Source organism: Trachinotus anak, unplaced genomic scaffold (assembly GCF_046630095.1).
Source record: "Trachinotus anak isolate AG129_WGS33_773 ecotype Australia unplaced genomic scaffold, CSIRO_AGI_Tana_v1 ptg000039l, whole genome shotgun sequence".
In the NCBI taxonomy this organism is placed as follows: Eukaryota; Metazoa; Chordata; class Actinopteri; order Carangiformes; family Carangidae; genus Trachinotus; species Trachinotus anak.
The window spans coordinates 972296-1112460 of NW_027273890.1; the positions used below are offsets into that span (position 1 = coordinate 972296).

General features: G+C 43.5%; 5 protein-coding genes and 3 long non-coding RNA genes across 16 annotated transcripts in view; 6 read left to right on the plus strand and 2 right to left on the minus strand.

Moving 5' to 3' along the window:
• Positions 1–9677, minus strand: part of frzb (frizzled related protein) — a 19343-nt gene extending 9666 nt beyond the window's left edge. Inside the window, exons 1-2 of the mRNA XM_071472572.1 lie at positions 9216–9677; positions 9–257 (exon numbers count right to left, since the gene is read on the minus strand). Coding sequence (XP_071328673.1) covers positions 9–257; positions 9216–9420 — 454 coding nt within the window. The 5' untranslated portion in view covers positions 9421–9677. The remainder of the gene's footprint in view (positions 1–8; positions 258–9215) is intronic.
• LOC139614901 (uncharacterized) lies at positions 971–8133 on the plus strand. The gene is made up of 3 exons (XR_011687175.1): positions 971–4568; positions 4723–5565; positions 6000–8133. It is a non-coding gene; the product is annotated as an uncharacterized lncRNA (long non-coding RNA).
• Positions 9678–14106: 4429 nt separating the features above from the next.
• dusp19a (dual specificity phosphatase 19a) lies at positions 14107–20120 on the plus strand. 2 transcript variants are annotated; one of them, XM_071472605.1, is made up of 5 exons: positions 14107–14919; positions 15338–15604; positions 16459–16505; positions 16832–16984; positions 19280–20120. In XM_071472605.1, the coding sequence occupies exons 2-5, from the start codon at positions 15382–15384 to the stop codon at positions 19484–19486; spliced, it is 630 nt and encodes a 209-aa protein (XP_071328706.1). In that variant the 5' UTR covers positions 14107–14919; positions 15338–15381; the 3' UTR covers positions 19487–20120. The 2 variants fall into 2 exon arrangements, with proteins under 2 accessions (XP_071328706.1, XP_071328708.1); XM_071472607.1 differs by lacking the exon at positions 14107–14919 and having other exon boundaries at positions 15244–15604.
• On the minus strand, positions 18591–20891 carry LOC139614921 (uncharacterized). 2 transcript variants are annotated; one of them, XR_011687178.1, is made up of 4 exons: positions 20384–20891; positions 19993–20077; positions 19346–19482; positions 18591–19226 (listed from the first exon to the last, which is right to left on the minus strand). It is a non-coding gene; the product is annotated as an uncharacterized lncRNA (long non-coding RNA). The 2 variants fall into 2 exon arrangements; XR_011687177.1 differs by having other exon boundaries at positions 19346–19489.
• A 603-nt stretch (positions 20892–21494) lies between these two features.
• Positions 21495–52811, plus strand: pde1a (phosphodiesterase 1A, calmodulin-dependent). 5 transcript variants are annotated; one of them, XM_071472603.1, is made up of 17 exons: positions 21495–21727; positions 24061–24181; positions 35539–35565; positions 42304–42432; positions 42544–42726; positions 44228–44294; positions 45064–45180; positions 46034–46174; positions 46419–46519; positions 47279–47404; positions 47522–47623; positions 48284–48404; positions 48611–48692; positions 48888–49008; positions 49275–49459; positions 49774–49977; positions 50981–52811. In XM_071472603.1, the coding sequence occupies exons 1-17, from the start codon at positions 21640–21642 to the stop codon at positions 51061–51063; spliced, it is 1998 nt and encodes a 665-aa protein (XP_071328704.1). In that variant the 5' UTR covers positions 21495–21639; the 3' UTR covers positions 51064–52811. The 5 variants fall into 5 exon arrangements, with proteins under 5 accessions (XP_071328704.1, XP_071328705.1, XP_071328702.1 ...); XM_071472601.1 differs by lacking the exons at positions 21495–21727; positions 24061–24181 and adding an exon at positions 26606–27845 and having other exon boundaries at positions 50993–52811; XM_071472600.1 differs by lacking the exons at positions 21495–21727; positions 24061–24181 and adding an exon at positions 26607–27845.
• A 4940-nt stretch (positions 52812–57751) lies between these two features.
• Positions 57752–69807, plus strand: LOC139614922 (uncharacterized). 2 transcript variants are annotated; one of them, XR_011687180.1, is made up of 4 exons: positions 57752–60140; positions 60321–60787; positions 61562–61674; positions 65217–69807. It is a non-coding gene; the product is annotated as an uncharacterized lncRNA (long non-coding RNA). The 2 variants fall into 2 exon arrangements; XR_011687179.1 differs by having other exon boundaries at positions 57752–60787.
• Positions 69808–72678: 2871 nt separating this feature from the next.
• LOC139614862 (SH3 domain-binding protein 4) lies at positions 72679–104737 on the plus strand. Of its 2 annotated transcripts, none has more exons than XM_071472502.1 (5): positions 72679–73004; positions 91059–91277; positions 91360–93722; positions 102214–102402; positions 102614–104737. In XM_071472502.1, the coding sequence occupies exons 2-5, from the start codon at positions 91154–91156 to the stop codon at positions 102836–102838; spliced, it is 2901 nt and encodes a 966-aa protein (XP_071328603.1). In that variant the 5' UTR covers positions 72679–73004; positions 91059–91153; the 3' UTR covers positions 102839–104737. The 2 variants fall into 2 exon arrangements, with proteins under 2 accessions (XP_071328603.1, XP_071328604.1); XM_071472503.1 differs by lacking the exon at positions 72679–73004 and adding an exon at positions 80602–83289.
• A 14297-nt stretch (positions 104738–119034) lies between these two features.
• Positions 119035–120692, plus strand: LOC139614924 (ADP-ribosylation factor-like protein 4C). The gene has a single exon (XM_071472610.1). The coding sequence runs from the start codon at positions 119600–119602 to the stop codon at positions 120176–120178; it is 579 nt and encodes a 192-aa protein (XP_071328711.1). The 5' UTR covers positions 119035–119599; the 3' UTR covers positions 120179–120692.
• The last annotated feature ends 19473 nt before the right edge of the window (positions 120693–140165 follow it).

A 140165-nucleotide genomic window follows, 5' to 3' on the forward strand; every position in this document is an offset into this window, starting at 1 on the left:
GCTGATACCTGGTCCCTCTGCCTTGACAATGGCCTCAGGTGAGATGCAGACTCCGCGGTCGTACAGCGGCAGCTCGCTGCAGGCCAGGCTGTCGGGCCAGCTGTGGTTGTAACGCTTCATCACCGGCTCACAGCCGGCCTTCGCCCGCTCGCACACCGCCTTGCAGGGTTTGATGGGCTCATGCTGGAAGTCGATAGTGCAGATGGGAGCATACATGGCACACAGGAAGAAGAGCAAATCCGGACTGCAGCCAGTACCTGAACACAGACAGGTGTGTAGCCAGGAGTGTTATTATCTGTGGAGCTGAGTCACTTGAAGCAGCTTTAAAATACTTTTAAAGTTGAACTGAACCTTTCGTGCAAAGAAATATAAACTATAATGATACTTCAGCTACAGTATTGTGCATGTTTTTCCCTTGAAAACCACTTTTGGACATATCTGGGGAAACAGTGTCTGTGCTTTAGACCTCTGGGCGGATGTTTCCCATGCGGCGGTTGAAAAACATTTAAGATTTGGCATTGATAGGAGACGCCCTGTCAGCTACCATGATGCACCACTAACTGGAGCATGTCATAGAGTTGTAAAAAGGGAGAAGCTATTCTGGACAGAAAAAGCCCCATTAATCTTTCTCATAGACACTGTTACATGACAGTTGGAGCTCTTCTGTGGCTTGGATGAACATAAAACTTTCCCTGTCAAATTGTTAGCACAACAGATGAACAAAAATTACAAACCTTTGAACATGAGCAACATGTAAGTCAAAAGCTTTTAAAGCAAAAATGCCAAAAGTTTATTGGTACCAGCTTCTCTAACTTAAATATGTCCTAGTTTTCCTGAGTTCTCTGTGATATTATTATTATATATATTATATATATTATTATATTCACTTCAGGGAACAGTGATGAGCAGTTGTCTCTATCTTCTGGCATTTTATACACTAAACAATCAATTGATTATTAAAGGTCCCACATTTTACTCTTCTTCTGTGTTTTATCGGAAGTGTTGACATCCATCAGAAGATATATTTGTGGTTTTAAGAACCAAAAACCATCTCAGCGTGACCATCACTGTCAGTCAGCCAATCAGAGGAGAGGATCTCAGCCTCTCTTCTGATTGGCTGACTGTTTTCTGAGAGATCCAATGAACATATAGCAGATTTCAGGTTGAGGGTGACTGCTTTGTTGTGACATCACAAAGCTCCAGAAGTCCTGACGGCTGGTTTTAAGGCTCAGTGTCTGAATACAGGCTGTGTGCATTTCTCTGTGGACTGAGGCTTTGATACTTTCACAGTATTAATATAGAACCTAGACTGTATTGATAATTAACATTATTATTAACTTCTATGATGGAATAAATCAACCTGACGTTTTTTCAATATCTTGACACACAGAAATATATACTGAAAAAATTCAGTCTTAAAACTAGACTTGAACAGAGTGTTTCTATAATGTGCTTTTATTTTACTTAAGCAAAAGGTTCCACCCACTGCTTCTCTTACATCAGTGAAGAGATGGTGCGTTCAGGGTCCTTCCTCACACAGGATGGGACCAGGAAGAGTTCAACACCGGGAAGAGGACGGATCAGCATTTTTATTGCAGGGAATGACTGAGGTTTGGCTGCACAGCTTCACAATGAAGTCACAGAAATATTATGAACCTGTGACCTGAAACTGCCTCCTGGTTTTTGGCCTGCAGATCTTTCATTAGGACATTTTTCTGGTTAAAGCTTTTTGCCTTCCCACTTTCTCCCTCCACTCCTCCAACCTCAGAGCAGCTGTAAGTGCAGCCAATGCCTAAAAGTACAGAGTACGCATCATGAAATATCATGGCAGCTAATCAGATTATCCACTTACCTTTACATTTGATCCCGCTTTACAGTTAAAGATATTTAAAAATGGGCCTTTACCATAAAACTCAGCACAAAACACTGAAGACTAACATCCAGAAAGAAGTCAGCTAGCTAAGACGCTAACTCCAAGGTGAATATTGTAGCTGTAATTTAAATATAACCTCATGAAATGCTCAGTTTTATTTGTAGGTTATTCACAAGAACAACATCAAACAACAAAATCCAGGTGGAGACCAGGTGTTCAACAGCTCCACCTGGATGAGCTTTGTTAAAACCAGTATACTGTGAGTGAACAAGACTCAGCAGGTGTATGCAGTCACCTTGTGCCTGTAATGAGAAGCTACAGGCATTAAAATAAAACCACTACTGAAACTACGATCGTGGAGTCTGAACCCGCCGGCAGGTTGTGAAATAAGGACTTAAGAATCTACAGCCTTGCTACTGAGCTAATTGCTAACGTCATCATGTTAGCATGTTCACACTGACCATGCTAACATGCTAATGTTCAGCAGGTAAAACCTTTACTATGATCACCAACTGAGTTTATTGTTTGATTAGCTGTTACAATAAAGCAGAGCTTCTGGGGTCCGTGTGTTAGCATGCTAACATCTGCTAATTAGCACTGAGCACAAAGTCAGCAAGTCTGTAGCTATTTGGTCACATGTTAGTTAAGGTTGACCTGATGAAGGCGCTAGATGAGCAGTCAGGGGATCACCAAGGTCAGCAAGATTCATCCTCTGGGAACCATGAACGTGTGACGTGGAACAGTTGATGTTGGAGTTTGGACCAAAATGGCTCTGGAGCAACGCTGCGAGTGTAAGAAGCAGATGGTCCAAAAACAAATATAAACCCAAACAAACAAAATAATTCCTCACTTTTAAAGATGAATATGTGACAAAAATCTAACTGTTTCATTGGCTTCCATGTTTCAGGTCTCAGTATGCTTTCAACACACGACAGTAGATCGTGCACTGTGTCGTCCATCCACGTCTAAAGTCTCCTCTGAACGTCCACAATCAGATGTTAAACAGCTGCAGTGATTGTTCAACTGTCCGCTTCAGAAAGTGAAACCCACTGTGAGGGCTGAGAGATGTGGGAGAAGGGTTTTTCACACGCTGTTTGACCATCAACCAAGTACTTTGGATCCTGAGCTTCCTGTCCTGTCACATCACAAACCTAAATCTCCTCTGTCTCCTCATTGAAAAGGAGCATTAATGTGGTGAATGATGACACTGTTGGAGGCTGAAAACAGATTTACTGCTCAGACCAAAATCAGCTGACAGAACAATTCACCGTGGAATAAAAGCAATTTTGCAATATTTACTTTCTACAGAGGGAGATATCAAGATAAAGACAGTAAGACCGGAGACAGTCTGTGGGCTGTAAAACATTCCTCACATAGTCACATCCATTCAGTTTACAGGTTGAGATAATGTATGTGCAGAACGTGCAGATTTTCAGAGCAGCGTTATTAGCTCAACTTATCAAAAACACACAGAGGTTGTGATATTCGGTATCAGCAGGTATGCGGAGAAGAAACACTTCAGGCTTCGAGAGAAAACACGGAACAGAGCTGAACACCAGACAGTGACGGGGTTACCAGTCACCGTGTCAAATATAGAAACATAACTGGAACCAATTTACTTCATCTTTTGCATATGATCCACTCACTGAATTCCATTCACTGTGTTGGGTGGAGGCAGAAATCTCGGTTAAACAACTGAAACCAAAACTATCTGCATGGTCAGATTCCACCGGAGGGAGGGGAGAAAATATGCTTTTTATAATTTGGGTGAACTTTTCACATCGAGGCAGTTTGTGTTTAATGATCAGCTGCATCAATCTAAGTTTATTTTATTACCTTCTGGACTGAAGTAAGAACATAAAGTGAAGGTTTGGCTGCAGCGCAGCTGGACAGGCCGGCCGTCCGTGATAATGAACAGTCAGACAGTAAAACCACCTCAGCTCAACAGAGCAGAACAAAAAGAGCAAGAAAACACCCACAACATTAATATTAACTGAATTCACCTTAAACCTGTTAAACTGCTGGTTTCACCTCTGAGATCTGTTAGTGATGCTGGTGTCAGTCCACCACTTTGGTCCCGACTGAAATACCTCAACACCTACAGGATGGACTGATTTGATAATGTTTACAGACATTCATGGTTCCCGGAGGCTGAATCCTATTGGCTGACTTTCATCTAGTGCCACCAACAGGTCAAACTTTCCATTAGCTGAACACTTTGGTTTGAGACAATTAATGATATTCCCATCAACCTCATCTTTGGTCTTTGGTGCTAATTAGCCAGTGTTAGCATGCTAATTAGCTAAATCAAGATGGTGAATATGGTAAATATTATAGCAGCTTCATCAGCAGCATGTTTGCGCTGTTGGAGCATGCTGCTGTTGGGATTTACAGCCTCACTTAGCTGCTGGCTCCACTGTAGACTTTTCAGTCTTATAAACACACTGTAACCTCCTCAAATCCCAGAACCTTTTTTCCTGTTCCAAGTCGATGTTCTCAGTTGAGTCCTGTTCAGGATTTACAGCCAAATAAAGCAAACTGAGGAAACAGTTCAGTGTCACGGTTGATTAAAGGAAAATTCTTTTTTTTTTCCAGGCTTCGTCTTTTTTGGTGAGTTTATCCGTCCCTTCTATCAGCTCTGAGAACATCTTCCAGTCCAACAGTTGTGCTGCCAAAACAACATCAGCTGTTTCAGGTCTGAGGGGAGACTTTAAATCACTGACTTGGAGGAGAAAACCTGGGTGAACACACCCAAACCTTTAATGTTTAAAGTGTTAAATGTGATGGACTGATAATGATTCCTCTGTGAATATGAAATTCTACATAATGAATAATTTTTCATCTTTTAGTTTGAAGAACCTGACAGAGGAGGAGGAGGAGGAGGACCAGTCATGGTCAGAGATGATGAAGATATGAAGTGATAGTGCTGTTAGCTCTGCTAACATATCACTCGTTTCCCTGGACGCCTGAGATTTGTTGCCATAAATTAACCCTGATTTTAAAAATGGAAGATAATTAATTATAAATACACTGACACACATTTGAGACAACAAGCTTTCAACTGGAGCATGGACCAGGGAAGAACCTAATGAATTTTAGGTCACATCCATTTACTATGAATTTGAACATTTTCCTCTGACGTCTGGTGTACGTTGTTTGAGCACAGTTTAGTTTAAATTCAATTTCACATTAAAGAGGATTACAAAAACATCTGGAGAATGAATAAAATGATAAATATGTAGATTCTCAAACCTGTTGACTATTTTCTGTCCAAACTAATTGACTGATCAAACCATCCTTGGCAGCTCTACTTAAAACTGCTGCGAATGTATTGTCAGTTGCACAAAACAATTGACAGTCGATCAACATAATAACTGACTCTTTTCAGTTACTTTAAAGCAGAATGTGAGAATTTGTTTCTTAACATTGTAGTGATGGAATATATCAAGATAAAAACTGACTAAACAAGACGTCTGAAGAAATCACATTTGGCTCTAAGACAGTGAAGGTGCATTTTTCCCAGACTCTTTTCTGATGCTTTATACGCCTTCTTATTAATCAAGAAAATAATCATAACCATATCATATTCTAGTTTGGGCAGATGACCCAACAGTAATGTAAAAAACAACAGCATGACACTGGGCCAAAACAACCCAAATGCCAAGAGCTCAATTCCTGGTTGTCACACCGCGGTGAGGTCATGTTGGTTTTTGTCCTGTCTCCATGTCTTGTCTTGTCATTTCCTGTTTTATTTTGAAAGAGTAATCCTCCTCTCGTTTCAGGTCACTTGCCCTCCCTTGTGTGTCTTGGTTTGATTGTTTGATTGTTTCCACCTGTCCCCTATTACCATGTGTTTAAGAGTCTGCGTCTCCCCTTGTCTGGTGCCAGTGTGTCGTTTATGTCGACAATCATTCACAACGATCTAGCCTTCCACAGCGCAGAATCCAATCGCTATCTTGTTCCTTTTGGTTTTATTTCTAGTTCCTTGATTTTTTGTCCCTCCAGTTTTCAGGAGCGTTTTTTGTTTGCTGAGCCTGATTTTAAAAATAAAGACCTTTTTTTTGAAACCATCCTGCACCTGCGTCCAGAGTCCTTGCCCGGTCGTGACACTGGTATTCACAGTCAGCCGGCCGATTAATTATGTAAAAAAGGCCATTAACATTTGTGGACATAATTAGTCATCCTGGTCACAGCTGGATTTCTTGTTTTGCCTGGATAAGATTCAGTTTTCTGTTGTTCATCCAGAAACAATTTCCACCTGGAGTTTGTATTTTCAACATGTTCATTTTATAAACTCCTCAGTGACTGAAACGTTTTACTTTCTCCAGTAGCCACACAGAACGGTTTGATCCAGGGCTGCAGTCAAACTAGAAACCAGAGGGCTGTAACTCTGACCACCTCTTTAATGTACAGATCACTGATGCTATAGGAGCAATTTTTCCCTTTTCTGAATAAACTTAATCAAGATGATGTTTCCCACAGAAATGTTTCCATGATCGCTGAATGAACTGAAGGTCGCTCAGTCAGAGGGGCTCAGACCAGGTCCAGACCAGGTCCAGCTCTGCTGCAGCAGCTTGATTCAGAGCTATGAGTGTGTACGTACAGGTGAGGGGCGTGTACCTGCCTCCTGTCAGGGGGGTTTATCACATACTTATCAAAAAACAGACTACAGACATCTCTCGGTGCACATGGTACAGACTACAAGCAGCCACACAGTCATTCAGCAGCAGTGGAAGGCAAATAGTGTAATAGCCTGAGTAATTTTTGTCCAATTAAGTATTAAATAAGCTGCTGTGGCCAAAAATAAAAGGCCCATTGAAGCTGTAGTGTATCCACCCTCCAAAACACCACCACTCCGCTGGTTTGATTGCTCCTGTAGAGCCAGCTGCAGAGCTGTGTCAGGTCAAGACTCAGTTCACCCAAATCATAAAAATCAAGTTACACAGGAGGTGTCACTGGTCCAGGTGTTGACATGTCTACCTCCAGCGCACTGGGGTGAATGGAATTAAGTTTGTGGTGCTTACAACATTAAAAAGATTAGACTGGAAAATGTATTGATATGTATCATCGTCCGCTCTGGTTGAAAGCTGTCAGTACTTGCTGCACCTGTGAACACACAGTGATGTCACAGAGTGTTGGAGTTCACCTGTGCATCAGTGGAGCCAGACGACGGGTTAAAGCACTGGAGGTCAGTAAAAACAAGACTTTCAGGAGGTGTTAAGTTACTTTTTAAAGAGTAACAACTCTGGTTGCGACCACACCCAGTACAGCTGTGAGTGGTCAGTAGTTTATTTATTTATTCAAATTAAGGGTCTGTTTATTCTTGTTTTTGGTACATTATACACTACAAAATGCTAACATACATTACATTAAAGATTTCTTAAAGCTCCATCCAGTCTAAAGGCAGATGTCCATGTGTTTGTGATTATAAAGCAGGTCTAGGTTCTATATTAATACTGTGAAAGTATCAAAGCCTCAGTCCACAGAGAAATGCACACAGCCTGTATTCAGACACTGAGCCTTAAAACCAGCCGTCAGGACTTCTGGAACTTTGTGATGTCACAACAAAGCAGTCACCACCCTTTGCCATGCCCCAAGCCCCGCCCACCTGGACCCACCATCCAACCTTGCAGGATTTGGTTTCTCTGAGTGTTTACCTGAAATCTGATACATTTTTATTGGATCACTCAGAAAACAGTCAGCCAATCAGAAGAGAGGCTCAGATCCTCTCCTCTGATTGGCTGACTGACCTGTTGTTACCAGAGCTCCAGAGAGAAGCCTGAGAGAGGAGATGTAAAACTACTCTGAGATGGTTTTTGGTTCTTAAACCTCAGATTTATCTTCTGATGGAGATCAACACTTCAGCTAAAACACTGGAGAAGATAAAACATGGAGCTTTAAAATCTTGTAGCGTTCACATCCATGTTTATCAGCTGTGAGTCTCTTTCTTCCTCTCTGACTTTGTTGGTGCGTTGTTCTTTTGCATGTTAACCCTGCCAACTGTAGATCAGTGGAATGACATGAAACTGGTGGCAGTAATGTGTAGCTATTGTGTCATGAGCGAGATTAAAATAAACCAGGGCGGCACTCGTAAAAACACAGGACACCATTAAAGTGCGGCCACATTAGATTCCTGTTCAGCTAAGCTGCCCCGTACTCAGCCCCGAAAAGGATGAAGTCACAGTTCATGTGTGGGTGATGAATAAATATTGGGCAAAAGTGATGGCTCATCACTTAAATATGAACGTCTGTATTCCCAGACACAGTGCATCACTCTTTCTATTGGTCGACTGTGTCAACAGAAACACGGAGACAGAAAAGACACAGTTAAATTTGTCAGTGACACAGGTTTCAATCTGAGTGAGTGGAAGACAGAATAAATATTTGCAAGCTCAAACCCACAGAGATCATTTGTTTTAGTGGAGTTAGTCTTTAGAAATATTCAGAAACTGCACCTTGTTCTGAAACTCTGGATAATCCACAGAGGATCACTGGAATCATCACCTTCCTCTTTCCATCTCCCTTCCCATTTATTTCCTCCACTCTTTGTTTCTTTTATTCTAAAACAACAGTAATTAAAGCTAAAGCTGCAATCAGTTACTACTTTCATCGTAGATTTATTCGCTGATTATTTTGCTGATTCATTATTTGGTCTATAAAATGTTAGAAAAGTCAAAGAGTAAATCTTATAATTGCTTGATATTCAGTTTACAATTATCTGAAACAGTGAAAGCAGCTGAGCCTCAAATCTGAGAAGTTTATGAAATGTCTGGTGTTTCTGCAGGAAAAAAATACTTAAACAATTAATGGATAATTCAAATTGCTTCTGATAGATTTTCTGCTCATCAGTGAATTGCTTCAGCTCCAAATGAACTAATTTTTTTCTCTTGCACTGCCCACTGCTGCTGTGATACTGCAAATTCCCTCACTGTGGGACTAATAAAGGCTGTCTCAACTTTAATCTTAATTTTAATCTTAATATTAATTTATGATGTTTAGGATGATGAAGGTGTTTCTGAATCTTAAGTCATGAAGTGGTTAATTAGTAACTTTTACTTTGGAGTATAAATATCATTAACAGGTGCCATTAACAGTCAGTAGCTGAGGCTATTTAATTAGATAAATAATCTAGGATTGCAACTAATGATTAGTTTTTATTATTGAATATTAATTGAATCATCATTTGCTGTATTTCATGTCCAAATATAGTTTTAGTTCATATTAGCTGAGATAAAATTATAAAAGAACATCAAGAATAAACCAGAGAAAAGAAAATGTAAATGAAACACAAACAGCAAACTTGAGTCTGCAGCATGGAGCAGAGCAGAGCGGACTCACTCACCCAGCAGCCCCTCAAACTGCTCGATGGCCAGCACCGCGTTGTCCTGCGTGCTGTGGTGGAGGTGGTTCGGCATCTTGGTCATGTTCCACGGCATGGACCGGCACAGCGGGATCCGGACCGGTTCGCAGGACGCCGCCCGGACCGTGGCCGGCCACAGCGCGCAGGACACGGCCAGCAGAGACACGGAGAGTCCCGGGGAGAGCATGTCGGGGGATCTCTGGTGAAGTCTCGGTCGCTCACTCACTTAGATCCACGGCACGGACGTGATTTTCCTGCTGATTGGTGCGTTTGTGCCGCCGCGGTCCGGTCTGCGGGCAGCTAGAGGAAGCGGGAGGAGCCGCTTTCTTATTCCGACTTTCACCTCCTCCTCTACCTCTATCCCTCCTTCTTCACAACTCCCCTCCTCTCCTCCCCTCACCTCTCCTCTTTGTTCCTCCCTCCTCTGCTCTCCTCTTATCCTCCGCACTGAAACACAGATTCCTGTTAGATGAAAAGTCAACAGCAGTAAAGCTCTGCAGGCTCAGATGTGTGAGTCTCAGGCTGCCTGGTGCAGACCAGCCCAACTTTTCCATAATGAGCTGACATCTGTCTGCTCTTCATACACTGTGACACATCATTCACAATATTGATTTAAATGGAAGAATTCAGATGTAGCAACCAAACACAATGGGGACAGTTGCATCATAGATCAAGGCGGTTGCAACATATTAAAAATACATTACATTTCTCCAATAGACTTTTTTTTCCCAAAAAGAAAATCCAGAAAATGTGCATTGTTTACAATAATAATGGCAGCCCACTATATATTTGTTTAGTCATATTCGTCAAAGAACAATTATTGAGTTTTGTTTTGTGTAGAACATAGATCTACTTTATTATCAAGCACAGCAGGCTAATGCACTGTAAGACCATAGCATTCACAAAATGACTTGTTTGTCTTTTCTTATACATTAAAATGACCAATTACTGCTGCATCTGTTGAGCTACAGAAAAACGTTTGTGTGGTCTGTTGTGATTTGGCTGCTACATTGTGCGTTTGTAACTCAGCAGTGTGTTGAACCACCACAGTGTTTCACAATTCAAACTCAGACTGAGACTGTAATAAAAACGCCTGTTTTTTCAGACCTACACTGAATTCCACTGAATCCCTTTTTATACCATTAGACTGTGCAAAATACCCCAGGATCTGGAGGTGTAGTTGCCCAGATATTTCACACTATTCATGATGAAATCTGGACTGGACACGCTCCAATCACGGCATTATAAGATGTCATATCAAAAAATCTCCAGATATGATCCAGATTCTTGTAAGAACCTGAAAAGGATATTTCCAGATTCTTGGGGTTTTGGAGCAGTGACTGGTGCACGGTGTCCCTGACAGATAACTTCTATCAAACATATAAAGTCTGGGGCAGTTTGAGCTGTAACAGCTTCCTTTTTCATGACCATGGGAAGAACATGTTTAGATTAGACGGACCAAACATGATGTCGGTCTGCTGACACCTCGAAGTAAATTCAAAATGGCCGACTTCCTGTTGGGTTTAGGGTATGGTTGCAAGAGGCTTATTTGTAGGTTGCACTGGTTGGTTCTCAGGCCTTAAAATATTACTTTATAATATAATAATGATAATGATAATAATAATTCATGCATGACACAACAGTACTCAGCACACTGGAAAATTAAACCAGTGATTCCCAAACTTCACAATGAACCAGTGTAGAGTTGTGTCACCTTGTCATGTTTCACATTGTTTCTATGAGTTGTTGAACATTTCCATCAAAGAGACAGGACAACTCTAAACTTCTCACACAGTTTCATTTAAAGCTCCATGTTTTATCTCCTCCAGTGTTTATCTGAAGTGTTGATCTCCATCAGAAGATATATCTGTGGTTTTAAGAACCAAAAACCATCTCAGTGTAGTTTTACATCTCCTCTCTCAGGCTTCTCTCTGGAGCTCTGGTAACAACAGGTCAGTTATTATGCTGTTATGTTGTTGTTATGAAGAAGACTACATCTCCCAGCATGCCCCAAAAGGAACCCCGCTGTCCAGTTGGGATGACAAACTCTGTTCTTTACAAAACAGCTCAAATAAAATCATCACAGCATCAAGTGTTACAGTTTAACCAGTGAATCAGCTACTTCAACAGGTGTTAACCAATCAGTGAGCTGACGGATAGTGATGTAACTGTTTCACCGGTTCACTGGCAGATGTTGACCTTTGACCCCCAGTAGGCTTGTTGCATTAACAGCTCCGTTATTGGGCCATTAAAACTGAATATGACGCTGCAAACTGCAACTGTGTGTGTGTGTGTGTGTGTGTGTGTGTGTGTGATAGCAGTAATGGTTGTCAGATGTTGGAGGAGCTTCCCATGTTAGGGTTGAGTTACAGCCAACACACACACACACACACACGCACACACACGCACAGAGGGTCTCTCTGGGTTTTCTGACTCATGGCTCAACATGCAGAAAACTGAGTCAGCACTTTCTCTTCCATCCTTCCTTCACTCCTTCTCTTCTTCTCTTCTTCCCTCCTCTCCCTCTGTCTTTCTTTGTTCTCATGAGTTCATCTCTGAAGTGTGTTTGTGTTTCTGACGTAAAAGCCTCTCACATTTGGCAGGAAAATCTTAACACACACACTGGGTGTGCAGCTGAACACCCTATCCTCTCCTTGTTTCCTTTCCTTTCCCATTTCTTCCTTGTCTCCTCCTCTCTCCTTGTTCCCTCTCCTCTCTTCTCCTCCTTCCTCCTTGTCTCCTCTCCTCTTCATTTTACATATGAAGGGAGACTGTACATTTTCTGTCTTTGCCCTTTAACTTTCTCTTTCACTATAAAGTCACTTTTCTTTTCTGATGTTTTCTCATTTTGTTTAGTTTAATTCTGTTTTTGTGTGTTTGTGTCTGTTTCATAGTTTGTGAATCACTTTGAAACATTTATTGTGAAAAGAAAGAAAATATTTACTTACTTACTTTTTACTCTTTTCTTCTTTTCCCATCTTCTCTCATTGTTTTGTTTCCTCTCCTCTTTTTCCTTCTTTCCTCTCCTTCCATCTCCTCTTATATCCTTGTTTCCTTTCTTCTCCTCTTTCTGAGAGACAAAGCAAATTTTTGTTGAAACCTGACCTCTCTCTCTCTCTCTCTCTTTGTGTGTGTGTGTGTGTGTATGTATGTGTGTGTGTACGTGTGTGTGTGTGTATGTATGTGTGTGTATGTGTGTGTGTGTGTGTATGTATGTGTGTGTGTATGTGTGTGTGTGTGTGTATGTATGTGTGTGTGTGTGTGTGTGTGTATGTATGTGTGTGTGTGTGTGTGTGTGTGTGTGTGTGTGTGTGTGTGTGTGTGTGTGTGTTGAATGTGGGGAATGAAAAGGTCCAATTTCAGCCAGAAAGAAAACGGCTTCTCTCTCTGTGGAAATATTCTTGGAAACTGCCAGAATCTTTTCCAACATAAATAAGACTGCAGCTGTCCACACACACACACACACACACACACACACACACACAGAGTTATTGCAAAGGACTGAAGGTAATCTCCAACAATTACTGATTTTGCCGCAGAGCCTGGTGGTGGAGTTTGTGCTGCTCGAGGTCACAGCTGTGCTGTTACACTGTATATGAGCAGTTTCTAAAACAGGATCAGAACTGATGCAGATCATCTTATTCACCTGTTATTCACAAGTTTGTTGTCTCTGAACATTTTACAGACGTGTTCCAGATTACCAACACGTCCTAGTTACACTTGTAGAAATAATGTGTTTTATACAAAGGTATTTTCTGTGACAGTAGTTGTACAGAAACTTCATCTCGAGGAGGCGGAGTTGTCCCAACACCTGTTTGATGTGTAAAACTGAGGTTCTGGGATCTGCCTGAGACAAACGAGGTTTTAATGGCACTGTCCACAGAGGGGTGTGTATCCGTTCACAACCAGTGAGAGGTGGTCGTCACAGAGAAGGGCTACACACCGTAGTTTAGGTGGTTTCAGACAGCATTTGACCATCTGATGAACTAAAGCCTTTAAATCCAAAGGGTTCATCCTCTGTGGAGCAGGAATATAAAAACTATGAACTATACATATATTGTATGAAAAACTCCAGTTCTCCTTCTGTATCTTTCAGTGAGGTCACTCAGTTTTAGTTCAGGTCCTCTGGTCCTCAGGGAAAACATGATGTGTTTCTTCTGTAACATTTGGCAGCTGGAGGAGTCACTGTGGTCTCACCTGTTCACTCACCTGTTCACTCACCTGTTCACTCACCTGTTCACTCCCCTGTGAAAACACAGAGTGGGACACAAGCTCAACACACAGCAGGTTCAACTTGTTTTTACATGGTGATGTGTAGGTACCATGTTAATAAATTCATGCTAAATTCATTTCTGCTGTTATAAAATCCATTGGTCCGTTTTATTTTAACACCACAAACAGAACCAGAGTGTGTTTGGAAGTGAACTCAGACCCACCTTTCCAGGTGGTCTTGGACTGATTGTGATCTACACCAGCGCTTTCACACCAGCCACAGTAACACAAAAATACTCACTCTGGGAGGTGGGTATTATAAACGATTATATTTAATTATAAATGTTTTCAAAAGAACCACACAAATAAATTGTATTATTTTTATTATTATGGAAATGAGAGTGAGGTTTCTCAGTGAGTGTATTACTTTTACCAGGTTTATCAGAGTCTACTGAAGCAGAGAATTTCTCTCAGGCTTTAACAGCTGATAAAAGCAGGGACATGGCTCCATCTAGTGGACGTCACAGGAAACAACACCCACCACCAATGGGCCAACTGATACTGAAGTTTGTAAAATAAGGTGCCAACAGCCCTGTGCACACTATTTCACTCATGAACAAATGTTTCTGCAGCGTGTGGGAGAAAATATGTTTTCTGTTGCTTCATATGATTTAGAATCAGGACAAGTTGAGAAATGTCTCATAAAACAAACGTGCCTTTGTACATAATGTTTGTAATAATATAACATGTGGACTAATCAAACATAGCTAATATTTAATGAGGAGCCTTGTAAATAATTTTTATTTATTTTGATCACATGGGAAAAAGATATTTGTGGTTTTAAGAACCAGAAACCATCTCAGTGTAGTTTTACATCTCCTCTCTCAGGCTTCTCTCTGGAGCTCTAGGAACAACAGGTCAGTCAGCCAATCAGAAGAGAGGCTGTGAGCCAATCAGAAGAGAGGATCTGAGTCTTGAAAATATGTTTATGTGCATACAATTTATTTCTTTTTGCAAATTAAATCAAAGAAAGCAACAAAGATGCCAGAGAATAATTAGTCATATATGTGAGCGACTGTGTTATGAGTGATGGTGGATGTGTCAGTGCTGCAGAGCAGCAGTGAACAACAGGCGGCAGGTCTCATGTTACACAGTCTCACCTCCAGCAGAGATGGTCCACTTCACACTTCACCCTCTCAGTTCAGCTAAAGACGGCTACAGGACCTCAGCTTGTGACGCTGGATTTATTCTGGACCTGGTTTGTTCAGGAGCTGGAGCTGACCTTCAGCCTTTGACCTGGACCGCTCTGGACTGTACCAGAGTGTCTCTCTCTGGAGCAGAGGATGGTGATGATGGAAAGAGTGTATTTCTGTTCTGGAAACTGAACTGGATCTCCACCCTGATCTGGTTTCTGGTCTTGAAACCGGACTTTCTGCCATCAGCTGAACCAGAGCCAGAACATCTGAAGAAACAGGTTCTGATGACACATTCATAAACTTACTTCTGTGCTTATTCTATTGTTCTATCTGAGTGAAATGAACTGTGAATTTACCCATTTGACAGGTCATCTCTTCCACATTAATGATGATCACAACTACCATACTTCAACCTGTATGTTGTTTCCTATCTTTGTTTTAACATGTATTAATATAAAAGCACTGAGAGACACTGAGAGCTGCAGAAATTAGAGTCAAATTCCTTGTATATGTAAAAACACTCGGCGAACACGAACCTCTGTTCAGTTTAATGTCATCACTTGTTCCTGCTGTGTCTCCTCCGTCAAGTGGAAAATGTTCAGATTGGTTTCAGTTTGCTTGTTTCTTGAGTTGTAGTTTGTTGCTTGCACATCTGATATAAATCTGTTGTCTAATTGCCTTTTATTACACTTTCAGGTTCACTCCCGGTCCAGTCTAGTCTGGTCTAGTCCAGTCTGGTCATGCAGTCCCTGACGGAGGAGATCCAGAGTTTCTCTCGGACGCGGCTGAGGAAGCAGTGCACCCGTGTGACGTCACTGAGCGGCCGTCGCATCATTGAGACGTGGAAGGGTTCAACGATCACCGTGGTTGAAGACCCCGCCCCCCCAGAGAAGATGCTGGGGTATGTCCCCGACACTTCCTGGGACTTGCAAGTCGGCCTCGTTAAGCCCTACCTGCTGCTAGGTGAGTCACCGTGACACGGAATGACAGCTGGAAGAATAGAAAACACAGCAAGACAATATTAAAGGGGCTAGTTGAAGGTGTTGCTATTGCTACATAGCTAATGTTTGCATCAACAGCTGTTTACGTAAACTTCCTCAAACTTCATCCTTTACTCACCAACATTTGTCACCAGAGGTGGAGACAAACACCAGTGTTGACTCTTGTCTCTGTCACATCTTTCCTTCAACTGAGTTAGCACACTAACACCTAGCCCCGCCCCGACTCGTCACTTTCCGATAGCGAGTCACTGCAGCCTCCAGTCTGTCCTGAAGACGGAGCCGCTCAGAGGAAGTGTTATGACCTCTGGTCTTTAAACGCAACGATGGCTGCAGCTGTTGTCAAGAAACAATCACCACCACCTGCTCCCGGCAGGAAACCGCGTTTTCCTAAACCTAACCAAGCCATCAGCATTATTTAGTAGTAGTTTACATAGTTCATGGCTTTTGATTGGACAGTGATATACTGTAGATGTATAGTAACCCGACCCCCCCCCTGCCACCCCCCCCCCCCCCCACCCCCCACCCCCACCCCCACCCCCACCCTGGAACTCACCTTCAGTCCACCAGACGACGACTCAGCTCAGTGTGGAGAGTAACATGAAACATTAAGTGCCAGACGTGGGGGAGGACAGGGGAGGATAGGGGAGGACAGGGGGGAGTCGTGACCCATCAGGGCTCACTGGTTCACAGGTGGAGCGTGAATGACCCTTGACCTGCAGTAGATGAGCACAGTGGGGTCATCAGCTTTTTGGTTCTACCCCCTGGACAATGTTTTTTACTCACTAACTCTGTGTGTGTGTGTGTGTGTGTGTGTAGGTTCTCAAGATGCTGCACATGACTTTGGTACTCTGAGAAAACACAAGGTGAGTTTTGTTAGACTCGCCCTCTACACACTGATCAGCCACTGCTCTGGTTTCTACAGAGCAGGGTTCTCAGACACGAGAGCTGCTCTTATCCATGTATTTGTCAGAATTTGCAGCCTCTGACCTGGTCAGGTTTTTCATTTCAGGTGAATGATTGAGTGGCTCAAACTGAAACATGATACGAACAACAGGACAGTTGAAACCGACTGTGTGCGTGTTTATATGTACACGTCTTTCTATTGTTGTGAGGACCAGTTTTGTATTGGACCAATCTGAGATTATCAAGATATCAAGAGTCTGTTCCTCCTCTTCGTCTTCATCCTCAGGTGTCTCACATCTTGAACGTGGCCTTCGGTGTGGAGAACGTGTTTCCTGACCTGTTCATCTATAAGACTGTCAGTATTCTGGATCACCCTGACGCTGATCTGCTGCTTCACATCCAGGACTGCTGCGACTTCATCCAGCAGGCTCGCAGTGAGGTAACACATCGCTGGCATTACCATCAGTTTATTCTTTATTTATCAATGAAGCAATTCATCATTTACTCTATAAAAACTCTCAAAATAAAGCCACTTGATTTAAAACTGGTCATTCAGCCTGACTGACTGTCCAGATACTTACAGACTGACATAAAACAATGATATGAAACAGAGAAAATCAACAAATCCTCACATTTCAGAAGCAGGAGCCAGAGAGAGACTGGAGTTTATCCTGGAAGAGAGACCCTCCTGTGGGTCGGATCAGAGGTTTATAAAAAATGACCTGTATGGTTGTTCAGGTTGGAGGACTGGTTGGCTTGTTGGTCGCCATCATGATCAACAGTGACATCTTAAAACTTCAAAACTAGTAACATAAAATCTAAAAACAAAAAGCGCTGACATTATTTTTGACGCATGAGGACAGGTAAATATGATCTCAGATGACAAACAGGAACTGCAGCAATAAAACCACTGGAAACTAAACAGAGCTGCTGTAGCTCAGGTGAAACCACATGACTGGATCAAGTCAAACAACCAGCAACGATCCCATAATGCCGAGGGATTATGGGCGGAGGCAGACAGATGTAAGGGTCTTAAAATGAGGGAAGAGTTGACATGTTACATGTGTTTCAAGATCTCCTCTTCCTCTTCCTCCCCTCTTCCTCTTCCTCTGTTTTCAATAATAGATGTGTAGTTTGTTCATGTTTTATTAAACTGCACACAGATCAGATCTCAGTGTCATACAAGCTTTTAGCAGCGAAGCCTGCGGCTCACCCTAACATGACACCACACACACAGACACACACACAGACACACACACAGCGATTAGGCAGTCATTAGGGGTGTATGATTACAGGAAGTGTGTTCATTATGATATGGTTCTATGTGTGGATGTGGAAATTCCAGCCCTGATAATCAAACTGATGCTTTTACTTTGAAATGCAGGGTCAGATTACCCAGCAGGCCATCTGGCTGGTAATGACTATCAGTTATTGATGCTGTCATGACAACAAGAGAAACAACCACAACAGCATATACAGCAAGCACAGACATATAATCTGGTGTAGATGTGTTTTCAGGTTTAAATCATAATTTTCAACATATTGACACCTCAGAAATAAATTCTGGGGTTTTTACCCAGAGTTTTATTTTTGTGTCTCACATTTTCAGGTATTTTTCTGAATTTTCAGAAAAGGTGCACCACCAACGTATTTGTTTTTTTTGGTCAAATTTTTGCTCCCGAGGACCCAGATATTCAGAAAATATACCTGAAAACATGAGCAACACATGACTTGAAACTTTGGATAAAACAGAGACGATAAAAACCTCAGATGGCACATCTGAATATTTTTGGTAAACCAGAGCTGTAAACTGTGTTAAAAATACTGCAAATTCTGATACAACCTTGAAAACACATGGACCAATTTTAAAGTTGATCATTACTTTTTTGGTTTGACTGCAAATTTAAGACAATTTTCAGGTCTGGTTTGACCTGAATATTCAGATTTGTGCAAGTATTCTCATCAAATAAAAACTTTGGCTCAGGTTCGTTGAGTTTTTGAAATGTACAAAAGAAGCCAACCCTGGATCTTTTAACAGCCTGTGATATTTTGGGAAAAGCTCTTGTTTTCTGTTCCTGCCTGGACTCAGATGAGAAGGTTGAATTGCACGCAGCCCTGCTCTGTGGTTCAGATAACTGGGACACAGCTCGTGGTGTAAACCCTCCTCGTGAAAGAAAACAGAGGCTGTAATGGAGAAGCTAATGAGAATCCAAAGACACCAACAAACAAGCCTATTAACTAAACAGCATGTCAGAGGAGTGTTGTGGTGTTGAGCTGGGCTCCACAGGCTGCAGTCATCTGTTCTGCTGGTCTGTGCATCCCTCTGGTGTTCAGCCAGCATCACTGCAATTTGTGTTTGTGTCCCAGCAGCTTCTTATCGTCCCTCACTGACTCCTGGAGGCACAGGGAGCTGATCTGTAGAAGTGTCTGTGATAATATTGCAACAGTGCTGTGGAAAACAGTGAGGATGGTTTCTGAAGTAATGCAGTGGATAGTTTTTATTTATGAATTCACTTCATACAAAGAGCAGAAAAAATCAGAAACAGATTGGTATTTGCTGTGACCCCCCTTTGTCTTAAAACCAGCACCAGTTCTCCTCAGTACACCTGCTCTCAGTTCCTCTGGTTCTCGACAGGTAGGTTGTTGCAGAACCTGACACAGTTCCTCACAGAATTCTCCTGCTGAAAAGAAAATATTCACACAGTATTAACCTTTCCATCTGTTTGTCCCTCAGAAAGGTGTAGTGTTGGTCCACTGCAACGCCGGCGTGTCCCGGGCTCCGGCTGTGGTCATTGGCTACCTGATGTCATGTGACGGCCGATCCTTCGATGACGCCCTCTCATTGGTCAAATCAGCTCGACCCGCCTCCTCACCAAACCCCGGCTTCCTGCACCAACTGAGGAGCCCCAAAACACCTGCGATGAACGGATCCAAACACTAATGGCTCAAGAGAAAATATTCATGGTGGTTAATAACAAATAATGAGTAAATCTTCCAAGAACTTAAAACAAATATTTTAGTCAACAGAGTTTGGGGTTTATGGTGTAGGATCTGTCTTGGACTGAGAAGGAAGGGTCAGCCTCTGTTTCTGATTTATCTAATGTGAGGTTGATATGAAATATTACTTTGACTTTAAAATAGCTGTGACATAAGATACCATGAGCTGGAAATGAAACAATGGATTTGTAATATCAATACTACCACTAATAATAATAATATCAATAATAATACTAATAATAATGATGATAATAATAATTAAGAAAAATGTTTCTTCCATCTAGCGGCATCTACCTGTGCAGTTAGTTTTGATTTAATGTGTCCAGGATTTTAGACAAATGACATTCTTGACTCCAAATGACTTTCTTGTTTGCGTGTTATTATTGTTGACTTCTTTGTGTTTTGGTGCTGTCGTAGTTATCTCTGTGTTTTGTTACATTAGATTAATACCTGTGGGGGAAATTTACCCTCGGCCTTTAGACCCATCCTCACTGTTTTGGAGCGGTGGGTAGCCACAAACTGCAGAATGTTATTTCTAAACACAAAAATCAATAAAAACATCAATGATAGAAGCAAAACTGTTTGCTGCAACTTTTCACTGTCATTACTTTAAGTATGAAACCATATTTAATAATAATAATTATACATATTTCTCTGTTGAAGTTAATTCTACTAACGAACACATTATTGCAGCTGTTTGCTGCCTGACCAAGATGGAAAATGTCTAAGGTACTTCTATTCGTAGTCTTATACTAATGTAATAATAATAATAATAATAATATATTCATACTAATGTATGAATGTATTACTAATATATTAAGAATGCAGATGTTTCACATACAATTTTAAATGAGCTGTTAAAAGTAATGAAGTTCCGACTTCCCGGTGTGTCGTGAACGCAGCATGAACAAGAAGTTTGCTGATCCTCCGACAGCGGCTCCGCTTCGTTAATCGTTAATCGTTAATCGTTAATCGTTAATCGTTAATAAAGGGCAGTGATTTATCTTTCTACCTGAGACATGTAGCGTTAGCCTCAGCGAGCATAATATGTTGTATGTTGTCATCGAGGTCATGTTTAAGACCTTTTACAGGGCCGTCGTTCTAATGTATGTCGGCTGAAAACATTAAAAAGCTAAGGTTAGCTTCATTAGCTAGGTAGCTACAGCTGATGGGATCAGTTTCCGTGCGCATGTGCAAAAAAGGACAGTTCGACAGGTGTAGCACCAGAAACTAAGAGGGGCGGGGCTTAGCTCATGGTCAGTTTACAGGTGAGGAGGGATTCACTGTCACAACAGGAAACAACCTGAATCCAGGTTAATACAAATGTTCAAACTGAAAAAATCTGCTCTCTCTCTCTCACACACACACTCACACACACACTCACACACACACACACACACACACACACACACTCACACACACACACACACACACACACACACACACACACACACACACACACACACACACACACACACACTCACACACACACACACACACACACACACACACACACACACACACACACTCACACACACACACACACACACACACACACACATACTTGTACTTCTATCTTTGTGAGGACTCTCATTGACATAATGCATTCCCTAGCCCCTTACCCTAACCTTAACCATCACACCTGAGAGCCTAACCCTAACCCTGACCCTAACCTTAACCTAAACCTAATTCTAACCATAACTCTGAAACCAAGTCTTAACCCTCAACATGTGATTTGAAGGTGTCTCAAAAAGTGAGGACCGGCCAAAATGTCCTCACTTTCCCAAAATGTCCTCACTCTGTTAGTAAAATACTTTTTTTGGTCCTTACTGTGTAGCAAGTACAAGTACACACACACACACACACACACACACTTCAACCTCTTGCTTAAAAGGGCAAGAGACCTCAGTACACTTCTGTCAGAGAGGGAGAGAGAGAGAACAACAACCATCAGAGAGAGCTGTGCTCAGCAGTATGTGGATGAAAGCAGGAGGAAGATGTCTCTCCAACAGGTAGAAAAACACAGAGATACAGATTCCTCCGTCTGTCTGAGTCTCCATCCTCCTCCTCCTCCTCCTCCTGTGGTTTCTGCTGACGATGGGCTCCTTCTGCTCGTCTCTGGACAGGAAGATGGCGGTGGTGATGGTGACGCCACGTGAGGAGTCTCCGGTTCAGACAGTGACAGGTCAGACTCATTTTCTGCCTCTCTACACTTGTCTTAGCTCTCTCTCATCTAAACTTTTAAACAACAAAAATGTAGTTTTGCAGCAAACACAGATTTTTAAAATGTCCTCCATGCTCACGCTCATTGTCTGGTTTGTGCAGGTAATATGCAGCCATCAGATAGTTTTTCTGTAGATGAGCAGTGTATTAGGATCAAAGTGCAGATTTAGTTGTGCTACAAAAAGATCTTTTTACATTAAAGCAATAAAAACATTCAGATGATTGAAGTCCACTCAAAATGTCTTCATCTCATTGTCACTTCACTGTAAAGAATGATTTGTCTGTTCTCACATTAATCTGCTAAAGGAGGAAAGTTTCTCTTTAACACCTGCAGGATTTATGACATCATAACCAGTTTGGAGCCAATCACAGCTCAGTTTGCAACTTAGACAAAGTGTGATGTAGAAACATTAACTTTTTAGTGAAGAAGAAGAGATCTTGTGTCCGACAGTTAAAGTTTTGAAATGAAAAAATATTTGCATATTTACTGTTTCTGGATTTTTCAATGAGGGAGAAAAATCATTATATTGAAAAATCAAATTATGACTCGGAGCTGATTCATCTTATACGTCCTCCAGTGTTTTACAGCTTCTGTCGAGAGGGATTTAAAAATAAACATCTCTCATGTTGTTCTACTTGTTGTCTCAAAAGCCTTTTGACAAACAAAGACCTGAATATATTCATGAAACACACACACACACACACACACACACACACACACACACACACACACACACACACACACACTCCTCCAGCCGCCCACACGGTCGTCTTTAATTGTCTCTTCAGCGTTTTTTGCTGATTATGAAGAACCAATTAACAGTCAATTAGCCAGCTGACCAATCAGACGACCTGTGTGTTGCCATGAGGGTTTGTTTACAACCACAAGAGCTGCTGCTTGTGGACAACGTGGAAACACATGGACTGTAACACACATGAACACACACTAACACACTCTGCTAATCCCACTGTTTGGTCTCCCTTTTTTTCTTCTGTGGTCTTTTTGGTGTCTTTTAGTCACTGTTAGACCCTGGTCTGGTCTCACATGGTTTTATCAGGTCTCAGAGCATGGTTTCAACCAGTCTGGCCTCCTGTGGCCTCCTCTAGACTCTACAGGTCTCTAAAGGTCTCTTCTGGTCTCTTCAGCTCTTTAAGATGCAGCATAAATCTCCTAAACCAGCTTCTTGAAATGAACCAGTTCAAACCATGTGAGCTCAGATTAAGATTAGATTATTAGACCCAGACATAGACCCACACGTAGACCAGGCCGGGCCATTGTGAACCCGGTCTTGGTAAACTAATCATATACTGGGTTAACACAGCTGAGCGACCAGCAGAGGGAGACACAGTCACTCTACACACACACACACACACACACACACACACACACACACACACACACACACACACACACACACACACACACACATACACATACACATATACACACACACACACACACACACACACACACTTGTTCTCTTTGTTTTCTGAACTCATTTTATAATTACTTTTATTCTTATCTGTGGTATTTACTAAGACAAAGATAATGTATAAACACTGAAATAGAATTCATCTGATCATCTTGATTGTAATTTCACTCACAGAACAACACAGAATTTTCTGCTACAGGTATAAAAAGCAGATCAAGTCAAATTTAAAAGAAAATTAATTTCATTGTCAAATCAGAGTTTCCTGTTCCTCTGGTGTTTTCAGTCTGTTCCAGTTGCTGCTGTGGAGCCTTTTAATTTCACCTCCACAGTCTTTTTAGCTTCATCTATTTTTAGGCCTGACGTCTCCTGCAGTTTTGGGGGGGTCAGCTGTGAGCAGTTTTCCATAATGAATATCAGATTTGAGAATGGACTCAAAAGCTGTGTCCCACTTCAGAGGCTGCATTTGAAGACTGATTAGACTGTCCCATTTTGAGGGCTCCTTCAGATGCGCCCTTTCCCTGGTCCATGAAGGCTCCAACAGGTGGATCCTTCATGGACCAACATATCCCAAGATTCATTGGGCGTAATGAAACTAATATGGCAGAAACAGCGCAGACAGAGAGCCTGAGGATTACGCTGTGAGATGTAAGTAGATGTAACGGTACAACTGTTCAAACCAAGGGCCTTGTGTTGTCAAGGTTGCTAGGCAACAGGAGCCATGCTTTGTGATGCAACTGTAAAGGTGATTAGTCTATGACGGCTACAAAGGGGCCACACCTTCGTAGGCCGTGTCCTCTGAAGGATGTGGCCCCTAAACTGGGACACAGCTAAAACAAACTCTTCCTTCCTCTCCCTCCATCAGGTGACTCTTTGCAGCCAATGAAAGCGAGTCGGGTGCAGTGTCCAATCAGGAGCAGGTGCAGCATCGGGAGACGTATCCGTGGACCAGCCAATCACTGCGCTGTGAAAAGCCCCAAGACCCGGTAAGAAATGAAAGATTCAAGTGGAAGTTGTGCTGCAAGATCAGACACTTCTGTGAAAAATAGATCAAAGAAACATTTAACTGATACGTTAAGGATCGACATATTAGTGACTTGACAAAAATGTTAATTCACAATGTTTCATCTTTAATGACACGGTTGGCACCGTGTTTCCTTCACAACATATTTGCTTTTGCACAGTAGTTGTATGTCAGTGTGATTTCTCTGAGACGAGGCTCTGTCTCTCCTGGAAGAGGGAATTTCTCCTCTGTTGCTCTTCTTCAGGTTTCTTCAGTTTTTTTCCCACTGTTAAAGCTGCGCTTCTCCTCAGGAGCCTTTAAAGAGGACTTGATGAAATAGCCTGTAGAACACTGTAGTGTAAAGCTTAGAAAAACCTTTGATGGTTTACACAGAGCTTCATCTCCGTCATCTCCATCATCTCTGCCTCAGCCGCTGTATTTGTGTCTCAGGACACATTTCTGTGTGTTACTCAAACAGAAGAAGAGAAGTGTGTGAAAATATCAGCTCAGTCAGATTCAGCTCAGTGGATGTGGATGAGTGTGTTTCAGCTGCAGCAGCATCTGTTCCTGCTGAAAAAAGAGACAAAGATGTCACAGAGGGGGATGAACACAGACTGGTGAAGCATCTCATTGGAAGGCTGCCTGAGCAGGAGCAAACTGGGTTGACTATTTGTATTTCTCACTGTGAAGACCCAGCCTTTAAAAGAGGGTGACACCTTGTAATAGCTTGTATGCTTAAGAGATAAATGGGAAGTGTGGTATCCAGTGTTTTGGAGCTTTACCCCCACTAGGAAATCAAGGATATATTGGCTTCTGCTGCTTGGATTTAGGCAAGTCCCTCAGCTTTGTAAAAATGAAATACAGAATCCTCTTTAATGCAGAGATATTCCTACTCCCCTCAGGACAAACCCTTTGGATTTTAAAGGGTAGTTCTGGCTCATTTCAACCGATTTCCCATAAACGTATCTGCCTGTTGTAGAGCAGCCTTTCTCAAAGGGTGGTCTCCCTGCGGTCTGTGAGTAAACATCAGGTTTAAATTGAGTGTTTCTCAAACTGTCTGAGAGTGACCACAGAGTGAGTGTTATTAAATGTACTCATGTACATTCAAACATTATTATTTGAATTATGTGTTTTACAGTGTTGTTGGACTTCACAGTAACCGGCTGTTTTGTGACTCTGTCTCCTCACGTAGCTTCACCTGTTTACAGAAATGATCAGTGTGACATTTGAATGGAAAAGAAAATCAAATGAAACCAACAGGACAGTGTTCAGTCTTACTGATACTGTGGTCATCACGACATCTAGTGTTCATCATGATGATTTTGATGCTACGTAATTAGCACCAATTGTTTCTGTGCAGTGTGTGAGGCAGAGGGTTGTCGATAATTAGAACAGCTGACATTTCTCCACACAGACTCACCACAGTAGCTCTGAAGCAGGAGGCCGCACTGGTTATGGGGATGTTTGGGGGTTAAGTGGTCCTGGTTTGAGAGACACTGATCTGGAGATTCAGGGAAAGCAGCAGTTAGATCAGGGAGAGCTGCTGGAGCCTCCTGCAGGTTTTCAAATAAACATTTTTACATGAAGCACTTCAAACTCTTGTCTCTGAGCCAAAGTAATCACAGGAAGTAGCCGCCTGGAGCAGTCGTCGAGGCTAACTGTGTGGGGGTCTAAATCTGGAACAACATACTCTCTGTTTACATGTGAGGCTGTGGAGAGCTTTTCTTCTGTTCAGGATGGAGGAGGAGTCGCTAACAAGTTATTGTTGTAGTTAAACAGCTGGAATCAGTCTCATCACTGGACACATCTGTTTCTGGACGTATGGTTCTATTGTGTTTCTGCTTCAGTGCTTCATGTTCTCAAAGTGAAATGACTTGTCCTCATATTAGTCCACAGGATAATCCACCATTGTTTTTAGCTTTTTGAGTGTCCTCAGAAGAAAGAAGAACCGCAGATGATGAGTGTGTAGGGTTATCGGATCAGTGGGCAAGTTGACCCTGATGTAGATCCCTGTGCAGTTATCTTCGACGGCTGGTCCAGGTGGAGCAGTGGGTTTGAAATTATTCATATTCATTTGGAAAGTTTAATTTTCCTTTTTTCTTTACAACAGAGGTGGCAAGTGTAACAGTAGCCACATTTATGGGACATGTGCTAGTTTGAAAATAAGTGTGGTTCAGTCCATTGTTTTCATTCTGGGGCAGTAATGACCTCTGCAGCCTGTAGGCGGCGCCAGCAGGACCTCACTGACTGTCAGGCTCTGCCACTTGACTGGAGAGGTTTTTGTGACTCTCATTTTCAGGAACATTACATCATCATTGTCTAAAACACACACACACACACACACACACACACACACACACACACACACACAGCTCAGCTCAGCTCAGCTCAGCACTCTCTCTCTCTCAGCTGCAGCAGGTGAGCGAGTGGAGAACAGACTGAGATGCCTGTTTGCTGTTTGTCTGAACAGAGCGTAAAGTTATGTGTGTTTGAATTTGGGAGGGAGGAGGAGGGGGGTCTGTCAGCTGCAGGATTCCATCACTCTTAGCAACCGTTACTGAGTTACCACGGAAACGCTGTGCGATGTTCTCTGCTTCTCCTTTGTCCTCCTCCATCGCTCTCCCCCTCTCTCTCTCTCTCCCTCTCACTCCATCCTGTCTTTATTGCTGGTCTACTTCCTCTGAGCGTTGCTACGGCGATGCTCTGGGACATTCAGCTGGATCATTTTTCCGCCGCAGTGCTGGAGTGCAGAGCTGAACTGACGGACGTCATCAGCTGATCATCGTGTTTACTTGTTGGTTGTTGGATTCTGTTGCTCTGTTCCTGCTTCTCAACTTAAAAAAAAACTACTCTTTGTTTTGTGACCTTTAACCCTTCCTCTCCCCAACGGATCTCATCGTAGCTGATTGTTTTGGATTGGCTGGGCTGACAGGTGACATCACAGGAAGTTGGATGAAGTTTTATTGAACCCAAGCGGCTGCGATCTGCGTCGATGTTTTCACGACTCCGTCAGTCTGAGAGACGTCCGGACGCTCAGAGACCAAACTCTGCTCAGTGAACACAACAACTCTACAAACACCTAAAAAAACCCGCCACCTCCTTCTCCTCCTCACCAACACTGAGATGAACGAGGAGGTGGAAGAGTTGCAGCTGTCTGAGCAGGAGCAAGAAGACAAGCTGCAGCAACAGGAGATGCAGCAGGAGGGAAAGCAAGAGGAGGAGATGCAGCAACAGGAGGACAGGCAGTCTGAGGAGGTGCAGCAGGAGGATTTGCAGCAACAGGAGAAGGAGCAAGAGGAGGAGGGGGAGGAGGAAGTGAAGATGCAACAGGAAGAGGAGGTGCAGCAGACTGAAGTGGGGCAGCAGCAGGAGCAGGTGCAGATTGAGGAGCACCAGCAGGAGGAGAAGATGCAACAAAAGCAGGATGAGGTGCAGCAGAGTGAGGTGGTAGAGCAGCAGCAGGAGGAGGAGGAGGAGCAGACCGAGGGGATGTCGTGGGCTGTGGAGCAGCAGACAGAGGCGCAGCAGCAGAGTGGACCGGAGCAGGAGTTTGAGAAGGAGCAGCAGCAGACTGAAGAGGTGCAGGACTTTGTGGATGCTCTGGAGCAGAACCAAAACAACCAGGTCCTGATTCGACTGAGAGGAATGTGAGTAAACGCAGATCAGCTGGCTGATGATGTATTGTTGATGAAGATGATGTGATAGCACTATTGATAATTGGTTATCGTGTCAGGAGAATCAAACAATCACCGTTAGGTCTGGATTCAGAATGACAGCCTCGGAAAGGCATCATTGCGGTGGCCTGGTTGCCTTGGTGATGTGTGCACGGACTGAGGATGGAGGGAAGACGAATGACAGAAAATGAGTTGAAAACAGTGGGTGTGCAGCAGCATCACTCAACATAAGACAGAGTGTGTGTGTGTGTGTGTGTGTGTGTGTGTGATGAGATGACACGTCTGTTTGTCAGATACTTTCTCGGTAGCTAACAAGTGAACGCCGCAGCAGGAACGACATCACCACATCTGTCTGAATCTGAGGCAAATGTAAAAAAAAACTGCATGCCTTTTTGTGCTCCATAGTTGCCATGGCAACGGCAGAGCGTTGCGATGCAGCAAAGATAGACGGATCAGGAGTGAGGGGGAGAGAGAGAGAGAGAGACTCATCACATGGTCACTACACACACTGAGCACAGAAACATCTTTACTGGAGTCCAATGAGCAGGAAGCAGCTCATCATGAAGTTAAAGACAGAGCTGGACATTTAAGACACTCATCACTTTACTGAGAGTGAGATGAGAAGGTTGATACTCTGTGAAGACTGGAGGCAGCCTCCAGCTCCTCACATCACTAATGGCCAGGTTATATGTAGTTGTCATGTTGAAACAGGGTGAGTGGGACCTAAGGTGCAGCATGTAATCCTCCATAAAACTGCATATTGACACTTCTGACTTTGTACAGGTCGATAAATCCATGGGTGGATTATGAGACAGTGGTCTCCTGGGGACAGACTTGTAAAAGGCTCCATAGACCTCCTACATAGGAGGAGGACACTCAAATCTCAGTTGCAGTCATGTTTTTTCTCTCAGCTGTAGTTTTGCATCTTTTTGTGCTAAAGGTGAACCTCTGTTGTCAGTTGGAGTCTCTTTGAGGTAATTTTGTGTGTCTTTGTGGTAGTTTTGTCTCTTTGTAGTCAGTTTGAATCTCTCTGATGTTGATTTTGTCTCTTTGAGGTTGTTTTGTGTCTCTTTGTAGTCAGTTTGTGTCTCTGTCATCATTTGATTGACTTTGGCCTCTTCAGTAACTCTTCATGACTATATCGTGTTAATTAGTGAACTTTGGAGGTGGTGGTAGGCGGCTTTAATAACCTCTGGACAGAGACGGGCTCTGGAAGGACAGACCACTGAAATCCTGGTGGCTCAAAGCACAAAACAGTCCAATTTGATTAGTTCCCAGGTTGACACCGCCCCCTCCTAACATGTTCAATAAAGGGTCCTCAGAAACTTGGGGTGAGCTTTGGACAGACTATACTGAATGTCTTCAAGGTATAGACAAGAAATTATGTCCTTCAGCCATTTTTAAAGCAAAGAGGGGAAGCTGATTTCCGCTCTCTCAGGATAATCTGTTTTGCTATGACCATACGAAGCCTGAGGGCTTGTTGTGATGCAGGAGAAGAGTCAAAGAGTAGTTGGAGCAACCCAATATCACAGAGAGACAGTTGGGGATTAGCTGTGTGCTGTATATGTCGCTGCACAAATGAAAATGTCATCCCAGAAACTCTTGGCTTGGGGCAAGACCAGAAAGATCACCAAGGTCCCGTCACTCAGAGAAGATTTATCACAGGTAAGAGACACAGAAGGAAGAAATCCTGCTCAGTATGGTCTTGGGAAAGTGCAGCTGGTGGATGAGTACACACTGAATAAGTTGAAGTTTAGCACTGATACAAGATGCTTTGATCCCATCTCCCATAACTTATCCAAAATCTACTCCAGAGTGTCGTTATTCCACACCTCACTCTGTGGAGAGAAGGGGCTGCCAGAGAGAGACGAGGGGAGGGATTCTAGTTATGAGGTCATGAAAGTTGAGTTTTTTGGGAATCATGTTGAAGTGAGGCCTGACAAACTGTCTAATTAGCAGCTACTGAGGAAACGTGACCACTGTTTGTTAATGTGGAGATCCTTATCTGAACAATTAAAAAACATTTAGGTACAAATATGGAAACCCAACAGACCCTTAATGTGCGTTTGAATCTTAAATGAGTTGTGTCATCCTGCGGGTGTTTGATAGGGTACATTGTGGGTAATGTAGGCGTCAGGTTTTGACAAGGATGAAGAATGTGTGGAATAAAAAAGTCGACATCTCTGTTTCTGCTGTATTTAAAAAAAAAACCTTTCCATCGTGAATCTGACAGGACTCTTAATGCTGCAACATACGCGCCTCGGTGCGAGTGAGAGGAATTGCAATGCACTTTGGGTAAAAGCTCTGTATAAATACAGCCAATTACCATTTATCAGTCAAACTCTGTGGCAACACTTTGTGTTTGCTCCTTTTCTGTTTCAACATGGCAGAGATGAAACGACTGTGCCTCTGTGCATGAAGCCAGATACATGAAGAGATGCTTCATCATTCATTGGTGATGAAGAACGTGACTGGTCTGCACAGAGCGCTGCCCCCCCACCCCCCAAGACCTGTGTAATGAACCAGAACACTGACTGAGAGCCAGACCTCATCACCAACAGCAGTCTTCCTACCAGATGTTGAACCTGCTGCAGGAATTTACTGAGACCAGAAGAGTGGGGCTGATTAATGATGTCCATGACTGAGATATTCAACAATTACATATGGCTGGAATATTTCACATCTGACGTGTAATATTTCAGATGTGAACACATGAATTTCGTATGTGCTTTGTTTGCCTGCGACCACATGAGTGAGTCCTCGTTCTCATCAGTTGAACCATGATCGGCCCAGAAATTCACCCTCCTCACACCAGGAAACCAGTCTGTAGAAAACCTGGACATTTCTGTTAAAGCTCCATGTTTTAACTTCTCTAGTGTTTTACCATCTCAGTGTAGTTTTACATCTCCTCTCTCAGGCTTCTCTCTGGAGCTCTAGGAACAACAGGTCAGTCAGCCAATCAGAAGAGAGGCTCTGAACCTTTCTTCTGATTGGCTGACTGTTTTCTGAGTGATCCAATAAAAATATTTCAGATTTCAGGTAAACACTCAGAGAAACCAAATCCTGCAAGGTTGGATGGTGGGTCCAGGTGGGCGGGGCTTGGGGCTGAGAGCTGTGACTGCTTTGTTGTGACATCACAAAGTTCCAGAAGTCCTGACGGCTGGTTTTAAGGCTCAGTGTCTGAATACAGGCTGTGTGCATTTCTCTGTGGACTGAAGCTTTGATACTTTCACAGTATTAATATAGAACCTAGACCTGCTTTATAATCACAAACACATGGACATCTACCTTTAGACTGTGTGGAGCTTTAACACACTCACATCAGATGCATGCGGGACACACAGTGCATGCTGTAACCAGTGGTGAAAAGTAACTAAGTACATTTACTCAAGTACTATATCTAACTGCAGTTTTGTATTTCCGCTGTCTGCTGCTTTGTACTTGTACTCATTACATGTATACACTAACTTTGATTGGTTGAAGTGCTTTGTACTTGGTTGAATCATAAATGAACATTTCCTGCAGCAGCAGTGAAGTGAAATGTGTGTGGTATCACTTCCATAAAACACGCACACAGATTTATGCCCCCTGGCATCTCTTGTTGTGTTTAACAGACACTACTTGCTATACAGCATCTTGTATTAGTAAGTACTTGGCGACAGAGCAGAAGATCACAGGAAAAAAACACAACAGAAATTTACCAGCAGAAGTTGGTGTGTTGGTTGAAGAAGTTGAAGCCAAGAGGAGTGTGCAACTTTTGCCAAATCCTGTAATAGACATTGGCGTGTGGATGTGTTATATGTCAGCGGTGATTCAATGAGAAAGAAACACCAAAGGTGTAAAAATAAAAATGCAAAATTTAACACAGAAGCTGATTTTATAGTCTGGAAAAACTCAAAGGGCAGGACTTTCTGCCATAAAATACAGGGGAACTCTATTTATTTAGTTTCAGAACAGCTTTCTTCTTTTTTTTACTTCACTTTTTGTCAAGTCTGAAAAAACCCCTGATGATGTAATAGTGAGATCATCATTCAAGTCATATGAGAGTTACTGTAATGAGCAGTTTCTCACTTGTAACAGATCTTGGTCATAATTATTATATATATATTTACATTTATATTTTTCTGAAAACTATGATGTGAAGGTGAGCTCTCACATGGTGGCACACACACACACACACACACACACACACACACACACACACACAGTGAGCTTGTGTTGGACACCTGGCCTGAGCAGGTGTTAGCAGACGTTACACACTGTGGCTCTAACAGCGTTGTACAGATAAGTTAGAGGCGCTTCAGCAGCGACAGGCGACAACAGTTTCTCTTTTTTTTCATACATGTGAAAAGACACAATGAAAAAATCTGATGCATTTGGTAAATCAGGTATTTATTTTTAAAGGTACATTAGATAACTGGCTTTTAACTCACATGCTGTAGACATGTTGATGTTGCCTCAGTACCGATAACAAAACAGGCTCTGAGCCTCTCTTCTGATTGGCTTACTGTTTTCTGAGTGATCCAATAAAAATACAGCTACAGATTTCAAGTACGAAATCAAACAGCTGAAAAACTTCCATTAAAATGACAAATAAGATAAAACATTATTTGTATCCTCAAGTCAAGTTCTTCATAATGTGTTATTGTGTTTGTTTGGTGATTGGTGCCAACAGCACTTGAACCACTAAGGGCCCGTTTGTGTCTTCATTTACCTCCTGAGTGATCATAATCATTCTTCCTGATTGATAGAAGCCGAATCTTCAGATCAACAAACAATAAATATCTGTGCTGTTTGGAGGGAAAACAGATAAGTGTACAGGTTTTTTTTTGTCATCCTCCCTAGTTTCCATGGTAACGGAAGAGCGTTTCGATGCAAACTCTCTGCTGAAGAAAAGGACACAGAGAACAGGATGACTATTTTATCTAATTCATTTTGTATTCATTGTATTTCTTTTAATTAACCTCACTTTTTTATTGATGAAACTATGAGAAGAGAAGAGAAGATGTGCTGTGCAGAGTTCATCAGACTGTTTTATGGAGCATGAAATAGAAACAGAATCAGCTGAAACAGTTCAGTAGTTGCAATGATAACAGATTAAACAGGTTAATTTGTTGTTTGAAGTCCAGTCACCTGAAAACACATTAAAATTAAAGTGACTGGATCACACAGAGAAACAATAACACACAAGTAGAGTGAGCCACAGTGTTTCCATTCATCACCTGGACTAAACTGGTCCAACACCGTCTCATAATGAAACAAACATTTTGTTGTTTCACTGTAGAGCTGGGATTCACCCAGCCCCTCCTTTCCCCTCAGCTGGGACTGGACTCACTGGTCAGGACTGGACTCACTGGTCAGGACTGGACTCAGAGTGGATTTATTGGAGGGATGAGCACCGTTCTTCCAAAGATATTCCCTTCTTTGGTTTCCAAACACCATTCTGTGTTGTGGTGATGGTGGTGGAGAGCGCTGTCGAACACGTTGCTCCGGAGTCACCTGTAGGTGTTCTGCTGGGTTGAGATCTGGTGGTAAATCTCAGACGGGCTTTTACTGGTGATTCACATCATTTTCATCCTCATCAAACCGTCAGTGACCCTTCGTGCCCTGTGTGGAGGCACTTGCTATGTTTCTCCACTCATTTATACAGGTTTCTCCTTTAATTTGTACCTATCTGTATATACATATATGCGTGTGTGTGAGTGTGGCAGATGGTTTATTATCAGACTGTTTCATTTTAATGGATGCACTGCTGTTCCTTCAGGCCGGGCGCTCAGTCTTGACGTAGGCGGTGTAGATGGAGTTAAGTGCTAAAAAAGCACGAAATGCACCCTGCGGTGGCGCATCGCAAACAGACTCATGCAGAGAAGAAATGCATCTAAGAATAAATTACACTTTACATGCTTACCAGTGATAATAATGCAAGAAAGAAAATGTGTGAGGCGAAAGTACAAAACCCATCAGCTCAAGGACAGAAAAGCAGAGAAAGAAAAATCACATCAGGAAGGAAAGAAATGCTAATTCTCTCTGAAGGCATCAGCTTGGAGAAATCACGACAGAGTGGTGACTCACTCTTCAGAAACTATCTCTGTCCTCACCTGTCAGCGTTGCCTCTGCAGCATGCTTTTGTTTTTTTGACTAAAAACCTGCTCTGCGCTGCTCCCTGCTCTGTACCCTGCTTTGTAATTCAGCGCTGATCCGCCCACGCAGGCCAGTGTACAATTACCAATCGACCATGAAATAACAGGTTCCTGTTGTCAGATTTCAAAGCTGAGACGTGTCACAGCTGTGATTAGCCGTCGGGGTCAGATCCCGCAGCTGTGATTGGCTAATTTCAGACCAAATGCTTGACATCAACTTGTAGAGTTTATATCTGGTGCATGTACTGAAATCCCAGAGGGGCTTCTTCAGAGGTCCACTTCATGTAGTGGATTCACCAGTGAGCCTCGACCACGGGTTTATTAACTCCTGTGTTTGTTGACATTGGCTTTATTGTCTGTTACTGTTACACAGTATGTGTTAATAATAACTGTAAAATGTATTTTTCTTTTCTTCTGACCTTATTAATTCCCAATATGGAGAAACGTAATGAAGTCGTAACCCTTCACTTTCCCACAAACTGGGTTTGCACCTTTAATGAAGATGACAAATATGTAAATGAGCATTAAGCATCATTACAACACCAAATTATTTCACATTTTTTATATTTATGTTATCCTCATGTCTATGAACTGGATTATTCAGGAGGAGCAGTGCAGCCAACAGCAATCCTGCATTAACAAATGAAAATCCAACATATTGAACCATGATTTACAGCTGGGGACTGAAAGGTTTTATATAATCCCATCAAATTAGGAAAAACCACAAAGTATCAGTCAGATGAAATTATGTTAACTTGATTTTTGAGGTCTGAGGTCTCCAGTACCCCAGTCCAAACATTAGGCTTAATGGATGTGGATACTATGCTTCAAGATGACTTAAAGGTCCCATCCAGTCTAAAGGTAGATGTCCGTGTGTTTTCATTGTAAAGCAGGTCTAGGTTCTATATTAATACCTGTGTTCTTTTAGCCAATATTTATTTAGATTTCAGCAAAATGACACCATTAAAAATATGCTGAATTATCTGTTAGAAGTTCCTGTAGATAATATACCTGTGGATGAACGGATGACTGTCACTGATTTACTCTGATACTGAAGAAAACTTAAAAACATAATGATTCTCAGGAGTGTCTCTTTTCTGTGTGGATTTATGGACATTTATTTCCAAGGGATATTGGGAATAATGATATTCACTGGAGGCGTAAGTCACATTGTCTCTAATTATGAGTCTCGCGTCTCTGTGTTCAGACCACACAGAGAAACAGTGAATTTTGATGCAAATTGCAGCAGTCGGGCGCAAATGGTCTGAAAGTACCTGAACAGCCTGGATGAGCTGAGAGTCACAGCTGCTGCAGCTGGATATGTGGATGAGAGGGGTCTGCAGGGACAGATGTGGCCACCATTCAGACATGTTCATGGGAGCTTGGCCTTGAACCCCCCCTGAACACACACACACACACACACACCTGGTGGTCAGTTTATGACTTAATAAGTTAATGATGAGGACTCTTCTGAAGGACACTATGATTCATTTCAGTGACTCTTCTATTTTTGTTTCTGTTCACAGGCAGAAATATAAAAGTACATCACAGAGGTAAGACACACACACACACATACACACACACACAGACACACACACATAGAGGAAGCTCTCAGTCTGAAGTAGAGGCCTGAAGAGGCTCTCACTCCTCCTACACACACCTGGACTGCCTGTCCGTCTCCCTACCTGTCTCTTTGTCTCTGTCTATTTTTGTACAGACACACTCTTCCACACTTTTTGTCCGACTGAATGCATGTGTGTGTTATTTGGTGTAATGCTGTGTTTGCTTGTTGCTTGGTGACAGGGATTGTGACGCTACTTCAAACATTTATTAAACAGACACTTAATCAATCTAATCCCCTGACTCCTCTTCTACAAATGAACTGAATCTTCTGTAAACCAGAGAAATGTGTGGCTGTCACAATGTCAGATCTTCATGATTGACTGCATACACCAGGTTGCTTTTTTGGGTGTGTGGTGTTCTGTCCTTGGGGTGTACTCGTCTCTGTCTGAGTGTGTTGCTGGGTTTGAAATACACAGGGACACAGTGTTTGTTGAAGATCCTCCTGAGTTTTTCTGATACCCCAGACACATATGGGATGACTATGTTGTTTCTCTTGTTTGGTTTTTCTCTCTCAACCATTTTGCTGGTTTTCTTTCTGGAAGCAGAAGCAGTTTTCACAAAGGTGCAGTTAGGGTAACCACAAGTTGTGAGGGCGCCTCTCAGGTGCTTGTGTTCTACCCTTTGGGCCTGTGAGCTGGTGGGTACGTTATCAGCTCTGTGTTGCAGGGTTCTGATAACACCAAGCTTGTGTTCCAGAGGGTGGTGTGAGTCGAAAAGTAGATATTGGTCTGTGTGTGTGGGTTTTCTGTATACCCCAGTGTGGAGGCTCCTGTCCTTTTTCATATGGACGTCACAATCTAAGAAGGGCAGACTATTGTCCTTGACATCCTCTCTGGTGAACTTGATGTTTTTGTCCACTGAGTTAATGTGTTCGGTAAAAGCTTGCACCTCTTTGGTTTTGATTTTAACCCATGTGTCGTCCACATATCTGAACCAGTGGCTCGGTGTAATTCCTTCAAAGGAGTTCAGAGCCCTGTTCTCTACCTCCTCCATGTATAGATTTGCCACAATGGGCACACAAGCACCTGAGAGGCGCCCTCACAACTTGTGGTTACCCCAGCTGGACCTTTGTGAAAACTGCTTCTGCTTCCAGAAAGAAAAGTAGCAAAATGGTTGAGAAAGAAAAACCAAACAAGAGAAACAACATAGTCATCCCATATGTGTCTGGGGTATCAGAAAAACTCAGGAGGATCTTCAACAAACACCGTATCCCTGTGTATTTCAAACCCAGCAACACACTAGAGACTGGTACACCCCAAGGACAGAACACCACACACCCGAAAAAGCAACCTGGTGTATGCAGTCCAATGCAATGAGGAATGCAAAGACCTCTACATTGGAGAAACGAAACAACCACTGCATTAACGCATGGCCCAACACAGGAGAGCTAACTCCTCGGGTTTGGACTCTGCTGTCCACTTACATCTTAAGGAGAAAGCCCACTCCTTTGAGGACAGCAAGGTTCACATCCTGGACAGGGAGGACAGGTGGTTCGAAAGAGGAGTGAAAGAAGCCATCTATGTGAAAGTAGAGAAACCATCCCTCAACAGGGGAGGAGGCCTCAGACACCACCTATCTCCAATTTACAATGCTGCCCTTTCATCCCTTCCCAGGAGATTCAACAATTTAACCTCTAAGAGAAACAACTGTTCACAAGTGGCATGTGACTCCAACGACTGTGGTTATAACACAATAGAGCTCTAACGAAGTGGAAACCAACTCTCCACCCAGACAGTCACTGTAACGACTGTCGTTGGCACATGGAGCACAAAGGGAACCAGTGACATCATCAGCCTTGTGAAAGCCCCTCCCACAGGTTAAATACCTGAGTCTCCACACCAGATAGTTGGACCAGTCCCAGCCTGGTCAGGTGCGAGAAAGAACTGATGAAGCCTCTTGGATGAGAGGTGAAACGTCTTCCTAGACAAATAACCAAGTCCAGTTGCTTTCAATTTAAAACTCCTTTGAGATATCACGGTCATTGTAGACAGTCTGATTGTCAGGCAACAAAAAACTAAAGGAGGACTGACTCCCCTGTCAACTGGTACAGACTCACTCACTGACGGACTGTCAGTCATCGTCATCTCAGCCTCTGGATCACATCCTGACGCTGCCCATCAACACTCAACACAGTCGTCAGGCAGCAGAGCCGAACATTGACTTTACTGAGGGGATGTGTTGTTCTTTTTACTTCACCACATTTATCTGACAGCTTCTGTCACTTTTCAGATAGATTCTATATGAGTGGATCTGAAGCGTTTAGTTGTTTAACAGAAAATTAATTTGCAACTGTTCTGATAAATGTTTAAAATTAAGCTTCTCCCATGTGAAGATGTTCTGCTTTTCCTTTTCATGGTTTCTATATATTTTTATCAATGTTGACAGAACAGAGCATTAAGCTGTCACCTGCAGCTCTGGGTAATTGTGACGGTGTTTCAGTCTATTTTTCAGACTTTTTACAAAACAATCAATTGATTTATTAATTATTATTATTAGTAAATGACAGGGAGATTAATCTATGAATCTGTTTATGACTATAAGCAGTAGTTGCAGCTAATTTCTAACAAAATAGTTAGAAATTAGCTGCATCTCAACCAAATACAGCAACAAAATCCTGCTTTTATATGAAGGAATCAGTTACAATAATCTGATATTATATATAATAACAGTCACAGGGACATTTTCTTGCATCCATTTTAATGTGTGAAGTACAATGGAGTATTCTTACAGTGAGGTATTAATACTTCTACTGGCTGAGAAGCCAGTAATAAAAGCTGATCACTGCAGTAAAGGGCAGTTTCCCTAGTTTCCTGTGATCTAACTTTAACAAGCCAGAGAGACTCCAGTAAGAAAAACTAAGTTTGAAAACCAGTGGGTGAAAGTTTATTTCAAACTAGTTTAATTTCAAACTAAGTACAAATACCTCGTTACTGTACTTACAAACTGTACTGCAGTAATTGTATTTAGTCACATTTGAAGCTGAAGGATTTTTTTTTTATGAAAACGAGAAGCTCGAGTCTCTGCAGTCTTGAACTTTAGTCCTCTCCGGCCCCGTCTCCTCAGTCTGACTCCAGCTGTAACCATGGCAACTAAAACAGATTTCGTCCAGTTTACGAGAAGGTGTTTGGTTACCATGACAACGGCAGGATGCCTGGCCGCAGCGGAGTCTTTATGTCTCCCTGTTGTCAGGCTCCTCTGTTGTAAACAGTCAGACCATCCCTCCATCCTGCAGCAAGATTCACCAGCAAATATCCGTCTGTTTATTCATCCCTCCATTTATTCAGTTCAATTCAGTTTTATTTGTATAGCCCCAAATCATAATATACATGATCTCAAGGCTCTTTACAGGGTCAGGTCGAGACCTGACTTTGTTATAGAGGAAAACCCAACAGTTCCCACAAAGGGCGGCACTTGGCAACAGGGGGGAGGAAAAACTATGTAGCGGGACTGTGTGGAAGCTGCAGGGTGAACACACAGTGAATCACACAACAGGATGCAGACTCATGTTCACTCAGCATCTTCTAACATTAAATGAAATATTGAGAGAAAGAAATCGATCCCCAGACCCGTTGAGAAGGGATGATCCTGGAAGTCTCTCTAACCAGTGGGAAATGACAGGATATGGTCTGTAATAGATGTGGACATTCAGCAGGAAAAAGACAAAAACCTGTGGGAGGTGTGGGAGATGATACTGCGTGAAGTGAAATAGTCAGAAATCATGAAACACAGTGGCTCACACTTCCTGAAGATATCATTACTTCAGATGTCTCTTCAGAATTGCACCAGTCACCAGCACAAATTCCTTGTATGTGGAAACATACTTGGCAATAAAACCGATTCTGATTCAGAATAAAGCTCCTTAAATTTGGTTAGAAATCATAGACAAAAAGATGCTTCAGAACTTCCCTGAGAGTCATCAGGTTTTAAAGTTGTCTCCGGTATCACAGTGATCCACTGATTGTCTGTACATGGGAGAATAATTCAGCAGAGGCAGGTATGTAGACCAGAGAGGGATCATCATATAACAGTGTACATTTCTACGGCTTTCATTTAATAAATGTAACAATGTGAACAGGCTCATCTCAACACTTTGTTGGCACGATGGTGGTGTGAACCTCAGGCTTGGGGCCACGCCTCCAGTTAGTGGGCAGTCCCCTGGCCACCCTGGCTATCCCGGCTGTTAGCAAGCCGCCAGGAGGTGGAGCCGTGCTTCCGATTCTCTGAGCCTTGACTCCATAACGGCAAAATAAACCGTTATTACTGAAGGAGGCAGAGGAATAACTAAACATACGACACAACGAGCAGAGAGCTGGAGAGAGAGGAGTCAGCACTAAATGCTAAGCTACAGAAAATGGCAGAACAGCATGTACACAACAGAAACACCAGCAACAGGAAATGAGCCTAGATGCTTCCTGTAGTACAGCAATAAAAGCCCCGTTAAGAAATCAAAGCTTTCTGTCTACTGAAACACTAAAAGGCTTTTAACTGAGACTGTCCTGTAACAAACGAGGTCAGAGGTCGTCTGTCAGCAGGTTACTATGAGCCATCGTTAGGTTTTGTTGCTAGGCGACATCTAGTGGTCGTAGTGATGATGACAGGACCAAAGGGAAAAGTGCGGTGACGTAGTTTATAGAGCGACAAAGTCCACGTCAGGAGGAGGTTGGGGTGGATGGATGAATATGACCCAGGAGAGCGGTGTTCGATTCCCATGTGACAGTAGCAGTTCATGTTGTTTCTATTATCCATGACCGTTCATTGTTATTATTGTAACCATGACAACAAAGGTCATCTCCTGTTGAGGAAGAACTTGTTTTAACCCAAATCACCATCTTTTCCTAAACCTAACCAAGACAAGACCTCTGATACGACCCACAGGAGACACTGCTACGGGTCGGATCATGTGGCTGAAAAGACAATGTTATAACAGCATATGTGACAAGCTCCTACTCCTCCGCAGTGGGTGCTCATCTAATGGTTGTCTGTTGTCCTACTGGTTCCCAGTTAGGCCTATATGATGACAATGACAAGCTCCACTGTAAAATACAGGATTTAAATTACAGGAGGAAACATCGAGTTCACAGAAAAACGGTAGGAAAGTGCAGCTGTAATTATTATAGGGGGAGAGATTACCCACCTGCATGCTTTGGACAGGATTAAAACCAACGATGGGAGCAGGTGATGTTAAAATCACCCCACCTCCCCTAGAGAAATTAATCCACTCTGAATGGGGCTTTAGATGAGAGGATTAATATCAAAGATAGCTCCATGTTTACCTGAGCTGAGGGCGTCAGGACTGAACTGCTGCTGGCTGAGCCAGCCTCACGTCTATAACACAACATGTTTATTTCCTGGAGGAGGCTCCTGTTACTAACTGTGGGTGTCAGCTGATTGACAGGAGGCAGAGTGTCATGTGTCCATCTGGAAGAAACAGATTTTCATGTTCCCGCTGTGTGGTGTGAAGAGGAGGGCAGCTGTGTGGGGGCAAAGTATGATGAGCAGTGTCTGTTAGCAGGTGTATGGAGTCTGCACAGAGGATGTCTGAGGACTAGTGTTGCTCTTGTTGGGCTGAAGTTAAGTAGAATCCTAGCAGTGCTTCAGGTTCACATTAAAGCTCCATCCAGTCTAAAGGTGGATGTCCATGTGTTTGTGATTATAAAGCAGGTCTAGGTTCTATATTAATACTGTGAAAGTATCAAAGCCTCAGTCCACAGAGAAATGCACACAGCCTGTATTCAGACACTGAGCCTTAAAACCAGCCGTCAGGACTTCTGGAACTTTGTGATGTCACAACAAAGCAGTCACCATGCCCCAAGCCCCGCCCACCTGGACCCACCATCCAACCTTGCAGGATTTGGTTTCTCTGAGTGTTTACCTGAAATCCGCTATATTTTCATTGGATCACTCAGAAAACAGTCAGCCAATCAGAAGAGAGGCTGAGATCCTGTCTTCTGATTGGCTGACTGTTTTCAAATAAAACACTGGAGAAGTTAAAACATGGAGCTTTAAAACATACAACGCAGCACAGAAAATGGTGAATATTAAGGTTTATAAGAACATGGAATAAACAAGACAACATTATGCCTCATTAGACTCCAGTTGAACGATGAAGAGTAGAATCATAGACACACATACGGAACAAAAAATTCACAAGTCACTCACAGGAAAATGTCAAGTTAAATTAAATCTTGTTGGTGCAGAGACAAAAGACTGAACAATCAAACCAGCCAACAAATGTATCTCCACCATGATCAACATAACACAAGTTAATAACTGAGTGTTTGTTGTGTTGCTGTGAGAGAAAAGTGATTTATTTTCACTTAAACAAAAACATTACATCACTGCTGAGTCCAGTGTGAGGTCAACGCCCTGTTCTACACACACATGCTTCATGCTCAGGTGAACGCTGCCCCCCTCCCTCCGTCTACCCCAGCTCATCATCATCATCATCATCATCATCATCATCATCATCATCTAATGAGCCTTAATAGATCCAAAAATAACACCTCAAAAATTAAAGCTGTTATTAATTCACGAGCCTTGAACTAATCACATTATTTCAGTAATTACACTCTAACATACAGTCCTGTGTATGTTCCAATGACTCAGCACATGAGTGTGATGTGTGTGTGTGTGTGTGTGTGTGTGTGTGTGTGTGTGTGTGTTGTCAGGCTGAAGGGGGTGCTGGAGCAGATGGACCATGGCATCGTGGACCTGCAGGAGCTCCGCAGGAACCTGGAGCTCGCTGCTGCCATGTTGGACGCTGTTTACACCGATGAGACCAGGTGGGATGGACGGAAGTAAGGAGGGAACAAGGGTGGGAGGGGGAGGGGGTGGACATGCAGAAAATAAATCTTTGTCCCTTGTGATCCAAGCTGTGTCTGAATGGTGTTTTCCTTTCTGCTCCACAGGCGTCTGCTGGACACCGAAGACGAGCTCAGCGACTTGCAGGCCGAGTCGGTGCCCAGCGAAGTGCGTGATTGGCTGGCATGCACCTTCAGCAGGAAGATGGGTGTGGCCAAGCGGCGCCCCGAGGAGAAGCCGAGATTCAGGAGCATCGTCCACGCAGTGCAAGCTGGGATTTTTGTGGAGAGGTGAACGTTAATGATGAATAATCCCACAGATCATTTCTCTGAACATCTGCAGCAGTTTGAACCAGCTTCTGATTGACCTCCACACAGTTCTGGTTAACCATAACCATAGCAACAGCACTGTTGCTTCACACTGTTGGCAGTTAAGTGACTAGTGATACTAACCTACCCCTGGGTTAAACTAACTACAAACACTTCCTGGTTCCTCATCATGCATCATCACATGTTACACATGTTCACTTTTAAAGCAACAGTACGCAATTACCATGAAGTATGAAAATAATATAAATGTAAAAATGTTTTTAACTTTACTAACAAACAAAGTGTTGCAGGATAATACACATATGTACAGTTTACTCACAGCTCTCCTACACAACAGGATTTTTCATATCCCTATAAAATAATAAGATGAAATGTTAATCACTGCCCTGTACTGTGCATAAGACAAACAAAACAAGCAACACAAAAACAATAGAAATACAGAAAAGTTGACACAAAGTAAAAAGAATCTACATAAATTCATGTTTACATGAAACATTCAGCACAGACACAACTTCAGGTTTTATAGATACACAAACTGTTGTAAATACATTTAACATTTCTAGACTGTAAAATGAGACTAATACACACTCATCTGTGAGTTAATATTCTTATTAACTTATTTTATAAACTATATAGCCAAAAATATGTGGACACTCCACATCCTTACGTGTACATTTTAGTTTTGGGTTGTTTCTCATGGTTTGGGTTTGGTTCCTTAGTTTCAGTGAAAGGAAACCTTAAAGTGATAGTTGAGGTTATTCGACATGGCGTTATGTGAGGTACTCATCTATAATCTGCAGTGTTACCTGCAGTAGATTCAGATCAGCTCTCAGTTTAGAGAAGCAGCAGAAGGTGAGTGATGAGCTGCTCTGGATGAGGCCAGGGTGTCCATACTTTTGACCATGTAATGGAGTGTAGTCAAAGTCTGTCAGATGATTGTCTCAAACTAAAGACCTTCAGTCGGTTATTTTTGTCGTCAGCGTCTGAAGAAAGAACAGAAAACAATCAATAACTTCAAAACACACACCAGAAAACATCCGGCCGACTTCACCGCAGATGTGATTACAAGGTCGAACATGAAGTGTAACGATGTTAGCGAGCGAGCGAGCTGGAGATGGAGATCATATATAGGGAAACTATCACAGGTCCAATATCATTACAGTGTAAATGAGTTGCAGTGACAGAACGGTATCAGTTCATCTGCTGCAGCTTAATGACGCATGAAATCAAAAAATATCTGCTGCACCGGGGCTGCGCTCGCTGTGTGAGTGTGTGTTTAGAAGACGTTACCATGGCGACAAACAACCCATCCTGGTCACAAACTGTGGAGGAGGGAGGCTGGAGTGGGTCCGTGTGTGAGGAGTGTTTATATGCATGCAACTGTCAGTATCTATGTGTGAGATTTGTGCAGGATCATTTAATGTGTGTGTGTGTGTGTGTGTGTGTGTGTGTGTGACATCAGGATGTACAGACGGACATCCAACATGGCAGGTCTGACCTATCCTCCCACGGCTTTGACTGCTCTGAAGGTAAAAACAGTTTTATTGCTGCAATCCCACCAACAGGAAGTGACATCATCTTATTGTGTTAACCCTGTGTTTGATTAGAAGTTGAACTGGGAGACAGTTGTTTTCTCAAACACCAGCTCACCTGGAAAAACTCATTCATTTGAAAGGAAAGGAGGAGAGGGAGGGAAGAAGTACACAAGGAAAGTAAAGAGGGAAAGGAAGGAAGGAAGGAAAGGAAGTGGTATAAATGAAAAGGAGGAAGTTGAAAAGGAAAGAAGAAGGTAAGATTTAGGTAAGGAGAAGGGAGGACAGGGAAGGAAAGAAGGAAGTTAAAAGGGAAAGGAAGTGGTGGAAACAGAAAACAAAACAGAGAAGGGAAGGAAGGGAGGAAAAGGAAATGATGCAGAGAAGGAAAAGTCAATGGCTAAAAGGAGGAGGAAGGGAAGTAGGAGGTAAAGAAGGTAAAGAGGAGACAGAGATGGATACAGGAGGTAGAAAAGGAAAGTAGGGGTGTAAAAAAGGAAAGAGTGAGGTAGAGAAGTAGTGAAGGAAAGGAGGAGGTAAAGATAAAGTAGGTACCAGAAGGAGGAGTCAGAGGAGGAGGGAGGGAGGTGGAAAACAAAACTTTAAATGTGACTGTGAACTAATGAATAATTAGACTCATTAACTGTCAGTTGTGCCTCCTCCCACTGACACTGAGGTCATGGTCACGCTGCCCCCTGCTGGAGCCAATCAGCTCGGTTCTCACTGCGCTGTCCCGTCTTACTGATCAGGTGATCATGTTTTCCAGGAAGTGGATCAGTGGTCGTTTGATGTTTTTTCTTTCCACGAGGCCACCGGAGACCACGCCCTCAAGTTCCTGGTCTACGACCTGCTGACCCGCTATGACCTCGTCAACAGGTTCAGGGTACACACAACCTCATATCGTTAACACCTGTGGGGTAGAGGTCTTCATGATCCAAAATGGACTCGTGGGAACCTTAACATGAGATGCATAAATTGTTTGTTCCTCAGAACCAAGTGAACCCATGAAGACCTCTACTGTGGGGTGGGTGGGGCCTAATATCAGGATGGGTGTGGCTAAGTGTACTGATCTCAGGGTGAGTGAGGACTGAAGTTCAATTTTATTCCCCTGAAGATACCAAAACCAGCAATCAACAGCTGATTAGCTTAGCTTAGCACAAAGAGTGGAAACGGATGGAAACTGCTAGCCTGACTCTCTCTGAAGGTCACTAATTAACACTTTATAGCTTGTTTGATTAATCAGTGCCACACTATATCCAGGAAGTTACTCTGCCCAGTGGAGGAGGAGTCATTCACATACAAACAGTAAACTAGAACTTTACTGTCACTAATGAAAAAAAGTGGAGCTGCTATCATGTAATTACAACTTCTGTATCTTGTAATTATGAGACTCTGGTTTTGTCATCATGACTCAGAGTCTCAGAATCACCCAACAATCCGAAGATACAGATCTTACAATTATAAATTAATGATCTTGTTATCACAACACATTTTTAGTGTGACAATGAGCTGCTGTCACAACAAAATAGATTCTGAAGTCAGAGGAGAAAAGACCTGCAGAGCTGCAACAGGAGCTTCACCCACAAACAAACAAGATGGTGCAGATTCATATTCTCACCAAAAGTTCAACAGCTCAGCTTTTTAAATAAAGACATATCAAGTACTCATAGTACCTGTACCATCTGTAGTACTTGTTGTACCTGTAGAACCTGTACTACCTATAGCACTGTGTTCAGATCCCAGTTCAGGCTCTGGTGCAGTTTGTAGAAGCTCTGGAGAACGGCTACAGCAAACACAGGAACCCCTACCACAACCTGATCCACGCTGCTGATGTCACTCAGACCGCCCACTTCCTGATGCTGCACACTGGACTGATGGTAACACACACACACACACACACACACACCTAACCTTAAGCTTCACTCAATGTACTTTATGGGGACTTGGTTTTTGTCCCCACAATGTGACATAGACAGGACACACACAGATTTATGTCCCCACAACATGAGTAATACAAGTACAGTGACACACACTGACATCACTCTACAGTCTGTACTTGGTCTATGGATATTAACACACTCAAGTAACTGTGTGTGTGTGTGTGTGTGTGTGTGCGTGCAGCACTGGCTCAGTGAGCTGGAGATTCTTGCGATGGTTTTTGCTGCAGCGATTCACGACTTCGAGCACACAGGAACCACCAATAACTTCCACATCCACACCAGGTAACAGGTGTTCATGTCGTGTAAAGGTGTGATCTGACTGGACAGGGACAGTTCTCACAGACTGGACCTGACCCCTGTAAAACCTGAGTGTTGAGTTTAACTTTGAAAGACACACAAACACCAACAAAGAAACAACACAGAGAGTCTACAGCCGTGCTACAGCTCTGAGAGTCTGTGAGTCAAACACTGACATCAGCATGCTAACATGCTAACATGCTAATATGCTAACGGTGACAAAGCTAACATGCAGGTGTTGAGCAGGTATAATGTTTACCATACTAGTTTAGTGTGTTAGCATGCTAACATTGGCTAATTAGCATTAATTGTTAAACACACAGTACAACTGAGGCTGATCAGGAAGTCATTAGTTTTGCAGGTATTCAATCATAAAAAGGGGGGGGGGGGGTTGTCTATCTCCAGAGTATCAATACTACAATACAAAGTCTTGTTTTGAGTATTGATATCATCAACAGAATCAATTCACACACAAAACCAGCACCCATTGTGTGTTCATATGTTAGATCACATTAGCACCTCTTACAGCTGCAGTATTGTGTCTCTGCTGCTGTTGTGTGTCTGTGCAGTGATTCACACACTCAACATTTGTGCACACGTGTCATTAAGTAATGAAGTCACCAGATTTCAGGGCGTATTTCAGTGAAGAACCACAGATCGACATAAACATGTTGTTGGGGATTATGTATATAAAAGGCCGCAGCAGACGTCAGCGTGTGATTGGATGTCGTGTCTGTCCGTCAGGTCGGAGGTGGCCATTCTGTACAACGACAGGTCGGTGCTGGAGAACCATCACGTCAGCGCTGCCTACAGGCTGATGGCAGAGGAGGACATGAACATCTTGGTCAACCTGAACAAGGACGACTGGAGGTTCACACACACACACACACACACACACGCACACACACACACACACACACACACAGGGCTCTGTCGTGGTGATTGATCACTGATTATCTTGATGGTGTATGTATTGATCATTGGCAGGGAGCTGAGGTCTCTGGTTATAGAGATGGTGATGTCCACAGACATGTCCTGTCACTTCCAGCAGATTAAGACCATGAGGAACGCCCTGACACAGACACACAGGTCAGTACTGCTATCATGTCCTCTGACCTTTGACCTCTGACCTTTCACCCTCCATTAGAATACAGTTGTGTTTTAGCTGTGTTAGCAGAACATTACAGTCTTCAGTAGAATTAAAGTCTGAAGCTGTGATCTGTTAAGATGATACTGGCCACAGTTTGTTGTTGATGAGGCTGTGAGTCAAATTTAGCTCAGACTGGACCAGATTTAAAGGCCTGCGCCCTGCAGTCTGTCAGCCCGCCTCCCAGAGGCTGCTCCATCTGACGGAGACGACCAGATCATCAGTGGGAGTCCAACACAACATCCTGCAGGCTGCTGAACCAGATCGGTCCCAGGAATAGTACTGAGTCTGAGTCCAGCGTCTGTCTGTCTGTTTCTCTGTTTGTCAGCCCTGCTGGAGGGGGGGGGGTGGCCTACATGCTTCACATGGGGAGATTGTGGGGAAGACACTGGCATCAGGCTGTCGACCTGCTGGTTCTGCTTGTGTCTGGAGAGAAGACTGCAGCAGCTTTTTCTTTTCACAGACAGTGTCAGATACTAAAGCAGTTTTAGATCTGAATTACTGAGGTTAAAGGAGATGTTGACATTTTGTTTGTCCCACTTCACATAATTACAGTTTATTATTGAATGTTTTTAATGAGGTTTTGTTCTCTCTCTCTGCAGCATAGACAAAGTGAAGGTTTTGTCTCTGATGCTTCACGCTGCTGACATCAGTCATCCAGCCAAAGCCTGGCCGCTGCACTACCGCTGGACTCACAGTCTGATGGAGGAGTTCTTTAGACAGGTGCACACACACACACACACACACACACCAGAGTAATGCTCCATATTTAAAGAGTGTGGTGGGTGACATCTTAATGATCTGACATGAGCTTGAACCAGTGTTATGTTAGATTGTTTTTTTTCTTCTACCTGTTTTTTTTTGCTGTTTAATACGATCAAGAGGCAAAGAATTGATTAAAGTGCAGCGTGTTCATGTTTCTTTTCCAGGGAGATAAAGAAGTGGAACTCGGCCTTCCCTTTTCTCCTCTCTGTGACCGCAAAGCCACCATGATCGCCCAGTCACAGATAGGTAAGACCAACCATGAGCCACCCACAGGCAGGTGAGGAGCAGCATGGACCTGTGGCAGACACCAGGAGGCTGTCAGTGTTTACCTTTGGTTCAACAGTGACACCTGCTGGCTGCTTGAAGAACTGAAGAGGAACCTCTCTCTCTCTCTCTCTCTCTCTCTCTCTCTCTCTCTCTCTCTCTCTCTCCTGTCTGCAGGTTTCATAGACTTCATCGTGGAGCCGACCTTCAGCGTTCTGATCGACACGACAGAGAAGGTGATTGGTCCGCTGATAGAAGAGGACAGGAAGGCCAGAGAGACTGGAAACAGGAGGTCCAGGTACTGGGACTACTACTACAACTAGTGTATGTAAGGTCACATATCAAATATTGGTTCTGATCCGTTCCAAGCCTTGGATAGATACAGAACTGTCCTGGTGTAATCATCAGTACAAAAGATTAATATCTCTGGTCCTTTGATGAGAAGACGGAGGGACAGGCCTGTGGACACATGAGGGAGAGAGGTCTACTACAACTCCCAAGGTGCATGTCAGTCAGTCTCTCAGTACCTGGTTTCTCTTGGTCCATAACTCTGCTCTGTTCCAGTTTAACAGGAAGTGGCTCTGTTACCGTGGAGTCGGTGCAGAGACACAATAGTGGTCGTCATGGAAACAGTGATGATGGGCAGATGGACTTTTCTCTGACCGCCATCGACCTGCCGGCTCTGAGGCTCCACCTGTCTGGTGTCATCACCAGCAACAAGGATCGCTGGAAAGAGCTGTCTGTGCATGGTACACACACACACACACACACACACACACACACACACACACATACACACACACACACACACACACACACACACAGACACACACACACAAACAAACAAACACACACATATACAAACACACACACACACACACACACACAAACAAACAAACACACACACACACACACACACACACACACAGACACACACACACAAACAAACAAACACACACATATACAAACACACACACACACACACACACACAAACAAACAAACACACACACACACACACAGGCACAAATAACTCAAACTTTTCTGTGTGTCTGTCGTGCTCAGAACTGGCCAATAAGGAGCGAGAGGAACAGGAGAAGCTGGAGTCCAACATCAACTCTGACGTCCAGTCTCATGCTTCACCCAACCACAGCGTCCCTGATGGTCACGCCTCTGACCAATCACAGAACTCAGAAGGATCCCCACCTGTTCGGACACAAGATGACAAGTCATCTGACCACATGCCTGCAGATCACCTGACCTGGAATGGTACAAACATCACAATACATGCAATTATTTCACAGATAATGTGTATGTGTATATAAATATTATTGCCGACTGCTTTTTACTGTAAATGCATGTACAGTGTCTCAGGTCAGGAGGTTAATCCACAAATAATTAATGTCGTCATAACTCCCTCCAATTTAAAATGTGGGTTTTCACTCTATAAAACTTAATCTTTTGTAGATTGTTTTAAAATTATATTTATAGTTAAATATCCATATTTTATATTCTGCGCATCTACATTTTAATTATTAGGTAATATAATATGATATATTATATTATTATAATAGTATATTTAAGATTATGATATTGTATAAAATAAAATTATATGAATAATACTCTATAATATTCCAAGGTCTTGATCTTAACCTGTAAAGAGCCTGTATGTTATGATTTGGCACTTTACAAATAAAATTGAGTTGAAAAAATAAAAAACCGTCTGCACACTGAGAATTCAAGGCCTGTTCCTTGTTTCATAAATAATTAATTTAATTTAATAATTTGTCATTGTGTGGAAAATTGGGAGGTGTCTCTTAGAGTTATTCTAAGAAACACATTCTAAGAAGAAACCTGCTTCATAAAGGTGTGTGATGGGGACGAGCAGTGACCTACAGTGAACTGTGGGACAGATGATGAGGAGCTGTGGTCGATCTGACATCAGATCCATGCACAATAATTACATCTATTACAAACCAACACACAGGAGCAGCACGTGAGCCATGATAGATAAAGAATAATATATAATCAGTCTGGTCACATTACTGAGGGTGACCAGGGCAGAGCTGTGCTCCTTCATTTTAAATTACTGATGATGACACTTTAATTAGACCTTATGAAAAACTCTGGAGGGGCTCGGTTCTGTTCTCTTCTGGTGGATGGCGCCCCCTCTGGTGGCAGCAGAGTCAGGTCTCTGTGTCCGTACATATGCAAACATTTCCTAAACTTAAACGCACAGTGCTCTGACCTGTTGCTGTGGTTACTGTTGCAGGGGCAGGGCCAGGTGAGGAGAAGGAGGAGGAGGAGGAGGAGGAGGAGGAGGAGGACAATGACGAAGTGCCTGAAAACGCCTGATGACACTCCGCGGCAAACTCACCACTGCATCTGTGGCGGTGGCAGATCAACATGGCAACAGGCGGTGCGGTGCGGCAACAGCAAGAGTTGAGACTCTTCTGTTTAAACACAGCAGCCGACTCAGTGGCCCCCCTCGGTGGACCTCCAAAAGGCCACCAGACCTTATGTTTACAACTGACCATGAAAACATCACATTCATCAGATAACAGCTTCTTAGCAGCTTCATGGTCCATTCACAACGTGTCATGTGATTTCATTAGAGGAACGTTGTCTGTGAAACATGTGGAAATATCTCAATTTAAATAGAAGTAAAGAGCGACAGGTGAAAACCTGAGAGCTTCCTGCTCTCGGCTAAATGTTCATGATCTGGAGGAATGAGTCATGGAGCTGTTAAAAAGCAGATGTGGAGGTGTTGTGAATGGAGCTGGGCACAGCGACAGATGTGTTGTTATACATTTCCACGTAGAGAGAGATTTGTGCTCTTCTCTCTGTTCTGGGTTCAAAGGATCAAACATGTTCTGCTTCTGGCTGCACCTCAGTCTGAGACGTTACAGCTGCCAATCAATCGTCAATAGATATCTTCAGGAGCTGTTTTTAGCCACGCTAGCAGTCCACCACTTTAAAATTATAACTATATATATACAACTACATTAGCACCATAAATACAAATATCATAATAACAACTAGTAGACAGACACACATTGAATTTGGTTCATATATACATATACACATACGACTTCAATTCTCATCATCTTAGTGCTAATTAGCACATGTTAGCATGCTAACATGGAGGTACTAAGATAGTGATAAACATTATGCCTGCTAAATCAGCATTTGAGCATGTTAGCATGCTGATGTTAACACTTAGTCTCATAGAGATGCTAGCCTGACTCTTACTCTTGTTGTTGGTGATATTTTGTCTCCTGGCACTTGCCGTACTTGCCTAAAGCAAAGCAAATTTCACAGACTGTGCAGTTAAGTCAAGAGGACTCACATTCATGTTTATGTCGTTAAATGCAGCTACTTTATTCATCTGAGTCTTGTGCTCATGACATTGCAAGTGAAGGCGGTAACTGAATGCACTCAGACGAAGTTAGTTATAACTGTGACATCAGACTGACCTCACCTGGTCAGAGGTCAAACATGTCTGACAGTTTGAACCTACAGAGAACAGAGCATCAGCAAATCAGTGACAACCAATCAAAGACACCAGAGTTTACATGTGACCACTGCAAAGGATGTTTTTGGCAACATGGATCGTCTTGTTGTACTTTTTGACCAATTTACCCACAGGTTAGTAAAACATATTACTCTCCACCATCACTGTAGAAACTGGAAACGGATGGAAACAGGAAGTTAAATTTACCTTTAAATGGACAGGAGCTTCATTAACCGTCACTTCTCCTGACTGTGAATAAACAACAGCGTCCATATTATTACCATGGTGACAAAGGCGAGAAAAAGCACCGGTTTCTATAGCAACGGCCAACGAGCTGAATGGTGAAGCCAACATGGCCGACAGTGAAAACTCTTTAGATCCTCTGAGCACTGTGTTTCTTAATGCAATGTGTGCTATAGTCATCATGTGCTCTTTGGCTCTGTGTGTGTGTGTGTGTGTGTACGAGTGACATTCTGAGTGGTTGTATGTGATGTGTGTGTGTGTGTGTGTGTGTGTGTGCGTGCGTGTGCGCGCGCTGTATACTGTACAGCTGTTTTCTGTATTATTGTATTAAACATTCAGGACTCCAGTTCCCTCCTGACATCATTTCCTGTCTCTGTGGTCAAAGGTCATGTCTACACAACAGTTTGGAGAATCACAGGGTCGTATAACATGGTATTTGACCCACCTTCTCAAAACAGCACTTAAAGGAGCTGGTAAGTTTTGCTAATGCTACATAGCTAACGTTAGCATCAACAGCTGTTTACGTAAACTTCCTCAAACTTCATCCTTTACTCACTAACATCTGTCTCCAGAGGTGGAGACAAACACCAGTGTTGACTCTCTGTCACATCTTTCCTTCAGCTGAAGTTAGCACACTAACCAGCCAGCTCCGCCCCGACTCGTCACTTTCTGATAGCGAGTCACTGCAGCCTCCACCGTCCTGAAGACGGAGCTGCTCAGAGGATGTGTTATCGCCTCTGCTCTTGTAAAGACATCGATGGCTGAAGCTCTTCACCACCACCTGCTTCCAGCATGAAACCACATATGGCAGCAAATAAAAGAAATAGTTTTAGAAAGTTTGACATTTTGGGAAATCCACTCTTTTGCTGAGCGTTAGAAACAATGATTGACAGCGGTCTCTGATATGTCTGTTAAATAATATGTTTTTTAAAACAAACAAACACAATGTGAAGTTATTTAAAAAGCCCTGAAAATTCAAACCATCTTGAAAACTGAAATGTTATCAGGTAGTTTTAAAACGGAGTCTGTATTGGCTGACAGGCTGCACTGCAGACAAACACCACCAGAGAGCAGCACATCTTTTTAATTCTTCATACAAGCAGAAGCAGTGAAACATGCTGCTGGAGGAACAGGACACGTGGTGACTGGTGTTTCATGTTTTCATGTCCAGTTCTGTTTAATTTTAGTTTTATTCTGCTTTTCTTCGTCATATTTGATAGTTTATGTAATATCTTTGTGGTTCGGGCTGATCAACAGGCAAATCAAGACATTTTTACGTTGGGCTGTGGGAAGTTTGATGCAATTAGACTAAATGAATGATCAAGGAAATAATGCATACAAATATTACTAATACAGACTGTGAGATGTGGGTGCAAACTAATGTTGCATGATATTCTCATTACATTTTGTGTCTTGGTCATAATTGCAAACATAAGCTTATTTACAAATTCTGCAAATGTAAACAAACCTTTAAGTTTTAAAAAGTGAATGAGTTTGGTTAATCTGTCGTCTGCTGTCAGTCTGTGCATTAAAACAGCTGCTGAACGCAGCTCCCAAAGATGCTGTTTTGAATTTAGTTAAGATAATTGAAAAAAGCTAACTCAGTTTTATTTTGCCCAATATTATAAATCACTAATTTTCCTCAAGAGGTTTTACAACATGAACAACATGCAGCACCCTCCACCCTTAGATAAAGAAAACAACCCTTTTGTGGGAGGACATGAAGAAACCTTATTATTACCATACTAAAGAAACTTTATTATGAGATAATAAAGAACAATGCGTGGGCAGGAGGAGACATGTTACCGTTTTTATACAGCATCTTTGTTGTGTCCAATCCCAGGCAGTTTCAGTCTCACTTACACTCCGCTGCTATTTATCCTCTGATTAGTCCAGTTTAGAGAAACAAGTGTCTTCAATCACAGCCAATCAGCTGCTGATTAACAGCGGCTGCAGCAACACAACACAGGACTGAGACAACACACAACGCTCTGTCCAGTGAGACAGCTGTTCCCACAGAGGAATCCTGACTTCAAGGTAAGTCGGTTTGAACGAGGTGAACAGTCATCATTAATAATGCCGCTAAGTGTCATCAGTGACATGTAGAAACAGACGTGGTACTTTAGTGCCTCCCATGTTGCCACTGGGAGGCACTAAAGTACAATCTGTACACAAAGTATAACACATACTAATAATTCGCTGATTATCTGATTAAACACGATTGATTCCACAGTAAGCAGACTGTCACCCATTTGTTAGTGTAAGAGTCTGAATCAGCAGAGTCTCCTCCTGAGTTCAGGGTCAGATGAACTGGTGACAGCCTGTGAAGTCTGGCCAAGCTCATCATAATTAAGTCTATAATTCTGATTGACGGTGTGTGCCAGCAGACACAGGCCTGTGTCAGCAGCTGCAGAAGGCTTCACCTCTGCCAACTTAATCAATTCAAAGTGGCAGGACCTGGATCAAAGGCTGAGCCGCCGATCGCTGATTTAAAAATCTTCTGTTTACCGTGCTGTATGTTCTGGCAGACTTTCACCTGACTGTTAATTGATTTCATTGATCCAGTGTGGAAACAAGGCTGTAGCAGCAGCAGACAGAGGAAAAGGGGAAAGAGACAAATCTATAACAAAATAAAAGCTACGAAAACCCTTTGAATGTTTATGTGATGGAGCAAAGTGGAAGTAGAGTGTTTCACATCCTGAAAACTTGACTATTGCAAATCATTATAACCACTGTGGAGGATAAAAACAGCCCAGAGCTACAGACTTCTGACCTAATGACATTTACTGCAGCAGGGGGAAGAGTAGCAGAAGAAAACACCTCCACATCCAAAGAGTATATGAAGCCAAAAAATGTCAGAAGAGATTTACAGTAGCCAGATGAGAGACCTGGTCTGGACCAAGACCTGGATGGAGGACTGAGTCAGGTAAGACCTGATTTTTCTACCTGGAGACAGATACAACATGGCCAGAGGAGGAGAGCTGCTCATCGGACATGACACCTGCTTCTTTGACCTTTGAGGTGACTTCATCTTAATATCACGATGAGGAGACTGATGATGACTATGATTCAGTCTTAGAGAGGCTCAGCTGAAGGTGGCGTTAGTCACACACACACACGCACACACACACAATAAAAATAATGGTTGGTTGCAGCCCTAGTCTTCCTAGACCTTTCTCCCAGCAGACACTTTGACTCAGGTGTAATGAATAACATTAATGATAACAACAAACACCAGGTTCCTGGATCTGTAATTCACCTGCTCTCCATCAGGAGGTCACCTGCCCTGAAGTAACCCTTCAATCGTGCACAACAGAAAACTATATTAACTTTAAATGACTCTCTTTGCCACCAAGAAGGAAACAGGAAAAGGTCTGAGAGTGTCGGGTTTGTAATGTACGATCAAAGGGAAAATGCCACATTCAGCCGGCAGGCTGAACATCAACTCCCTAACAGCTGAGTTGAGATAAAACAGGAGGCTGCCGCAGCTCGTTCGGCTCCGGTGAGCAAACATCTTCCCGCTGAAAGGACCTGCCACCCCCCCACTCTGAGATTCAATGGTTCGAGCAGAGGAGCCAACTTTGAAAAGCCCTTTGTCAGCCATGACTCCCTTTATTTAAAAGAAACCTGTGAAGTAGCCGAAGCACAAAGGCAGCGTATGTGCTCCCCTTCCACCTGTGATGCAGGTGGTGCAACCAAACAGGTAAAAACAGCAGCAGCAGGAGTGATGGTCCCTTCAGGAACATATGAGCAGCTGGCCTCAGAGCTGTCGTGAGGTCAAATGATTGTCACAATAAAGTCATTTCATCCATGCAAGAAATATAAAAACCTGTAACCCAACCTTAGCTAAACGTGTAGCGTGCTGGTTTGGAACCAGCGCTAACTGGAACAACAGCTCTGGCTGTGCACCAGCAGAGGGCACCATCCTACCTGTTAGCTTGAGTTAGCAAAAGTTAGCATGCTAACATGCTAAAACAAGGTGATAAAACATGGTGAACATTACAACTGCTAAACATCACAGTGTATTAGCATGTTTCTGTGAGCATGTTAGCATATTAATGTTAGCATTTGGCGAAAAACACTGATGTCTAACCTGCTAGCATGGCCGTAGACTCTCAGTAGTGTTGCTATGACAACAGAGCCTGTGACATTTTATTGTGAAGGTCAACCTGTCCAGTTCACTGTTGTGTAGTGTCTCAGAAAGACTGTGTCCACGGTGTAAAACCAGACTCTTTGTCTTTGGCTTTCAAATATGAAGAGACTGTCATCCACTCAAATGTGAATTTTTAATTTGTACTTTCCAAAATAAAACCGTAAACCATTTGAATATGTGCCGTATGTTTAAAAGTATGTGGACATTTTTGGTTTGGGCCAGTTTTTCATCTTTTAACATCATAACACTGCAGAACAGTTTCCTTCCAGCTTTGTGTTGAGTTTGGATTTGTCCTGTTTTGACCTGACACCACACAAACCTAACTGTCCAGTGTCAGTGTCTGTCCCAGTTTGGTGATGGTCTGCACAGAGCCCTGACCTCAGCTGCCCCCCACACCTCGGGGATGAACTCTTCACGAGCAGTGTTGAGCCTCACTGATGCTCTGGAGAAAATGCAGCAGGTTCAGTGTCTGGTGGAAAGACTGAGACCAGGGGAGTGGAGACATTCCCATGGTGTCTGAGGGACATGTGGAGTGCTCAGGTGCACTTTTATTAAATAAACAGAGTTTTTTTAGGAGAGGTGTTTGCAGCCCCCCCCCCCAAAACAATAATCTGATCCCTGACAGTCATAAACAGACTCTTACACCCTTGCAATCAAGGTCCTCAGTCCTCAGCTCCTTTAGTGGACCTGCTTTATGACTGTGCTGCTGCAGGGTGGGGGTTTGGAGGAAACTTACATACCTGCCACTAAAGAAAACATCCGTTGACCGATACGACAGGAAGAGGAGTTTTGATGAAAAAGACCAGTGGCCTTCAGAGGACTGGCCGCCTGCCAGTCATTAATCTGTGTGTTCGGATGTGAATGAAGCATCAGTGTCATCGTTGACACTCAGTGTGTCTCTGCTTTATTTTGGCTGACGGCGTGACTAATCCCATCAAACTGAAAGGGAGGAAGAGGTCTCTGCTCCGAGGATCATAATAATTGGATTGTGAATGCAATTGTTTAGTTTGCTGCTGAATAGGAACCTTATTAACTGCGTTTGTTTCATCACCCAAACTTAATCCCTGTTGGTGATGAGCAGGAGGCGCAGCTGCACAGAAATCCCCCCCATCAGGGTGAAACAGGATGGAGACGGTGTCGAGTGTTGAGCCTGGTCTCATGGAAAACAAACTGAATGTTTTTGTCATCATTCGTATGAAAACCTCATCTCAACCAAACCAACCCACCTCTGTCTTTTCTTTTATCCAATCAGTTCACGCCTGAATTAGATCACACTCCCTTTTTAAAGAGAAACACAGAAGCAACAGAAAAACAACACAACAGATTCATGAACAGGCCAAAAATACGACAACACCAAAGACAGCGGAGAAAATATCAAATGTTTCTCTGAGCATGGGAGTCAAATATGTGTTTATACACTGTAATTTATTATTTTCTATTCAGAAACAGTGTTTTGGTGGTTTTGTTCTCACGGCCATGTTTAAGGGCCTGGGGACGTTCCTGTGAGAAATACTTGTAATTATATTTTTCTCTATTCACCTTTTTGTCCCCAATAAAAAGATTATTAAAAAAAGCAAATCAGGAAATGTTGAGGAGGACAAACTGACTTTTGTTCAACCTTCACTTTGCCTTCAGGCTCAGCTCCCTCTTCACCACAACGGTCCCGTACACGCTGCTCGACTGCTGACGCTGCACCGACCTGCCAGGCTCCTGCTCCGCCCTCCCTCACTGTGAGCAAGGTGGTGAGACACTTTAACTCCTTCACTTGGGGCAGAAACTCCTTCTCAACCCAAGAGATGAGCAACCCACTGTTTCCCAGCAGAGAACCACGGCCTCAAATTTGGTTGAACCCTGGGAAAAAGAAAATCTCTGTCTGAATCCATGTAACAGTCACAAACACAGGGATCACACAGGAGGCCGGGTGGAAGTTGTGCAAACCTGAGGTCACACACCTGATGTCATGGAGGAAGAAGGTCACACGTGTCGAATACAAACTAGGAATAGGAATGTCTGGAGAGCTGGACCAACAGGAAGCACAAAGACAGTCTGGCAACTGAAAGAAGTTGCTGGACCCCTGTCAGATGCTGGACTACAAACCGATCATCCACAACATCAGTGGATAACAGAGTGGCAGGCAACACCCCCACAAAGGAAGGAAGTAAATCAACCACAGGCACAGACACTGTGTCCCAGTTCAGGGGCCACATCCTTCAGACTCCAAGAATCTGGAGATATCCTTCTTTAGGTTCTTGCAAGAATCTGGATCATATCTGGACATTTTTTGATATCACATCTTACAGTGCTGTGATGGGAGCATGTCCAGTCCAGATTTCATCACATATGGGTCATAGTTTGAAATATCTGGGCAACTGCATCTCTGGTTTGAGGGGATTTTTTGCGGATGAGTAGCATTTGAAGAGTGACTGCATCACGGACTGTCCCATTTCAAAGGCTCCTTCAGATGCAGCCTTTGGTCCCGGACATCGAAGGATCCAATCCCAACATTTGTTGAATACTGGTAATGAAAACAAGCAGCACAGAGCCTGAGGATCACACTGTTAAATGTCAGTGTTGTGTTTCAGCTCAGTGCAACAGTAACGGCACAACTGTTAAAACCACGGACCTGAAAACCTCAGGTTGTTGTGGAAAAACGTACATTGGTCAAGGTTGCTAGGCGACAGGAGCCGGGTTTTGCGATGCAACAGTGAGGTTGGGCACAGCTGGTGCACAAAGCAAAAATCCTTCATAGACCAGACCATCTCATTTAGGTTCCGCCTTCATGGTCTACAACACCTTCTAAACCACGTCCTCCGAGGGACGTGGCCCCTGAGTTGGGACACAGCTGCAGTAAGAGATTAACAAATAAAACAGGAAACTAACTTCAGAGAGTTAAATCTGTTCCCTCTGAGACTTTCTGCTGCTTCTGTGATCTGTGAGCTGAATCTTAATTCTCAGGGCCTGAGCTCCAGACCTGTGTCATATCACCGTTCACCGAGCCTGATGAGCAGAGAATGAAGTGCCTCTGTGGGAGCAGTGGGCTGTAATGAGGATGTGATGGATACAGAAGATACATCCAAGCACTTGGGTCCAAAGCAGATTGAGATTTTACATCGCAGCCCAGGCTGAAAAGCGTCTCTGATGGGAACAGATGACGGCACGTCTTCATGACGGAGGACGGCGTCTGCGTCGTTAACATGCCACAAGCTCATCTGTTCAAACCCTAGAATACAGAGGGTGTTCCCATTAATCTCCTGTTTCATCAAATATTTATGATCTTTCTCTTATACACTCATGTCCCACATGAGATGGACAGAAATAGAGTCACAAGCAAAGCTGACTGAACCCGTAATTCACTTCCTGTCTCGTGTAAATGTGATCAGCCTGCATACGTTTGTGAGTGTAATGAAAATGGGACTCAGCTCCTCAGGACGTGTTCCCCATCCATCACACAGATGATATGTTTGTTTCCTTTGTGGAGCGGAGGAGGAAATCATGAAGCAGACCTGTCGTGTTGATACTGAGGTGAGATATGCAGTCTCCCGTCAGACCACTGCGTTCACACCCGCCTGCCAACCATGACAGAGATTTGAATTTGTTTTCTTGTTAAAGGTTTTTTCATTTCCTACCTTCACTGTTCTTGTACTGATGCTGCAGTGAAGGCTAATCAGAGAATGAAATGTCTTCCCTCTGCCTATGTTGCAGGATGGTCTGAAAACAACGTGACATAAAAGTTACAACATAAAACTTCACCTGGGATGAATTTGGGATTCCATTAGTAAAAACACAGAAGAAGAAGAAGAAGAGGCCTGTTGCTTCCTCATCAAGTCAAGTTTAGAATTCAAATTCAGGCGCCGGATTTTCACTTTGTATGACCACTAGCAATACATGATTTTAAAGTTGTTATTTTTAGGTTTCTTCTGACGTGGAATGTGGTTTCCAGGAGCAGGTGGAGGTGATTCTCACTTTACATTAGCTTCAGCCATCGATGTCTTTTACAAGAGCAGAGGTGATAACACGTCCTCTGAGCAGCTCCGTCTTCAGGACAGTGGAGGCTGCAGTGACTCGCTATCAGAAAGTGACAAGACAGAGCAGAGCTAGCTGGTTAGCGTGCTAACTTCAGTAGTCAACAGTGGAGGCAGCTGTTGGTGAGCAATGTTTCTTCCAGACTGGTAAGTAAACAGCTGTTAATGCTGACGATGGCTGTGTAGCATTAGCTACATTTACAAATAGCTCCGCAAAGACACTTGTTTTTTATCAGTTGTATCGTTAGCTGAAGAACTGAACTGAAACCCAATACCAACATTTAAGAGTGTGGTCCTCCGCTCTGTTGGTGCTGTTTGCTCTCATTACCGGTGTGCAATGAATCATGGGATTGGTTAGGATGGTGTATTGAAGCGCTCCTCCTGCAGGTCCTGAGCAGCTGGAACCAGACCTGGACCAGGTTTATACCCAGTCTGTTTGAAAACAAGTCTCTAAATCTAGAGACAATGAGCTGAGTTAGCAACACTGCAGACCGTAAACAACCCTAATAAGAACCTGTTGGAGCCAGAAACTCCAGATCAGTGACTGCAAATATACAGTTTCTGTCAGGCTGAATTCTGAGGAAACGTGTCTTAAATGACACACAAGACATTCACAATACTTCTTTCTGATGAACTGGTGCAGAAATAAAAAAAGATGGAGTCAGTGAAGAGGAACGAGCTGCTACATGACACCGACAGCCGTGTGGAGAAAACCTAATGCGGGGAAAGAAAACCAATAGAGTGGACTGGATGTGAAGGGGTTAATTGTGGAGAAGGGAGAGTTTATTGTGGTCTCTATAAATAATATAATGAAGCTCCTTCTGCTCCTCTGTGAGGAGCTTTAAACGTGCTGCTGCCAGGGCTGAAAAATGACGACTTGGAGTGGATGCCAAGCAAGAGAAATGTTTTCTGCTCTTCCAGGTGGATGTTTGGCTGGAAGCAGCAGGTGTTTTCTCTCTGCTGCCTGATGCTGAGGAGAGAGTATCAATCACCGGGCTGAAGAACGAAGCAGTGTTTGATAAGTCACACCAGAGGTGAGTTAATGTTGTATGTATGAGTTACAAACAATTTGGGAAATAAAAAAAAACCTGCAATATTACAGGAGGTGAGAGACAGAAAGAGAGAGAGAGGATTATAAAAACTTCTCCTGCAGACTCGAAGATCAGAATGAAGCACTGAATCACAGCTCTGATCTCTCTAAGGACATTAAAATGTATAGAAAACATTTTTATATTCATATCCTGCATATTCTAAACCCCTTCATTTTGCTGTTTCAAGTTGGATTCACCAAACTCTCTTGCACAGTCTGCACAGACTTCAGCCTGTTGAGCACCACCCGTCCATGTGGAGCTGCGTGTTCACCAGATGTCATTATTAGTATAATCAGCTTCAATTATGACCTGTTCTGGTCCGTTTACAGGCAAGTTTCATTCACTTTAAAGCTCCACACAGTCTAAAGGTAGATGTCCATGTGTTTGTGATTATAAAGCAGGTCTAGGTTCTATATTAATACTGTGAAAGTATCAAAGCCTCAGTCCACAGAGAAATGCACACAGCCTGTATTCAGACACTGAGCCTTAAAACCAGCTGTCAGGACTTCTGGAACTTTGTGATGTCACAACAAAGCAGTCACCGTCCTCAGCCCCAACCCAAAGCCCCGCCCACCTGGACCCACCATCCAACCTTGCAGGATTTGGTTTCTCTGAGTTTTTACCTGAAATCTGCAATATTTTTATTGGATCACTCAGAAAACAGTCAGCCAATCAGGATAGAGGTTAAGATCCTCTCTTCTGATTGGCTGACTGACCTGTTGTTACTAGAGCTCCAGAGAGAAGCCTGAGAGAGGAGATGTAAAACTACACTGAGATGGTTTTTGGTTCTTAGAACCACAGATATATCTTCTGATGGAGATCAACACTTCAGATAAAACACAGTTAAAACATGGAGCTTTAACATTGGCCGCTCTCCCTGCAGGTGCCAGCAGCAAGTATTGTACCTGTGGGCTCACTAGTTGTTAATGTTATCAACTACAGCTCTGCCATGTCTGAATAACTGCCCAGACAAAGGCTGCAGCCAGCTGGATGTGTAGCATTCAGACTGCCATTAGAAATATGAATCATTAGTTTGAATAGGATCAGTGATGCAGCAGGTGCCATCACAGCACTGGGCTCTGGTTAAAAACAACATGCAGCTGTCTGACAGTTTAATCAGGCTCAGCTTTTGTCATCCAGCAACGCTCTGCAACGTCCAATAGGAGCGAGCTCACATTCTTGGTTGTGTTGTAACATGAACACTGTCTCAATCTGTTACTGGATCTGTTACTCTGGACTTCCTGGGCCTGTTCCACCAAATCAAAGCTTTGATTTGGGACTTGAGTATTTCCTAACTGTACTGCCACTGAGTGAAACAAACACCTGTGACCCTCTCAAGAGAATGTGAGTGCTCTGTAGGACTTTTAATTTATCCACAGTTTGCATGAAAGAAAAGTCACTTGTAAACTGGGATGCTAACACCATTCGCACTCTGCATGGAGGCGGTTCTGATAAATCTCTTCAGTGAAACAGACCCACTCATGGTGAGTCTGACTCAGACGCTGTGGAAGCAGTAGCTCGGACCAACATGTAGCTGCAGTGTAAGAATTGTTGTTGCAGCTTCATCGGTCTCATCCACGTCGTAATTTTGGTGGCAATTTTTCTAGTTAGCTTCGTAGCAACATGCAGGTCCCATTTTTAGTGGCATCCATAGACATTTCATCGGCTGACTGTGTCATCAGGAGGCACAGCAGCAGGCTGAGTCCCAGGCTGTACACATGTTTCATGGGAGTCTATGGGGACTGACTCACTGCTGGAGCCAGACTCTAGTGGTCGTTAGAGGAACTGCAGCTCGTTGATGCTTCATGTCTCAGACCTGCAGGATGCAGCAGGTGTTAACTCCTGCCTTTCTAACTGCTAATGCTACAGGCTGCTGATAAACATATCATGTCTCAGATCCCAACTCTCACTAGAACATATTCCATACCATGATTATCAGTAACTTTAGTCACTGTTTTCCTCTTTTTTTCTGCTGACGGAAACAAACATTTTCGGCTGCAATAATTCCAAGAAAAACATCTCCAGGATCCTGGAGGGAGCGATTATTGTCATCAGTTCCACCTGTGTTTGTTGAGTCAAACTGTGGTTTGTGTTTGTGACACAACACTTCATTAAAGATATCAGTGGGTGGTTGATTTGAAGCCAAATATTAATATTTTTGTCGAGCTGCTGTTCACTGAGCCGTGTTTACACTTTCCTTACCCCAACAGCCGTGCGACTGACGGCTCAGGGATCGCTGCTTAAATATTTGATGTTGTTTTCAGCAGATTCCTTTCATGCAGACGCTCCAGCTGCTGCTGCTGTGATGAGAAGTTCGTCAGCGTGGTTCTGTCTCAATTAAAGTTTTTACTCTGCTTCACAACCGCAGGGTCATTACAGTCAAAGTTATTCCACCCAGGAATCATCACTTTGATCCAGAATATTTGCTTACTGTCCTGCAGCTGTGGTAGTTTACCTTCTGCTAAACAGTCTGTGATTCCGACGCTGTGCTCGGAGACGTTACGATACTCTAACATCATTGTTTGAATATCAACCCTCAGAATAATGACTTATAAAAAATGAAAATAATACTGTCTAACCACTGTCTGTTGGTTCATTCATCCATACGTCCATCAGCCAGACGAAACCTGCTATTTATCAGGAGCTGGGACATTTTCAGGAGTTTCTCAGGAGTGTTTTGCCATAGGGTTGATTTCTGATTAGGAGCTTCTGCACATTGCTTCATGAGTTTGCTGTCGACACAAATATAATTCTATGGTGATTTTCTTATCTCTGGTGGAGTAAATTCAAAATAATGAGAGTATCTTCACTTATCATTGAATCTCCTCTGTCTTCCACAACCATTTCTAAAGTCTAGACAGTGATATGAGACTCTATATGACATTATATCAGGTTGGTAATGTTAATACATCGAAGCTTCCGCTGCATTTTACTGTTGTAGAGCTGGTTTCAGTGGTTCCCAACCTAGGGGTCAGGCGCCTCCAGGGGTCACCAGATAAATCTGAGGGTCATCAGATGATTCATGAGAGAGGAAAGAAGAAAAAATAAAGTTATAATAAACAAATCTGTTTTCATTTTTTCTCTAATGTTTGCTTTGGTTTTGTGAAAATTAAGACGTCATCAGAAATGTTTAGAGAGGAAATCTGAGGAACTATAACTCACTGAGACACAGAGTAAAAATTACTGGTAACTACAGCGGTTAAGTACAAGTATTTCAGAATTGTACTGGGAAGAGTAAATGTATTTTCCTCTTGTGTTCTGATGAAAAATATTTTTTGTTGACAAATGTTTGAAAGCAACAGAACAGGAAGTTTTTATTTATGTATTTATTTTACATAGAATAATAAGGAAATATGTTCTGTGAGCCTGCCAAGTCTCAAAATAAGAAAGTTTAAGTTAAAATAGTTTAAAGAAGATGCCACAGGTGACGGTGTGTGGATGAAGTATGATGTCAGAGAGTACTGGTGTTTGTATTGTTGCTGCAGGATGACGACGCTCGGGACGTCTCAGGAGGATAATGGAAGAAAAACTCCACCGATCTTCTTCCTCGTCGTCTGATTTCCTCCCCATGTCGACGCCTCTGTATGAACACACAGCTGTGTCACAGGGAAGGTTGAGATCATCTTGACAAAGCCAACACTGGTTAACATCATCACCTGCAGATACCAACGTCAAGGTTGGTATGAAATTAGATGAATATGATTCATCAGAAAGTTCATGTTGGTGTAAAACATTTGTTGTTCATTTGTCGACTCCTTCAGTTCTTTTTTCTCTGGTTAAAGACTCATTTTCATTAAAAACATGGAGATAGAGACTTAACTAACTTTTTCTTTACTTTTTTTCCAAGCAGAAATTTGGTTTCTACTTTTTTCTGAACAGTGTAAAAATGTATCTGCAGATGCTTCAAACCACCAGTCTGCATCATGAAGTAATGCAGAGCAGAGTTTTCCACTGAAGCTGCACTAAAGCTGCTCAATGACTTCCCTCAATGATACTATAACAAACATAATGCAGACCTGAAGTTCACTGAGACACACCAGTGGTCGAGGCTGGTGACCTGGCACCCAGGTGTGCATCAAGGTCATGGCCAAGGGCGCTAAAGATTTACTTCCATTTATTTTACTGTATACTTTTCACTACATAAAAAATATTATTATCATTGTGTTTACTCTGATTTGTGTGAAGTAAATGAAATTAAATTTACTAATTTTTCAAAATCAAAAAAGGAATAAAAATCAGAGTCATCATATTTAGCATTATGTTGCTTCCTACAGTTATTATAGTAACACAACTCACTCCCAGGTACACAACAGCACAGTCAGCCTCGGTACACAGAGCTCACAGAGGTGCTAATACATCTGGAGCCAACACAGTCTGAGACCAGGAACCTGAGCCGACCAGAAGACCTGAAACCACAGTGAAAACAGCTGCATCCCCAGCTGTGCCTGCTCTTACCTTTGCGTCGCCTAGCAACCTTGACATCGGGTGACTTTTTTTCACAGTAACTTGAGGCTTTAAGGCCCTTGGTTTTAACAGTTGTACTGTCAGCTGTTGACCTGAGCAGAAACACAACACTGACATTTAAAGGTGTAATCCAGGAAAAAAAGGCTGCATTTCTTGGGGCCTGTGAAACGGGACAGTAGCTCCGCTGTGACGAGAGCATCTGAAGGACGAGAGAGCAGTAAATTGTAAAATAAACATGTTTTTGTCTTTGGAAACCTAAAATGTGATCTGAGGGGTGAAGAAGAAGCTGCTCTGTTCTGCTTTAAAAAAAGTGAGTGAGAAAATGCTGCTCAACCCAAATTTTAAGATTTTCATGCAGAAATGAACAGAAACCAAGGGCTGGATGTAAAAGGAATCCGTGCACACACTGCAGACACTGGTGTGTGTCTCAGTGTTTAGCAGCGAAGCTACTTAATGGTAACCATGGTTAGACGATATAAATGTCAGCACTGACAGGAAGTGAATGAGGGCTGTTTGGATCCACCACCCCCAACCTCCACTTTCTGCATGAACTTTACAGTAAATGTAAACTGATTATGCACAATACTGTTATGAAGCTGATTTGATGGAAAAGTGGTTCAACACTGAAAAGGTGACATGAGTCGACCCCTCACACCGTGTAGAAATGGAGGCGTGGTGGAGAGTTCAGGGAACAAAGTGGAATTCACATGTCGACAGCGTCTCGGAGGTTGGTGTTCCTTCCTTTGTTTGGCCACTTCCAGCATTTCTTTCAGAGGAACAGCTGGAACTGACATCTCCTGCAGGCTGTGAGCTGAGTCATGCTTTATTATGCTTAAACTGCTGCTGGTTAATTTGCTCACAGAGACAGTGTGTGTTTGTACCATCACTGTTCCACAATGTTCATTCTGACTCTGCATATTTTACATTCAGTTAATTCTGTGATAAAAGATAACAGCAGAGGTACTTCATCTTTTTCATTTTTTCATCACGAGTTTCCCTGAAGAAGCAAAAATGAATCTGTCCTGTCAAGAAGTGCAGCTACAGCCTTGGATAGTTTATATGAGGATGAAGGTGTTTTAAAGCTCCATGTTTTACTCTTCTCCAGTCTTTTATCTGTGTTGATCTCCATCAGAAGATACATTTGTGGTTTTAAGAACCACAAACCATCTCAGTGTAGTTTCACATCTCCAGAAGAGAGGATCTAGCCTGTCTTCTGATTGGCTTACTGTTTGGAGATAAACATGTAAATTATAATAGTACTTTTCAAAACAGGTTAAGGAGTATTATTCATGACACTTAGTACAAATGATCAACGTGCCATCACACCACAAACAGAAGGTAACTTCTGTCTGGAACAGCAAATATACTTGTGAATTAAAGTTACTGATAGCAGAAGGTAATTTATGAAGTAAATTGAATGTTAATGGCTCATGTGCTGCGTCTCTTATGTGAAGCCTCTGCTGCTCGGTGGTGCAACGCCAGAGAAACAAAATGACAGTAATGGCATCGTTTACATGAAAGACACGTCTTCAGGGCAGTTTACAGTGTATCCATCACTACACGTTTGACAGTACTTCAGGAATCGGTTCAACCTCGATTGAACCCGGTGACCTCTGGGAGTTTGCTGGTGCACCTGGTCAGGGGAGGGTCAACAGGTACTGATCAGGAACTGATCAATTTGATTTTGACTTTTTTCAACCCTCTGATGTGACCCAGAGCAGCGTCTCCTGAAACAGCGCCACTACAGCATCAAGCATACAAACCTTGGTTGTCATGGTTACAATAATAAACACATGGACTGTACCTCCAGTGGTGTACCACAGTGGTTTGGGTTAAAATAAGTACTTCCTCAACATTAGAATGAATAACCTGCTGACAGACGACCTGTGGGCGGAGTTTGTTGCAGGACAGTCTCATGAGTTTTTGACCCTGAGGTCAGATGTGTTCACAGTCCTCAGTCATTTTTCATGGCGACGTCTCCCACTGAATATGAATCCAGAGATTTTTATTCTGGCTGAAACATGAGTGATTACACAGTGTGTATCAGCTGCTGCCCTGGACTGTGAGTGTAATGTAATCTAGTTTCATAGACGTGCAGCCTTTTTATCTGTCAGGTTCCAGATACGGACCTGGGCTCTGATTTATTGCAGACAGGAGCTTCAGAGTCGATCGATTCCGACATCACCAGCTTGTTATTCATCACGCTGACTGAAAAGCTTGATAATGACAATGCTCACGGAAATCAATCATTAAGACTTGTGTTTGTTTTTAGCTGTGTCCACCATGTTGGTCCTGACTGAAATATCAAGTGGACATATTGTAATGAAACTGTGCGATCATTCATGGTCCCCGGAGGAGGAATCTACTGACTTGAGAGATCACTTTTTTGTGTTTGGTTACTGGAATAACTTTTATGGCCCCTTAACTTTTAATCTAACGGCATCATCAGGTGATGATTTTTATTTGTCCAGTACTTTTGTTTACGACTAAATACCTCAATGACATGCCCAATAGCATCAGTTGTACTTTCTGTTTGATACTTATTTACAAATGTTAGCATGCTAACTTGCTAAAATAAGGTAAACATATTGTAGACATGAGATTTTATACCTTGGAGTCATCATCATGTTGCGATGATAATTTAAGACCCTAGCCTGGTCCTCCATGAGTGGTGACATCTGTCCAACAGTTTGGTTCGTAACAAAGTACCTGGCTGGATTTCCATTGAATTTTCTGAAGATGAGCGTGATCTCCAGAGGAGGAATCCTTAATAAATCTGGTGCCTCTCTGATTTTTCATCTAGCACCACAATCAGGCCCAAATGTACACTTGTACACAGGAACTGTGGGTAGATTACTGTGAGATATACTGAGTGTGTTCTGGCTCCCCAGAGGATGAACCATTTAGATTTTAATGACCCCATGGAACAAGGCTTCTAAATCATTTCTAACTTCTAAATCAAACTTGGCATGTTGAATACAGTGCTGCATTCAAATGCCGATCTGTCCTTTGAAAGTTTTCTGAGTCGTCGTGGATAAGAAGACAGAAAAAAACTAAAGTGGAGACAACACAAGTTCAGTCTGTGCTAAAAGATAAAGATTTTACCACAACAGAAACCAGGAAAGTAGATGGTCTGTTTGTCCTCGTCACCGAAGAAAGAGCTGGAATAATTCAGCAAATTCTGAAACAAAGAATATCCTGATCCAGTAGATTATACCAGATTATTAGAAAGACTGCCACCACGGCCTGATGAAGTCTCTCATTTCTGATGTTGAGTCTCTGTGGAGGTCGAAGCAAAGTTTAATATTCTGTTTCTCCACTTTCCCCTGCAGCTCATACATTATTCTGTCAGACACTTTAAAGTGTGATTCAACCTCATACAGTCATCCACATCAACTTGGTTTTAATGCCAGACTTCCTTTAAATTATATGCAATTTTTTATATGATAGTCAACATTTAATGGTTCAGACAGGAGGATCCGTCTGCTCTCACATGCTGTGTTTTCCTGATAACAATCATACATGGAGACATTCCTGTGACCCCCCCTCACCCCTCCAGAGTGATGCTTGTAGATGTTGTTGTTAAAACACTTTGCATAAGAGAGCTGCTGTGTTTTGTATCCTATGGTGACAACCTGCTGTCTGTGTTTCTTCTGATGACTCTATTTTTCAGGTTTTGACTTTTATATCAGCATTTCAACTTTATCAGTTGTTAATATGTCAGATTTGTGTAAATTAAAATGTTATAATCTCTACCTCTGATTGCTCACAATTGTTATATTCATATTAATCACATATTGTTATGTGCATAAATTGTGCAGCCAGGAAGGACTCAGATCCTTCACTTTGGTGAAAGTACTGATACATTCATGTGAAAATGATCTCTTTAATTTCCTGCATTCAGAATCCTACTTAAACGCACAGTCTGTAACTTCTGCCTCAAGAGGCCTCAATCAAAACAATAATATAAGACAGCGTTGGGTGACATCATGAAATAGCGTGGGATCATGGGAGTTGCTGTCTTCACCGCCACTGCCGAATGATTCTCCTGGTTTGGATTTCTTCAGTGTCAGTGGTTCAGGAGGTTTTCAGCTGCAGCAGAATCATCATCATCATGGACACAGGATGTCAGGGAAGGGTTGGGAGCTTTGACTGCTAACCTAAGGAACTGACTGCTAATTTATGAGCCAGACATTCAGGAGGTTTTTTTTTTACCTGCAGCCAAATTGTCTGCAGAGGTGTCCTCTCCACAACAAATGGACCAGGTGATTAAAACCAGTAGAAACAGTAAATCAGTTTAAAAATCAATGATTCGCTGACGCTTCTTAGCAAACACTACAACTTGGAAACTGGGACTACTTACCTTTGTTTCTTTGATAACTTATGAACCAGAGCTTCAGGATGTTTTTGTGGCTCTAATCCACCAAGCAGGCAGGGGGGTCCTGACAGGGACTCGCTGCAGGTCATTCCCCTTCTCTCTGTCACTCCGATCAGCAGACGTGTCCTCCTCTCTATAACAAATGGACCAGGGGGTTAAAAGAAACAACAAATAAAGCAGTTTCAGCTTTAGAAATCAGCAATTTGTCTTCAGTGGACACAGGACATCTCAGAGTTGATGCATGGACATCCATGAGTGGATGGGACCTGAGCAGCCTGCTGTTTTCTCTGATAACTTAAATCCAGGTGTATCTTAAAATGTGGCTTGAATGGGGAAAATGTCAATTTTGAGCTTCTGACAAGTAACCGTGACGCTTTAAAAAAATCTTTGATCTGAGGGGTCGTCAGATGATTACGGCACTTAGAGAGAACAGATTTTTACTTGCTATTTTTAAGTTGCAGCAACTTCACAAAACTAATTTTAAGTAAACTTAAGTAGATATAAAGTCAACAAATCTTTGTATTTACTTACGCTTTTCAGGGCAATCACTTTTCTAGATTTTTTAAAGTAAGATCAAGTTTTCAGATTTTATAAGTGTGGAAGTGGAAGAAAGCACAACGTTTTGCTTTAAAATGCTTTTTTAATTGCTTTTTTGTAAAATATTGGGTAATATTAGGCCCGTCTGAGGAAACCAAACACTGTGTCCTTTTCCAAGAGGGGCAACAAGCCTTAAACTGGTTTAACACATTTATTATGACTATGTTTTCATGTAAAATCCTAATCATAAAAGTGAGTAGGAAGGAAACCTCCCTCTGAACTACGGGAAGTAGAACAACATGAAACAGAAACAGTGAAGTACAGTAAAAGTCGCCAACACTGTCACTTTCCGGTTGTGTATCTGTTGTGGTTTTGTGGGGGGCTGTTGTAGTTTTGTGGGGGGTGTTGTAGTTTTGTGGGGGGCTGTTGTAGTTTTGTGGGGGGTGTTGTGGTTTTGTGGGGGGCTGTTGTGGTTTTGTGGGGGGCTGTTGTAGTTTTGTGGGGGGTGTTGTGGTTTTGTGGGGGGTGTTGTGGTTTTGTGGGGGGGCTGTTGTAGTTTTGTGGGGGCTGTTGTAGTTTTGTGGGGGGCTGTTGTGGTTTTGTGGGGGGCTGTTGTGGTTTTGTGGGGGGTGTTGTAGTTTTGTGGGGGGCTGTTGTAGTTTTGTGGGGGGGCTGTTGTGGTTTTGTGGGGGGCTGTTGTAGTTTTGTGGGGGGTGTTGTAGTTTTGTGGGGGGGCTGTTGTGGTTTTGTGGGGGGCTGTTGTAGTTTTGTGGGGGGGCTGTTGTGGTTTTGTGGGGGGCTGTTGTAGTTTTGTGGGGGGGCTGTTGTGGTTTTGTGGGGGGCTGTTGTAGTTTTGTGGGGGGCTGTTGTAGTTTTGTGGGGGGTGTTGTAGTTTTGTGGGGGGCTGTTGTGGTTTTGTGGGGGGCTGTTGTGGTTTTGTGGGGGGCTGTTGTAGTTTTGTGGGGGGCTGTTGTAGTTTTGTGGGGGGGCTGTTGTGGTTTTGTGGGGGGCTGTTGTAGTTTTGTGGGGGGTGTTGTAGTTTTGTGGGGGGTGTTGTAGTTTTGTGGGGGCTGTTGTGGTTATGTGGGGGGCTGTTGTAGTTTTGTGGGGGGCTGTTGTAGTTTTGTGGGGGGGCTGTTGTGGTTTTGTGGGGGGCTGTTGTAGTTTTGTGGGGGCTGTTGTAGTTTTGTGGGGGGTGTTGTAGTTTTGTGGGGGGCTGTTGTGGTTTTGTGGGGGGGCTGTTGTAGTTTTGTGGGGGGCTGTTGTAGTTTTGTGGGGGGGCTGTTGTGGTTTTGTGGGGGGCTGTTGTAGTTTTGTGGGGGGTGTTGTAGTTTTGTGGGGGGGCTGTTGTGGTTTTGTGGGGGGCTGTTGTGGTTTTGTGGGGGGCTGTTGTAGTTTTGTGGGGGGTGTTGTAGTTTTGTGGGGGGGCTGTTGTGGTTTTGTGGGGGGCTGTTGTAGTTTTGTGGGGGGGCTGTTGTGGTTTTGTGGGGGGCTGTTGTAGTTTTGTGGGGGGGCTGTTGTGGTTTTGTGGGGGGGCTGTTGTGGTTTTGTGGGGGGCTGTTGTAGTTTTGTGGGGGGGCTGCTGCCTCGTCTGAGAGTCTGGTTCCACAGACGCTGCCATGAGTGATGCTGAACATGCTCCTGCGCCTGGTCACCAGCTCCTTCTGTGTGGAGAACCAGTCAAGTGACATCATGTCCTTATGGGAGCGTGTCCCGCGGAGGCCCCTCCCTGTCCCGGTGACATCAGCCGGAGCCCGGCTGCGCTCCTCCTGGAGGACGCGGTGGAGCCACACTCATCCAGCGCCGACCGCCGGGGAGGGAGCTCCGCGGAAGCAGCGTGCTCGGCTGGGATCGCTCTCTTCATGGGACAAAACAAGACTTTCCTCCTCTTCAGGTGAGCTGCAGACTCCTTCTCGCTGCCGGGGGGGGGGCGCTCCACCGGGGGGCGGCGGGTTTTCCCCCTGAGCCTCCAACTTTTAACTTTGTGGCTCCAGGGCTGCCTGTGTGCGGGGCTGGAGGTGGGAAACCGGCGCTTAATCGACCGGACTGTGTTCTGAGTGTGTGGCGTGAACAGAGCCGCTGCTGAGCTCCGGTCGTGTCTTTCCCGTGTCTCGCTGTTTGTTGGACCGCTCCACGTCCCACTGTCCCTGAACACGGCTGCTGTGGGGGGGGGGGGCTCAGCTGCAGCAGGGTCCTCAGGCTGACTGGTGTTACCGAGCTCCGGGTACCGGGGTCTGACTGTAGGTGGAGTGGGACTGTGGGGGGGGGGCTGGTTGCCATGGCATTAAATAACACAACACTGATTTTATTTCAAGTGAGGATTTCACGTCACTATCACCATCTTCATCACCTCAGTGGCTGTGGCTGCTGTGTTCAGGGCCGCGAAGGCTTTAGACTGAGACTGTTCCAGCCTGGACTGCGGGGGTGTGAGGGTCTCTGGAGGCCGGCAGAGCAGCCAGAGTAAATACTGAGGAGGAAGAAGAGGGAGGATGAAGATTAGAGCTGGAATGATTAGTTAAAGCTCCATCCAGTCTAAAGGCAGATGTCCATGTGTTTGTGATTATAAAGCAGGTCTAGGTTCTATATTAATACTGTGAAAGTATCAAAGCCTCAGTCCACAGAGAAATGCACACAGCCTGTATTCAGACACTGAGCCTTAAAACCAGCCGTCAGGACTTCTGCAACTTTGTGATGTCACAACAAAGCAGTCACCATGCCCTCGGTTCATACTAGAGCTCCAGAGAGGAGATGTAAAACTACACTGAGATGGTTTTTGGTTCTTAAACCACAGATATATCTTCTGCTGGAGATCAACACTTCAGATAAAACACTGGAAAAATGTGGGACCTTTAATGGATTAGTTGTTTAACAGAAATCAAACAAGACAAAGCAAGACATTTGAAGATATCACTATCATAAATTGTTATCATGTTTTTGCACAGTTTACAAACTGATTTATTGATTAGTTGTGACAATATTGTGTAGGTCAGTAGATTGTTAATGAATACAAATAGAAATTAGCATCTCAAAAATACACATTTCATAGTTTTGGCTTATATCTCCCAACCAATACAGGATAATTAGGTTCTCATATTTCACTGTAAGAATAAAAAAGTACTAAAGTGTCCCTCACATGATGTAATTATCAAGTGATGTGTACTGAGGTGCTGTATTTTACTACGGCTGAATAAAGGTCAAAGACTAAATGGAAGCTGAAATAAATTTTGAACTGTAAACTTCACTGGAAATGAAATCACAAAATTTAATTAGGAATAAAAACACAGATATAACAATGATATAAAGGTTGAATTAAGGCTGGGAAAGGCAGGTTTATTTGTATAGCACCATAAACACAGAGGCAACTCAATGTTTTATATACGGCTCAGAAATGCATTTGAACAGCACTAAACACAATAAAGAGGAAAATACAGAATTAGTTATATAATTTGAATGGAAAACTATTTAACAAACAATTAATAAAATAACTCTAATAACTCTGAACTGGCAGTTAAATAATGTAGTTTAGAATAAAGGAAAATAAGGATAAAATAATAGAAATAGCCTATAAAACATTTATAAGTCGGCTGATGTACAGTATCGGTCAGACTCTACCTAATTCTGCTTATTATATTATAAACTCTATGTAGGTGATAGAGTCCTGGTATGAGTCTGTTATCAAAGTGCATTATGGGTCCTGTACCAGCTGACTGTGTTTGAATTGATGGTCTACATGTGAGAATGAGCCAGGAACAGTTGTTTCTCATCCTCCGTGTGTTTCCCAGCAGCAGCTGTGGAGAGAAAAGCTGTGAACACGCTGAGGCCAAGTCTCCTGACTGTTTCCTCCTCCTCTCCTCTAGGCTGACCTGCTGCTCTCCACACACACCACATTAACTGGTTTAGTCGATATCTGACAGGGACCTGCTGGCTTTGTTCCACTCTGTACAAGTTGGCGCTTTCAGGCCACTTTGATTTTAAACATATCCTGGCTCATATTCTTAGTTTTAATCATCGCTGTGATAATGTGTCAAACCAGCTTCACTGATCTGAGGATGTTGTGACGTCACTGAAACTGTAATTCAACATAAGCTTTCAGTCGGTCAGGATGTAAACAGAGTTCAGACCTTTGAGCTAAACCAAATGTAAAAATAAGTCTTTTGTGAACGTGCACCAGAGTGTACAGACTGACTTCCTGCTTCAGCTGTGACCTGCTGTTCTCCTGTGCACTCCGGGCTTGTTGCACATTGTTTACAGCCTGTGTGATGCTCCATCAGCTTGAGTTCCTGCTTTGTTGGAGTCTTGTTGCTTTTTCTCAGTGCTGGCCATGACATATGGCCTTCACACATTCGTGTTCCCCTCAGGATGAACTTTAGGACCAAAAACCTGCAAAAATAGCAGCATTCGCTATCCTTAGCTACAACTGGTGTTTTGTAAGCTATGCTAACACATGAAACCAAGATAATGAACATGATAAACCTTTTTATGTGCTAAATAGCAGCTTGTTGGAGTCATTGTGAATGTGTTAGCATTAGCATTTGGCTCAAAGTATCACAGAGTTCAGTATTCAGCCTCACAGAGCTGCTAGCGTGGCTGTAGACTTCAGGTCCTGTATCGGCACGCTAACTCAAGTCATGAGAACCGTGGCAGTGGTGGGCAGTGTGTTCTCAGGACGATGAATCTCCACGTTGCTCTGAAACTGCTGGATGTGCAAATAAGCAAGAGTTCATCCTGTCAACTTTAAATCAGATAATATGTTGATGTTGTGTTCACCGCTTGTTTCTGCTGCCCCCAAGTGGCCAAATCTGTGTCTCTGGCAGCAGAAGTCATTTGATGTGAGACGAGGATGTGAAATCTGCAAGAACAACAGGAGAAGTCATGAGCTGGGTTATTGCCCTGCACGCCGAGCAACAGTCAGTTTCCCATAGACGAGATTAAACTTGGATGTGGCATCATAACCAGTGACTTGTTTACCCTTCATATAATAATTCATATTGAATAGTACATAGATACCATATGTTTGTTTTAGAGGAGTCTCACACCGTACATGCACATTTCCACAGCGCTGGACCAGACACCACGAGCGTGACTCACTCAGTTCACAGGAGCCAAGCCACAGCTGAACACACACTCTGAGGGCTGAGACGGGGCGGAGGGGGGGGGGCAAAATGAAAGATAAACCTTCATTTAGACTCTAACTTTCTAATAGCATTAGTGCTTTTCATGCTCATAATGATTCATTTATATTTGAATTAAAAACAATTACACAAGCAGTAATTACACATGTTTCTCTTGTTTTTTTTTATGAATTAAATAATGTAGTTTGAAATAATTCATGGCAGCGCAGACTGAATGGGCTCTGTGATGGCTGGACTGATTGTTCAGTATCACTGACTGTGATACCATTACAAAAGATTTGACTTAATACACATTTAATACTTTCACTGACTTTGAATAACACATAAAAGGGACCACGCCAGTGTTTCTGAATGTTGCTATAAATGACCTGATGTATGTGAATTATATTTGATAATGAAATGATTATTTGAGTCATTTTTAAGCTTCTAAAATTTGAGGATTTGATGCTTTTCTCTGTCACACGTGATAGTAAAGTGGTCATGGGCTGTTTGAAGACACCACCTTGATCTGTGGGAAGAATAATTGGCAGATTAATTGATGATGAAAATGATGTTTTAAAGTGCACACAGTGTTTTACATCACTGGATCTGGTTTCCATTCAGGTGTTGACTCTGTGTAAATCTATTCAAATCTGGCCTGAGATACGTAACCTGTCGCAGAGACCAGTGTGTCGACTGTTCGGTTGATAACAAACCAAAAATAGAGCGCGGAGGTTCACTGTTGACCTTTGAAACAGAAGACAGACAGAAACATCCTGACTCAAGGTCCACACACACACACACACACACACACACACACACACACACACACACACACACACACACACACACACTTTTTCTTTCCCGAGAGCTTTCAACCAGATCTTGCACTTTTCCAAAGTAGAAAAATGTGTAGTTGCCATGGAGCTGGGTTTCCATGGAGATGGAGTATAGCATGTGTTTTTGTTTGGGGCAATAAGAATTCCATCACAACCAAAACACAAACCACACCTTCTCCACACCTGAGTCAAATAGGGAGCTTCAGAGGTTCTGGTGGGTGTATGTTTTTCAACTGTGGAGTCAGGCTAGCTGCTTCAGGTCTTTATGCTAAGCTAAGCTAGTTGCACCTTAGCTGCTTAGGGCTGGAACATACCCGGCAGATGATTGGTGTTCCCTTTTGACACTGCGTAGTGTTCACCCCCACGCTCATCTGGACATGACCCCTCCCTCCCTCTGTCCTGACAGCGACTAACATCTGTACAAAACAGATAAAGAAGGAGTTGACTTCATATCGGCTCATATGTTCACATCATGTTTACTTTGGAGTTTTCATTCAAAAGCTTTATCTAAAACATGAGCGTCTCCTCCTCAGTGCAGTTTGCCCTCCCTCCTCTGCACTGTAAAAACACCAAGAGCAGAAACACTGTGGACTTCAGTGAAGATTTGATAAACGTGAACAGGGATGGCGTGAACATGGAAATCGTACCTGATGGACTGAGTTTGACCTCAGCGTATGAATCTGGATGTGTTATCACTGTGTGAGTAAAACCCACTTCATCCTCCATCACTGAGGGCCAGCTCTTTGGTTGCAGCTGGACCTGAATAGACTTCATTGTTTGAATGAATGCATGTGATTCCAGATAAGCGTTCCCCCTCCCCACCTCCTCCCCTCCAGGGGTGAACGTGCGTCCGCTGGTGTCGCTGAAGCTCAGCTCCAGCTGATTACAGCACGAGTTATGACAGCGAGGGCACGGCTGTGGTTGGCAGCGGGTCCCCACCCACCTCACTTGTCTTTACCCGGAGCCCAGGGCCTCCCTCGTCAGGGACTGAAGCAGCCATTATACCAGGGGTGAGTCATCCTGGAGTCTTTCCCAAACAGCCCCCCCACCCTTCATGTCTGGCATCAGCTGGATCCTGGAGCGAGTGTTCACTGCTCGCAGCGAGTCATCTCTGCCTGTTACCAGGAGGAAACATATTTATCAGTTAGTTTCACTCAAACCTCCATCAGAGTGTTATCTCTGTGGCTCCAGGGCTGGCAGTGTCTGTTGGTCTAGAGGTACAGAGTAGTTGTGTAACTTTATGATGTCACAACAAAGCTGTCACCGCCCCCAAGCCCCGCCCACCTGGACCCACCATCCAACCTTGCAGGATTTGGTTTCTCTGGCTGTTTACCTGAAATCTGCTATATTTTTATTGGATCACTCAGAAGACAGTCAGCGAATCAGAAGAGAGCCTCAGATCCTCTCCTCTGATTGGCTGACTGACCTGTTGTTACTAGAGCTCCGGAGAGAAGCCTGAGAGAGGAGATGTAAAACCACACTGAGATGGTTTTTGGTTCTTAAACCACAGATATATCTTCTGATGGAGATCAACACTTCAGATAAAACAATGGAGAAGTTAAAACATGGAGCTTTAAATATCAGATCAGACTCTGTATCAGCAGATGTAAGAACTTGGACAGAAAGACTTGGAGATTACAGCTTCGCACCTGACTGCTGCAAACTAGTCTTGTTGAAGAAGGGACTGTGTGTGTGTGTGTGTATAAAGCCATTGTTTTCAGGTTCGTGACAAGACTGGCAACAGTGACAGCAGCCCACTGAATTTCCTGATAAAGGCCCTGAGTGACAGTCCAACGTGATCTCTAACCTTTTCTCAGTCGGTAAAAGAATGATCAGTTTTACCTTTTTTTTCCTCGTCCTTCACTTGAATAATGCATGACTTCATTTGGAGCTCGCATTCCTCGCATTCCTTCTCACTTTATCCCTGCAGCCATTCCACCTTGGTACGTTTATATTGTGGAGCAGAGGGATGAATGAAGGCTGCAGCTGCTGCAGCACTGACAGAACTGAGCAGAATCCACCTCAGAGGAGAGAAACAAAACAACTAAACCGGAGTCTACAACTGTGGAATCTAGAGTAAATGTGTAAAGATGTACATGCACTGACTGACAGAGCCGGGGGTGTTTGCAGCCCAAATGTTCTAACATGCACAGCTTATTGCCCCTGGTCAGCAACATACTCCTGTGAGGAGAGTTTGTAAGTCAACTGCTCGGACAGGTCTTAGTCTGCGTGTTTGTGGGTTTGTGTCAGATCAGGCAGCTGGTTTTCAGGCTGTAACCTCAGGCTACAGGAGCCCTGAGTCTGACAGTGTGAAATAATGAATATGGGTTGTGGCTGGGATGTGATCCGTCCTCTCACTGGAGCTGGCAGATCATACAGGGTTAGTCCAGTTTGTTTGTGTTTCTTTTATCTGAAATACCTTTGTCTAAAGGAGGTGACACCATTTTTTATTGGTTGGAAAACTACACCTCTAACATGTTGTTGCTGGTTCAAGCTTCAGAGAGGATTTGCTGCCTTTTCTGTTTTTATATCATCTGCTGTTTCCAGGAACTGTGGAGCTACAGAAACCAAACTCAGGAACTAAAAGTCCTGTATCCCATTCCTGTTTCCATTTTCACCACATCTAAAATTAGGCCGATGATGGATTGATGGAGACGGATCTTTCACATGAGGGCACAACAAGGCAGTCATCATGACATCACTGCTGTTTGAGTGTAACGGAGACAGGAAGAGGTGGATAAAGGAGTAGTGACAATCTGGGATTTCTTTCAATCAGGAGAGACTCATGCTGGGAACAAAAGTGGGCGAGAAATTTGAAGTTAAATGGAATTTAGTGTGAACTGGGGGACGGACTTTGGTGCGCAGACCCTGGCAGGAAGCGGCTGGCCCATAGGTTTAAGGTCCTTCCAATTAGAGGAAACACAGCCTAGACTGGAGCTGGAGGTGGGGAACGTCTTCATGAGTCTTCAACGTCTTCTGATTGGATGGTTTGACCGGAGATGGGCAGGCATCTGTGTGATTGGCTAAAGGCCAGCGAGTCAGGTTCTGATAGTAGGAAGACGAGAAGGACCTGGCGGAGCTTAGAGAGGGAAACGGTGCTTATCACTTTCACTAAGCTTCATGTCTGCATTAGAAATCTCCTGCATCAAATGAAGTTGAGTGTCTCTCATATTGTCTCTGCTCCAGTTGCCTCTCTGGGTCTATGCTCCTGCTTCTGGCTCTTTGCAGACGCCTCCAGAAGCCGATAACAGGAGTTTGGGACTTTATTGGCACCAGGAAGTAAAAGCCCTTTTTAGACATGCACCACTTTTGCATTAATGTGATGGCAGTTAAACGTGTTGGTTTCATGTTTGAATAAGTGAGATGTCTATCTTACTGGGTCAGACCTAGTAACATTTCCATAGCAGCACGATACAAGTCTGAACTGAACGGTGTTGGATTAATGTAAAGGCTGAAAAGAGACAGAGTGTGTGTGTGTGTGTGTGTGTGAGAGAGAGAGACAGAACAGAAAACACTCATCTTCCTCCAGGTAAAGTTTCTGAGTTCAGAAACCGTTTCCTGATTAATGGAAATGTTCCCGCGGTGGAAACCAGTGACTGTAAACTGAACACATTTGGGGTTTGGACTGTTTTCAAAGTGAGTTTTTCACCTTAATTAATACACAGGTACCGTTAAGAAGTACAGGAGCCGTTAACCTTAAAGGTAGCCTGTACAGTTTTCATGCCTCTGGTCACAGCTGGGTTCGGAGGCATCATGTTTTCAGGTTGTCCATCTCATTCTTGTGAACTCTAAATCTCAAATTTGGCACAAATGTCAATCTGGAATCAAGGATGAACTGATTAGATTTTGGTGGTCAAAGGTCAAAGGTAAAGATCACTGTGACCTCGAAAATTCTTTGGCCTCTTAAATGTGATATCTCAAGACCACCTGGAGGGAACGTCTTCACACAGACTCAGAGATGAAGGGACCAGAGTTTGGTCATGAAAGCTCGAGGTGATGGTGACCTCACAAAACATTTTGGGCATAACTTACGAATTCATACACTGATCATGACACAACTTAACACAAATGTCTAATTGGATAAAGGCCAACTTCACAGGGACATCATAATGTTCTGCAAAAAACACCTCTGGTCATTAATTAACTTAGGAAGGGAGGACTGTGACCAGATTTCCTGCAATTTGACTGGTTGATGGAGGAAACAAGTGTGAGGCGGTTACTCTAGTTGACTGCTAGCAGTGCTGTGACTGGACTGTTTGTTATACATGTGCTTCTCCAGGCAAGTAAACGTGGATGGAAACAATATAGATAAAAAATACAGGTTTCAGCAGGTTCAGAAATTGGCTTTGGTTATGGTTTATGAGGAAGAAAACTGCTTCAGCACCACTGTTAGATCTCAACTTTGTTAGAGAACTGCACAGGGCACCTTTAACCGTTCCTTGTATGTGAGTGATAATGTTTGAAGGTGTGGTTGTGATGTTGAAGTGTGACGCTCCAGATGCACAGAAACAGGTCTCTCTGACAGGGACCGTGCACCCTGCAGCGTGGCTCCGCCTCACTCCGGGACGGGAGATACTGGGGCTTTGTTCCCTCACACTCCAGGCCTCAGCAATGTTGACTCAGTATCAGACTGTTTGCGTTCTTACATCTCTCACTGAGCCGCTTCCTGAGAACTCAGCACCTGGGCTTCTCTCATTATCTGAATCGAGGGCCGTGGTGAGCTCGCTCAGCCGATGCTCGCTCAGCCGCCAAACTCTCCCTCACTGAAACAGAACCAGACTTCTCTGCGTGTTTGTGGCTCCAACTGTGAGGCAGGGCTGGGATCAGTTTAACTTCTGTTGGTTCCACATGTGGTGAGAAAACACATCATGAAAGCTTGCTTTGTTTTCATTGCAAAATCTACAACAGAATCACGTCACGAGCAGATCTGAACCTCTGGATGCTGCAGCAGTTCACCTTAAACACAGAGCTGTTGTTTATCTGCTCCTTTTGATCGAAGTCAAGTTTAATGTTCGGAAAATTACACTGTGGTCAGCTGAGCTGTGGTTTTGGAAAAGTCATCCCTCTCCCTTTCTCTCTCGGCTGTCATTATCCACAGTGCATGTGGTTGTATAATATTAGGTGTGTCTGTATTTATTGTGCAGTGACACTTGTTTGCATGGTTTGTGTTGTTGTCACAGCGTTATGTAAAGTGCTATTTAAAGGTGCCCTGCAGAGCCTTCATGTAAACAAACACAGTTCTGTTTATATTCTCTCTCATAAGAATAAATTGCATGTGTCCTAACAGACATGCTGACTTCAAGCTTAAATCACCTTTGAAGTCTGTTTCTTTGCACTTTGATGTGGATTTAAACTTCATGAACCAAAGTCCCACCATAGAGAAAAATGGCCTAGATTCAGCGGCGTCTAAGTCTAAAGGTAGATGTCCATGTGTTTGTGATTCTAAAGCAGGTCTAGGTTCTATATTAATACTGTGAAAGTATCAAAGCCTCAGTCCACAGAGAAATGCACACAGCCTGTATTCAGAAGCTGAGCCTTAAAACCAGCCTGGAACTTTGTGATGTCACAACAAAGAACACAAAAAGGCTCAGATCCTCTCTTCTGATTGGCTGACTGACCTGTTGTTACTAGAGCTCCAGAGAGAACCTGAGAGAGGAGATGTAAAACTACACTGAGATGGTTTTTGGTTCTTAAAACCACAAATATATCTTCTGATGGAGATCAACACTGGAGAAGTTAAAAATATGGAGCTTTAAGTTTTGTCTGTTTCTGTGAGATGGTTTTTACACATAAAATCTCATTTTTTTTCTTTTGCTGTTGAGGCTTAAACATCCTTGTGGCCTGTGAGGGAGCAGATGAGAACAATGCGTTGAAGGCGGTCCTTTGAAGGAAATGTGGCAGGCAGGGAGAGTCAGCAGAGATCTGGCTGCCTCTCATCACAAAGGCATTTCCTCCTCAGCCACTTCCTGCTCAGGAGCAGTCGTCCTTAAACTCACAGCAGAGACTCGGCCCCACACCGAGGGGGTAATATGGAGTCAGTCTTTTGGTCATCAGGATGCTTTTATTGCTGCGGGGTGAACGACATCGTGTCTTCGACCTTGTACAGTGACCAGTTTTATGGCTCAGGCCTCATTAATGTTCTGTCTTCTCCTCTGAACAGATACAGAATATTCTGTCCTGTTCATGCAGCAGCATGAAGTCAGCGGGATGAGCTGTGATATGAACACAGGTACTAACACAAGACAATCTGAGTTCCTTATGTTTTCTGATGCAAGTGTGAATTTCTCTAAACTAACAGACTAATCGTTGCAGCTCTCTGTACAGACAGTAGAGAGGCTCAGAGATACAGATCATTATTTTTAATTCTAGTGGAGATCCCAGTTTCCAAAGTTGCTGAATGTCAGACTGAATTTGGAGGAAATGTGTCTAAAATGACTCTCCAGACATCTGGAGTATTTGTGTTTGATGGACCAGTGTTGGTCATGAGTTAGAGTATTTAACTCGATGTGAACATCGTGCAGCTGAGGGACATGATAAGAATGTGATACTCCTCAAACACTGAGTTTATAGTGATGCAAAGGAGAATTTGTTTTATCATCTGGAAGTGAATATGTCCACTCTTCATATTTCCATCTGGTGCAAACATGACTAATTGTTCCTACTACTGTTTGCCACCTGACTTTAAAGACACCAAATACATCTTTACAGTTGGAGAAAGAAGAAATAAAGCTCAAATTATTTACCCAGAAGATTTAACAGGATCCAGATTGTCCAGTAAAGTCTGGAGCAGCGTTTTGTCCTGCAGCTGCAGGAAGAGAATTTGGTTGTATCTTTTGTTTGCTGCCCTTCTCTGTAGAGTTGTTTAGTGACACTGATCCACTGTCAGCCCTGTTGAAGCCCAGACCGCCGCAGGCTGCCTGCTGGTCTGTCCTTCAAACTGTCTGCAGCAGAAGGGGGAGGAGGAGGAGGTTGTGTTAACGGCTCCCTCTGACTGATAGGACTCTCCCAACACAAACCAAAGCTATGAATATAAAATTATAATCACATCAGCCCTTCTCCACCCTCTGCTCTCATTTCCTGTCTGGACCGTGGGGCCGATCTTTGTGAGCGGGCAGCGGGAGCAGCAGCACGTTGACCCTGCCGAGGCACCGTAAGACAATTTCCACACTTCAGTTCACTGCAGCGACTGTGGGAGAACAGCCTGCCTGCAAAAAATATACAGAACCACTCAGCCGTTCCTTCACAGTCCCCTCAGAGGAAGTTCTCTATGAAGCCATCATCCATGCCTCTCTTTTTATTCAGCTCTTCACTTCCTGTGGAGTGCATGTCCCCCGGGAACAGGCTGGTGCCAAATAGTTTTTTATGACACATTCACAGGGGAAACACAGAGTGTCTTTGATCAGCTGATGATGACAACAAGATCTCAGCTTCTTCTAAGACAAAGGATTAAAGGTTCAGAAGTTCTGAGCTAAAGATAAAACCCTGGAGAAGAGTAAAATATGGACCTTTGAATGTGTCAGTGTCAACACACCGAGCTGCAGGTGGAGCATGAACGTGATCCTGCACCAGACAGACGGAGCAGGTGGAGCTGGTGTTGGGGTGTGGTTGTTAATACTGAGGGAAATGCTCCTTCAAACAAAGAAAAGTTTAGCTGCAGTCTGTGGTGATGTTACATCGTTGATGGTGAAGTTAGAGGAGCACAGACCGCAGTTCCCCGTCCACTGGTGTTTTGTGTCACTGTATATCTGTGAACTTATTTCTGCCACTGCAGCTTTTGTTGTGGCTCTTGTAAATCCCTGCGGCGCCATGTTTACGCCTCCTTTTCAGAGGTGGAGATTTTTGTCTCAAATAGTGAATCCAGCTGAACGCATGCTCATCCTGTGTAAACACATCTCCTGATGAGGAGTTCGACGCACACTGCAGACAGAGGACACACAAACTGGGATCCAGCCGGCTGCAGCTGCTACATGTGTCACTCTTAGATGAACACAATGTCAGACTGAATGATTGAAGTGAAAAGAAACGTCACTTCAGTCTGATTAACATCTTGACAACCTGGTGGAGACTTTTCTCTACAGTCTCACTCTGTGATGAGCCTCATGATGAGCCTCTGCTCCCTGACGCTGAGTTCCTGCTACATTCTGGTCACACACATCTTCATAAGGCCTCCACTCGTTTATCTGCGCATCTCATCTGTCTGCAGGTCTTTTCCCTGCAGAGGTCAAGTGAAGCCAGTGACCTCGGAGAGACTGATTAAACTGTCTTCATGAGACAGACTCCAGGTCTGTACGTAAAATCAAACCCAACCCAACATCCCCAAAGACTAAATCCTGAGACTGATGCACCAAAATCAACACCGTACAAGAGTAAAGCAGCAGTTTCATCCTGTTTCGATGTTGTTTCCGTTCTGAGGAAAGTACCCACATCAGAAGACTAGCCTTCTTGACTAAATCCCTCGATGAGACACATGAAATATCTTTAAATGTTAATCCCACACATCACAGAAGTCTGTGCCAACTATTAAACTCTACAGAAATGTTATTAGAGAGCTCCAGAGGGAGAGTTCTTGACATGCTGTCAGCAGAGGAGCTGGCTGAGCCTCATTACAGCCTCTCCCAGCGCCTTATTACGAGGCAACATGTGGCGATTTGCATGGCGGAGTTTTCTGGTTGTTGTCCTTTTCTCAGATTTACATGCAGAGCCGTCCCCACCCACAATTGTTCTGTGGTGGGAGTTAAACAGTGCAGGGTGGTCAGGCTGAGGTTTAGATAGCTGCTGCTGCAGACCACCCACAGTTTACATCTGACCTCACTACACCTCCCTCTATGCCACCCCTCCCCCACCCCCGCTTTGAAGAGATGAGATCCAGACATCGTGCCGTCGAGGTTGCAGAGCGTGCTCGCACTGGGATGGAATTAGCAATGACAGAGTTGCCTTCAGGGTCTGAGGAGGATGGATCATTGAATGTGATGCTGATATTTTCAGATCAAAGATGTTGATTGCTGGACACCCTGCTGGGTTTGTACCAATCAAATGTTTTGTCCTGCACCTTTATTCAGGCCAGAGCAGCTCACAGTGACAAACCAACAAGACTTTGTATTTTTTCTCTCCCGTAGTTTGTGCTTCTCCTCTCTCTCCCTCTCTCTGTCCTCATTCTGCAGGTCTCTCTGCCTCTGGAGCAGCAGGATCCAGATCCACCACTACTCACCTTTACTATTAACCACTGTTATCTGTCATTATTATTGATAACACCATTACCGACACAGCTGTTCCTGGTCTCTCTCTCTCTTCTCTCCCCTCTCCTCCCCCTCCCCCTCTTTCTATCTTCTCCTAAACCCAACCGGTCGAGGCAGACCCCCCCACCCTGAGCCCGGTTCTGTTGGAGGTTTCTTCCTGTTAAAAGGGAGTTTTTCCTCCCCCCTGTCGCCAAGCGCTGCTCTTTGTGGGAACTGTTGGGTTTTTTTCTGTAACAAAGTAAGGTCTTGACCTTACCCTGTAAAGTGCCTTGAGATAATGTATATTATGATTTGGCGCTATACAAATAAAATTGAATTGAATTGAATTGAAAGACAGTAAAACAACGGGTCAGTATCCACAACACAAGTCAGCATGAGAAGATGTTCGAAGGTTCAAGTGAATAAAGATAAGATATAGAGCAATAAAAAAGAGGAAGAATAAAAGATGTAAATCAAATAGGAACACACACAGAAGCCTGGCTGAAACAGAGAGTGTCACATTTACATATAAAGCTGTCAGCGCCCTCTGCTCCTCTCAGATGCTTGTCAGGCTGTTGCAACAACACAGAGCAGAAAAGATCAAATCTGCCTCAGTGTTTGTCCTGCACTGTAACAGCTGAAGGGCTGGAGCAGAGGACGTGGAGCTTCTGCCTCATCCAGCAGGAACATGTCAGACCTGTGTCTTTTTCTACAAACATGCAGTCATTTAAATTTGAAAGCAGAACAAAGACAGAGAGTCCGTGTCAACACTTGATCTGTGCGGCTCCTGGCAATAACCCGTCTCCAGTGTCACTGGATTAATCACAAGTTGACACAGTGAAATTGTTCGTGAACAGTTTCTTGTTTACAGATCAACACAATGATCCATGTGTTGTGGCGTGTTGTGGCGTGGCGTGTCGCGGCGTGTCGTGGCTTGTCATGGCGTGTTGTGGCGTGTTGCAGCGTTTATGTCCAGCTCTGTTCACTCTGTGTTTGTTCTCCACCAGAAACTCCTGATCACTCTGTTCCAGCTCTGTGACGGAGCTGGAACTCACTATGAGGCTCTGTGGAGCTGCAGCTTCAGTTGATGAGTCTGGGTTCATCACTACCACAGACTCCTGGACATTGATTTCACTTTGACATTGATACAGTGTTATTAGAAAATAATGATTAAAGTGACTGTAAAGTCACTCATCAAACAGAAACATGAAACCTCTGGCTCCGGCTTCTTCTTCTTTTAAATCTTGTTTTGGACAGTTGGTCAGACAGAACATGTAATTATGTTAAATACTTCTTTCTGATATTTTACAGACAAAATTAATCTGAAAAACAATCATTTGGCTGATTGATACTTAGTTAGTTTCAAGTTAGTTAGTTAACCAGTGTTTTGAGGAACTATGTTTTTCTTACACTTTGTATCAGAGCCTGACTGATAGAGGATTTTTAATGCCAAGGAAATCATTTAGCAGAAGTGGTGAAGATATCCTGTCTCATGCACTAAACAATAGGAGCATGTAGTAAATTTATGACATTTACTGTGTGAAATATTTACTCATGTTTTAGTTGAGAAAACACTGCTGTAAGACAATGGTCACATTTCTGCCGACATATAAGGGGATACAGATTCATCATGAGTTCATATAGTCAGTCGTGTGGTTTTGTGTTTTCCCGTCTAATAAGGCTCAGACACTGTACACGTGCAGGTTGATATAACAGGCTGTGATGCCACTGGGAGGTTTACGGAGTATCACATGCTGTAAAGTAGCCGACTCAGCAAAATGATAATTCAGCCTCAGTCAATGGGCTGGTAACAGCTTTAAAAGTATAATGGAATAATTTCTCTGAAGTCCTAAATGTCAACAGGAGACAGTGGGAAGTTGTTATGTGGTGACTTCTGGTTTTGCAGCTGAAAACAAACACTTCGGGGCAGCCTCAGTTCTCTGTCTGCCTCTGTGTGTTTAATGTGAAGCAGAAGGAACAACAGTGATGACGACAGTGTCACTGCATCGTCACATCGTTCTCCTTTCAGATGTTGCAACAAACATACGAGCTTCATGAAGGCAATAAAACTAATTAAATGACATGAATTTAAACTAGAGATGGCTGATATGGTTAAATTAATATCATGTCATCATTACAAATGAAATGATGCAACATCTCCCCCTCTCTATAGCTGTGTCCCAGTTCAAGGGGTCGCATCCTTTGGAGGACACGGTCTATGAAGTTGTGGCCCCTGAATATGGACACAGTGTACGAATCACTCTGCCTTCATGTGTGACCACTTTGATCAGGTACACACAGGTTCTGACAGAGCTGAACCAGCTGTGCTAGCAGCTCAGTGAGGCTGTGATTAGACAGCAGTGCTTTGAGTTAAGTGCCAACAGCTGCATGCTAAGATGCTAACATGCTGCAGGTCAGCAGGTGTAATGTTTTCCATGTTCACCATCGTAGTAGCATGTTTAGCATGTTGCTTAGCATGATGACATTTGAAAAGCAGCACGAAATGCAAAGATAGAATAAATAGTAAAGTTTTGACTTAATTCTCAGGCTGGGTAATTCATCCTGAAGAGATCATGAACATCTGTACAAACTTTCATGGCTTTCCACCCAGATGTTACTGAGAAATGTCAGCCTGGCCTGAAGTGGTGGAACCCATCCCTAGAGACACACCATGCACAGATAGAGATTTGTGAAGAGATAACACAATAGTACAGTACAAGCAGTACAAGAGGCTGTTTTCACTGAAGACAAAAGCACAGGTGTAAATACTAAAACGAATGACGGCTGGATTCCTGTCGCTGCTCCAGTTTCAGGGTCCTGGTGCTGTGCATGCTGGGTCACTGGGACACTGGATTACAACAGAGCCATTGTTAATGTTATCAGTGACACCTGCAAAAGGTCTGCTGTGAAAAAGGCCTGTTTGCCTTCAGGCAGACAGTGAAATCAGTGAAAATAAATTAAACATTTAACTGCCAAAACAAATTCATCAGCTCTAAAGATTCCTGTATTTGTCCAATCAACTCGAACCAGGACAGCATCAGTGCATCATATGATATAAAGATGTAAAATCATGTTAATTGAGTAGAGCAGTTGTGGCCTTTGTTGGCAGTGCTCCTCAGATCTGCTCCGGCTGAATGTCTCCTGCTGTAGCAGTGAGTCAGTAGTAAACTATCAGCCTCCTCTTCTCTGTGCCGCGATTCGTCCCTGAGCCGACACCGTTATGAATTATGGATCGAACTAAAAAGCCTGATGTCTCTCCAACCGATGTGTGTTCCACTGACCCACATCTGCTGTTTGCAGTTTTCACCCATTTATTTCATCTTCTTTTGTAGTCATCATATTTACATGTAGAACAGTGGAGTGGATATTTGTTTGTAGTTAGTTAAAATGAACCATTGTCAGTTAAAACAGAGCCGTGACGGACATAGTGAAGTGTTTTAATTCGAAGCTAACAGCTGAGAGTCAGCAGCAGTGTGAGGACCACCTTACTGTCAAAAGAAGAGCAAGTATGTTTTGGCCATTGCATAGTTTTACAGTGAAATAACAACTTTGCAATTATTTACATATATTTTCAAAATATCAGACCAGTAAAGTTCACATATGATTCATTTGATACTGGAGTCAGTTCTGCCCATGATGCTTTGAAAACAGCTGCACTTTTTGTAAATAATGAAACACCCTCCAGATTTTTAAATATTCATTTTCCACTCAGTTTATCAGTGTGTTAATGATTCTAGAAATCATGTATCAGTAAGGTATGAATTGACACGAATAATAAACTGATATCCATGAATCAACATTTAACAAATATCTGCCGAAACTCTGCGTGAAATTATTTGTTATTCTGTTTTCTCAGATTTTCAGATCCTCCTGTTGCTCTGATTCTGTACATGAAGATCCAAACTCCTGAGAGGAGGCTGAAGGATCAAAGTTATTTTAGAAGGACTTTAATCAGACGCATATTTATGCATATTCACTTTATACTGGCATTTACTGCTTACTTTATGTTGATTTGTAGCATGTTAAAAGCCTATAAGCAACAAACTGAAAAACATGAAAAGAGAATGAAAAGTGGGTTCAAAATCACAGTTACAGGGCGATGATCAACATCAACAACCAAATTTCAAAAAGGCGAGGGCGGGGATTCAGGACTTATGATGTTTCACACAGAGCACTGCACAGTTTAAAGCTCCACACAGTCTAAAGGTAGATGTCCATGTGTTTGTGATTATAAAGCAGGTCTAGGTTCTATAATACTGTGAAAGTATCAAAGCCTCAGTCCACAGAGAAATGCACACAGCCTGTATTCAGACACTGAGCCTTAAAACCAGCCGTCAGGACTTCTGCAACTTTGTGATGTCACAACAAAGCAGTCACAAGCCCTCAGCCACGCCCCAAGCCACACCCACCTGGACCCACCATCCAACCTTGCAGGATTTGGTTTCTCTAAGTGTTTACCTGAAATCTGCTATATTTTTATTTGATCACTCAGAAAACAGTCAGCCAATCAGAGGAGAGGATCAGATCCTCTCCTCTGATTGGCTGACTGACCTGTTGTCACTAGAGCTCCAGAGAGAAGCCTGAGAGAGGAGATGTAAAACTACACTGAGATGATTTTTGGTTCTTAAACCACAAATATATCTTCTGATGGAGATCAACACTTCAGATAAAATGCTGGAGAAGAGCTTTAAATTATGAATAAGTCTTTATTTTGAATAATAAAGACTATTTATATATCTATTAGTTTTATTAAATATAATCCAATATTTCCTGTGTCTTTCAGAGATCATGGGAGGCTGTTGACGTCCGACTCGGCCACTAGTTGAAGGAAACCCATCAGAGTAGCCTGAACACACCGGCACAGTGACGGGTCCAAACATGGCTGCCCATCGAATCAGAGCCACCACCAACAACAACACTTCTCTCCCTCGCTGCAAGTCTGAGGGGACACTCATCGATCTCAGCGAAGGAGTGTCAGAAGCCAGTCTCACTGATGTCAAAGGTCAGCTGCTCAAACGGAAAGATGCAGTTCACAGAAACAGTCACATTATGCTCTATCATCCAAATCTTTTTTTCTTTTCCAGTGCCTTCTCCCAGTGCCTTACGATTGGATGCCACTGCCTCCTTTGGGGCTGCCAGGGAAGTCGTTGCCATAAAAGACTACTGCCCATCCAGCTTCACCACCCTGAAGTTCTCCAAAGGGGACCGCCTCTACGTTCTGGACTCGTCAGGAGCAGAGTGGTGGTATGCCCACAACAACACAGAAATGGGTTACATCCCTGCAGCTTATGTGCAGCCCATCAACTATAGAGACTCGTCTTTCAGTGACAGTGGGATGATTGACACTGTGGGAGACTGTAATGAGGAGGCAGCCAAAGAAATGGACCTTTTAGGAGAGTGGGCAGGGGTGATTCTGAAACCAACCACCTTCCAAAATGGAAATCCTTTTGCAGGAACGCATACCTCTACAAACCCTTTCCTAAACGGGGGTCCTCAGAGCCCACTTGATCAGAACAGTAATGAGAAATCAGTTGACCTCCTTCTGTTTGACACGCTCGCTCCATCAGTGCCCAACTCCACCAGCAGCACTGCCGACATCAATGGTTTTGGCAGTGGCGTTTTTAACTTGAGCCCTCTGAGTCCCACGGTAGGGGTAGGGCAAACGTTGCGCAGGGAGAACCCGTTTTTTAGAAGCAAACGATCCTACAGTCTGTCTGAGCTGTCCATCTTGCAGGCTCAGTCCGACGCCCCTCAGGCCTCCACCAGTTTCTTCGGAGGCCTGAAAGCACCGGCGCCAGAGCAGTTCCAGAGCAGGGAGGATTTCCGGACAGCGTGGCTCACCCATCGGAAGCTTGCCAGGTCCTGCCATGACTTGGACTCACTGGGCCAGAACCCAGGCTGGGGCCAAACGCAGCCAGTGGAAACCAACATCGTCTGTCGGCTGGACAGCTCAGGAGGTGCTGTCCAGCTTCCAGACACCAACATCAGCATCCACATACCTGAAGGGCATGTGGTCCCAGGGGACACCCAGCAGATCTCAATCAAAGCTCTGCTTGACCCACCGCTAGAGCTGAATAACGATCGCTGCACCACCGTCAGCCCTGTGGTTGAGATCAAACTCAGCAACATGGAGACCAAAACCACCATCACCCTGGAGATGAAAGTGTCTGTTGTGGTGAAAATGGAGAGCAGACAGACCACAGAAGTCTTGTGTGTCAGGAGTGATTGTAAAGAGGGACCTTACACTCCCATTCCTCAGGCCTACATGTACGGGGACACAGTTCAGGTGTGCCTGGATAACCTTGAACCATGCATGTATGTGTGTGTTGTGGCTCAGTCTCAGTCCATATCTCCGGACTCCACAGTTTGGGAGCATGTGGTTAAAAAGATCACTTTAGGAGTGTATGGTCCCAAACATATTCACCCGTCCTTCAAGACAGTCGTGGCTATGTTTGGCCACGATTGTGCCCCAAAGACGCTACTGGTGAGTGAGGTCGGCAAGCAGGCACAGTCTGTACCACCAGTGGCACTGCAACTCTGGGGTAAACACCAGTTTGTCTTGTCCAGACCGCAGGACCTCCGCGTTGGGGTTTACTCCAACATGGCCAACTTCGAGGTAAAGGCTAGCGAACAGGCCAGAGTGGTCAGAGGCTTCCAGGTTAAACTAGGTAAAGTCAGCAGACTTGTCTATGTCATTGCCTCACGTAATGCCGACGATGTTTCTGATTTCACCTTAAGGATCCAGGTCAAAGATGACCAAGATTGTATACTGGCTCAGTTTTGTGTTCAGACACCGACGCCGCCACCCAAAGCAGGGCCAAAGACATCGGTGCAACGACGCTTCCTGAAGAAGAAGGAAGTTGGCAAGATAGTCTTGTCGCCTCTTGCTATCACCACCAAGTACCCCATTTTCCAGGACAGGAGGATAAACAACCTGAAGTTTGGAAAATTAATCAAAACTGTCATCCGACAAACAAAAAATCAGTACTTGCTCGAGTACAAAAAAGGAGACTTTGTAGCTCTGTTGAGTGAGGAGAAAATCAAGCTGAAGGGCCAGTTGTGGACAAAAGAGTGGTACATTGGATATTATCAGGGCCGAATGGGACTCGTCCATGCAAAGAACGTGCTAGTGGTCGGCAAAGTTAAGCCCATCTACTTCAGCGGGCCCGACCTTACGACTTCATTGTTCCTGGAGCAAATACTGAAGCCCTGCAAGTTCCTCACTTACATCTACGCCTCCGTAAGAACTATACTGATGGAAAACATCGGCAACTGGCGAGCTTTCGCCGACGCCCTGGGATATGTCAACCTGCCCTTGACACATTTCTGCCGTGCGGAGCTGGACAGTGAACCTGAGAGGGTTGCGTCGGTGCTGGAGAAGCTGAAGGAGGACTGCAACAACACAGAGAGCAAAGAGAGGAAGTCCTTCCAGAAAGAGCTCCTGACAGTAAGTTACAGCCTTGGCATCCTCCTCTGTCGCAGTGACTTAGCATTTTCTCCAAGCCATTCGTTTAAAGAAAATGCAAATTGCTTTCCCTCAGTTTTACATTTTGAGTGTCAGCTGCATGTGTTTTGTCCCTCATGTGTCCAGTTAGACTTCCATGTGTTTCTGTCCGTATCCTCCTGGTAGGAGATTTCAATCCCTCCTTTCTCCTGTCATCTACCCACAGCTGCTTTAGGCTTAAGGCTTAAGGCTTTAGGCTGCGGTCCAGTCGACTAATTCAGCTGGGAGTGCAGTCGATAACTGCTGTGTAGGCATCGAGGTCTAATCGGGACCTGAGGCGCAGTGCAGAACAGCAGAATACTTTGTTGTTTGAGTTACAGAGCCAGTGTGCAGTTTGTATACACTATGCTGATCTTATAAATCCAATTGACTGCTCTGGCTCCTTTGATAATTTTCTGTCTTTATGTACATATGAATCAAAAGCCTTGCAGGGAAAACAGCGCAGTGAAGCAGCTTAATGAAAGAGACTCTCAGTTTTGTATTGACAGCATAAAGTCACTGTAGAAATGGGACCACAGGAACCACTGTTATTTACTGTTTATGACTGAAACACAGCCACAGGTGCTTGTCAAGTAAAGATCGACAGTAAAGTTGTAGCGTAAAGCTTCTGTTCTTACAGTAATGACAGAACTGTGTCTTTTCCAGACAGTGTTTATCTATAATTAAAATATCAGATGGCTATTCCTCAGCCAAGTTCGACATCAGTCGGGATTTTCTTCTTCTAAAGTGAACAGATGTGTCTGCAGAGAGATGAAGAGTAGCGTTCACGCCTTGTGCTTTTCTCCCTTTTCACTATATTCAGCTTTTCTCTACATAGTAGACGAAATGTGTTCACTGTAAATGTGCAGACACAAGTCACTCGCTCGGTTGTGCATCTTCTGTCATGGAAATGAGGATTTTCAGTGTCACCCCAGGCAGTCTGGGTAGTGATTCTCATCCTAAACACTTTAACAGCATCACATCCGGTCTGACTAATGCTCTGTAAAACTTTGAATTTCATGTGTCTGTGCCTGTTTGAAATACTGCAGCCTTCCATGCTGCCTTTACACCACTGTTCCTACACTTTGTTTCTCTGTCAGTATAATATCCTACTGAGAGTGTCTGTCAGAGGTCATGGACTCAACTACAGCTGAAGTAACACCGAGCAGAAACGCTGTAATTTACTCAGTGTTGTAAACACTAGTTAGAACCATTTATAGACAGAGAAACTGCAGCATGGAAAAGAACATAATAAAAGGTGGTGACTGAAAATATGCCCTTTCTGGGAGTCACAATTCATTTCTGAATATAGGTCTGTTTTTATGTTATTTCTGTCAGGATTACAGCTAAACTACTGGTTAGTGTGGGGACAATCAAAGCACGCAGCAACCCAGGAAATGTGAAATCACGAAGCCTTTTTGTTTAACTGACACAAATATGCTGTTTGTGCCTTGTGCAAACATCTGATGTCTGTTTTCCGTCCTCTGAAAAGTGGATTTTGTCGCGTGTGTGGGCCTCACAAAAGCAGACCGAGTCTAAAGACTGTCAGATGAAATTCTTATCTTCCTCTCCTCTTGCAAATCAGCTGCTTTCTATGTCAGAGAGGACCATCTCTTATGATTTGCCAGTGTGTCATTTGACATGGACAGAAGTCTATTTTTAGAAGAAAGAACCGAATCAAAGCTCTGTGGTCACAACAGAAGTCGCATTTGTGCTCAAACGGCTGAATCTGTTCTGATCCACTTTGATTGTTGGAGAAAGTGACCATCAGCAGTGTATGTACACACATGCTGTATATTTCTGGCTTCTCAGGCAGGTTAGTGTTGTCTGTATATCTACATATAATAAGATTAGAAATATACAAAACATCCCAGTTTTCAAACAAAGATATACATGTGTCGAATACTTTAAAGGTCCATATTTGAACGTCTCCTGTGTTTTATCTGAGGTGTTGATATCAATCAGAAGATATATTTGTGGTTTGGTTTATTTAGTAAAAATATAGCAGATATCAGGTAAACACGCAGAGAAACCAAATCCTGCAAGGTTGGATGGTGGGTCCATGTGGGTGGGGCTTAGGGCGTGACTGAGGACGGTGACTGCTTTGTTGTGACATCATAAAGTTCCAGAAGTCCTGACGCTCAGGTCCTCAGGATAGAATGACCTCCTGCTCTTTCCCTTTTCCACTTCTACATAACATGTTTTTTGTTTGAGTTTCCAACAGAAGCAGCAAATCAGTTATTGATAAATGATAATACCTGGTTCATACGGTGACACACACCCGTACCTACAGTATGTTACCAGTTGTGATGGTTTGTTTTTGTGCAGCAGGCGGTAACAAGCCTGAGCTCTCAGTGTGCAGCTCAGGAGAACAGGCTGAGATTCATCATGTGTCTCTGTGCCAACTACCTGACGGGTCGCGGCCTCTCACAGTCAGTATTTAAAAAACCAAACCTGTGGGAAAGCTGAAGTGAGTGGGACAGAGTGCACCTCCTGTTTTATTATCATTTATAATTGTTATTATGTGTATGTGCTCCTTCAGTGACTGGACTGCTGTCTGTCAGGTGTTTGATATGTGGAGAGAGACGTGAACGGACTGAGGCAGATCATCAACTGTTGATTCACTGACTCACTCTGGATACTTCCAGATGATGACATCTGTGTGAGTGAAGCTTCAGCAGTGTGGCCTCAGAACAGTCTGATGTGAGTCTTGTTTTGTGAGGAGCTTGTGTTGTTGTTGTCAGCGGATGATGGAAAGGATCCAGGTTGTGTCTGCTGGATCTCGGGCCTGCAGCTGTTTCCTGCTTCATTGTTCGGACTCGAAACAGAAGCTCCAGTTGTGGACCTGCAGGCGCCTGCAGGCCTATACGACCCCTGTATCCTTCCCATAATCCTCCTTGACCCAGACCCCTCTCTGGACCAGTGACAGACTTACTGGTGCTTTATCTCTGACAGGTGAAATATGTTTGGTAACAGATAAAGATTTCTGTGTAATGTCAGCGCGTGGCTGCACTACAGGTGGACATGTTAGACAATTCACTTGATTTGAAAATAATTATATTTATTGAGTGACTAATAACTCAGGTACATTTCATTGTAGAGCATAAGTAAAAACAGGAGCACTGGTTGTTGTCCTGTGGTTTTCAGCCAGTGTGAGAACACAGAAGTGGATTTGTTCAGATATCCTCCTGGAGGATTGAAATTCCACCTGAGTTACATAAGAAATAACTGAAAACTCTGTCTCCTTTGTGATGTGTTATTTTTAGGGTTGTAGAGCAGCTTTGGGTTGTTTGAAGATGTCAGGTTGTTTCAGGATGGAATTTTCTATATGATCATAGTAGAAATGATTTTTGTTTCCTTCTGACTTTGCAGTGTTGTGTTAGTCGACTTATGTTGTTTGTCTGCAAGTCGTTGTTATTGCTGTCTGTCTTGGTCAGACACTGAGGAATAATGTGAAAGGGATTCACTCAGTAATGGACCTAAAAATAATTATGATCCCACTCCGTGGGTTCCCTCTTATACTGCCTGCAGCCTCTCAGCGCTCTCACACAGCAGGCAGATGTTTTCAGAGAAACATCTGTAAAAAGCCTCTGTCCTCTACCTGCCCTGCAGCTAAAGAGCAGCTGGTGGAGACCAAACACAGAGCGGAAAGAGCGGGAACACTGGACTGAGAGTCATCAGGTGACACAAACTGATCTGTAACAGCTGGATGTTTCCCAGCAGGTTCACTGTATTGACTAGAAGTAAAGTACATAGTAAAGTAAATAGTTCAATAAAATAAAAGAAAAATTTTAAATGTAGATAATTTGCAACATCATCAATATAACTGGTCCTTTTAGCTGTTTGGGAAGCAGCTGTAATGACCTCACTTGGTGTCACTTCAGAGATACTGTATCATGGAGAACAAGAATTCTTTAGACTCTGGGAGGTTTTCAAGTCACAGATTAGATTTCAGTGTCTCCCCAGTTTTATAATCTGAGGAAATTGTGCAGTTCCAACAAAGGCACTGAGCTGGGTAATTGTGCGCAGGCCTTCGCTCTGTGAAGCTGCTGCTGATACCTTTGGGGATTTAGACAGAAATTTGAAATGTGAAGTGAGAGAAGTGAATGTTGTTGTCGAGACATTAATTCATTCTGAATTCTCTGTTGATAGGAATTGAAAAATAAGACATTTCTTTGTATTTTCTTTGCATATTCATGATTTGATTTGTAAATATAGACCAGTGAGCAAAGATCTACATTTGAACTTCTCAGGTGTTTTATCTGAAGTATTGATATCCTAAGCCTCTCTTCTGATTGGCTGACTGTTTCCTGAATGATCCAATAAGAATATAGCAGATTTCAGGTAAACACCAAACACCAGATCCTGCAAGGTTGGATGGTGGGTCCAGGTGGGCGGGGTTTGGGGCATGGCTGAGGGTGGTGACTGCTTTGTTGTGACATCACAAAGTTCCAGAAGTCCTGACGGCTGGTTTTAAGGCTCAGTTTCTGAATACAGACTGTGTGCATTTCTCTGTGGACTGAGGCTTTGATACTTTCACAGTATTAATATAGAACCTAGACCTGCTTTATAATCACAAACACATGGACATCTACCTTTAGACTGTGTGGAGCTTTAACTCGATGACGTTCTGAGCCGCATGATGTGTTGGTCGAGCCTTTCCACAATTTTCTTCACAATCCAGAGAAGAAATGAGAGAAAATTATGGACAGACTAACCAGTTATGAATATAATCTAACCCTAAATCAGACTGAATCCCGCTGAGCTTCAGTTTGATTTCCTCCTGATCAGCTGAAGTCAGAGAGGCACCAGGGAAAACCCTCCTCCTCCTCCTCCTCCTCCCTCCTCTTCCTCCTCTGGTGTACCCGCTGCAGATTCCATGAAGTCTTGAAGCGTGAGACCACAGAGGTGGAACCTTTGTTGTATTTCGGTGCTAAAAGGGGATTTTCATTTCAAAGCTCTCACTCCGCTCTGCAGCGGAGCGTCTGACCCTGCTGAATTATTTGCAGTGAGATCAGTGTGGCAGATAGAGCCTGGGAATAATCACAACATCCTATTTCTGGAGGACTCTGAAAACTGGAGAGGCCGCCCGGCCCATTATGTGCGATTAGTCTGTGCTTTGCCATTTTTGTACACAAATCAACATTTTTTCTCCACAGTCCCTGGCCACCTTCCTCTTTTTCCCCCTTCACTTCCTCCTCTCCCCTCCTTCAGTGGCTGGGTGTGGCAAACTGCTGCTTTTGGAATAACTGAACATCAGATCGCTTGCTCTCTGGAGGTTTGGCCTTGTTTGGGAATGTGCTGGTCATTCCAGAGCCAGTTTATGAAGAAGGAAGAGAGTTCACATGTCGGGTAAAGAGTCAAAACCAGCAGCCACAACCTTCAGTCTCTCCTCAGAATCCCCAGGATTCAGTTTCTGAGGTTGAGGTTTGTTGATGAAAAGGTAAAGAGATGAGAAATAAGGTTTAAAGTAAAACTGGAAAGAAATGAAATCCAAAGCCTCAGTGTGGTAAAGATGAGTGTCGAGGCTGCAGATGGGAGAGGTAGAGGAAGTCAGATGGAAAATGAAGATGGGATAGAAAAATAATAAAGAGGAGATTGAAGTGGAGAGATTGAGTGTCAGTTTGGTAGACGAGGGGAAAAACAGAAACAGGACGACGGAAGAAACAAGTCATTCATCAGAAACCTCACAGTCGCTGGTACCAAGGGTTCAGTTCTGCTGTTTTCTGTGAAAGCAGAGGGAGTGTGTGTGTGTGTGTGTGTGTGTGTGTGTGAGTGTGTGATTGTGTGTGTGTCACGACAGACATGATTGAACTGTCCGCTTCATTCCCACATCAACGTTATCTCTGAAAATATGTCTGCAGGAATTTTCTTCTCGTTTTGACAAGCAGATGATTTATGCGAAGGGGGGGGCTCAGAGCGCTGATTGCTGAGCTGGTGAAACAAACTCTGTGGCATTTAGCTATAGCACACACACACACTCAGAGAGTCCCATAACCCATCCACATAACCAGCTGACAACGGTTTGATTCCTGCACAGTGGCCGAGCTGCTGCGGTGTTTGACAGCACCGAGCTTCATCTGCTGCAGCACAATTATTAGTTTAAAAAATCTGGCCCCAGACTCACAGGACACAACGCTCAGTGATAAATACTTTACAACACGCCATCAAACATTTACAGCAGCCAGGACGTTTCCAACCCCTCAGATGTGCCAAGAAAAGATGAAAGTGCAGCTTCAGAAAACTTCTTAAGGCTCTGACCGGAGAGATGGACGTCAGCACACAGACATTCATCACACTGTGTTCCTCATAAAACCACCTCCAGCTCCGGCCCTGAGTCCGACAGCACACTCTGTTTCTTGGGATTATGAGACAACAGGCCCCTGGACACACCCACTGGTCCCTGGACACACCCACCGGCCCCTGAACAGGCCCCTGGGCACACCCACAAGTCCCTGGACACACCAAGCGGGACCCTGGACATGTAGGAGCAAGACCTCAAGACAGAAAGACACAATTTGTGGTTATTTTGCATCTCTTTGTGGTGTTTTTGTGTTTCTTTCATTGACATTTTTCCCATCATGCTTTGGGTGATGCAGACAGGAGATGTCATGTTGTCAGTCCGTCAGTTGTGGACTGAGCTAAACTGGTCCACAGAAGGTGCTCCTTGTTGTAGGAACTGGAGACGCCCTGCAGATGTTTATCCTGGATCTAAATGTTTGACATTGTTGGTGCAGGACCTCGGTCTGGTGACTGACTTCAGGCTGTAGTAAGACAGGAAGTGATCTCTTTTATTTTGGCGGGGATTTCCTGTGGTTGTTCTCGAGCGAGGGAAGAGGTGCTTGTCAGAAGGTTTATCTCCCTGACAGTCTCTTCCTCTCAGCATCCACAAAGACCCAGAAACAAACAAATGCCGCTCAGAACTGGGCTCTGATTGGTCCACAGCCACATCCTCTGGTCCCATCTCAGAGTGAAACAGGCTGCTGGAGCATGGCATCTGCACCCCCCCCCCCCCCCCCCCCGTCCCCCTCCCCCCTTTGTATCCTGTCCTTCCACACATTCCTGCACGTGGACCTGACCCAGAGTGGAGCTTTAAATTCACCTTGTGTGTGTGTGTGTGTGTGTGTGTAAAGTGTGGACATCTTGTTATTGTGTGGAAATCTTTTATTTCCACACAATAATATATAATAAGATAATAATAAGATATTTTTAGAGAGTGAGGATATTTTAGAAAACAGGGACATTTTTGGAAATTGAGGAAATTTCAGAAAGTTTTTCCATTTTTTTCTGTTTTAGGGTTGGAGCTGCAGAGTTTTGTGTTTGTGTTTTTATTTTTGCTTGATATGATTTGACTTAAATCTATAAAATTATATTTCACTTGATTATTAGTTGACTTATTTTATTTCTTGTTCAGTTTAATATCTTTAATCTGCGTTTTTCTTTTTGCTGTGAAACATCATCACTTTGTTTTAAAGTAGCTCAACAATAAACCTCATTGTCATCATTACTTCCTGGGTTAGTGCTGAACGCCGCTGACTTCATTATGTGAATGAGGATCCTCATGTATAGTTTGTATGAATGTGTGTGTGTGAATGTGTATCCCTCCTGTTTTTGCATGTGCCGCATTTGTATTGGATGTGCTGCAGGTTGTCTCTACTGTAGGACCAGACTGAGTCTCCTCAGGCGTCAGGGCAGAGCTGACAGGGACAGAGGGGCTGATGGGAGGAGCCGGGCTCCTGTCCAGTCTGGTCAGACCCAAACAAGCAGGAGCCACTTTGGCACGTTGTGTTTTTTCCTTTGTGCCTGAGATGTTGTTCAACTGACCAAACTTTGGTCCAGGGCAAGGAATCCTCGTCCTGAAGTTTCCTCCAGCAGAACCCTCAGGACAATCTGAAGCCATCCTTATGTTGCCTTAAACTCTAAAGCCCTGGTAGCTTCTCTTTATCTTGTTGTTGTGTCATTGTCTCAGGGTCCTGCTCCGTCTTGGATACCCAGGCTTTTTCCTGCCCTCACTTCAGATGTGACAGAAATCCTGAGTGGTGCCGTTGAAGCAGCACGAGGCTCTTATTTCTATTTCCACCAGAAAGCATCTGAAAAATGCACAAAGCTGAGATTTGCAGGGGGATTGGGGGGGCAGGCTGTGGAAAATAACAGCGGATCAAGTCGGTGGAGTGAAACCTGTAGATGTACATTTATTAGTCTCTTTGTAGTGTGTGGTTTTAGTCAAACTCCACTGACTTCTGCTCAGTTTCGATCCTCACTGACTCCTTGTGAACAATTTACTGTTGTCCTCTCTCTTAGCCTGCTCTCTGATCAGTCAGCTCATATCTGATGTTTTTCCCCACATGTCTCCTGAATCCAGGATGGAAACCTCTGCCCACCTCCGTGCTTTCAGGCTGAACCACCCCCCCTCTATTAGTCTGGGTCTGACCCCTCTTGTGTCCCCTCTCTGCAGGCTCTGCTGAAGATGGACTGTCAGGGTCTGGTGGCCAGACTCGTCATGGACTTTGTCCTCCTGACCACAGCTGTGGAGCTGGCCGGGCGCTGGAGGGAGTTGGCCGAGAAACTCGCTAAGGTTTCCCGCCAGCAGATGGACGCTTATGAGGCGCCACACCGCGACAAGAACGGCGTGGTGGACAGTGAGGTATGGAGATTTATTCACTCGCTGCACATAGAAAACAAAGGGTGTTGTGATGTGAATGATGATCAGTGTGTTAAGAAATCATTTCGCTTTGACAAGATTTCAGGTTTATTTAGCCCATAGACCATATTCTAAATGTGTACAATATGGTCCTTTAAAAATCCTCGAGGTTAACGTGTTGGACTCATGAGACCATCCTCTCTCTCTTCTACAGGCCATGTGGAAGCCGGCGTATGACTTCCTGGTCACGTGGGCGGCTCAGATCGGCGACAGCTACAGGGACGTGATCCAGGAGCTGCACATGGGCCTGGACAAGATGAAGAACCCCATCACCAAGCGCTGGAAGCACCTGACCGGCACGCTCATCCTGGTCAACTGCCTGGACGCCCTGCGGAGCTCGGCCTTCAGCCCCGCCCCTCAGGACGACTGCGCCATCTGACCTCTCCTCCGTGACACGCTCTCACTCCCGCCAGTGTTTCGGACACCAGCTCACCTCGCTCGCTCTCCCGGAGCATTTTAACTGTTACACGGTGTGAAATGCTGCATATCAGCTGTGCGCTCACTCTGAAAGCCACTACTGCTGTTGTGTGTAGTCATTCTGTTCCTGCGGCGCTGCCTTCAGCTCCTCGGGCCCAGGGGGTCGTCAGCGGACTGCCCCCACGTCTCCACCAAACAACACAGTGCTGTGTGGAGCTCGCAGTATTCACAGAGACTCTTTTAATAGTCCCTGTCTTGCATAGTTATGTATTTTTGTACTTATTATGGCACAGCGTTTTTTAAAGCAACACTTTGAACCCTTTTGGTTTCGAACTGTGGATTGAACACCAAGAAAAGACACTTTTAGATATGGTATCCTCATTAGTTTAGCCTTGTCCCGTGTCTGTTCTATTTATTCATTCATCAAAGAGAGAAGTCACTGTCTCTTCTCTTCAGGTTCTCTCTCACTGTGGTCCATCTCATTTCACACATCTGGATTCTCTCCCTTCAGTCTCAAGGTTTTTTAAAGTCTGGAACTGAAGAAAAGGGGACAATTAATTCATCTTGTAGTTTTAATCAAGCTGTCCAGTTGTGCTGAAATGATGAATTGAAATCATTTTACAGAAATTAATCACCAACAGATTCTGATGCAGTGAAAACAGTGAAACACTCTGGTTCCAGTAAATGTGTGAATTTTTGTTTCGTAGCATCAGAAATGGAGTCTTTGGTCGGACAAACGAGGAATCTGAAGATGTCAGCTGAAAAGTTTCTGTGATGAAACTATTGTTGTGCAGAGTTGCAGCTCATTCTCGATCTGGTAAACAGCTGCTGACAAAACTGTCTCAACTCAAGGTCCTCTTGCTCACTTTGTTCTTGAGCTTTTGACCGTGTCACACATTCTTCATCAGCGTCTTGATTTTGCTCATTTGTCATGAAACTGAAGATGTTCAGACGTCCAGGACAAAGGTCCTCGTCTTATTGTCGACTTAAACTCAGTCGGCTGATGAGAACCATGTGGTTTGTTTGAAAGCTCCAGAACTAAGCTGATACCAACACAAAGTGCCCAAAGCTGCAGTTCCTCTAACGACCACTAGAGTCTGGCTCCAGCTGTGAGTCAGTCCCCACAGACTCCCATGTTCAAATGTCCAACTTTACAGCAGAAAGAAACATGTTTACAGCCTGGTACAGAAACTGTTCTGGTCTCTAGAGATCATTTCCTCCTTCATGACACCTGTACGGCTGAATTTATACAACTCACCTGTTTACATTCTATTAAGGACTAAAGTGATGGAGAATTGAGGGCGTGGCCTCTTTGAGTGACAGGTGGGTGAGTATATTCTTGCCACAAACTGACATGCAACAACGTCTCAGCTCCACCCACGCCCCACCTCTTTGACCATTTGTGGATTAGCTGGGAGTTAGGGGCGGAGTCAGGCACTGCCAAGATGGCAACGGTGGAGCTTCAGAAACCTGATGGTGATATCACAAAGGCTCCGCCCATCTTTATTTGCAGTCTGTGCCCAGAACAAGTGATCAAATAGACCTTGGGTTGAGATCTTAATAATTAATCAGTTGAATATTTCTTTGAGTCGATTAAAATATTTTCAGCTGTACCCTTCATATAACTCCACTCTCTGCCTGTGTTTCTTTTGACCTATAAAAAGTTGTTTTTTACCAAAGTCTGCCAAAATGTCTGCCTCTGTTGTGAGGACACTGTCTGTCAGAGCTTCTGATTAGGGTTTGTGCTGCACACTGTATCACGTGGTGGTAACATTCAGTGGTGAGTCTGAAAACCTTTTTCTGACTGCATACTTTTGTGGAAAAGAGTCTAAATAAAATGTAAATATTTGTATGTGCCAGATATCAGCGTGTTCCTGCTTTTGGCTGCAGGCTGTTGTGATCATTTCCCTGTAAAAGCACACGCAGAGCAGAACATCGCAGTCAGGAGGTTTCCTTATCAGAACCAGCAGCGACATGTCGTGTTTGGTGTGTTATCAGCGGCGTCTGTGGGAAACACCTCAGAAAATACACCAGGGGAGAAAATGTGCAGTGGAAGGTAAACGGGCTGGAGCGGGAGGGGAGATGTTGACAGAGAGAGTTCAGGTCGGGATCTAGGTTCAGACAGAGCGAGGTCAGCGCAGAGAGACCAGAGAGATAAGAAGGGGATTCTGCAGCTCATAAATTCGATGATCTCCTGCAGCCTTATCTTCATGCTGGTCTCGTCATCTCACATTTCTAATGTTTCATGGATCAAACTCCTACAGCCTCAAAAACAGACAAAAATGTCATGTTGGACTTCACATCCCCAGCGGCTGGAGGCAGAATAATCAGTTCTGGTTGGAGCACGACTGAAGTGGATCTGTGTGAGACTTAATGACCATTATACAGAGAAAGTACAGAGACTGTCCTGTAACAGACGAGGTCAGAGGTCGTCTGTCAGCAGGTTACTATGACCCATAGTTAGGTTTTGTTGCTAGGCGACATCTAGTGGTCGTAGTAATGATGACAGGAGCAAAGGGAAAAGTGCGGTGACGTAGTTTATAGAGCGACAAAGTCCACGCCAGGAGGAGGTTGGGGTGGATGGCGCCACCGAGATGCTGTTGAACAAGTTTCGACCTGCTGGTGACTCTGAGTCGGAGGATGAACAGAATCATGAGGACTCATCCTGTGGGAGACTCATGCACCTGATGTGAAGGAGTTCAGTCTCAGCTCCACAGTCTGAGGACAGTTTGGTTCACAATGACCATGTCTGATGTTATAGTGGCTGAATGTGCCACTGAAGGATAACTATCATTTATCAGCTGGTTTCAGATCAGACCTTCACGAGTCCATCACCACATGGCAGCAACAGTCTGAGCTGAAGCCTGACGCTGGTGGACTGGAGCCGGATGTCTGAGTTCTTGTTGGGATGAAGAGGATGAAGAGATTTGGTCGTCAGTCATGTGACTTCAGTGTTTGAATGAAAATGAGCGCAGGGGGAGACCTGCTTCTTTGCTCTGCTAACTGGGAGGATTTCTGCTTAAAAACTGTCTGTAACTCAGAGGATCTTTTTTTCTCCCTCACTCTCTCTTCCAATTCCTCTCTGTCCCTTTTTCTGCCTCTCGTTCTCTGCGCCGTTAAAGCAAGCAAACCTTAATTAAATACACAGATTAATGGAGGAGAAAAAAGAGCCAAAAGGAGTGGAATTAATTACAGCAGAGTATGGGCTGACATGCTTCAAATCCCAGCCTGCAGTGCTGGTAATGAGCTCCCCCAGGGTGACGGGGCTCACACAGCAGCAGCACACTGCTCTGTACTCTGCTTCAAAATCCAGGGATAATCTGCACAAAGACGGGACTCAGGGGCTGCTCATTCAACATGTTGACTTTTCATTGTCATGTTCAACATGTCCAGGCTGTTAGCTCCCTGAGATCTGAGTTTTAACTCTGCTCTTATTTGACTGAGGGCTTTAGTTTCCAAAGTCTTAAAAGAGTCTTAAATATTTTACTTGCGAATGATGTTGTATCATGTTTGAGTGGATTATTGTTCAGTATCTGCAGCTCTCACATTGCACACAGGTACAGAGCAGAATTAATTTTTTAAATGAACTATTTTCCTGTTTTTGTGCTGAATAACAATGGTTGCACATAACGTACATTGTTTTAAGGGATTCTTGTCTTCAGCTCCCTCTCTAGTCCTCTCTGAAGGATGTTTCCATTTCCCTAATGCTGTTTCTAAATGTGGCCCTTTGTGGTGACCGAGCATGAAGCAGGAGATCAAAGCTGCTGGAAATTCACACAGATGATGCACGAGCACAGACGCTGATTTCCACCAATCAGATTTTGTTCTTCGTTTTTACGTCTCTCTGCTCGAGACAATAACAGAGACTTTTTCCAACCACCCTCTGATACGACCCTACAGAGGTATGCATACCAGATCTCAGTTGTCGTGGTTACAATAATAAACATGCTGACTGTACCGAGGGCTGTGTACCTGCCTTTGTTGCCATGGTTACTATAATAAGGTTTAGGAAAAGATGCTCAAGGTGCGAACTACAGGGGAGCTGTACTGTACTTAGTCACATTCTACCATCATGTTGAAACAGGAAAGGGACAAACACAAAGTGCTGACAGAAAGCTGGAGGAACACTATGGTCTGAAATGTTATTGCATAGTGTAGCATCAAGATTTCACAAATCCACAGCGAGATGCCACCAAACCCATTTCTAACAACGACAGCTCAGTGAAAACTGAACACGTCTCCGGTGGGTTTGATTGCTCAACATATTTATATTTCATTTTGTTAATTTTCTTCACTTTTCTCTCCAGTCCACAGTAAACAAAGCGGTGAAAGAGTGAAACCCTGACACTGATTGTGCCGTTTGTTTTCCTACAACAGAGCGATGGCTCCTTCCGTCAACACCAGCGGCCAAATGTCAGTTTAACTGCGGCTGAGACGGCGGCAGCAGCTTTGACGTCCCCGCCAGCTGAAGAGGAGCTCGGTGTAATTTGAGTCATTTTTTATCATCAGGCTGTCATTTCACCGTGGCAGCTATCAGCAGCGGCAAGAAAAGGTCAACGTCTGGATGAACCACTCAGCCCCAGCGCCTCGGAGATGCTTAATGGAACCATTTTCCTCCGACTCTGAACATTTAGTCCTGGAAAAAAAAGGACTTTTGCTTTTTTTTTTCTTTTCACTTCTCTCTTGTCTTCTTGAGGAGGAGAGTTTAATAGGTTTTTAGCAATATCCTATGTCATCTGAAACTAGTTTAAACTTTTCAATGCTGCTTTGGCTGAGGAAACTTTGGAGGCAGAGTCAGACGAACCACATGATGAAAACTCAGCTGATCTGTGCACGGTCATCAATCTGACTTCAGTGGGTTACTAATGAAAATGAGAGTGAGACAGATTCCTCAGTTCATGCTGTGATGTGACATTTACTGTGTTGTTTTCATTGAACAAGCACTGATAAACCCACCGTACACCACCTTTATATTTCACAGTGCTGAGAGATGAGTACATGTCTTATACTCTGTGGAACTGCAGCTCATCTTCAGGTGGTTCAAAATGCTGCAGCCCCTCACTGAACGAGCACAGAGTGCAGGGAGCAGATCACCCCGGTGTTGGCCTCTCTCCAGCAGAGATCACAATTCAATATAAAATCTCAGTTATTACCTTTCAGACTCTTCATGCTGAAGCTGCTGAACACAAATGTCTGAACTGTTGTGTAACTTACAGTCTGTCAGGTCACTAACCAGAGCTCGACTTACACTGACAGGAGACTTTGACTCTTAAATTATATTTGTTTATTATTCAACTGCAATTATGTTTAATCCCTCACTTTTTAAAAAAGGATATTTTACAGTTTAGGAAATTCAGTTTTTTTTGGGTTAAATTTCAGTTGGTTTGATATAACTGGACTAATACCCCACGAGGTAACTGACTACTTTGACACTGCCAGGCAAGTTTGCCTTCCTGTTCAGAGAGCAGACACACAACTGCAGGGAGCAATGTCAACACATAAAGCACACACACACACACACACGCACACACAGTGGAGAAAGAGTGAACTAATACCCACCATTCAAACAGATCTGTGGCATCTCTTCCCCAGGTTGTTGCTCCTGCCTCAGTTTGAGACGCTTAAATCTGCGATTGTGTGTTTTTTAAATTTATTTCGGGGCTGCGGCTCACTCTGTCTACCAGAGCCTGGTGTAGCCGTGGTGGTTCTGGTGTAACAGCTGTGTGCTGGACAGGTCACAGCTGTGTTCACAGTGTTCGTGCTCTGAAAGACGTCAGAATCAGACTGGTGTTATTTTTCACTGCTCCAGAGGAGAATCTGTTTTTGATATTAATGGCTTCATAATTTTCTCTTGCAAACCAACTTTACATGTTTGGCCCCTGGGAGAAAAAAACCTTTCACTTTAAAAAGTTTAATTAATTTTGATGGTGAAAAACAACCAGTATTACAGATCTCAGGGTTAAAACCTGATTTTAAAGATATGCTTCACATCACTGTTTGTTTTTCGATGATGACTTGGAGAAACTCAGCTTCTCTTTGGTGCATTTCTCTCTCTCTCCCCGTCAGTCAGGGGATGTTCTGACCTGTCCTCACCACAAGGGATGTACATGAACGAACACGTTTTCTAATATTGGTCTTGCAGCAGAAGCTTGTGTCTCTGCTGACATGAGCAGAACAGAGGTGTGTTTGTTCTCAGAGCAGCTCTCTGATGAGAAAGGTGAGTAAGATCGAAACCTAGCAGGGAGTCCGACTGTCTCTGTGTACTCAGCACTGTCCACCCCCCCAAACCAAACCCACCTCTGTGTTTCTACTGTGTGTGTTTGTGTGACCACACCAACTGTTTGTGTGTGTGTGTGCACTAAACAACTCAGACACGAGGGTTCATGGGGAGATAAGGAGCGCTACCAAACAGGAACCAGAGCAAAAGGAAAGACACGTCCAGAGAACCGACCGAGTTCACAGCCTGCTTCATGTTTACGTGACACACAGGTGAGGCAGAAGCTGAACACAACATCAGAGGAAGGTTAAAGGACAGTTTAAAAGATTTCATCCCCTTACTTTACTTTGTTTCTGTCTTGTAATGCAGACCCTCACTGCACATGCTCAGATGACTGGCTGATGACGGCTGTTTTCATTCAACTTGTAGATTCCGGTTTCTCAACAACACGTAGAACAATCTAAAGCTCAGTAATTTTTTATCCTTAGAGCATTTTAATATGTTTAATTTCATCGTATTTCTCTTCCAGCTGATTGTGGTTTAGCTGATACATTTGCTTTAAACATTTAATTGCTTTTTTATTCCTTATGTTTCAGTGTTTTACAAATTTACTAATTTGATTATTTTTACTATGTATTTCCATTTTTATCTAACTTTCCCTCTTTTGCTCCAGCTGTGTTATAAATGAAGTCTCTACACAGATGTATTTCACAGCTAAAATAAAGGTTTAATGAATTCTGTTTGAATCCCAAATGGAAGTTAAAGGAAGTTTTCTTGCCACTGTTGACAAGTGACTCGACCTGCTCTGTTTGAAAATGCCTTGAGATAACTTCTCTTGTGTTTTGGTGCTATATGAATAAACCTGACTTATGAACATAATGAACATGCACAAGCTTGTGGCCGATCCTGTTCCACTATTTCACTAATCAGCAGTTGGAAGTTAGTGCACAAAGAAGTGTAAGAATGTGCTCATAAAGGCAGTGAAGGAGAAAAAAAATGAGAACAAAATGAGCTCAAAACCTTAGAGCCTCAAATTTAGCCTCACTGTGTTTTTGTCTGAAACACTGAATGTAATCATTACCTGTTTTGTGTTGGTGAGAAAACCCCACAGGGCACCTTTAAATAATGTAACAGATCAAATGATAGTGTCAAACACTGAAAGACATGTCCTCCCTGATCCAAACCTGGAAACTCTCCCGTCCACCCAGTTACGCCCTCGAACAGTCTTCAGCCATGACTGACTCACAAAGGTCTTGTGCTTGTGGGAAATCAAAGAAATATGATGAATTGAGAGTCGACTTGCAGCTGCATCATCACATCTACACTTGTCACCATTTCTCTGGCTGGAGGTGGAAGAACCCAGTCACTTTGCTGATTCAAATCATGATTTGTTTGTACATATACTGAACACATAACTTATGAATTAAGGGTTAACGTCCCCAACCTTTTCTTGTGCTTTCAGGATATTAATTAATTGTCGGTATTTCCTAAAACTAAGTCTGAGTCTGTACAGAGACGTGCTGCACAGTGCTGGAGATGTTGAGAGCATCGATTAGCTGCTGTGTGTTCTGCAGATCCAGTCTCCAGTCTGAGACAAAGGGGTTTGGACCTTTGTCAGGTCTTTTAGGGATTTACTGTTGAGAACAGGTTGTGGTGGTAAAACTGGAAGGAGGCCAAGCACTTCGCAGCTTTCAAAAGATGGATAAAATATAGCACTTGTTACTGGGGAGTGCCTCCCAGCTCAGAGACGGTTGCCTTTTCTCCTTCTCTGCCTGTATTTCTCTCCTTTCAACACCAGAAATCTGCTCTGTGGGTGACATTAGCCCTTTGTCTCCTAGGAAACCTCTCTGGTTTGAAACCTACTTGGTTTCAAGGAGGATAGGTTTGCCTGAGATAAGGACATTTCATCAGCATTACACTGGAGACCAGCTTAAAAAATATTTTTTTATCAGCAGAGATCAACAGAACTGAACATTTCACAGCCAGTCTTCACTGCTTTTCTTACATCCATGCATTATGAGGACGTGGGCACAGACGATGAAAAGATGGTGATTTGGGTTAAAATAAGTTCTTCCTCATCATTAGACGATCTTTGTTGTCATGGTTACAATAATAACAGTGAACGGTCATGGATCATAGAAACAACATGAACTGCTACTGTCACATGGGAATCGAACACCGCTCTCCTGGGTCATATTCATCCATCCACCCCAACCTCCTCCTGACGTGGACTTTGTCGCTCTATAAACTACGTCACCGCACTTTTCCCTTTGCTCCTGTCACCATCACTACGACCACTAGATGTTGCCTAGCAACAGAACCTGACTATGGGTCATAGTAACCTGCTGACAGACGACCCGTGACCTCATTTGTTACAGTTAGAAATCAAACATTGTTTACTCTGTACAGGACTAGGACTATTAGACGAATGTAGATTTTTTGTATCTGGATTTTGTTCTGTATTCTGAATGAATAAGACTGAGATAAGTAACAAACAGAATAAAACATTACAAAACGTAAAAGTTGCACCAAGCAGAGAGGAAGTATTTTCATGCCCATATCTCAGAACATGAAGTAATGTCCCGCTGAATGCTAAATTTCACTGGATTCACACGATGAGTCTGTGGATAGGTCTCCTCAGCAGGCTCCGCTGACTCTCTAACATACGCCAAAACACAGAGGGAGGTCTGAGCTCTTTAATGCATGGACCGCTTTAAGAGGGAGGCTAATGGCAAGTTTATGGTAAAAACAGCATGACTGAATGATAATAAGTTGTATTTTTCTTCCTATCTGGGCTGCACATCGCTGCCTTTCCTTTCTTTAACTCATCCTGGGATATCAGCCACTCCAGGGCTGTTTTCAATCATCAGATTACAGCTCATCCATGAACACACCCCTCTGTTACTTTCTGTCTCACCACATCCTCCTCTTCCTCTGTGTCAGTCATTATGATCCATTTCAGAAGTCGGTAAACATCCATTCAACAGGCACAAACAGAGCTGGTTTATTAATCTGAGCTGCTGGACGAGGCACAGAGACCACTGTGCCAACAAAACACTCTGCTCCCAGTAAACACTGGTGCCATGGCAACACCCAGAGCACAGCATGCAGATCTCCATGGCAACCTTTATGTATGTGTGTGTGTGCAAGAGACAGTGATGGAGAAAAAAGGGGGGTAATGACTGAAAAGCATCAATACCAATGACTGTCAGAAGTACAATAAACATTAAGAATGAGTTTGTTCACACGTCTGACTGCAGGAGATGAATGATGTGAGGATGTGAGCACTGAGGGGCAACAAAGGGAAACAACAACACAATTTCCTGATAGTAAACACCTCTCAAAGGCCTATTGTGTCTTCATTTTTCATCCACTGCTCCAGTTATATGAGGTACTTTTTGAAAGCATTGCACATCGCTACTGTGCCAATGACCACTGAATATCAGGGTAAGAGGGACGATGTTTCTGGAGGGAGATGTTGCTGCTGAATGTTTAGCTGTACAAGCTCCAGGCTCGTCAGTCAGTGGGTGAAATATCTCTAACTACAGGGGGAACTGTCCTGTAACAAACGAGGTCAGAGGTCGTCTGTCAGCAGGTTACTATGACCCGTAGTTAGGTTTTGTTGCTAGGCGACATCTAGTGGTCGTAGTAATGATGACAGGAGCAAAGGGAAAAGTGCGGTGACAAAGTTTATAGAGCGACAGAGTCCACGTCAGGAGGAGGTTGGGGTGGATGGATGAATATGACCCAGGAGAGCGGTGTTCGATTCCCATGTGACAGTAGCAGTTTATGTTGTTTCTATTATCCATGACCGTTGTCGTTATGACTTTGGTGACCCTCTGACTTTTCCTCCAGCAGCTAGATGATGTTGATCTGTCTGATTTTTAGTGAATTGTCTCAACAGCTACTGGATGGATGACTGCTCCTCTTCACTTTTCTTCCATCACCATCATCAGGTCAAAATGTCAGTTTGACCAACATATTGGTTTATGACAAAAAAACTAAAACAAAACCTAACAACATTCCTTCGGCCTCAGCTTTACTTTTTTTACTGCCAATCAGCAAGTGGTAGCATTCTGAAACACTGAACTAAAGGAGGTGGATTTGTAAACATTACACCTGTTAAACATCAGAGTCACTCATTTCTGACTGACTTGAAGGTCTGTTAAAATCTTAGTTAAACATCAGTGCACCGTCAAACTGTGGGTAACCATAGCAACAGTACTTCTACTGTTAACTTAGACTAACCTCAGTGTCCTCTCAGCCTAGTCTCTTACTCAGTGAAGGGAGAAGTCTGGTGATTTTTAGATTTGTCTTATTGTCGCTGAATTCCATGAACAGACCCAAACCAACACTGAAGGAATCCTAATAACGTACTGTGTGTGTGTGTGTGTGTGTGTGTGTGTGTGTGTGTGTGTGTGTGTGTGTGTGATCTTATTCTCCTGAGCCATAGAGCTCCATTGTTTCCAAACACTAATAAAAACACAGTGATTCACACTGTTGCACTGGGTGACATGTTTCATTACCATGAACACACACACACACACACACACACACACACACACACGCACACTCTGTAGTTGATCTATTCTGACTCAGTCCCATATACACCGTCCTGCTGCCTCAAATACTCACTACAGGATTAATCCGCCTCTGAAAAAAGTCCTCACAAAAGCATTATTTCCTCCTGCTTGTTCTGCCAGAAAAAAAAGAAAAAGATTTATTTTGTGATCTTATTTAGTTAAATATGTTGGTTGATTAAATATCTTTCGCTGTTGGTTTGGCTCTAATTAACATATAATACACAGGTATGTGGGATTTTAAAGAGCCTACATTTTTGTTACATTTACGACTGACATCGTTTTTGGTTTAAAATGTAGTTTTAAAATGAGCGCAGTGTGTGGACGTAGCCTTTGGTTTATAGATGCAGGAAGCTGTTAAACTTGGATCATCATGAGGTAAAAAACTACCTGTAGAAAAGTGGAAGTTATAATAGGATGAATCCTAAAAAAGTGAATACTTAAACTCTCCCCAGGTGCCACTGTCAGGACTAAAGTGTCTCTTGGACACAGAAAGTCTCATTAGCAGATTATCTTGAAATGCTCTGATCCAACAGACTCATTTTCACTGGTGTGACTGATAACACTGATGATGGCTCTGATCTATTTAAGTGTCTCAGTAAGTAAAGTCAGGGAGCTAACATCCACGATACCAGAGCCCTGAAACCTGCACAAACCAGTGGAACTCACTCGTCATTGATGTTAATATTAATATTTACACGTGTGCTTTTCCTGCTATGATGTCAAAAAGTCTTCTGTGAAACAGATGTGTTCCTGCTCCCCAGAGGTTGATGTTAATGATGATGTGTGAACAGCTTGTTGCTGCACTAAACACTGGAGCCTCTAGGAGGCGCTGTCAGGGCTAAAAATGATCCTGCTCTTCAATGTGGGTCAGTGTGTCCTCGATGGTCGCAGGAGAAAGCTGAGGGGTCATGAGTTCTTCTTGCGATGTCAGTCATTCGATCTAAACACTGGGCGGATTAAACTTTGTGCTGACATTCGTGTCTCCCGGAGGGTGAATTCTTATAACTTTTTTCCACTATTTCATAAGAAACAAGACTGAGAAAGTGAGAATGACTCAAATGTATCACTGTCTTACATAATTTCTGGTAGATCTTAAACCACAGTACAATATACTACACATATGCTACGTAGCAAAACAACAACACTCCACCTCCATCGAAAACACTTGAGCTGAAGCTTGAAAGTAGAATTCAGGCCATGTTTGTGCCTCTTTCAAACTGCCCCTCACCTCTCCCTCTCTTTATCTGAGGGGCTTCTGCAGTCCAGATGCTCTCTGGAACAGCGTCCATTATACCTCAGTACAGGCTGCTGCAGGCACATGTGATACTGAGAGCAATGCTTTTATCTCTGGAAAGCAGGTTGAAGGAGCCATTAAGACGGAGCTCAGTGGTCTCTATCAGGTGGGATAACACCACCTGCAGTACACCTCTAACAGCAGAATCAAGCTGCTCCGTCAACAACGCCCTGCAGGCTGTTCAGAGATGTTTCCACTCAGCTGAGGGTGGTGTGCACCATGTTTCTGCTCTCAGGTAAACTTTGACCCTTCAGAGCTGCCGTAATAATCTGGACCCGTATACATCAGATTCTGGTTATTCCTGGACACGTTTACAGAGAAACTTTGGATTTTCTCACTGATCTACAGACAGGTGACTTGTTCCTGTTACCTTGCTCCCCCTCCCCCCTCAGGCCGTGCTTGAGCACCCCCACCCCCCACCCCCGATCCCCTGACTGCTCATGGGGAAAATGGATGGAGGTTAGGGATGACAACATTTCCTGATATTTTTCATTGGCAGAGTTTTGAGTGAAATCTGACTTCATGATTGAAGTGTGAGCTCGGCTCTGAAAGCCACAGGCCCACGAGCCATTTAACATGATTTCACAGCCAAAGTCCTCAGTTACATCACTCATCTTTCATGGCTGCTTCACTCCAATTTCTATAGCCTCTCTGTTGAGAGTGGAGAAAAAAAGGCTTCCAACTTGAGAAATGAGAGCACTTCAGGGTCATTAGGAGCGTCTGGGTGTGATATCAGCATTGCAATATCCTGCAGATCAGACTTTGAAGTCTCAGACAGACAGACAGACAGACAGTATCTAATCTGACAACACTTTTCTTCGTGGTGATGAAACCTGAATAAGACCAAATCTCATTTTATCTTTTATCTCTTTAATGTTATGAAACATTTAGCACGCACCGTCCAGCCTACACTTATTTACAAAATCACATCTCACTGGAAATGGTGGACATAAAGGCAGCTGAGCATCATTTATTGTACAGATGTGACCCACTTTGAGTTTCATGTGTGAAAGTTTAATATCTTCAGACAACGTCGAATCACAACCAGCAGAAACAGAAGATGAAATGTACATAAGTCTTAACAGAGCTGTATCTGAGCTGCAGAGGAAGCCTGACACACCCAGGCATCTGACGCTGAGGGAACACAGATGCACCCACTCAGATGCAAACTACCCCCATCAGCACATTAGGAAACCTCCACAGCTCAGGAAGATGCTTCTGGAAAACAGGCCTGACTACATGAAAGAATCTTGGTTCAGACTGTGGGGCCTTTTGTCTGCAGGCAGATGGAGTTTTATATGTTGCTGAGCAGCAGAGACACGATGACGACAGAAAGTCTCACTGGTTGAATTAAACCTCAGCGGCTTTTTCAAAATTTCAACCAGAAAGGGTCAAATTAGCAACTGTTATCACCACGTTTACCCAATTGAATATGCTAATATTAGCATGATAACATGCTAGATGATCTGTGCTACCATGTTATCTGTAAGACTGTTGTGTGAATTTTAATGTACTAAATCTTGCTATAGATGGGGATGTTAATAGTGCTAACATGCTAATATTAGCATTTAGCTCAGAGACTCAGCTCATCAGGCACAGTTTCACTTCTTCAGACTTGGCTGAACGTTTAGTCTCTGCTGTACAGAAGATAAACTCTGTAATTTAAGGAAAAGCCTTGATGTTTCATATGTCACAAATATCTAATTATTCCAGAAGTGTTACTGAAATATTTTATTTTAATATTTTAATAATCATAATTAATTATATCATATATATATATAATAAATAATCATCGGCAAGGCCTCATTAAATACATACATAAATAAATAAATGAGTAAATAAATAAATAAATAAATGAGTAAATAAATAAATAAGTCCAACTGAAGACTGAGCTGTCTCAGCTGCAGCTCCAGAACAGTTAGAAACATTTTAAATGTATGTCTGTCTTGGGGGTTAGAGGGTAAAAAAAGAGCAGGTGTGTGGGTGGTGGGTTAATGGCTCATCTGGGCTCTGTGAAGATAACAATATCCAACAATATAAAAGGAAGGAGATCCTGAATGTTATTTCAGTTTCTGGGAGGAGGGTAAATGGACTTTATTCATGTTTACCCTCCAGTGCACCCCTGGTAATGACATCCCTGGAAATGAATCAGGCTTCAGGGAATAAACGCAGTCAGCAGAGGGCCCTCACATTTACAGTGAGACGCATGTGTGTGGAGGAGAGGGAGATTTATGTGTGTGAGCTGTGTGTGAGTGAGCATTTCTTTAGAGAGGAGAGGTGCTGCTGCAGGTATCCTCTCTGGAAACGTGATGAAGGAGAAACTGAAGAGGCTGGAAACGTGTGCACACATGCACACGGGCTGTTTGTTGTAACACGCCACAGCTACTTCTTGGAACTGTGTGTGTGTGTGTGTGTGTGTGTGTTATGAACATGCTCAGACCTCTCTCTCCTCATTTTATTTATTCTGACACTCAGCTGTTGAACTCTGAGGAAGTTTAAACTCAGATCATTTTATCTGGTGTTGATGTCACATCTCTGCTCACACCGCTGATGATGAGATGATGATGATGATGATGATGATGATGATGATGATGATGATGAAATAACAACGTCTAACAGCTGATTGTGGGAGAAAAACACAGCACCAGTGTTCTTTGTTAGACTTTGCCATCTAGTGGATCAAAGGAGTACAACACATCTGAAGCAAAGTACAAGTGTCTCAAAACTGAACATGAGTATTTCAATTTTGTTACTTTAGGGTGGGGCACAGGTTCAGACGCAGGAACATTTAGGAAATGAGAAAAACTGTGTTTAGACTCTTATTTAAAGCCCTGGTTCTTGTTAATAATAAACTGCACGTTGTTCATAGTTCAGTTGTTAAGTCTTTGTCAAGAACCAAAGCCAAATAAATAACTTTACATATTCTAATATGAAATAATATGAATAAAAAGCTGTTTGGAATTTCAAGGAGCCTGCGGCTGTGGACCTCCCGACCCCCACACACTCACCCTCCACCCCTCCCATAGAGGAACAACCCCCCCAGACTGAAAGGCTGAAAGCATGTCTCTGGGTAATTTGCATCTCTTCAGACACTTTGACCTGGAATGAACACATCTCAGGTGATCTGACCACAACGAGCAGCTGAGTTCAGGTGTGAACGAACCCGAGACACTTTCAGATCCAGTCAGTTTGGTCTTTGTTGTGTTTTTGTCTCTTTGTGTAACAATAGAACCAAAACTGAATAAACTGAAGCTTTTACACAACCAGTCTGACACTGCTTGTGATCTCCTGTCGCTCACAAGGCGGAGCTCAGGTTTAATGTTGACGACACTGCTGCTGGAAGGCCTGAGCTGGGACATCGGGTTCTTTAAAGAAATCTCCCAAACAGACAACAACACCACAACAACAACAACAACAACACCACAACAACACCACCACAAACGACCACAACACCACCACCACCAACAACAACAACAACAACAACAACAACAACAACAACAACAACAACAGATCTGGACACAGTGGTCCCATGAAGCCAGCCCCTCACTGTCACATCGGTGTGATGTTTGACAGCAGGTGAACACTGAAACACCTGCACTGGCCCGGAGCTCAGGTGTCCAGCTCACGGTCCTCACGGTCATCAGGACGTAGATGATTCATTACAGGCTCTGATGTGGAGACTGGAACCCAGCGGCCTGTGTCGGGACTCACACAGGACTCCAGCTTTTCTTCCATACAAGAATTGAAGAGTGGCTGAAGCTGTTCCTCTTGAATGAGAAGTCACTGGTCTGAGTTTAATCTACAGTCAAAACCTGGACAGGGATGCAAAGGCCTGCGGATTCATTCTATTCTAAACTTTTGAGATTTCTTCCAAAAAGCAGCTCAACACATTTATTCTCCTCCATTTACATGCGGACTTCCACCATTTGCGTGAGGCGATGGCCGGAGCTGGTCCCTGGTCCTTCCCATCTGTGCCAGGAGGTGGCGCCGCTGGATCGCAGGACCGGCGGCAGCTCACTTCATTTTACACCCTTCTCTTTCCTGTTTGCTTCTCATGTCTGACTCAGACACACACTCAGCTCAGAGTCCATCAAATCAGAGCCTGGACAGTTTATTGGAGGTTCGTCTTTATGCTGTGTTGTTATGAACAAACACACGTTTCCTGCGGAGAGCCGTGCAGTTGTGTAGCCGCGGTGTTTGTGTGTCTGTGGGGACGGGATCTCCAGCTGCCTATTGGCACCTGTCCCGGGGGGCGGGGCGTGTCGGGCCGCCTCTTGCGTCCTGAGCCCCGCAGCAGTGCAGCCGCAGCGACCGACGCCAGAGCAGCGTGGACACCGCGCGTCCGTGGACCTGGTTCTCCCGGCACAGTCCAGCGCAGAGGGGCTGAGGAGTCCGGGGACGGGGGCGATCGTCGCTGTCCTCCCACACCGACCTGACGGAGGGTTTTCCCCCGCGGAGCGTCTCCGTCGTGGGGAGAATACTAATGAACGGCGCGCCGCGTCCCCCGCTGCAGCCGAGGGCCACCGCAGAGCCGAGCACCGGGGCCTCGGCCCCCGCCTGAGCTGCTTCACACCGGGCTCTGAGCACCGGCGGGGAATCCGGGCCGCAGGTACAAGGGCGGGCGTCAACATGGGCAACAGCTTCTCCAACATCTCCGCCTTCCAGTCCCTGCACATCGTGATGCTGGGGCTGGACTCCGCGGGGAAGACCACGGTGCTGTACCGGCTCAAGTTCAACGAGTTCGTCAACACGGTTCCCACGATCGGCTTCAACACGGAGAAGATCAAGCTGAGCAACGGCACCGCGAAGGGCATCAGCTGCCACTTCTGGGACGTGGGGGGGCAGGAGAAGCTGCGGCCCCTGTGGAAGTCCTACAGCCGCTGCACCGACGGCATCATCTACGTGGTGGACTCCGTGGACGCGGACCGGCTGGAGGAGGCCCGGACCGAGCTGCACAAGGTCACCAAGTTCACCGAGAACCTGGGCACGCCGCTGCTGGTGATCGCCAACAAGCAGGACCTGCCGCGGGCCCTCCCCGTGGCCGAGCTGGAGAAGCAGCTGGCCCTGCACGAGCTCTGCCCCCCCACCTCCTACCACATCCAGCCCGCGTGCGCCATCATCGGCGAGGGGCTGCACGAGGGCATGGACAAACTGTACGAGCTGATCGTGAAGAGGAGGAAGAGCCTGAGGCAGAGGAGGAGGCGGTGACCGCAGCCCCCCCCGGCCCGGATTAAAGCTGTGAAGCCCGCAGGAGGCTGCAGGGTTCAGAGGTTAACCAAAAAGACTCTTCAGCAGGAGGAGGAGGAACGGGCTGGCCTGTTCATCTGCTGCTTTATCACAGACTTTGAAGAAGCTCCTGTGCTGCTCCCTGAGGACATTTTTTATTTCCACCCACAGGACAGGCACTGTGGAAACACAGGTTTGATTTTGCACGTGGCGCGGGGTCTCTGGGGCCCCCTGCTCTTTTGTTTTTGGGAGCCAGACATCTGCGGTGTCAGTCTCTGACTGTGGATGTCCTGCAGGCCGTTTCTTTCCTGGAGCATTGAAGTAGCCTTTCCTCTGCGTGGTGGGCTGAGGACTGAGCGTCCACTACTTTGCACTTTTCATTTCCTAACACACAGTAGAGAACTACACTGTATTAACAGAGGAGCAGATCCAGGTGGTTTATGTACTCAGAAAGCAGAATTGAAGTATTTTTGAATATTAAAAGATTTAAAATCCATGACTGTGGTGACTGTTCTTCATTTACATGTGGTTGGTGTAGAGGTGATGATGATGATGATAATGATGATGATGATGATGGAGGACCTGTGAACCACTGACCTGACTTCCCTATCCAGAAACTCACAGGTGTGGATCAGAGAGGTCAGAGGTCACCAGGTTCTATGCAGAAGGTGAACTGAGATGTCGAGAAGGCCTCAGCACAGATTTCAGTCTAAATCTTCTGTGGAGCAAAGTCTGAGCTCGTTGGTGAAATGTATGGATCTGCATTGCAGTGCCTTGTGTTCTGCTTCATGGCAGCAGGGACCGGTGCTCCTGGACCAGCGCTGTGTAGAACCACTGATTCTCACTCACCACTTTGATTAATGTAGGAACTTATTTTGGACAGAAAAGGCCTGTTTCCCTGTCATGCAGTGCAAACATCCAGCTGCTGTGAGAGGTCCAGGATGTGGTCCCGCTCTGTCTGAGAGCTGCTGGATAAATGGGTTAATTTTTAGTTTGTGCACATGAATTATGCACCAATAGTCTATTACTGTTATTGAGTAATCTGCCCATTATTTTCTCCTTTAAGAGATTTATTTGTTTGGTCCATAAAATGTCAGAAAATGATAAAAATGCACATCAGTTTTCTTTAAATCCCTAAAAACATCATTAAATATCTTGTTTTGTCTCAGCAACAACTGACAATCTAGAAATGTTGAGTTTGTTTTCATAGAAGTCTCAGAGAAACCAGAAGCTGGAGTTATCTGGACATTTTCTTCTTCCACAAGTGACTGAAACAATAAATTATCAGAGGTTTTTGACTCTGAAGCTCTAAATTGTCCCCTCATGCTGAGATGTTTCTGTTCAGACACTGGCAGGTGTGGACTCATCTGACCAGGTGAACACGGTTAACCAGCAGTATCAGTCACAGGAGACATTTGACTTTTTCAGTTCTGAGGATATTACATTGTGTGATCTGCTGGAATCACACAAGATCAATCTTTTGTATCTAAGATTTTTTTTTTTTTTTTTTTTTTTTTTACATCCTTGTCATGTGACTAAAATCATTCTGAAGCTTCTAGACCTCATCACCTGATAAGATGCTTTTAGTCTTAAAGCTCCACCCAGTATAAAGGTAGATGTCCATGTGTTTGTGATTATAAAGCAGGTCTAGGTTCTATATTAATACTGTGAAAGTATCAAAGCCTCAGTCCACAGAGAAATGCACACAGCCTGTATTCAGAAACTGAGCCTTAAAACCAGCCGTCAGGACTTCTGGAGCTTTGTGATGTCGCAGCCAATCAGAAGAGAGGCTCAGCAGTTCTGTAGTGAGTGGGCTACAGCGTGTGGTCTTTGTACAGGAAAACAAAGCGATGACCTGTTGATGGATTTCCTGGTAAGACCCTGGGGAGGGACTGATCAACAGGCACTGGACGAGTATCACCTGAACCTGACTCAGCATCTGAGTGATTTTTGTGTCACTTTCTTCCTTTTGAGCCCAGATTTAACTTCTAAACTCTCAGAACTGATTATTCAAGCACATATCCACTAAAAGAGAGACTCTGTACAGATAATTAAATGACACACAGTGACAGTTGGTGAGCAATGTCTTCTATTGTAACAGGCTCGACAGAAAAACTCTTCACTTCCTGTTGTGTTTTAAGTGTATTTGGTAAATCTGAACAGATGCATTTAGCAAAATCCTGAACCACCAGGACCAAAGAAACTTCATGACCAAACATCATGAGTTAAAATAAATGGCACAAAGCAATCTGGAGGCTAAAGCGCAGCTAATGAAGTTGTCACATAATAAAACCTGACAAAGTCTAATCTGTTGGACAGACATTTATGTTTTGGTTTGGATAAATTCTAACAATTGTTGATCCCTTAACTCTTCATCATGTATATTTTAAAATACTGAACTAAGGTAGGCAACATGCTAAAGCTGCTAAACACCACCATGTTAGCATGGCTGCAGCTGTTAGCGTGGCTGCAGACGCCTGCTCCATGTTGGGGCAGTTCACCTTTAAATCTGAAGACATGGTCGGCACGCGTCTTTGTCAGGCTTAAAACAAACATCACTACTTCAGCCAGAAGCAGAGGATGTTGCCTGGTAACAGCTGAAACCAAAACCTTACATTTGAGGATTAGTGACATTGATGTGTGAGGTTATCTAAAAATAATACACAACCTGCGGCCAATCGTGGCTGGTGTCTCATCACTGGTACATAAAATCACATTAATGCTGCTACATTGTTAGTGTCAGTGATTAGTTTCTTCAGATTTATTCTCACACACAGCAACAGGGACAGCCATTTCATTTCAACAGGTTTAGGCGGGAACTGTAATCTGAAATTGTAATCTAAAATCCAGGGTTAAAAAAAAAAAAAATACAAAAACAAAGTCAAATTGCTTCTGTGACAAAAAAAAAAAAAAAAAAAAAATCGTGTGAGTCTTCAATGACAACAGGCTCAGAAAAAACAGAGTGTGGTTTCTCACACAAAGAAAGGGACAGAAACAGCTGTCATCTCAGGAATACCCGTCGCTATGGCAACAACATAGCAGAACCAACCCAATCCAGCCTCTGATTTAAGAAAAACAGATTTCCCCCCTCACAGTTGTCTGCAGTGTTAATATCAGTGCTCACACTGACGAGAAGTCAAGAAATAAACGTCTCCTCCCCCGATTTGCTCCTTTTCTTTATCCACATGCTGTTTTACAGTATCTCATATTCTGGATCATCTTGTTGCAGCTCTTCTTTGAGACTAAATCTTTACACTAAAATATTGAAAGCCATGTTTTTCTGCACCATATTTTGGGTTCTGTGCAAAGACTTGAACAAGACAACACAAATAAAAGTGGTTACTGTTCTTTCTATATTAATCGAGGCCCGTATACAGCATGATTGTCAGATGACACGTCCACATCTGAACCAGTTCTGGTGAGCACACTTCCAGCTGTCAGTCATTACCAGAGAGTCACAGCCAGAATCTGCCCAGATGTGGAAGTATACGGGCCAGACTCGGGCCGAGGACCCAGGTGTTTGTTGGGTTGGTTTCGTTTTGCTGTCTGAGTTGCCACTGAAACAAAGACATTTAGCCATGAGTTAATCATTCCTCAGTCAGGGCTTATCTTCAGTCTCCGTTTGTTTAACCTGTGTCAGTGGAGTTTAGCTGAAGTTCAGTTCCTGGAAGGCTGCGTGTGATGGTCAGTACACACCTGATGACCCAGAGGCTCCCTTAAGAAGTGTTGAAGTTTACTAGAAATGTTCAGTTTGTCGTGCAATAATAATTGTTTATATAAAAGGTTAATAGTGTGTTGTGCACCTGACTTTGTGTGAAGAAGTTTCTTTAAAAGCAAGGTTGGAGGTGATGCCAGGAAACACCCAGACGCTGCTGGGTCCTCCTGCTATGTAGTGACTGCTCTCTTCATTTGACCCATTTGTCAGTTTGAAACTCGCTGAAGCTGCTGCTAGAAAAACCTCTGAGGGCCTCGTGTGTACAGCTCAGTTAGCTACATGAGCGGCCTAAAAAAAACTGACGGCCTTCAAATACACACCGCCTGCAGAGAGACTCGTCCTTGCAGTTTCAATGTCTCCAGCAAACAGAGCTGACTTTTTGTAAACTGAACACAGCAGCTGTGAATGAATCACCTGCAGCACAAATCATTTCAGACCAGAGAAAAGCAACGAGTCCTGCAAAAGAAACTGCTAAATAATGCTTTTCACTGGCAAAACTGCAAAATTGACATGAAAAATATTGCATGTGGAGTAAAATATTGTGATATTCAATATTATCCAATATCAGACCAAGTTTAATGACCTGACCCACTATGATCATGATTTGGTTTTGACATAGAAATGATGTAACCAAGGTTTTGTTGATGTCAGACAATAATTCCTCTGTTGTGTCAGATTAGACGACTAAAGTTGGCAGATTACACTTTGGATTCCTTCTTTTCTTCTGTGGTTATAGGTTTGTTCTGAGGAACGATCCTAGTCTTTAAGTCAGGAGGTATCCCAGATGTGCCAGCTGTTTTCCATTATAACATACGATGGGATAAAATATGCAACTGTTGCACTTTATGCTCATTTTTATCTCCTCTTCCCCACGTCTGTTGGGTCGAACCATTATCAGGCTGATATCAGGGAGTTTGATCGTGGATCATTAGACATCATGGTCATGGTTTTGAACAAAGGTTGACAATTGGTTCAGATGGGATGTAAAGAGATATCTGCACTAAGGCTCCACCCACTTGACTACGTTTCAGTTTTAAACTCATCTCTTCTTCTATGTTTTAGTTTTAAACTCATCTCTTCTTCTCTGTCTCCTCCTCCATCCTCCCTTCTCCAGAGTCTCCAGCCCCTCAAACAGAGACTTTCAGAAACGCTGCTGGACCCGTTTTAGTCTAAAACTCCAGGTTGTGTTGTAGTCTGGACGGACACAAACAGAGACCTTTGGAAATGATGACGTAGACGCCCACGGTGGCTCCTGATTGGCTGTTATCAGCCTGGACTACCAGTGGTGAAACAACATGGAGAATGAATGAAAGTGTTACTGACCTTGTTGTCTTTGCTGCTCCTTTACTTTTACTGTAACTAACCAACTGAGAGGAGACAATCTGCTTCCTGTTTACACCAGCTCACACATGCTCAGTGTAGGTGAATGGTCATGTGATGTGCGTTCTCAGGTGTGGCTGTATGGATGTAGCCTCTTTGTTGACCCAACTCTTCACCCTAAAGACGAGGGTTGACTGGAAATAGTAGAGGAGGCAGAATTACAAAGATGAGATTAGAAGCTGGTCCAAACTGAGACGAACGCTCCTCTGCAAGAAAGAGAAGCAGAGATTGTTATAAAATCAAAACCCTTCTTTGTGCTTTGCTTTTGGCTAATGGTGCTAGCTTGATAGCTAGGCCTCAGAAGTCAAAATAACTTCCTCTGCCACTTCACTGACACACAAACTAAGTGTTGTGTTACTGGAAAAGAGATGAAATGAGTGTTGTGCTGTTAGGAAATATCCACACTGACACTTGTTCTCTGGACGTGTGTAGGCTTTCTACACATTCACATCGCGTTGGGTGTTTTAATATCAGCTTGTGTTTAGTTGGGTAATTCCTCCCTGCAGACAGATAATCACCACGTGTACATACCATGATTGAAACAAGTCAAATCACAAACCAAAACGTGGTTCTCTCAGTCTCCTCAAAGTCAGAATCAGTTTTTTGCGTCTCCTCCTCCTCCTCCTCCTCCTCTTTGTTGGTGTCTTCCACAGCTCTCCTATTATCTACTTAAAGCAGGAACAGAGCTGTCTGCTGGAGCAAAACAAACTGCTGATTACAGAGCAGTGTGTCTTTGTGCTGCTTCAATCACTGCAGAAATTAAAAGATAATAAGCCGACACTGTAAACACTGTCGCTTGTCTCCTGCAGGGCTCCAGTTGTTTGTGGAAAACACCAATGCCAGTCTTGTGTGTCCTTAAACACTGTTTCATTATTTCAGTGTGAGCCACAAACAACCCATAATGCAACATTCTCTACAGAGCTGGTGTTACAGGAGGACTGATGTGAATATGTGAACATGCACACTGCAAACTAACACAACGCCACTTTTTCCAAACATCAAAACCGGAAAAATATTCTAATTACTTTTGGGCCAGCACAACCAGAAATACTGAGGGGGCCAGTTGACTCCATGATGGACACCACTGTGAAAAGAGCTGTGTAACAACTTCTTTGAAATCGGCCCTGATGGTGTTATAGTGATGTCATTTGGGTCGTCTCAGAGTGGGCGTTTCAAACTGGAGATATGGAATCTGAAAGACGTGGTCCCCCCCCCCCCCCACAGCAAGGGAACTATCTAAGATACTCTCGGGTTGCATCATTGGAAATGTAGTGTCCACTGTTGAACCTTGATCCAAACTTGGAACTAAGAGTCAGGATATCTCAATCTCTGATCTGAAGCTTTTACCTTTGATGATCGGAGGGCAGATCTGTACCTAAAGTATCAGTTTAAATCTGAGAATCTGAGCTCAGGTCAACAGAGTCTCTGCTTCTCTGCTGCTTTTGGTTGTTTGCAACAAGTTATTTACCATTTAAAGAAATTATTGTGGTTTAAATATGCAAGTAATGTCCAAAAAGCAGTGACCGTTTCAAGTCATGAATATGCAGAACTAGCCCATCAGTGCTCAGTGAGTCAGATTTCATGGTATCGCCCACCTCTGGAGGATGACTGTAAAATCTGGTTAAACACAGACTGAAGCTGTCAGGAAACAGAAAGAACACTGAAATGTAGCAGGGTAAATGTAGAAACTCCCAAAATGGAAATACTCTACGAACCAACCAGGAGAACATGGACTCGGTCTCTTCCCAGCTCAGCTTTCGTCAGACGTGTTGAGACTCGGAGCGAGCAGGACGTTCATCAGAGCTGCTGTCCCTGGTGGATCAGCTCTGTCTCGCTCCTGCAGCTGTTTGTGCGTTCAGAGGGTGATAAGCTGAGCATTGTTCGGGCATCCCTGGCATATATAGGTCATGCTCTTATTGTTCTGCCTCCTCCACACTCTGTACTGTATGTGTGGGTATGTGTCATTCTTATAGACACACCACAACAGCAGCAGCAGTGTCAGGGCCCTGTCATCTGATGAAGCTGTGCTGGACACAAACAGAACAGACAACACGTTATTTCATCATCTGACCGAAGTGACTCTTCTCTCACGGCCGACTCTCAACTCCTCTAACAGGTCAAACTAATAACGTGAACAGCTCTTCAGGTTATTGGGATCCTTAACCTAATGTTGTTGATAATATAAAAAACTTGCTGCTGATGAAAAAATGCACCAGATTGGCATTAATGTGTTCATCTGAAAGTCTGACCTGGCTCCAGAAGAGAGCCCACGTACAGACAAAGTGTCTCAAACAGACGACACTGGAATCAACTCAGTCTTGTGAAGTCTGTGGTTACATCCACACCAGTACATCTCAGTATTAACACGCAGCCTTTCAGCCACATTTACGTCTGGTGTCCACGCTTATCAGAGTCTCCAAACAAGACTTTTAGAAACACTGACCTGGTTTAGTTTGACTCCGGGGTTGTGTTTTAGTCTGGACGGACAGAAACAAAGACAAACAAACAATGACAGATGCCCATGTTTGCTTCTTGATTGGGTCTTGGTCACAATATATCTGGTTTGACAGTTTCCTGTCATGTGACTCTTTTCTGGAAGAAAACAAATGACATGAAACTGATTGGCTGTCTGATGTGTATCGAGGCATCAGTACGGACCTGATACGGACCTAAAACAAACCAACTGTCTTTAAGATCGACTTAAGTTAAGACAAATTTTTTGAATAGAAACAAAAGGACCCCTCCCCCGCCCCTGAACAGACAATGGGTTCCAGTGATTGGCTGTTAGGTCACAGCTCGTTCATCCGTCTGTCTGGCTGATGATTTGGAAATGTATTGATGCGATTTTCTTCAGTAGAGCAGTAGGATTTGTCGTGAGGCCCTTTCATGAAAACAGTCACCAAATCTCATCCCACAACAGCATGTAGTTACAGTTCAAACATGTAGCACCTCCTCCACTACTGTAACTGATAAATGATAGAAAATTGATTTCTTGGTGACACGGTTGTCTACAAACTATACTCATAGATGCACTTCAGACAAACAGATGCCATTACACTTTTTAAACATTAAGATATTTAAGATATTTTTGGGGTATTTTGCCTTTATCCAATAGGACAAAGCGTGACAGGAAAGGGGCAGAGAGAGGGAGAATGACGTGCAGGAAGGAGTCGAGCTGGCGACTCACCTGCAGCTCATGTGGTACACACCCTAACCACTCAGCTGTCGGGTCGCCCGGCACAACAATCTCTAACCCGACTTGGTGTCTTTTACATTTGGGTTTTTTGATAGCAGGTATCGATCGCACATGATGCACCGAATGTGTCGACATCCACTGAGATCTGACATCTACTGCTAGATTTCTGAGGCTGAATCCATCCTGTACATGAGATCCCCCCAGGTAAAAAGTATGCAAATGTATGCTTGTAATATGAGGCAGCAAGTGAGAGCGGGAGGTTTTCCACACGTTGTGCTGTGTTGGTTTATTCCCCCTGTGCTGTGACACGTTCAGCAGCAGACTGATGAATGTGTCGCCCTGCTGCTGCAGTTTAGGCTGGGAGCAGAAACATGCCTCTATATGGAGACGAGGCGTTCAGGGACACAGAGGCTCCTCCAGCCAACGACGCTACCAGTCCAGACCATTCATCTTGGCACCAGGACAGACTCGTCTTCCCCCCAGTACCACACACACACACACACACACACACACACACACACACACACACACACACACACACACACACACACACACACACACACACACACACACACACACACACAATGACAATCCATTCTTTTTGCTTCCTGCCTTGTAAAGTGTAGATGAATTATGCATTTTATGGGATGACAAAAGAGGCCTGTCACACTGTGCATAATCAAGCAGCAGCTCAGTGAAGCTGCCAGGGGACATCCATCATCTGAAAAACAAAAACCACAGCACACTGTCGTGGTTTATGTTCACTGCAGCTCAGACTCCAAACTGTGTGTTTTTGAGGTGAAGGACATTTGTATGTTAGTTAATGAACCTGAGAACAGCTGATATGAACTAATGACTGAGCAGGTACACCTGAGCAGCCAGGTGAAGACAATCAGCTCGTGAACCCCCCTCGCTCAAAGCTCAAAGCTTTTGGTTGACTGGGAAAATATTGGGTTGGTTAAATTAATAAAGTCAGCATTTGTTGAAAAAAGTCAATGGTGACATGAGACAAGACAATTTAAATTTAATATTTAGCCCAAACCACAATTTTTACCTGAACTTGTTCTTTTTACACTCTTCACTGATACATTTTCATTTTAAAACAACACGATCTCCGTCCAGGTGAGCGTTTTACCTCAGGTGATCTCGATCCATACTAACACCTGGAAACACAGATCACGTGACCACACATGCTCCCTGTACGTGCTGGTGTAAACAGGAAGCAGACTCTGCAGTTCATTAGTAGCCGAAAATCCTCTGATGGTGAAAAGATCAGAGATTTATTTGCTTGGACTGAAGAGAAGGTGGAACTGTTTCTGAAAGAAACACGAGCGTGAGGTGTCACGGCGGCAGAAAACCCAGACTGGGAGGTAAGACCCAGTCAGCTAACGTGGGCATCAACATCATCGTCTCAAAAAGTCTCAGTTTGTCCAGAATAAAACACAAAGCTGCAGTTTTCAAATGAAAACAGGTCCAGGAGCAAAACTCTGTTTTAGTGGCTTAAGCTAAGCAAAAGTGATGTTTTTTAAAAGTGAAACATTAATGTGGACGTAGTGTTTGTGTACCCACCATCCTCCCACTTCACAGACAGTCCCCGCAGCAGTTACAACCCGGTCAGACCAGGAAGTGACGCAGTGAAATCCATCTGCTTGTTGTCACATGACATTAGCTTCTCACAGGGTAGGTGGTGAAATACGTAGCTAGCGAGCTAACCCGTGGGAGCACGCTTGTACTTGTCGTTAGCATTAGCTTTCTAAGCTTCTTTAATTTTTCTCTGTACTAAGCTGTTTTTTAAAAATTGATCCTATTTATGCTCAAAACAAGACTTTGTACTGGGGATACTGATGCTATTGCTACTAACTACATTAGCTTCCTCCATTTTGAATCTTCCCCTCTTCATTCCCTGTAAAGTCAGAGCTGTAAAGATTTGATTTGTCAACAGAGGAAATTTGTGTGTTTAAGTTGAACTCAATGCAGAAAAAAAGTGCATGCTTTAAATATATGTGACTGGGCCTTTACATCCTTACATACTTAACAAACATGACATGGTCTCCGTACTGGAACAAATAGTCAACTCTATGCTTCATGCTCCTTTTTTTGACGTGTCTGGGAGTTTCTTACAGTCTGAGGTGTCCATCCTCTGGGACTTTTTGATGCTCAGGGACTGAAACCAGAACCAGATTTCTTTTGTTCCACAAAAGGTTCCTTGACTCCTGGAAAAAGTCCCTTACACACTGTATACAGTGACAGTGATGAAGGAAGATAGTGTTACAGGCCGGTGCCTTGTGTCTGGCTTGAATTCGGGGTAAACCCTCCTAGCAGCAGAGTGTTTATTTATTCTGGTGAACAGCATTAGATTTTTTATCATACAGTATATAACAGATATTTGTTCATATAGAACTCAGGCTCCCTCTCTTTAGTCATTATTAATAATTTTCTCTGCTCCTCCTGAGACAGAACAGTACAAGATGAATGGGAGATTAGTGCCGTGTTGGATCATGAATAAGTTACCTCTGCTTTGAGGTTGTGACTTTGATGTCGGTGCGTGCAGAGCAGCGTCGGGGTTATCTGGGAGTCAGTGGGCAGATGAAGGTCTGGTAATGTGGAGCAGCAGGGAGGGATCTCCAGCCTCCCTGCCCAGCCAGCGCCCAGCAGACACACAGAACGGGCTTCCTCCTTCAGGGGGAAGCGTCTTTCAGATGGAAATGCAGCAGACTTTTTGTTGCCCTAGTTTTTTTGTTTGCTCTCTGAGCCTCCTCCCACTCACTGTCTCACAATCTCTGTTCTTATTCTTGTCATCCTACAGCTTTCCAGAGACTCTGACATTATCTATTGTTGTCAGAGTGTTAGCTCTGTTGTTGTCTGAAGCCTGGCACTGATTTACAGAGAGAATGCACAGCTAGTTGCTGTCTTTATTTCCCAGGTTCCTGCACACGTCTACCCACAGGAAACACTCAGCTCTCAGTGCATCTTTACGTTGTTGAGGAATTTACCATCAAGAATTCAGTTTGAGCTGCTCTGGACAAACTTTTTTTCTACATTTTTCCATAGGCATACATGTTCTATAAGTTAATCCCATACGGTTGTGTCACATACTACGAACCCCGGATAGATATGATGTGAATGGATTTATCGTATCACATGGTTTACGTTAAACCCTTTGTAAACATGAACCCACAGAATCTCTTAAAATAAATCTATAAATAAATTTTAAATTCATAAAAAAAACGTAAACTGCAGCCAGTCATTAGGGGACGCTGAATGTCTGTACCACATTTATTGTAAATCTGTATTTGTTGATATTTTACTCTGGAGTTGATAAACAAGCTAATGCTAACATGCTGCTAGCGCGGCTAGATATTATTCTGACCTTCAGTTTTATTCTGTGTGGAGACACGTCTCTGACTGGGAGGGTAGTTAATCACACTGGTTTTATGACTGCGGCTGCTGCTGTTCCTCTGACTTTAATTCTACTGAGAACAAGAAAACACTCAGAGCTCAGACCTAAGACACGACACTCCTCTAAGTCTGCTCTGACAATAAAGTTATTAATCCTCTTTTAGACACTGATGCAGACTTCAGAACATAACCTAAATCGTCAGAGTTTAGATCTTTGCACAAAGATTGACTAAATTTACAGACTATTGAGTTATGAAGACTTGATGCTGATGGATGATGATGCACATGGTCTGTCTAATGGGTTTATTGCCTGTTTTTTGCACACCTGGTCTCGTGCCCTAGTTATTAAAGAGACTTTGATCCATTACCTTTGCAGGTGTGATCTACGGCAGGAGGTGAGCTCTGCTCAACAAAGCCTGAGAAAACTTTGTTTTTTGAAGCTTCAGTGACCCTGAATCTATTCTGAGATCTCAAACCGACGCCCTTTAAAATCACTGCCCGTCGTTGTGTAATTCCACATCAGAATGTAGCTGTCCGCCATTTTCTCCAGAGGATCTCCTCCTCTCCTTCCTTCCTTCTCCATTTCCACTGTTTCTGTTGCTTAAAATACTCCCTGTAGTGTGAAGTGTTTCTGTGTCAGAGGCTCCTCTGTTTGCTGGAGTGACATGTGATGTTTAGTTGCCCTGACAGCAGCGTTTCAGATTCTGTAAGTGCCTGACATGTGGAAAAATCGCTGAACAGAGACGTTCTTGTCGCAGCCCTGTCGCTGCTTCAGCCGTCAGGTCATCCAATTAAACGCTTGTAAACGTGTGATAATCACTGATGACCAACAGGCCAGAATAAAGTGTTTCCCGTGTTTCTGATGAGACAAAGTGTTGAGGTAATGGTGTTAGGATTCACAGTAACACCACAAAAGAATTCATTATTTTTCTATATCAGCACAGTTCTGTGGGCTTATGTCTCTTACATCATCACAGCATTTGAAATGGGACAGTCTAGTTGTGCAGCTGTGACAGAATAAGTCTTTAAATACAGCCTCTGAGGGACCTGGCCCCTGAACTAAAATCAGCAGCAGACTCGGAATAAATTACAGCAACAAAGGAAAGTTTGAAGAGAAATGAATCTACGTTGACATCGCTGATCTTAACAATAAAGTTTCTAAAGTGTTACCATGTTTAATTAGAATTATATTGTGCAAATCGCTCATTCTTAAAGAAGACATGCTTGAGAGTAGACCATGATCAGCCTGATCTGCAGCTGGTCGATGAACTTCTGAAACCTCCAGGTACAAATAAAATAGTGAGCATGTGAACAAACACTTGTCTACAGCTGTGCATTGTTAAAAATCCTTATCAAAGACTGATGATTGATGGATTGACAGGTGAATTTAGGTGATATAATCTACAGTCATTTTCAAGCAAAACCACCAAAAAGACCGAGTTAAACCTTCAGGTGTGAGGATGTGCTGCTCTTCTTTGTTTAACGACAGTTCTACACAGACCTCTCACCTCGGCGAGATGAAGTGACGGTAAATTTATCAAAAGAAAATAGTTAGGTACCTTCATCACTGCCTGACTCTCTGTAGAGAAAAGAATTGTTGACTATGGGAAAAAAGATCATGGCAGGAGTTCACTGTTGTACTGAGGAGCTCTCTGCAGCCTGTTGGCTGATGGGGGATGGGTGAGGTCAAAGGTCAGAGCACACTGGGGCTCAGCCTGGCAGAGTAAACACAAGCTGACTTTTACTGCTCCTAGCAGCCACTTGTGTTTTGAACATTCACCGTTAAATGTTTCAGCAGATTGAGAGTTCAGCATAGAGTAAACACGCACACAGACAAACACTCCTGTGTTCCTGCGGCACGTTTGAACATTCACTACAAAGTGTTTGGACTAATTGACGATTTGGGCTAATATGATCCAGAACGGTTTTCATGTGCTCTTCAAAAAGATCCGCTCTCTTGTGAAATCCCTGAAATGTCAGCGGCTTGTAATTGACTAAATGAAACACAGCACGAGGGGCCGGTTTGGTTACAGTTTCATCTCATCATGGCCCTCTCCTCTTATGTAACGGGCAGAGCTGGAATCTATTAAAAGTCAAATGAACGCGGCTGTTTTGAACTTAATTTCATTAAGAGACATGAAGGCTGCAAACCAGAAGAAAGGCTTGTTAAAACAGAGCGGCAGCATCTCCTCTGGTGATGAATCAAAGTCACAGAAAATAAACTTGAATACACCACATTTAATTCCATGTCAGGTTACACAGAGTTGAACGAGACAAATTATACAAATGCTTTTGATCAACGTGGGCTGTTTCTTTTATTAGAAAAGTCTGACTCCGCTCTTCTTCTCTGGTTTACAAACAGATTTTAGTATGGTTTTATGCACCAGGACTGAGTTTAGTTTGAAAAATTCACATCAACACAAATGATTAAAAGACCATCAGGAAGATGTTTTAACAGCCTCAGATCCTCTCCTCTGATTGGCTCAGAGTCTTTCTTCTGATTGGCTGACTGACCTGTTGTTACTAGAGCTCCAGAGAGAAGCCTGAGAGAGGAGATGTAAAACTACACTGAGATGGTTTTTGGTTCTTAAAACCACAGATATATCTTCTGCTGGAGATCAACACTTCAGATAAAACACTGCAGAAGAGTAAAGTATGGAGCTTTAAATGTTGTCATGTCTCTCTCTGTACTTAGTCTGTGACTTCCTTCCTCCTGGTGCCAGTTTGTCTTGGTCCCTGGTGATAAGAGTTCGAGCCAGTTGAAGTGTCAGTTTTACCAGTGTGTGACTTTCTGACCTCACCTCCTCTGGTTTTGTCTGCCTGTTTACAGATGTTCATCTTCAGTCCTGCTCGTGCTGTAACTCTATGGACAACTATCAGTGTTGTGTTGATTTCTATGAAGTTTGGTAAAATTTTATGAAATAAACTGTAATAATTTTTTCATCTAAGCAAAACTTTGATGGTGAATGTTTACTGCTAAACATCAGCATGTTAGCATTTTCACTGAGCATGTTACCAGCTGACATTAGCATTTAGCTAAAAGCACCTCTGTGCCTGAGTACAGCCTCACAGAGGTGATAGTAGCTGGAGGCTCTTTGACCCTGTTCAGACCTGGTATTAACATCTGTCTCAGGTGATCTGATCACCAGTGGTCAGCTCTAACTTCAGGTGTGAACACACCCAAGATGCACTGAGGACACATCTGAGATCCGATCACGTTGGGGGGTGGTCCGTTTATTAGCACATCAAGCAGGAAGTGAGATCTGATCACTGGAGACACATTTAGAAACAGGTGTGAACAGACATAGTCAGAGCTGATTGGATCACTGAAGGTTAATACCAGGTTTGAACGGGACCAGATCATAATTCATCCTCTCACTGGTTCCTGAAGCAACACGCCCCCATGTCCACTAACTCATGTTGATCTCTCTGTTCTTCACGTCTCTACTGCAGACGGATGTATTTCTGGATAATGTTAATGAGTGTATGTGCTGTTGTTTTCATATACAGTACAAACACATGTATATGCAAATTTATGTGCATATTTAACTGTGTATAGATGTGCTTAAATCTTTCCTTGGGGGAGGGAGTCACATTTGGAGGGAGAAGCTATTTGTAAAATTTAAGGATGAATATTTATGACTCTGACCTGCTCACAAATCCACTGTACCCTTCTGTGTGTGTGTGTGTGTGTGTGTGTGTGTGTGTGTGTGTGTGTGTGTGTGTGTGTGTGTGTGCAGGTTTTTTATCTCATTCACAGGCAGATGAAGCTGTTTGTCTGACTGGACACAGTTTGCACAGGGGTTGTTTTCATCCAGTGTGTTGGCGCTATTAAAAATTGTCCCAAGGTTTTGCACTTTCAATAAAAATATATTTCTAAGCACTGAACACTTCCTCAGCAGTTGTGTAAGTTTTTTAAATGATTTTTACTTTTTTTCTTTTTGCAAATGTAATTAATTACAGTAAATCTCCAGTGGTTTTAAAAATCTAAAAGTCACCATCAGCTGAATGGAAGAAACTAGAGAAACTAGGGTTTGTGTTAATCACATGATGAATCATTTTAACAATATTGTGTATTTCCAAATGCCAGTCTAAAATCAGAGCTAAAAAAATCCCTTGGTTGTCATTTTGGTCAAAGACAAGTCATCTCTAAAAATACTGGAAGCTGGTTTAAATGGTTTGATTGTAATAAAGATTATTGGTCCCAATTCTGCTCCTCTTTTTCTAAATGACCCAGTGTTTTCTGACCCTGTGACCTGTCAAAGCTAACTTACATAAATACTTTTATTTAATGCGTTTTTTTTATGTTTAGCCTTTTATCTTTTTTTCCCCTTCAGGAACTAAGAATTTCAAAAGCAGTTCTGCAAGTAGACAAACTCCCTCTGGGTTTCTTTTTTTTAATTTTTTTGTACCACTGTGACAAACTGTCAGTGTTCAGCGGCGACTGGACAACACTCACAAGTGTATGTGAAGCTGAGTTTATGATATCAGCTGGAAACTGAGTGGTCAGCTGCTGAGTGAGGGAAACAGCTGAGGCTTTGTTTGGCCTCAGTGGTTGAGTCTGGATGGAAAAGCTCGTGGTTTTTGATAAAGGCATGTTGGCTTCATTGGAGGAAGTTGTCGACTGTGTTACTAACGAAAAACAGTGTGGTCATAGCAACAGTGAGTCTGACTCAGGTTAATGTCGGGAAATTAAAGCAACTTGGTTAAGGTTCGACTAAACGCCTGTTGAACAGTGATTCAGAAACCTTAAGTGCTTAGCATTACACCAGGAACACACTCTGTGTGTGTGTGTTTGTGTGTGTGTGTGTGTGTGTGTCTGCTGCGTCGCCACCACTGCCAGCTCTATCTTTCTATGTTTTCTTTCTTTCTAACCCTAACCCTTCTTACAGGCTTTACTCATTATGAATTAAATTTCTAATTATTAACAGAAAACACCACTGTCTCCAAATGCAGCTGCTGAAACAAGCTGGTTGTTGTGGTGTGTGTGTGTGTGTGTGTGTGTGTGTATGTGTGTGTGTGTGTTTGTGTGTGTGTGTTTGTTTTTTTGACATAGAAACTAAAGTGAAAGTTGTCAGTTTTATGTAATGTTGCTGGTATGACGGTGAGACGCCAAATCGCCAAGATGCCGCTTTAGGTCACACGAGTTGCCACCTGTCCCGTATATAACAGGATCGTCCTGTATTTGGAAATAAAAAGCTGCACCTTTATCCCATGCTGTCACTACTGTAACGTCAAGTAAAACCAAACTAGTTCGTTTATCAATGAGAAGTTGACTGATGAGCTCTGTGTGCTGTGAGAAAATGTATGGTTGCCTTCTACAGATTATTTCTTCATGTAGAAGGTGCAGGCAGTATGTCTGCTCTCACCCATTAACAATATAGGCACTTTACTGAAGAAGGCAGTGGGATACAGCTGGAAGCTCCAACCAAGAGCTAGTAAGAGAACATTGAGTTGAGAACCTCAAACACAAATCAAATATGCGACGCAGACAGGACTTGGTCCAGATGTGGTTGTGAGGAAGCCTGTGCCACAATACATCTGGTTAGACGCTGTGTTGACCTCCATTGCAGTGTTTTGATGTCTTATAAGGTTTCAAACTCAAACCAGATTTACTGGATTAGCAACAAGTTTCACTGTGAAATGAAGCAACACAGCCCCCTCAGTTCTCTTCGCGCTCTGACTATCCTGGTCATTGTGATGGTGATCGTGGATCAGGTTTGGGAAGCACTGAAGAAGAAAACTAGTGTGACCCTCAGAGGTCAGAACTGTTAAGACAGAGCAAATCTGAGCGTCCAGTTGAACTCAATGTGAAAACTTTGATTTACCATTGTAATTAAATCTACTGATAATTGTGCTTCCATTGAAATAAGTTTTTTGTTTTTAGCTGATCTCTTTTTAAATTTTTATTTTAAATGCTGATGTGACTCGGCTCTTCATGAAAGATTTCTGGTCATTACAGATGTAACGCTACTGAACAGCTGATGCTCACAGTAGATGTCAATTTCCACTCTGCTCCCTGCTGAGGTACAAATGGAAGCAGAGGCTCATCAGAAGTGTTTACAGCGGTACTGACTCAGGTATGGATGGGTGGGAAAATCCCATTCAAGGCAGCAACATGCACTTTGGCTCCATTTGGAAATGCAAAGCTAAACATCCATATTTTATCTTCATGTGCTCCTTGGTTGGCTCCTCCGTCTCCATCCAGCGTGGCTCTACGTTTCCCTAATCTCATTTAAGTCTTTGTCTTTATGCCAACAGTTTAGGTCGTTGCCACGGCAACGCTCTGCATGTGGAAAGAGGAAGCTGGCGTTTGAAAGGAGGAAAAGCACATTAAACCGTTCAAACGTGTGATTCCAAGCTTCACACCTCGCCGATGATATCAAGAAGTCATTATCACCTCGCGGCGGGAAGGAGGAGAGTCTGCGGCGAGGACAGGAGTCATTCCTCGCTGCATTTCCACACCGGGTTGTTCTGTTCCCACGTGTGGTCACTTGGCTCATGTTCCTTATGTGTTTAGTCCGAGGACGAGGACACCGCAGCTCTCAGCTCACGAGGGGGGACAGCAGCATTAACGCTGTCTCACACAAACCAGTGGAACTGGTTCCATATAAACTCATGAACCTCACGTCTTCTTCACCGTGTTCTGGCACCAGATAGACTAGCTTGTAGCACTGTGCTAACTCTGCTGTTTCCATGTGAAGGACCAGAATGGAGAAAAGATCTGTAGTTGTATTAACCCCATGGATAGATTTTAAGACAATGGGCCCCTGGACACATGTGTAAAAGTGCAGCTTAAATGTGCTAGTTTTTTAAGTTTTGCTATTGCTACATTGCTAACATTAGCATTACCAGCTGGTTACTTCCCAGTCTAGAATAAACATTATGAGTTCACCATCAAACTTCTTCTCTTTACTCACCAACAGCTGTCTCCAGAGGTGGGAAGCAGCTCTCTGTTTTGCTTTTCTTCCCATCACTTCTTTCACGTCTTCTACTCAAGTTAGCATGCTACACTGCAGTTCTGTTTTATTGTTGAATATTCTGCATGGCTTTTGCACTGAATCGTTTAGAGATTTGTGTTGTTTTTTTTTTTCATTTGTTTGTTTTAGATGACAGAAATTGACTTTGCATGTGAAGACTGAGGAAAAAGGAAAATGTAATGTACCAGAAATACAATCCAAAGTTTCAGAAGGCTGCTTTGTGAAAGAAATACTATCTGGAGGCAGTAAAGAGCAGCTAACAGGACTGTAATGAAACATTAGCTGTAGCAGCAGCTCCGGCTCAAACGGCCTGAACAAAGATCTGAGGTCAGATTGTGGCTCTGCTGCTCTGTCAGAGGAGAAGTGGATTAAAGGGCCACTGAGTCGCTCACCATCAATTGTTCTGGGATGAAAGCAAAGAAAGGCGTTCACATAGCAACTGGTCAGCTGGTTTCTGTCCAGCTGTCTGTGGCTGTTGGGCTGGTTCAGGGATATAGGAATGTCACCCCCCCTCCCCCACAACACATCCATAGGGACAGCACTTATTTGGCAGCCAGCCACCCCCCTCTGCATTCACATGTCACACAAAGAAGCGACGGGGGCACAATGTTTGGAGTCTCTGCTGCTTCTTGTGAGAGCGGAGGCCTGGTTTGTGTTTGTGGCTGGTTTCTGTCAGAATAACACTGAAATGTCTTTCTAATCGTTGAATTTACTCATGCTGTGTGTTTCCTGTGGCTTTGAAGAGGATTTCTGACCAGATTACCATGACATCCAGTTTGGATAATCAGGGTCCCCCGAGGATATGTCCTGAACTTTTAAGTGCTGTCATCAGGCCAGACTGAAGACAGTCTCACTGAATCAGCGTTTCTATTTCTTTGTTTTTTTAACCGCTCACTCCCAGCAGGTTAACAGATGAGTGGTTACTGGTCTGTGCTACATGTTACAGGAGCCACCAGAAAATCCTGTATGTCCCACATGGCTAACAACAGTGCTGAGGTAAACTGACTCTTAAAGACTCACTACAAATGGAAACTTGATAGCTTAGCAACATTAAGGCTACAAACAGCCCATAATGCAACACTCTGAAAGAGCCACTGTTCATCACTACTCTCTCCATTTTTTAAAGAAATAATTCTTATGAAGTGAATATTTTAGTCCTCAAATACAATACACCTCACATTTTTAAAAATGTATATTATGTAAATGGAATTTGGTTGTTTAATCTGAGGTTTCTCGTGAACAAAATTCTGCTCATCATTGACATTTAATGAATGTATGAATATTCATGCCCTTCAGAGG

Coding starts and splice junctions, on each gene's coding strand:
- LOC139614924 (XM_071472610.1), top strand. CDS start 119,600: ATGGGCAACAGCTTCTCCAACATCTCCGCCTTCCAGTCCCTGCACATC.
- pde1a (XM_071472600.1), top strand. CDS start 27,322: ATGAACGAGGAGGTGGAAGAGTTGCAGCTGTCTGAGCAGGAGCAAGAA. Junction 45,181..46,033: donor ACCTCGTCAACAGGTTCAGG/GTACACACAACC, acceptor CACTGTGTTCAG/ATCCCAGTTCAGGCTCTGGT. Junction 47,624..48,283: donor GCCCTGACACAGACACACAG/GTCAGTACTGCT, acceptor CTCTCTCTGCAG/CATAGACAAAGTGAAGGTTT.
- dusp19a (XM_071472605.1), top strand. CDS start 15,382: ATGCAGTCCCTGACGGAGGAGATCCAGAGTTTCTCTCGGACGCGGCTG. Junction 15,605..16,458: donor TAAGCCCTACCTGCTGCTAG/GTGAGTCACCGT, acceptor GTGTGTGTGTAG/GTTCTCAAGATGCTGCACAT. Junction 16,506..16,831: donor GTACTCTGAGAAAACACAAG/GTGAGTTTTGTT, acceptor CTTCATCCTCAG/GTGTCTCACATCTTGAACGT.
- LOC139614862 (XM_071472502.1), top strand. CDS start 91,154: ATGGCTGCCCATCGAATCAGAGCCACCACCAACAACAACACTTCTCTC. Junction 91,278..91,359: donor CAGTCTCACTGATGTCAAAG/GTCAGCTGCTCA, acceptor TTTCTTTTCCAG/TGCCTTCTCCCAGTGCCTTA. Junction 102,403..102,613: donor ACGGCGTGGTGGACAGTGAG/GTATGGAGATTT, acceptor TCTCTTCTACAG/GCCATGTGGAAGCCGGCGTA.